The 122,474-nt window shown below is 37.6% G+C and overlaps 4 protein-coding genes across 9 annotated transcripts; 3 read left to right on the top strand and 1 right to left on the bottom strand.

The window, feature by feature from the left end:
* Positions 1-8,482: 8,482 nt before the first annotated feature.
* LOC119790207 (endonuclease V-like) lies at positions 8,483-27,337 on the bottom strand (the record flags this gene model as incomplete). The annotated part of the gene is made up of 7 exons (XM_038295647.1): positions 27,180-27,337; positions 26,815-26,986; positions 21,730-21,864; positions 18,011-18,050; positions 16,240-16,352; positions 8,782-8,850; positions 8,483-8,611 (listed from the first exon to the last, which is right to left on the bottom strand). Coding segments are annotated over exons 1-7 (702 nt in total), but the record flags the coding sequence as incomplete, so codon positions are not given.
* A 10,400-nt stretch (positions 27,338-37,737) lies between these two features.
* Positions 37,738-66,648, top strand: si:dkey-237i9.1 (SEC14-like protein 1). 2 transcript variants are annotated; one of them, XM_038295650.1, is made up of 17 exons: positions 37,738-38,072; positions 40,623-40,712; positions 55,403-55,552; positions 55,665-55,796; positions 57,184-57,312; positions 57,572-57,842; positions 58,159-58,268; positions 58,350-58,539; positions 59,033-59,121; positions 59,295-59,365; positions 59,789-59,960; positions 60,108-60,242; positions 61,068-61,202; positions 61,732-61,983; positions 62,085-62,263; positions 62,995-63,021; positions 64,627-66,648. In XM_038295650.1, exons 2-17 carry the CDS (start codon positions 40,650-40,652, stop codon positions 64,730-64,732), a joined length of 2,211 nt encoding a protein of 736 aa, XP_038151578.1. In that variant the 5' UTR covers positions 37,738-38,072; positions 40,623-40,649; the 3' UTR covers positions 64,733-66,648. The 2 variants fall into 2 exon arrangements, with proteins under 2 accessions (XP_038151578.1, XP_038151579.1); XM_038295651.1 differs by lacking the exon at positions 62,995-63,021.
* Positions 66,649-80,309: 13,661 nt separating this feature from the next.
* rasal3 (RAS protein activator like 3) lies at positions 80,310-103,035 on the top strand. Of its 3 annotated transcripts, none has more exons than XM_038295632.1 (20): positions 80,310-81,280; positions 86,862-86,998; positions 87,774-87,852; positions 88,961-89,028; positions 89,129-89,205; positions 91,214-91,334; positions 91,427-91,525; positions 91,600-92,274; positions 92,375-92,519; positions 93,742-93,886; positions 93,970-94,206; positions 94,293-94,494; positions 94,608-94,699; positions 96,061-96,168; positions 98,799-98,876; positions 99,214-99,331; positions 99,460-99,570; positions 99,664-99,854; positions 99,984-100,068; positions 102,473-103,035. In XM_038295632.1, the coding sequence occupies exons 1-20, from the start codon at positions 80,659-80,661 to the stop codon at positions 102,578-102,580; spliced, it is 3,498 nt and encodes a 1,165-aa protein (XP_038151560.1). In that variant the 5' UTR covers positions 80,310-80,658; the 3' UTR covers positions 102,581-103,035. The 3 variants fall into 3 exon arrangements, with proteins under 3 accessions (XP_038151560.1, XP_038151561.1, XP_038151562.1); XM_038295633.1 differs by having other exon boundaries at positions 80,311-81,280; positions 98,802-98,876; XM_038295634.1 differs by lacking the exons at positions 80,310-81,280; positions 86,862-86,998; positions 87,774-87,852 and adding an exon at positions 88,037-88,324 and having other exon boundaries at positions 98,802-98,876.
* Positions 103,036-106,449: 3,414 nt separating this feature from the next.
* Positions 106,450-116,556, top strand: LOC119790210 (E3 ubiquitin/ISG15 ligase TRIM25-like). 3 transcript variants are annotated; one of them, XM_038295652.1, is made up of 11 exons: positions 106,450-106,582; positions 106,843-107,456; positions 111,786-111,881; positions 111,978-112,211; positions 113,672-113,840; positions 113,935-113,961; positions 114,115-114,177; positions 114,280-114,354; positions 115,288-115,413; positions 115,610-115,681; positions 115,764-116,556. In XM_038295652.1, the coding sequence occupies exons 2-11, from the start codon at positions 106,854-106,856 to the stop codon at positions 116,291-116,293; spliced, it is 1,995 nt and encodes a 664-aa protein (XP_038151580.1). In that variant the 5' UTR covers positions 106,450-106,582; positions 106,843-106,853; the 3' UTR covers positions 116,294-116,556. The 3 variants fall into 3 exon arrangements, with proteins under 3 accessions (XP_038151580.1, XP_038151582.1, XP_038151581.1); XM_038295653.1 differs by having other exon boundaries at positions 106,463-106,582; positions 106,846-107,456; XM_038295654.1 differs by lacking the exon at positions 113,935-113,961.
* Positions 116,557-122,474: the final 5,918 nt, after the last annotated feature.

The following is a 122,474-nucleotide window of genomic DNA, read 5'->3' as shown; positions in this document are numbered from 1 at the left end:
TTTGTTTTATGTGACTAGGGGTCTTAATATAATGTCTATCAAGTTTCTAGAAAAATTTCTAAAGAAATTTTGAAGTGGGCCCACCTACTGCCCAGAAACATGTCAGGCATGTTATGAATTAGCAGCAAACAGAAAAGCTTAATTCCTGTCCAGAAAAAGAGCAAAATAAAGCCATGGTTCACAGCATAGGCTGAACAATATAAAATTAGCTGAATCAGAAAAGAAATTACAAAGAAAAAATTGAATCTTATCTGGTTGAAGAAAATATGAGTAGCTCAAGGATGTGAAGTAAAATGTTGAGGAAGATGGTATTGAATAAGTATCAACATTTTGAAATTGTGGAAATGTCAAGACTTGGCACAACAATTTGAAATTATTTAAAATGTGTTGGTTGATCAGCATAAAGAAAACAGTGTCATCCTTAGAGGATTGAAAATATACAAACCTATGTGCAAGACTGACCATGAGAAGCAGAGGAAGGACAGAGAGAGAAGCTTATAGAAAGAGAGTTAATACCACTTAAGGAGCTGAATTTATAAAAAAAAACTAACCTGCATGTTACGAGCCGCTGCAGTGATGAAAGCACCGTTGGCAGGCTTAGGCTGCATGTTATGAGGTTAGCAGATGCTGTATCTCAGTGTAAATCTTAGAACCTGGTTAAGAAATATGCTCTGAGGTCTGTGGTCAACAGGCCTTGGTAGTGTAATTTGAAGAAATTGGTTGAATTTGGGTCATAGCTACAAGCCACACGGCACAATGAATGAGTGTGTGTAAGGAAGAGGCTTTTATTTTGTAGAGTCCCTTTAGTCTTATTTTGAAAGTCTATCATGGATGTGTGTCAAGGGAAGGGTCATGCCCAGCAGTTATATAGAATCCATTTCTAAATATGAAATCACTGGTTTTCCATGTCATTGGGTGAATAGATGCTGTATTAGAGTGTAAATGGGAGACTTTTATTGTGAACTTCACTCCGGGGTATGTTTTGAAAAGGTCCCTAGAGTCTAATAGAAACAAACTGGTAGAGTTTGGGTCATAATGCTGATCCATTTGCATCAATTAATACGCGTGTATAATATAGAGGCTTTTATTTTGTAGGGTCACTGGAGTCTTATTTTGAAAGTCTAGCAGTAGTGTGTTGAGAAAAGGGTCAGACCCAGCAGTGATACTTGATGACTTTCCAATCATTAAATCATTCTTTCCCCTGTTATTAGGGCAGTAGATGAAGTGGCAATGGGAGGCTTTTATTTTGAAATTTGCTGTGGGGTGTGTTTTGAAAAACCCCTAGAGTCTCATTTAAAAAAAAGTGGTTGAGTTTGGGTCATAATGTTGAGCCATATGCTGGGAAAAAAATATGAGTTTAATGTAGGGGCTTTTATTTTGAAGGGTCCCCGGAGTCTTATTTTGAAAGTCTATCAGGGTTGCGTGTGAAGGGAAGGGTCATGGCCAGTAGTCATATTGTATCCACTTCCTAATGTTAAATCAGTGTTGTCTCCCTCCATTAGATGAAAATGTGCTGTTTAAAGTGGTGGAGGTAAAATCTCTTTGAAGCACGGTTACCTTGACAACGTTAACGAGCCTGTCAGTGACAGAGAGAAACGCGCATCACTTTCGTTCCTTTCCTCTCAGGCTTTTTTGAATGGGATTATCAGCTCCGAACAAACGAGTGCTGAAGACAAACCGTAAATGGTATCTAAAAAATTCTTTCAGTCTAAGCGACAGCTATCCTTTGTCTCTGATTTGGGTAACTTTGTTAGCAATGTTAGAGCTTCATTAAGAAATGTGCACTCAGGTGTGATGTCAACACACCTTGGTAGTGTAATTTGAAGAAATTGGTTGTGTTTGGGTTATACCTATGACCCATATGGCACAAAGAAAAAGTGTGCATATAAAAGTCTTTTATTTTGTAGAGTCCATGTAGTCTTATTTTGGAAGTCTACCATGGATGTGTGTCAAGGGAAGGGTCATGCCCAGGAGTGATATAGAATGAAATCACTAGTTTACCATGGTATTGGGTGAATATATAGTGCATTAGAGTGTAAATGGGAGACTTTTATTGTGAAATTCGCTCCGGGGTATGTTTTGAAAAGGTCCTTAGAGTCGAATAGAAACAAGCTGGTGGACTTTGGGTCATAATGTTGAGTCATTTGCATCAATTAATACACAAGTATAATATAGAGGCTTTTATTTTGTAGGGTCCCCAGAGTCTTATTTTGAAAGTCTGGCAGGGTTGTGTGTTGAGGAAAGGGTCACACCAAGCAGTGATACTTGATGAATTTCCAATTGTAAATCGCTCTTTTTACCTGTATTAGGTCAATATATGAAGTGGCACTGGGAGGCTTTTATTTTGAAATTTGCCATTGGGTGCATTATGAAAAGCCCCCTAGAGTCTATTTTTTATAAGTGGTTGAGTTTGGGTCATAATGTTGAGCCACATATTGCAAAAAATATATGAGTATAATGAAGAGGCTTTTATTTTGTAGGGTCCCCGGAGTCTTATTTTGAAAGTCTATCATGGTTGCGTGTGAAGGGAAGGGTCATGGCCAGTAGTCATATTGTATCCATTTCCAAATGTTAAATCAGTGTTGTCTCCCTCCATTAGAAAAAAATGTGCTGTTTAAAGTGGCAGAGGTAAAATCCCTTTGAAGCTCGGTTACCTTGACAACGCTTAACGAGCCTGTCAGTGAAAGAGAGAAACGTGCTTCATTTTCGTTCCTTTCCTCTCAGGCTTTTTTGAATGGGAATTTCAGCTCCGAACAAACGAGTGCTGAAGACAAACCGTAAATGGTATCTAAAAGATTCTTTCAGTCTAAGTGACAGCTATCATTTGTCTCCGATTGGGGTAACTTTCATGGCTGTAGCTCATTCACAGCCTTAATGGGAAGGAGAAATATCAAGGTTTGTAAATCCTGCTGGTCTCATTAAATAACATGCAGCTCAATGGTAGAGCAGAACTCTCAAAAGCAAAACTTTCCCTGCGAACAAACGAGCGGTGAGCCAAAACTGTAAAAGGTGTTCAAAAAATTCTTTCACCGTGGACATCAGCCATCCTTCAGCTTCGACTGTGCCAACTTTCATTTTTCTACTAAAAACTGTTTGGCCACGGTGACGATGTAAAAATTAGCAATTTATGAGTATGAGGATTTTTCGCAGAATCAACGTTTTCCTATGCCCGAACAAGTCAGCTAAACAGCTAAACCATAAATGATATTGAAGAAATTCCTTCAATGTGAGTGCTAGAAGGGTCTGAAGATTTTATATACCAAGTTTCATGTTTGTACATCAAACAGTTTAGAAATGGGAGCGATACGAAAATATGTATCGTTTTGGATTTTGTCTTTGATTTTTGGAAAGTCTCTCATTGGATTTCTATTGAGGAAGTGTGGACTTCTTCGTGGTCTGGGCCAAACTGTCGGAAAACCGTAAATGCCACACAAATGAGGGTTACATTTCCTGAATCCTGACAAAAATCCCTACGTTTTGATGTATAATTTATTTCAATTGAGTGAAAAATGAGGGAGTGAGAAGAATTTGTTCGGAAAAACCAGAACAACTCAAAAGCTAGAGCACGCACTCTAGCAGTTGAAGAATTCCGTTCATAGACTTCCATTATAAATCTGAAAATCTTAAAATTTTCTTTTAAAGTTTGAAGCTTCACTGAAGCACATCAGTAATAGCAGAAAGATACGGAAACAATTTAAAAGTTGAATGGTGTTTCTAGCTGAAAGTATGCTGAAGTAGTTAAAGATCGAAGATGAAGAAGTTTTAGCTGAATTTTGCTGAAATCTAAGAATTCTACATGCATTTTAATGCGACAAAAAAAAAGCAGAAAAAGCTGAATATCGTGAAAACTACAAAAAATATCTTTACCAAAAGACATAGCACAATTCTCCTGAACAAGCTGAACGTTTTGATACCAAAATTGTTGAAATCGGTTGAAAACTGCGGGACTAGTTAGAGTCAGAAAAATTTTAAGTGAACAACAATAAGTGGGAATGCATAAGCATTCCCACTTGATAAAGAATAAAGAGAAACAGGATCTCAATAGTGTGAATGCCTACAGCATTCACACAATAATAAAGAGAAACAGAAAAACAATAAGTGGGAATGCATAAGCATTGATAAACCTTGATAAACCTGACTCAGTGTGAAGAAGTATGCACTTTTAAGTGAATAGGAGGTTGTGGCACCATAGCAGAGACAGATCCCAAAAAAAAAAAATGGTTAAGGAGAACTGTCGGCCCATTGTTTGTAAAATTGCTTTAATTCTGAGGGTTTTTCCAACTAGAGCTCCCGGATTGTCAGTCACGTTTTAGCATCTCAATTAGATTTAACTCCAGACTTTAACCAGGTCACTTTAAGGCCTTTTTTAAACTTTTTTGTTAGCCCATTTAGAGGTGGATTTACTAGGATGCTTCATATCCTTGTTCTGCAGCATGACTCAAGCAGTCTCAAGTCTTTTTCTGTAATAGGTTCATTAGAAGTTATTCACAACAACCTCTGATGGAACACACTCTTTTTTTTTTTTTTGTTGAAAAGGAGATACGTTATTGCTGCTAGAGGCTCAATCTGCAGTGATAAAGAGTAAGCAAGACCGAGTCCCACTTTAGCATTAGGAGCTTTTTTTAAAAGCTTAAAAAGTGGCAACAGACCATAAACCCCCAGTTTAAGACATTAGATGCCCTTTATGAAGCCATTTTTTAATGTTTAGCCTGGCGAGCCTACAGGGAAAAACTTTCAACAAACTAGTTCTTAAGTTACAATCCAGTTTACAACAATTTTTCTATTTTTCTTTTTTTCTTTTGGTCTTAAGTTCCACTCTGCTACCAATAAGGATCCAACAGCAGCTAAATATTTTATCCCAAGCTTCAGATGAATGAATTGATGCGATCAGATTATTTATTCCTCCCTCATTTATCTCATAGAAGAAATACTCCCTTACATGACTGTTGATAGTTAGATTTTACGCCCAGCTCAATTCTAAAAAATCTAGATAACCCACCGGATTGTAAAGGGATTATGCAGCTATGTGGATAAATATATCTGTTTCGCACAAACACATGTTTTTTTCAATAAAAAACACCCACAAACACATTGATTACCTTTTACTTCTGTGAGGCCTGTAGTAAATCTGCCACTATAAGGTTATCTATAGTAACAACACACCGGGCTTGACGTCAGCTTGGCTAATTACATTAACAAATCACCCTGTAAGTGAGCCATGCTTCATATGAAGGCAAATAACATCGCCTATTGATGCTGAGATGATGCCGGGCTCCGGGGAGCTCTGCGACACAAACTCACAGGGATGAGATTCATCACTGTAGATGTGACATGTGAGCTTCCCCTGTCTGCCCTCTACTTGTTACTCTCTACTGCCGTGATGATTGCAGAGGACCGGCCGAGGCAGATGTCTGCTTGTCTTTAACGTCCCTCACATGTACGAGTGTGAGGCTCCGAGGCAGTGTGAGAATTTAATGGGGTGGGGGGGGAGCACAGCTGAGACAGGGTGTGAATTGGCTCTACGAGCGTGTGAGTGTTTTTAGTGGTTCCTCTATAAGATTCTGCTGCAGTGAATTCACACATCAACCTTCACTGCAGACTCAAACCATGATGTCATCTTTTCCTTTCAACTTTTTGAATCCCTCAAGCTGCTGAGGGGTCGGCTTTATCTCGTTCTGGGGTGAAAGGAGTTTATTAGACAGAGGAAAGATTGTTTTTTTTCTTACTTTGCTCTTCCTTTACAATCATTCAGAGAGCAAAATAGCTTTAATTCAAAGAAGAAACATCACCTCCCTACAGCCTTGAAAATATATGAATCAATTATCAAAAATAAAAGTGCAGAATTCGTAATTTACAATAAAATACAATAAAGTCAAGCTTGAGTAATTGAATAAAGATAATCAATTGGGCTTTCTAAATGAAATTTATCATGTTATTTCTTCTCACAGCCATAAAATAGGCATAAAATAAACATCAGCAGTAAAGCAGACAGTGCTGATTGTTTAAGTAAATAAGGTTACAGTAAGCGTTTTATAACATAACTCTAAAATACAGGTTTGACAAAAAGTCGAAGTGGGAAAATACTATGATCACCTTACATTTGAATATCAGGAGTGTTCAAAGAACAGAGATTAGAACATCTTTGAAAAAATTTGTTTACAGCTGGTAAAATACATTTATAAGGTTTTTTTCATCATAGTTGATGAATGAACAGTTGTTTTATGAAAGGCACTTTTAAAACAAATAGAGATAATTTAGTGGAGGAACAAAGGGCTCTCCAGGCATTTGGATGAGAATTAAATGATGCAAAGTTTATGCTCTGGATGCAAAAGTCCCCAGATTGTAGCCCAATAAACAACGGGAAAATAAATGCTTCAGCTCATCCAAGAGAAGCTTTCAAACCGCCACGGATATCTGAAAATGACTAAAGAAAATCATTTTGCTTTACCAACCTTTCAGGTAGAAATATTTATCACCAGCAAAAGCCCTTTATTTCGCTTATATGTCTCTTCAATAGCAGCTAAAGCAGGATCTGCACCTGCTTTAGTGACTTAATGTGCTCCTGATCTATAACCTGCTGTGCATAACCTTGTGATGAACCACAACACGATATCTGATGGCAAAAAGACATATAAAAGTAAGCAGCACCACAAAGGGGTAGCTCTCTATCTGCCCTTTTTGTTTTGTCTTCCTCACGTCTTTGATTATTTATTTTTTTTACGAAGGTATTGTGACTTGGAAAATGTTGAGGAAAAGAAATGTTACTAAAACGCCAACGAATTCCGCACTTATCTGAGCTGGATATGTTCTGTTTACATCAGTTAAAACAGAAGCATAAGAGGCAGAAAAAAGTGTGTTTCAAAGAGAAACCCAGCTAGACATGGAAAAACTGAAATAACCGGTTGGATGGAGTAAGGTGAACATGCCCCTGACGCTCACCGTCCACACATTGGATGAAATAAACACTAATATTCTAGAGAGGGGGTGGGGGTATTACTGCAGCTCCCCTTGAAATAAAACTATCAGCCTGATAGAGAGATGTGCTGTATGTTTATTTAAGTTCATGTTCCTATCCAAGAACAGCAGAAGCATAGCGCAGCCTAGTGGCTGCAAGACAAAAAAACCCCGGGTGTTTTTTCTCACTACAAACAAACATAAGCATCCAAGCTGCCACGAGTTTGATTTTAGTTCACTCTAAATTTCTTGTTGACATTTGTGGATGTTCAGGTCTGGAAAAACACTTCAAAACTGATGGCAGTGATACATACTGCTAAAGACCCAGCTGCTAGTTTTATAACACATAGATTAATGTGTCTGATATTATTTTTAACTACAGACAGAATAGAATAGAATAGAATAGAATAGAATAGAATAGAATAGAATAGAATCCTTTAGTGGCCCAGAGAGTGGACACTCAGGTAAAAAATAAAATAAACACAACGAAAGAAAAACAAACTGTACATCTAAAGCAAATCCCTGAACATTTACTAAAAATAGTACATTCAGATGTCAAGGGATCACTGTTGTTATTCGAGACGGTTCATCTTTTGTGTTTGATAAAAGCTTTTATGAAGATTGAAATAATAACCACAGCTTCTTCTTTCCTTTATTTATTATTATGAGACGACACAAAAACGTACCAATTTGTATGATATAACCAAACCAAATTAGGACCAAACAAGCTAACAGGTTTGCTGTAAAATAAAGGATATATATGACAAAGCACCTCATGTCCACAGATGGGTAAGGTAAAGTATATATGATGCTAGGGGCCTTTTTTTAATCAAAGACAAGACCATGAACTACAGTACATGGATACTAATGGGGTGGTCAATATAAATGATATTTTAGATATATAGATGACTGCCTGCTTTTGATACACTCAGTACAAATCAAAATATGTTTAACTAATTTTCATAAAAAATGCCACAGCAAAAACTGCAAAAATTCTAATACTTAGCTCCCCCCTTATGTTTAAACACACAAGACATGACCAGTAGTATATGAGCTCTTAAGTGGAAAAGCCAAATGTGAAAATATTAACCTGAGGTCCTATTCAACAATACAATACATATAATTGAGAAGTTCATGTATTTCAGTAGGTGTCTGTTCAGGGATAATATGTGGTAATCTATCAGCCTTGGAGCCAGAATCATTCTCAGTATCCCAATACACTTTTTCATGTAAAATGGGATCGTACTGCCTTCAAATGTTAGTACAGTCTGTATATTTGTGACGGGGTGTAAAAAGATCCACATGGTACCACTGATGTTTTCCATACACAATCCCTTCTCTTCCACAAGCCTCCCAGGCCCTGTTAGTGAAAAGCTCTGCACAGCGTGATGCTCACACCGCCTCCCTTCACAGCAGTACGCCGTTACACAAGAAATGAGCAAGACTTTTCCCTCCGAAGCAGCTGACAGCAAGGTGTTGTTTCACTGACCTGACGAACTCTAACAGAGAGTGTTAGGGTGCATGTTACCTGTCTGATAGGCTCAGGTACTCGGTAGCGGCAGCAGGAGTGTGTGAGGCGGACAGCTGTTTCCAGGCTGATCTTGTGACCCACAGAGACGTAAACCGGTTTGGAGCTCTTATCGTAGCCTCGCAGAGCCTCAAAATGAAGACAAATATCTCCTGTAACTTGCAACTGTTATCATTCTTAAAGCAATCTGACTTTAGTCCAGCTGGCTATGCTTTGAAATAAGGCCGCAACAAAGCACTGCTGTGCTTGAAAGCTTCTATATTATTTTCTTTCTCTATTTGTTTTGTCCTCTGACGTACCTTTCCGAGTACTTTGCCGGAGGCAACGGTGAGGGGAAAACTGTCTCCTCCTTTTTGCAGAGCAGCAATCTGTGGAGGCAGAGACACAGAAATCAAAGTCAAAAGACGTGTGCAACATGACACAACAAATAGCAGCGGAAGGAAGATAACCGTTAAATCGGAAAGAATGAGGAATGACACTCTCTCACTTTTTTTTCTGGAATCAAGTGACCTGACTTTGAGGTTTAGCTGCAACCAGGCTTCAACATCTGATAACAGAAAAACTCAGAGTTTGTCCTGCTTGGTAAACTATGACCCAAAACTGTTTTACAAGGAATGAAAGGGGGAAAAAAGTGTTTCTTTTTTTTATTAAAATTAAATATCTGGAAGAGGTCACTAGTTTTTTTTAATTCACTTGCCTTAAATCCTATTTTATCATTTATTTTATCATTATTTATTTTTAAAAAAGAACTACATATAGTTGTTTCTAAAAGTTGCCGAATTAGTAAACATTGTGTACATTATCAACATTAGGGAAGAGGAAGACCAAGGCAACAGACAGATCAGAGAAAAAGTTGTGCAGAAATTTAAAGCAGGGACATGTGATAAAAACAGTATATACTTTCTTTTTATTTGTTTATTTTGTTGTCCTTTTATTTATTATTCTGCATCAATTTGTGTTGTGATAAATAAATTCCAATGAAATACACTAATGTTCGTAGTTGTAAGGTGACTAAATGTGAAAAGGATCGTGAATATAATTGCCAGGTTGTACTGAAAAAAAAAATTTATGAATGGGAAATGTTGCTTTGCATTGCAAAAAACTGTCTTAAAACAATCTAAAAATGTCTATTTAATGCAGATTTGTTTATGCACCGAAAAGAGAAAGCTCATTTAAAGCAAGCAAGTAACAAATCATTTTTATTTATTTTTCTTAACATTCAGGATAGTCCCATTCTATCTTATAATATGACTCCTTAATATAACTACTAGAAATCTAAATTTCCAGGTGGTAGACAGTATTGACTGAGGTCCAATGCATCACCAGTATCAGCTAAACCAAACTCCAGCTGACTCTATTCATCCTTGTTTTCTTTTTGCGTTTTGTCCACAACATTTAAACCAGTTTTATTGATATAGTACATTAAAATCTTATCTAATTTAATTTTAAAGCTTTTGCAGATTTTTATCTGAGAAAGGTCCTAAAGCCATAATATAAACTTGCATTACTAAATGGGGTATTGATCAACTTTGTGGAACAATCTAACAATTTATTTGTCTCAACAAATAAAATCACATAGAGAAAATAAAATATTTTTTGGTATTGATTCAGATAAATTAATAGCAGGTATCACCCTTGATAGAAATTTTGCATTGCAAATATCGAAGTTAAAAAGTTTCCTTTGTAAATTAAGCCAATAAATAATGTGCTTCCTGCTTTAAGCTACATTTTTAAACCTGCAAAAAAAAAGTCATTCGGGGGCAAAATCTATGTAATTTACTTATCTTTATTATATGTGACTGAAATGAGCATCTTCTATTTTCCTATATCCTGTATTAAAGAAATAATTTGGATATTTCGCTTTTTCATTAAAAGGAGAAAAAAAGAAAACTCGAACACAAATAGGACTTAAATACGACCTCTGCTCGGGCTAAAGTTTTGCTCTAACAGTCAAAGAGATGGTGCAAAGTCAGCCGTAGCGATGCGGGCTGCTGTTGACAGGTGCACTGTGTGTTTATGGGCCAGAGCGATGAAGGGAGTTTAGCCTCCATGATGGATGGACTGTCTGCTCCACTATGACTGATTACAGCAAGCAGCCAGCAGAAGGAGGCAGGAGGGCTGTCCAATCCAACCTGGGATGGGTCCAACAGTGTGTGAGATAGATGACTGCCTGCTTTCTATGAGTGTGGAACAGGACAAATGCCAGAGGAGAACAGAAGTCAGAAAGGCGGAGCAGGTCATAACGCACCAGCTGAAGTTACAGCTAGGCTATTAATAATGGCAAAGATGACTAATTCAAATAGAAATAGAAACCATCTAAAACATACAGTGTCCTACTGATGTGTTAATTCAGTGTCTGACCTCAAGCACTCCAGCAGATTTAAAAATCTATTAAAGTCTTAACTACAGTGGCTACAGAAAGTATTCACACCCCTTTCAATTTTTCACTCTTTGTTTCATTGCAGCCATTTGCTAAAATAAATAAAGTTCATTTTATTTCTCAATAATTCAGCATTCATTTTACATTCATTTTTGTGACAGAAAAAATACAAGAAGGCGGAAATGTTTGCAAATTATTTACAAAAAAAACTTTTTTTGATTTTAGCTCAAGGAAGCAATGAAACAAAGTGAAAAAATGAAAGGGGTCTGAATAATTTCCGTACCCACTGTAAATCAGAGTTCAGCTGTGTTAATTGTAACAAACTCATCAAAACTTACAATTAATTCCTTTTAAACTGTCTTTTGTAGTGTTAGTGTTGCTTACATTAATATTGCACTGGTTCAATTTTCAAAATATATTCTGCAGCTGCTACAGACAAAAAAAAGGCTTCCAAAAGTGATTAAGCTCTCAGAAAAGGTCATGGTCAGCAGAGTTGGGAGCACATCAAACAAGTAAGCAGTCAGATTATGTAAGCTAAGCCCAGACTGTAAACAAGGAGTTTTAAAGCTTTTCTTCAGAGGCAACAAAATGTGGTTTCATGTAAGGATTTTTTATTAATCAAGGAAAAGGTGGTTTAATACAGGTGCCAAATAAACTGTTAGGTCTTGAATTTAAAAAATCGTAATTGCAATACCATCACTAACACCTGTAGAATTTGTTAAACAGAACCTAACTGACAAAATGAAGCAGCCTAAAAGATCTAAAAAAAGTAAAACATGACGCCAACAAAGATATTCAAGAAAAGATGAGGAACAACTCAGCTGACATCTATCTGTCAGGAAAGAATATGCACAAATGGGTAAATAATAGGAATAACCTGCCCGACCAAAAGTCCTCAAAGAACACAGAGACTTTATCCAGGAGGGCAAATAGAAACTGAAGCAGATGGAGCAAATATGGTGCACTTTCTGACCAAAAACAACATAAAGGCCCTGGACAGTTAGCCAAACACATCTGGATGATCCCAAAGTTTTTGGGAAAATAATATTCTTTAACTTGATTTTGACTCAGTCCTGCTATAGTTTAACTCCAACTCATTTTACAGCCTGAGATGTGCCCCTACTTCGTTTTACTGAACTATTTCTCTCTATTGGGACGTTATCTGACCCTTAAATCTTACTGTGCAGCATAGATTTATGCATCCGTATTTATCCAGTGGAGATCCCATAATTCCTCATTTAGTTTTTAAATGGCTTATTTTCCTCAATCTAGAAGGGACCCTTTTAAAGCTACAGTGTGTAATAATTACAGGGATATAAAGTCAGAAATTGAATATATTATACATAACTATGTTATTTATCATCACCTATGAGCTCAGCCTTTTAACCATAATATTTGCGTTGCCTTAGAATTCGTTATTTATAATTACATAGGAGCGGGTCTCGCAGCCATGGAGGCTGACATCTTTGCGCTACGGCAAGCGCAGAAGCAACAAACTAGCGATTGCGAGATCGCCCATTACGCTCGAAAGTAACTACGGCAAGTTGAGAGAGATTAACTGAGACGGTACTGAACAGTAGATGGCAGTATTATGCCTGAGAAGCGTTTAGTCTGCCTGAAACCAAAGAAGAAGAAGAAGCAGGTATACTGCGCTTCAGTAACAAGAAAGGTGAACAAGGCGGCAGGCGTGAGTGACTTTGCAAACTGTTTGGCCAAACATCAGACGAATGGAGGATCATGCCTACTCTGTATCACATCGAAAAGCGGCGGACACCGAACCCCCGTCATCTAAGAAGCGGAAACACGACGAGAATAAACGCAAGCGTGACAAGAAACGGCAAAAAACACGGATCAACATTGGCACGGCATTTACACGATGGAAGTCACTGATGGAGGAAAAAGGTTTTCAAAGTAACGCTCAAGTTGCCAGTTTTCTGTTGGACAGGTAAGGCCACAGCTTCATAAAATTACCACAGCTGATAGTGGCGTGTGTGAATGTGAGAGAGACAGATATATGAAGCTGCATATTAGCGAGCTACGGATACATACCTCGGTTACTTCTCTCTGGCTCCTTTGAAGATCTTCAAGCCTTTCCTCCTCTGCTCTAGTCAACCCCCGCTGGCACCTCTCCCTCGCCTGGCCCTGGCTGCACGCCCACCCCGCCCTCTCTGCCCTCTTCCTCTCCCTCGCCTTGTAACCCCCGTGCCACAAACAAGACTTGGACTCTGTAAACGGGGAATATATACCGGTATTCTTCCAGCGAACACAATCTCGCTGTTAAACTAATGACTACAATTACTTCGTCTGTTTATATCACCATGCAAAGCAGCTCACCAAAACGTCACAACGATGTAGAAAAAAATAACGGGTATATTTATTATTATCAAATCTATACCCTACACAGACTAATGAAATACTATCTGTAAAATTATCTATGTAAACAAACCTCATTACTTGAGAAGGTAGGTGATGCGGACGTCGTGGAAGACATTTTGTCTTGTAACGCTTGCCGTATTGTTGGGGGGGAGAAGCGGTGGGGGGGAGATGTTCATGTTGCTGCAGTCTGCAGTCTGGACTTTAGATGTCGCTGAAAATTACACACTGTAGCTTTAAGGTTTGTATTTCACACATTACTCCACCACAAATTTTCCATAAGCTTCTCAATCGACTCTGGATGTGCCAAAAGACAAATTAGTAAGGCCCTCAGGGAGGAGCAATTAGAAAGAAATGGATGGGGAAGCGAGCTCTAAAATTTCATGCAGAAACTAAATTAAAAGTTAAAAGCTCGAGCCCAAAGATGCAGCATGGATATGGGACTCCAATGCTACTTGATACTGACAGTAAAGGAGAAGGCAGTATTTGGACAGACATATGGAGAGATGTTTGAAACATTATGCTCTGGGGAGACTGTGATCCGTGTAGAAGATGATCAGATTCATCCCGTCAGAGGAGACGAGATGCTATTTCCGATGAGGGAGCCACCAACACTAATTGAGGGAGATAGAGACACTCATTCAGAGGATTCAATTAGAACCCTACAATGCTGCATGAAGGGCTGCATGTTTTAGGCATTAGTGGAGTGTGGGTGGCCCCAAATGGAATCAGCAGTGGCTCATATGGCACTGTTCTACAGGGTACCTTGTAAAGGTATTCAAAGCTATTGAACTTCTTCCCGCTATTGCATGAAACTAACAGAGTCCAAGACTGTTGGGACTAAATCTCATGTCTTTGAAGACCTCAGAGGTTGCTTTAGGGTCATAAATGAACAAATGCCATTGTAAAGACTAGAAAACATAAAGGGAAAGTCAAAGATAAAATCGCGGAGAAGTTTAAATCCAAGTTAAATCTTATTAAACAAGCTATACCAAGTTATCAACTCAAATCATCAGAAAATCATCTGAAAATTGGTACCACTGCTGATGAATAGAGCTTACTTCAAATAAAGGAACTAGATGCCGAACCATTAGTGAAGGCAAATAACACAACCACAGAACTACAAAGTCATAGCCATCCACTTAAACTGACAGACTGGGCAGGAGAAGCATTTAGCGAAGTAACCAGGATGAGGTTAGATAGAGGCTGAAAAGACTGGAAACTTGAGCAGAGGTTCCTCTTCCTGAGATTGACCCCAAACAGTACGAGGTACAGTGGAATAGGTTGGATCAATTCATGTGCTAGAATGGTCTCTAATAATCCTAATCCAACTGAAAATCTGATGAAAAGACTTTTAAATTGAAATTCCTAGATCCTTTCCATCCAATATGACTTATTTTCTGAGGATGGAATGGAAAAGAATCTCATGCTCAAAGCTTAGAAAAGCTTGGAGAGAGACATACACTAATCTAGAAGACTTGAAACTGCAGCAAAGTGGTAACTCAGTTGAGCTAAGGGCAAAATCGTGCCAGAGTTATCAGATTTAGATTTTTAAGAAGAAAATAACTTTAAAAAAAAAAGGAAAACTTAGATGCTTGATTCAGAATTATGCAAAACTATAAGTGCTTATTATGCAGAGTATATCATGTAAAATCACAATAAAATATATTGAGGTTTGAGTTTGGATGGACAAATGGACAGATGGATGGATGGATGGATGGATGGATGGATGGATGGATGAGCGGACGGACGGAAAGACGGATGGATGGATGGATGAGCGGATGGATGGGCGGACGGATGGATGTATTGATGGATGTATATATGGATGGATGGACAGAACAATGGATGGATGGAAGGAGGGGTGGATGGATGGAAAAGAAAAACTACTTATATATATAATGTGCGTGCAAATATATGTAAAGGTGCAGCTGTTGGAAACAACAGAACTGGGTTGTTGTTGCATCTCATGCAATGTGAATGCTGCAGGTAGCTGGAACTGAACTTTAGTTGATTTTTTGAAAGAATCAAAGATGCTAAGGTACAAGTTGACCCTTTTTACAGCTGAGTATTCAGTTGGTAAAAAGAGTTAAACTGAATTATTTGGTACAGATACCTGTTGTGTTAGACTGCAACAGCATGTTTTTTCATCAGGTACATTTTTGACCTTAAACTGCTCTTTTTCTTTTTTGTCTAGGTCACCGAGGCTCCAAAGTGGAACAAAATGAACATTTGCATATTAATCAAATCCAGGATTTGCAGTCACAGCTGCACGCCCAGACCAAAAGGTATTTTTTTCCAGCTTGATTTGTATTCAGAGCATCTCATTAGCATTAGCTGCACAACAAGAGCTTGTCACACTGTCAAAGGGGAACATAAACACAGTCTTCTGACAAACAGAAACATGTGGATGCGGGTCAATACGTAAGCAAAGGAAACACACACAAAGACCAGGTCTGTCCTTTGCATCACACTTCTCTGACGTTTGAAGTGAGCAACAAATGAAAATAAGAAAAAATTTAATTGTTCTTTGAAAACTTTACTTAATAATTAATCAACAGACTTCTGTCAAGGTTGGGGCTCTAATAAATGAGAAGCAAATGAACTCCACTAATAGAAACAAAATATATAAAGCAGCTGGGATTGCTTTACTTTTTGTTATTATGAAAATAGCTGTTTTAAAACAGTATCACCTTAGCCCCAGCCACTTTTATTAGTTATTTATCTGATTTTCTCTCGAGATATTTTTCCTCATTTAAAAACAACATAAAAACCCAGAAAATAGTTTTCAAGCAAACTTTACATTGGTGATTTTTACACAAATTTACTTTGAAGTTCTGAGACTACATTTATTGTTAAAAGACATATGAGCCATAAAAAAAAATAATTAAAAAAATTGCTAAAATTGTAACAAAGATAAAAATACAGTAGTTTGGAGTTTTTTTGTTTTTGTTTATTCTTAATCATTATGATTAATCACTAGATTAATATCAGTTGGTGTCCTCACTTGTGATTGGTGCTGCTGGTCTTTAAACACGCCCTGCACCTGCAGCAGGTTCTTGGCCACGCCCACACAGGGAAGACCAGATAACACGCCCAGATGACACGCCAGGCCGAACTCTGTAACAGATTCAAAACACTGATTCTCTCAAAATAAAGAGTCCTGCTATTTAATCACACAGATAAACATATGTAGAGTTGCTTTTCAAATACCTACTTGATTTTTTAAGTTGCTTGAAAGTTTTAAAAGGGCGAATATAAAATAATAAAAAATTCCTTTAAGCTCTTGATCAGAAAATCTGATCTTAATTTTTTAAATAGCTTTACTGATTTGACCAGTCAATAGAAAATATGGTCATTTTATTTCTAATTTTAATTAACTTAAGATCACAAAGAAATCAAAATCAAAGAGCCTGCTGCATACGATCTAGTGTCGGCTCTGGTTATGTGATTGCTGTGATGAACTCCTCACTGTTGACATTTGTCTAGACAGGGAGACCCTGAATATAAAAACCTAATTAAATAATTTAGTAAAATCATGATCCTTAGAAGGTCATTCAAGAAGAAAGACAGTTTACTGCTTAAATATGGACTCTCTATAATGTTATGTGAAGATAAGTAGGCATCTGTGCGGTATGAATTAAATACTAATACTACAGACTAGACCAGACATAGGGGTGGCCTTGGTCATGCAGCTTTATATCAGACTAAAAGGTTGTAAAACTTAAATCAGTCTGAGCCAATTTATTCAGTGGCTAAAGATGTCCAATATAATAAGTGCAGCAATAATAAGAGTCCCTGCTACAAATATTTACCTGATTTCCAAATAAGACGGAAATTGATCCGACACAAATGTTCAAAGAATAAAGACAATTTTTTTACGTCTCATTTATTTCAAAACATCTGAAGTGGTTGATGAAATGTGAAGGGTGTAAAGAAGTTAAAAACTGGCTAGCGTTGAAGGAATGTGCTAACTGAAATATGACACCAACATCTCTATTTGGCTTATTTGGCAAGATCTCATAGGCTTGAAGATTTTTTTTTCTGGATTGAACAAAGACCAGAACCTTGAACAGCTCAAGGCTGAAGCATAAAGAAACCAGAATTTTTACAATTCACAATCTCACTAAATAATCCAGTTTCCTTTTGTCTCTTCTCCTTCACTCAAAGCCCGAAGGTTTTCTAAAATATTTAAATTTGGGGACTAAGCCGGCTGTGGAGAGACTGAATATTTGCCTGGTGTTTTTGCATTAGAAACAGACACACAACATATCCTTCAGCTGTGCTTAACAATAGATAGTAGATGCATTTTTACATATTCATCCTTGTATCATGTGAGTGTTGCCTAAAACGTCAAACGTAGTCTCGCCTCTCAACACTATAAAAAAAAACAGATATTCACATATATTTGAATACAAAGGCAGAAAAGTATTTTCTAGTCTCGCTCCTAAACAACTGTTACAACTGTTTGGCATTAAAAAAAATATGTAATAAAATTAATCTGGACTCAGTGAAAGCCAAGATGTTTCCTTAAAGAGATTTAAATAAAAATCCTACCAGTTATCTTTATCTTAATCTGATTGATTAATAGCAACATCTGGTTCGCAATGACATAATACGGCTATCACAGCACATGGCGTCAAATCAAAAAGGGCGGATCTTGTGTAAATCTTAATAGAACCCTAAATAAGCAAGTTTTAACAGGAAATGAATAATTTTCAGATTATTAGCAAGACAAAACAATCCACACAAATAACAGTGAAGACGTACTCACACACCTCTGTAATGGAACAGACCATTCCCATCCACAAACACCACCTGTTAACAGGACACAGAACATTTACTGCATGTAATCAGCTTTAATAGAATAATAATAAAGCTACAGCTGAAGAATTAGAAAGCTTCATTCATCACCTTTGGTCCTGAAAGGCAGTTTGAGAATTACTTTAGTTGCTATTCTTTTATTTTTAATATGACTTGAGGTGTTTCCTTTGTGGGGAAGTCTGTGGCCAAAGGTGATTCAGCAGCTATTGTCTTTATGCTGAAAACTTGCAGTGAGGCTGCAGGGACTGTGTCAGTCGAAGTTAAACCTGCATGTGTGAAGCCCTGACTGTTTCTGCACATTTGCGTGCGTGGGGACGGCGAGACAGCGGGGAGGAGGCGAGGGAGGGGGGAGGCGTGTGGGCTGTGACAAACAGAAGTGAGTGGGTGGGGATGACTTAGAGACGACACATGGAGGAACAGTGAGATGGAGAACAGAGGAGAGTTGTCACAGAAGCTCTGGCTGATCTAACGTGTTTGAAGTGAACCAAGCTGAACCTCGGTAATGTGACTCCTAATTAGAGGCTGTGTGAAATGAACTGAAATGGATTTCATTATTGCGAGTAAACCCGACTTGTTGCATCAGATCTAGTAGAGCCAAATTGAAGAACTCACTTTGCGGCTCACTGTTGAATCTGGAATTTAAACTCCTTTGTTTTTTTTATAAAGCCGTGTAAGACTAATAATTCTATAGGTTTTCAACATGTTAAGCTTTGTTTTCAGACTACTTCTGTACTTGTGTTCTGGAGCTACTAGCAGCATTGTGGGAGAAAATATTTAAAGCTCACAGTTTTTCCTGTTGACAAAGACGCTGTGTCTACTTTTACAACAAGGTGTAAAATCTTCTTTCTTGATTGAGCAGATTGCTGTTGCTATCCAGAAACACGCTATATTAACAAAATCAGATTTAATTCTTCTAATCCTTTTGTCATGTGTGAGCTTAGATATTGCTATTGGACGAGACGGCCTGATTTACAGAGTTCACATTAGGGCTGTAGCGATATACTAATGTCACGATCGATGTCTGATATTCAGCTCACGATATGATATATATATCGACACTTACACAAAGATATGATGCAATTCGACATACCGGTAATCCAATTTTTAATTAATTTAAAAATCTAATTTTTATTTAGTCTAATCTTGTCGACTAAAACTCAGACCCATGACTCTGAAGTTTTCGTCAACAAATATCAATATTTAGCCTTTCAGTTTTCATTATCATCATGAAAAAAAGGAGCTTCAACAAATAATTTTTTTACTGTCATCCTTGACGAAAACAACAGTGCTTAGGTCCTACTTTAAATCTACAAAATATATTATTAGAATACTAGGAACTGTTACTTGTGGAATATTATGCTGTTGGATCATTTCACAACTTATCATGCAGGTTCTATGCTATAATGCTCCTACAACAGCGTCCACTGAGCTGCTGATAGTAAGTACAGTCACACATGGCCAAAAGTATTGAGAATGACACAAATATTTTCACATTATCTGCTGCCCTCTGGTTTTCATGTGTATCTGTCAGATGTTGTCATCACATACCGAGACACAATTGCAATCATATTATGAGTAACAAAAAGCTTTTGATGAGTTAATGCAGCAGGTCAATATTTGCAGTGTTGACCCCTCTTCTTCAGGACCTCTGCAATTCTCCCTGGCATGCTCTCAATCAACTTCTGGACCAAATCCTGACTGATAGCAGTCCATTCTTGCACAATCAAAGTTTGCTCTTGGTCAGAGTTCCTAGGTTTCCGTTTGTCCACCCGTCTCTTGATGATTGATCACAAGTTGGGATTAAGATCAGGGGAGTTTCCAGGCCATGGACCCAAAATCCCTGAGCCAGTTAGATATCACCTTTGCTTTATGCCAAGGTGCTACATCATGCTTGAAAAGGCATTGTTCATCACCAAACTGCTCTTGGACGGTTGGGAGAAGTTGCTCTTGGAGGACATTCTGGTACCATTCTTTATTCATGGCTGTGTTTTTAGTTAAGACTGTGAGAGAGCCGACTCCCTTGGCTGAGAAGCAACCCCCTCCATGAATGGTTTCAGGATGCTTTACAGTTGGCATGAGACAAGACTGGTGGTAGCGCTCACCTCGTCTTCTCCGAACAAGCTGTTTTCCAGATGTCCTGAACAATCGGAAAGGGGATTCATCAGAGAAAATGACTTTACCCCTGTCCTCAACAGTCCACTCCCTGCACCTTTTGCAGAATATCAGTCTGTTCCTGAGGTTTTTCCTGGAGAGAAGTGGCTTCTTTGCTGCCCTCCTTGAGACCAGGCCTTGCTCCAAGAGTCTCCGCCTCACAGTGCGTGCAGATGCACTCACACCTGCCTGCTGCCGTTCCTGAGCAACCTCTGCACTGCTGGTAGCCCGATCCCGCAGCTGAAACTCTTAAGAGACGGTCCTGGTGCTTACTGGCCTTTCTTGGGTGCCCTGGAGCCTTTTCGGCAACAATGGAACCTCTCTCCTTGAAGTTCTTGATGATGCGATAGATTGTTGACTGAGGTGCAATCTTTCTAGCTGCGCTTCTCTTTCCTGTTAGGCCATTTTTTGTGCAGTGCAATGATGACTGCACGTGTTTCTTTAGAAATAACAATGGTTCACAGAAGAGAAACAATGGTGCCAAGCACCAGCCTCTTTTTAAAGTGTCCATTGGTGTCATTCCTACTTAATCATGACAGGTTGATCTCTAGCCCTGTCCTCATCACCACCCACACCTGTGTTAATGGAGCAATCACTGAAACGATATTAGCAGGTCCTTTTAAGGCAGGGCTGCAATGACGTTGTGTGTGTGTTTTGGGAGATAAAGTTCATTTTCTAGGCAAATATTGACTTTGCAATTAATTGCTGTTACGCTGATCACTCTTTATAATATTCTGGAGTATATGCAAATTGCCGTTAGAAAAACTGAAGTAAATATTAACATTTGAATCATTCTCAAAACTTTTGGCCATGACTGTAATTCTTTCACAAATGTTAAAAAGGCGGTCTGCATGCCTAAAGTCACTTGGAAATCGGCGTAATAAAAAAAAAAACATGTTGTCTATTGTTCAAATAGGTGAACCTGTTTTTTTTATTTTCCATAGTTAGGTTGCACAGTCTTAGCCTGAGCTGACATCTTTAGTTACTAACATGCAGCTGAAATCTGGCTCCTTGATTAAAAACATCAGAAAGTTCCTGCTCACATCAATCAACTATATACAGCAATATTAAAAGTTGTTTGTTCTTTTCCCTCTGCATTAAAAATGAATCCCAAAAATCTAGAAAATTTTGTATGAAGGAACACACGGACTTCTGCACTATACCTAAATATTTTTAAACAAGCTTATCTTTGCAATCTGGGCTATTTGTTCCCTTGGCCACCCCTACCTCTGCTCAACATAAATGATTGTCTCAAACACATTAGGAAGGCATAAGATTGAAATAATCAACTGCTTCCAAGGCACACCTGCAATGCAAATGCAATGCTGCCATCAAAGCAAAAACCCTTAAAAACAATGTTAAGTAATTGCTTATGTATTACATACCAGTTTGAATTTTTTCACTGAGAATCTAAATTGTAGAGCATAAAGAAAAGCCAGCGAATGAGAAACTCTGTCCAATGTTTTAACTGTTGCAGTAACTGTGGGTTGAGGGGTCTATGTGTGTATCTCTGAACAGAGACCTGAGGCATTAGTGTAGGCTGAGTGGTCTTCAATCGCTGCAGCGCCTCCAGGAGGAAAGGAGTTTCCCTAAAGGCCAGGAAACCGGAAACATAGGGGGCTGTCAGGGTCACCATTTGACTGTCCTCGTACAAAACCTTAAAGGAAGGAGGAGAAAGCAGTCAGTTCACAGCACTGGGATTAGACACAGTGAGCCCTTCTAGTTTTATTCACCTGTACTATTTAGGTTAGATTAATTTTTAATCAAGCATCTAAACACCAAAGCTGTGCAAAATGAAACAAACCATTAAGAACAATTGTCGTTTAGGATATACTTCATAAATCATATAATTTAGTTAATTGGTTTCCGTTTCTACTCATAAAAACTATGTAGATGTTTAGATAAAAGAACCTGCTCTCATTTTTTTCAACTATTATGCTTTAAAATTATCCAACAACTCATGTATGCAATAGAAAACAACCACTATGAGGATTACTAGTCTATCATCAAACCATCTTGCTTTCTAAAGCTAATGGAAAAGAAAGATTAATTAAAGCATCCAATAACAAGTGAACATCTCCTAATCTTTTCAATGACGCGGTTGTACAGTTATGTAAAATATGACTATTCACATATTTCAAGGCTGCCAACCTCTATCACCACTTTGTTGGCTTTATATTTCTTCCAGCATTTATAAAACGGCACAGAGATTTTTTCTTATTTAGCAAAAGATTCAAATCTGACTTAAGCAGTGAGCTGCCTTTCAAAAAATAGATAACTTCTGTAACTTTAACAGTTTTCTAATTATTTTCTTTTCACGTAAAATCAGACACCAGACAAAGATGAGAACAGTTATAATACATAGGTTACAGGAAACAAGATTTTTTTTATGACACCATCTAAAGCCTCTTCTTGTACTAAAATGGTCAGTGGGCACATCAAACAGACTCAGATGTTATTTTGTCCCTTGTCTAAGAGGTCATTCTTCATAAAAGCAGAAAACACATTGTCATCTGCCAATGGGCAATCTCTTCCTCCTTGGGAGAGTTTTAAATCCGACGCTGTAAGAGGTTTTTATATTGTCTGCTAAAATGAAATACATTTCATTTTAGGTGTCGCCAGAGGTAACATAATCCTGACAGATACGTTTCCAGTACCTTGAAAAAGTATTCACATCCCATGAACATTTCTATGTTTTCCCATGCATTTCATCATAAAAAAAGAGATTCAAACTGTGCCTATTTTATTTGATGTGTCTAAATAGAGTACAATCTCAGAGTAAAGTTCAATCCATCCTCAATGATTAGAGCAGCACCGCTTCATCAGTCAAGCTAAACTGACTGGGAAGGAAAGGACACCAGTAATCCAGTAATCGAAGGAGGGGGCGAGCTGCAGAGATCAACAGCACAAAAGAAGAATGTGTCAAAAGGGCAACTACTAGCTGTGCGCTTTCAGATCTGACCTTTAGAGAAGAGAGCTAGAATACTGTTTTCAGTTGGTCGCAAGTTTTGCAGTGGACAAAACAAAATGTAGAAGAAGGTGATCTGGTCAGAAGAGACCATAAACAAACTTTTTTACCTACATGGAAAACATTCAGGAGAAAAAAAAAATACAGACTAATACAGTATTTACTCATTGAAACATGGTGGTGGCAGTATTATGCTGTGAGAATGCTTTTGTTCAGGAGGGAGGCTTAGAATATTGAATGTTTTTGTGTGGAATATGTATAGCATGGGCTGAATTTACTGTTAATGGAGAAAATAAAGTGTGGTATAGTCCCATTACCCAGAATGCAACTGTTTTTGAATTAAAGAGAGCTTCTAGCTTGAGCTAATTATTAATTCTTGTCCCTGGTAAGGCTTTTAGTTAATCAAAACTAAGATTATTAAACAATTGACTAATACAACTATGATGACATCACAGAAGTTTCTGTGCACATATTCTCCATCTCTGTAAAATAAAGTCATTCCTCTGACCCTAAACAACATTTCTATATATTTGTAATCCATTAAAGATTTCTCTAGACACCTCTGGGTTATTATTTATTTATTTTTTGTTATACAGAAACCTTTTAGACGATCAACTAACCCTTTTCATTTGATCTTCAAATAATATTACTTTATAGAATAAAAGATAGAAATGATACAATAAACTTCTAAAACTTTTGAAACATCTGCTGTACGAACTGGCCTTCTGATCTGAAATAAACAGTCAACATCCTGAATTACAGAATAGAAATAATGTCGATAGATTAGAATAATCCAACCAAGCAAAAGATGACCAATTTTGGGTCACTCTACTGTGTGTTTACACTGCAAAAATGATCTAAAAATTAGTAAATATTTCTTAAAATAAGTGTTTTTACACTTGAATTTGTATTTTTACCCTTAAAATAAAATAATTATATAATATGCACTTCAAATGAGACTGCAGTTGTTTTTGTTTTTTTATTTTTAAATGATAATAGTCTTATTCCTTTGGCAAACTGTCTCACTTATCTACTCAATCCAAGAAAAATGCAAGTATTGTAAGAAAAAATGTCTTACTTAGATTATAATTTTTTGCAGGGTAAAACAGGTATTTGCTGCACTATAAAAGGGTCATAAGTTAAATAAAAAAAAAATTGAGAACAAGATTAAAGGTTTGTCCCTCAGCACTATTTTCTATTATTTTCAGCAGCAGCATTAGAGCAGCTTCCTGGGATCCTGCAGTTAATTAGCAGTGTTCAGGGGATCAGGGCCTGGCATTTCTCTGGAGCACAGGCTGCCACAGCTCTTTGGTCACTCCAGCAATACTTTACTGTTGTGTCTAAACTCTTTTCATTAAGGCAAACTCCAGATGCAGATGGGTTTTTAAAAAGCTGGGGATTTTGCACAGAAGCAGGGGAACTGGGTCTCAACACGTGAACGGTTTCCTGACAAATCCACCAGTAAGTCTGTCTTTAAAACAGGTAACTCCATTGAACTAAAACCTTTGCCTTAACACAGCAGCACTGCTTTCATTCAGTTCAAACTGTACAATAAAGTGTTGTTATTTTATTCTCAAGCGACAACCATTTAAGAGTCTTTAAGTCTTGGTGAAAAGTCATGTAGGAGAAAGCAGAGAGCATACCATAATTTCAAAGTGACATTAGTTTCTTTTAAAATTAAGGAAATGTAAATAACCTTTTAAGGGTACATTTTTGTACCCCTGCATTTAAACCATCCCTCTGAAAGCAGTGTGCTGTTATACTAAGTAGCACTTGAAGAGCATTCTGGGTTTAAAGATCCTTCTCAGGGGGATGTGTCTGGATTTTAATCAGCCGTTTTGCAGCTTTTCCAGAAGGCACATAATCTGCTCTCTTAATATTACTCCCACAAAGGTTTACCAGTCCAACTGTAAACTGTTAGGAACACGAAATGGGTGCACCGTCCGCATGTGCAGTAAACAGCAGCGCTGCAGAAAGTAGCATAATGTTCGGTATTTTAGATATAAAAATATGAGGTTCTGATGAACAATGTAATATTATCTTTAAAAAGTTCATGTGGTATGTGAATATATACTAAATGTGTCTAATTGGCCTGAGAGACAAATTTAAGACAAAGCAAACTTTTATAAACTTGATCTTTAATATTAATAGCACATATTCTGACGTCAGGTATTATGAGCACTCGAGTTAAGGGGGGATGAGGGGGGATGGCACCCCCCTTCTTAAAAAAAAAATCTTAAATATCATCCCCCTTCGTAAATGACCATCCCCCCATACCATTTTATTACTGAAAGTGTCAAATTTCTACTATATATCAACAGTAATGGCAATAATACTGCCCTCCAAATATTTAGCTGGCTGTGGGCGTACAAGTAGCCTATGCATCCATCCATCTTCTGACACATTTAATCCCAAGCAGGGTCGCAAGGGGTGCTGGTGCCTATCTCCAGCTGTCTACGGGCGAGAGGCAGGGTACACCCTGGACAGGACGCCAGTCCATCGCAGGGCAACAGCCTGAGCCTGAGCAAAACGAATAAAATAAAAAAAGTGGCCTACCATAACTATGAAGCTGTACCCAGTGGGAAATGTGTCACCTGGTCAAGGTCAATGATGATGCTTCCAAAAAACAAAACAAAAACAAAAAAAACGCAATCCCTTTTTTTTTTTTTTACAACAAGACTACTGGGTATTAATTAAAAAAAATCTGACTCATGTCTGTTAAGTTTAGAAGCAGAAAGCATATTTCTCTGGTGGGTGGAGGAGGTTAGACCAGACAGGGTGGTGATTTGCACAGATTCTAAAGCTGCAATAGAAAGCATTCATTCAGGAGGAAATAATAGGAAAGATTCTGTATTAGAATTTCATCAGTTTGTTTAGGTTATTTAGGTATGGAATAGATGTTCAGTTCTATTGGGTTCCAGCAAACGACGGGGTGAGAGGAAATGAAATAGCAGACAAGATGGCTAAAAAGGCTTTAGGAAAGCAGAATATAGATCAGATTCCATTTGGGAAAGTGAAAAGTAAATCAATAATTAAAAAGAAAGAAACAGAATTATGGCAAAAAATATGGGATGAAGATGAGAAAGGAAGAAGATTATATAGGGTTCAAAAATCTGTAATTGTTAAAAAATATATATGGAGAAAGAAGCAGAATCTATGATAGATTAAGAACTGGACATACCTACTTGAATGAGTTTTTGTTTGTACTATGGAAGAGAAATAATGATATATGTGAGGGTTGTGAAAGAAAAGAAAATGTGGATCATGTTTTGATGGATTGCATTAAATATGCAACTGAAAGAGAGAGGATGAGGAAAGTAATTAGAATAAAAGGAGAGAAAGGAGTATTAAAGGAATTTTAGGGACAGATGGAGATAGGGAGGAAAATGTGGTTATCAATACAGCATTGTTTTTATTTTAACATAACACAAAAACAAAAAAATAGAATATAGAAGGCGGAACTATAGCGCTACACACTCATGTACAGTAGGTGGCGGTATGCAGCTAAAAGCTGTTTGCAATCCGCCAATCTAACAAAGAAGAAAAAGAACTTTCCTCTGCTGCTGTTCTATCATATCACCACTAGAGGGAGCTCGGTTCTGTTTACTTCTGTCTGAGGTGCTGTGGGGTTCGGCTTACCTTCAAGTCGGGGTAACTGAGCACCACCAGCTGGGCGCAGGCGTTGACTTCATCCCCTTTAATGAAGGAGAGGTCTGCGCCACCAACCCGCTTCAGGCCGGAGAAGCCTGGACTCTTCTGCCAGTCCTCGGTGTCCTCCTCCACCACCTGCTGCCTCAGCTGCTCCTGCTCGCTGCATCAGAGCCACAACACACATACATGACTGACTACTATCTCACCACTGCTATTAGTTCAAACTCAGGGTTTAAAATGTTTTATTAATCCAGAATGCAGTTCATATTAAAACACAAAGTACGCTGCCAGGTAGAAAGAGTAAAAACATCCAGTCAATATTAAAACTGGCGGTGCAGAGAGATCACTCTAACCTTTCCCACTGTTTGATCAACTCTTCTGTTGGAGGACTAGACATCTGGGTTATCCTTTGCGGCAGTTTTTAAAATGTATTTTCATTGAAAAAGAGCTAACCAACACAAGATAGGAGGTTTATTTCCGCAAACACTCAGGGCGGAGTCTTTGTACGGGCATAGACTGCCCCCTAGTGGAGATGGTCATTTCTTCACGTTGCACATCTCAATGCAGAATAAAGTCCTTTCTTTTTTATTTATTTATTATTATTTAACCTTTATTTAACTAGGAGAAAAAAATCAATTGAGAACAAAAACCTCTTTTTCAAGGGAGTCCTGGCCAAGAGGCAGCAAAGTTGCATAAGAAACAGAGATACATTAAAATAAATGACAGGTACGTTAAAAAAAAAACATATCAAGTAAAACAATTACAAATCATTGAGGCTGCTACAAATTCTTTCTCTTTCAACTTAAAAGCATTGGTAATTATTAAAATGGCTGATTTTTTTTTTTAGCATTGAGACATGGGGAGTTGGTTCTCAGTTTCTGTCAGACGGGTTGGTGCATGGAACAAAATGGCAAGTCAGGTAGATGAGGATGAGGAAGGCTGGAACAGTTTCCACTGGGAAAGAGAGAGGAGATAGGGGAGCAGTGTGGGGGTTAAAGGTCTTTGCTCAGGGACCCAGAGTGGCAGTCCATGGGAGTGGGGCTTGAACTCAGAACCTCTGGATTCCAAGCTCTATGCCCTAACCACTAGGTCACCACTCCCCAAAGTGGAGAGAATTAAAGAAATAAACGGGAATCGGGAAATAAAGCTTTTTTAAGTTTTAAACTGTTTTAAGTTTGAAATTTAACAACTTAATTTAATATTACCTGTCTAAGAACATTTCTTATTATTACATTACATTATTATTAAGGTCTGTAAACTAAATGACAAAACCCTTTGATATGTAAAATACCAGAATATAAAATACCATACTTTTAAACCCAGACAGCTGTGCTTGAAAGTTTACATATCGTCCCATTAAAGGAAATGATAAATTCATACTAGTAATTAAAGTAAGACTAAACTAAAAAAGTAATAATAAAAATATTAAATTATAATTTAGTAAAATAAAATATCAATTTAAAGTACCTAGGTTATGAACAGTGAACCAACATACTGGTTAACAGGTGCAGAAATCTGACTGAACATTCATTTCCTGAAAGCTACAGAAAACACTTGATTTCAGTGACTGCCTCAAAATGTCGCTCAACAAAATAAGTTTACATAAGGAGCTCTACCAGACCCAAAAAAAAAAAGAGATAAATACATCTAAATTCTCCTTATTTTAGTCAAGATAATGTAAAAATTTACTAGCTTGAACAAATTTTCCTCACTTAGTGGCACTAGAAATAAAAGCTTATATAGATAAATATTATATACCGGTAAGCTTCTTTTTTTAATTCATTTTCATTCATTTTCAGTAAAACCTTGCTAATCGACTGACTTGGGGGACGCTAGCTCTTCATAGGAGACATCCTACATGATTCAGACAGGCTGTCTGTGAGCTAGAGACTCAAGGAAAGGTTAAAGATGTCTATAAAACAAGTGTTTCTTATATAAACAAAACTCTGAAATTCATTATTCATACAAAAACAAACAAACCTTAGTTTTTGTAACTAATCTGACATATAAATTCTATTATCATGTAACATGACCTTTACAAGGAAAATGTTCAACTGCATCACATCTTATACAACTAAAGTTTAGGGGGACACAAAAAAGCATTCCAAACAAAACTATTCTTTCATTTTCTTTTTTTTTTTTTTTTTTTTTCTTTTTTTTTGGCATGAGCATTTATTTACAACTCATACAGACATTTATTTAGAGACATCACACTACTAGCTTTTTGTGATGTTTGAGGGATTTTTTTACAACACAACAAGGTCTTGATTCTGTCTAAGCTGCATGTGTCCAGGAAAAGACCAGAGAGATTGTTACAGATTCCACCCACCGCTCTACTTTCCCCACTTCCATCAGGAAAACGATTCAGGAACGTTCAATCCCTAACAAACAGACTCAACCAGGAATTGTTTCATCCTCAAGGCTGCTTAGACAATCATCTCCTTTTAATCAGAGCCTTACAACCCATTTCACTCTCACACAGACAGATACAACCCCTCCGAGACAGGCCCAACAATTCCTGGACATGTGCTTTATTCAAATGACATTTCATGCTTTTATAAGTGTTTAAAAGCGTTTAGTTTTTTCCACAGAGACTGTGTGTTGCGAGTGGGGGCATTAGGGTGGGAAGGCGTGATTGAGACGGTGTATTTTTGTTTTTTTGACTTGTCAGGTTTGTTTCTGAACTGCTCACTAAGTGCGGAGCCCATTCCCCCTGTCCTGCCCGCCTCTGCTGGCTGGTGCTTTGGCTCACCAGTGCACTGGTGGTGCTCAGTGTTTGGGGGTGGATGCCTGGGCGGGTACTGGTTTATTCCTGGTGAATGCTTCACGGGGCCCCACCCCCTGGGGCCTGGTCAGGGCTCTCGCTGGCGGGCGGGGAGCCCCTGGGGCCTCGGCTCCCCGGTGCCCATGGCCGGTTCCACTTTGGGTCGGTTGGCTACTGCCGGGGCCCACGGACTCATCCCTGCGGCTCCTGGGGGCTTTGGCATTGCGGTGGCTTGGGGATTTACTCAGGGCCGTCTCTCCTCCTCTCTTGGGGGGGGATCAGATTTCCTGGGTTGGCCCCTCCTGGGCGCCTTTGCTCTTGGGATCCCTTTGGATGTCTGGGGCTTTGAGGCCCCGATCCTCACCTCGGTGCTCCGTAGGGGCGTGTCTTTGGCTCCTCACAACCACTATTAAGCATTTGGATAAACTTTACATGCACAAGTGCACTCTCACAAACAACTAGTTTCTTGGCTCCAGGTACTTAGAGATATACAGAAAGCCCATATTCTTATCTTCAGCTACCACAGTATACATGTCAGATTAAATAATACTACTTATACTCCAGTGATAGTATGAAGGTGTTACTTTATTTTATCTCTTATATCCGTATAGGTTGTGTTGTTCTTTTTACATCTCTTTGCAGGCGATGAAGCAGACTGAAGATTTTTTAATAGTTATCTCCCTTTTATCTCCTCTTTCTGTGATCTTTTCTCCTTTTTCCTGTTTTTTCTTTCCTGTTCTACTTACATTGCAGTGTCCATATAATCTGTAAAACTCCCTGCATGAATGATAATAAAGCTATTTATATGCATAAATCAAGCGGAACACTACGGCGATAGCTGTACTGCTCCACTTGTGAAAGTAAAATCTTTTGGGCCATTTTTTTTTGTATCAAGACAATTATTCTTATTGCCACATCGCCAGACAGGACACTGTTAAAAAAAATAAACATAAAAACAAATAAGCGTTTAAAGAAACTTTCATTGTTAAAACGTGATATTTGATATCTAATGCTTTGCTTTTTTTCTTGAGGAGGAACAATGCTTATTTTAAATCATTGTTCTGCTGCTGAACCCCGGTTTGTGTCTGCTTGAGGTCAAGAGCAGATGGCCGGTCATTCTCCCTCAGAATCTTTTCATAGACAGCAAAATTCTTCGTTTCAACTTTTATACCTAGTTTTCCAGGTCCTGAAGCATTGAAGAAGAAAAACAACCAATCCTTAGGTCTTCAGTTGGGTTCCTGTTATGTGTTGTGTTCTTGCTTTCCCCTTTATTCTCCCTTATTTCTTCTTTAAATTTTGCAAAACCAAGTTCTTCTTATTAGTAAATGTCAGAACTTTCCAGTTTGCTTAGTTCTTCCTGCTTATTAAGTTGCAATATTGCTTCCTTGTTTTCTCCCTCTCCCTCAGTCCATTATGTTTATCCTTCTTAGCTGTGCCTACTTCTCTCATATTTTCTTCCTTCTCTCTGTATTTCCTTGTACTGAGTAGTTGGTATTTCATGAATCTTCTCTGAAATCTTCAGGGGGGGCTTTTTGCACCCTGTCTCCTATGCTTGGGTTTCTCTTTCTTTCATCTGAGTCATTCTAAGTTATTTTGAGTGTTTCTTTAAGGTCCTTTTATTTGCATGCACTCTGCTCTTCATTGGGTCCTCCTTCAACCTCACCATGACAGAAGATTCCAGTCAACAGGAGGCAGTAGTGCTTATACTGAGGCTTATACTAAACTTAAAGAGACAGGTAGGATTTATGTGCCACTGTGGCTTAGCCCTCCCTCCCATGGGAGAGTTTCAAAGCAGCTGCCTAGACGTTGCAGGAGTTGCAACATCTTCCCCCTTTTTAGGCCGTGTGAAGTCATTGAAGAAGGCAGAATGGGGTCTCATGGCAGATATCTACCACCTCTGCCTAGGCCACAGCTGATTTTTTTAATATATATTCTCCCAACAATCATGCTTCTTCATCTTTTGCCTCTATAGTTCAATCCCTCCGCCTGTTGCTGCTTCATTCTCATCCCACCAGCATCACAAAGCAGCAGCAGAGCTTTTTCTCAGCTGTTTAATTCACCACCTCCATAGAATCTAAATCCGTTCCACAACAGTAAGGCTCTTTCAACCCACCATCCTTGTAATTTGTCCATAGCTTCTCTTAATGAATAAAACCTCTCCTCCTGACTCCTTCTCTGAACCTTGAAGAAAGGTCCATTATTTAATTCCACTCAAATTCTTGCTCCTGGGTCTTAAATGCAGACATAAAAGTCTTATATCAGACATTCATAAAATGAGCAGGACACAACACAGCTGACACAGTCCTGTCATTAGGATGAAAGCTGAGAGATTATTTTCATGCCCAGCTGGAATTAGAGACATTTCTATGGACATGAGAGGGAAGCTTCGGCAGTAAAAGCAGCGGTAGAGTTGTTTCCTGCAGATTAACTCTGGGAAACTCCATTGATCCTCCCTGACTTAAGGCACACCCTATTCTGTGTGTTTACACTCTGACAGCCTGGTCACTGGACCTGTAAGACGTCCACCATTCTCAGCACATTGTTGGAGGCTAGTCTTTTCTACACCAAAAACAAACAAACAAGCAAAACTGTATACAATAGGATAAAATACAGCTGATAAATATGATGCATTGGGAACAATTTAAGGAAATCATCAAATTGTGTTTATTCTGTTATAGTAAAACATATTTTGTAGCACTTTAAATGTTAACCAGCCTTATTTTGCTAATAGAACCTTGTTCATCCTTTCCAATTTTCCATTGGTCAATAGGTAACAGCAATGTGGCATGAAAGATCAACAAAATGAAATCCTTAAAATATTGCAAACTCTATGTTTAGAGCCCCTATAAGTCAGGTCAGAGTGATATTTGTTAAAGCTGCATTGCTAAAAATATATCTTAAGCCTGTTTATCAAACTGCCATAAATATTTATACAAACAAGCAAAACATGAGGGGGATACAAATAAAGCATACTGTCTTGCTGTTAACAGAAGCATGTGTGTTAAATGCAGACATCTGGCCATTTCCTACAGTGTATGAGATCAGCACCCATTTGGTAAAACTCTTTATGTGTTCATGTACTCGGAAACTTACAGGCTGCATCACCATCATTTGACCTAAAGGGGCCAACAGCGTTTACATTAAAATGTTTGGTATTTTGCACAGGTAGGATTGAAACATACCAAATGGCTTATAGATTAACACAGAAATGTAAGTGCAAGTATCTTTTGTCTGGGGTCTTCAAGTTTCAATAATATGAGATTCAGACCCTTTTTTAAGTACGTGATGCGTTTTAATCCTTTTAAACAGATTTTTTTCATTAATTAAAATTTTTTGCAGCTTATAAATAGCCTATTTTTTACTGGGTGCTTTAAACAAACCTCAACAGGTAGCCTGCAGTAGCAGTGATATACCAGGAAAGGTCACTGAGTTTGTGGGAACTGGACTTACACAAATAACAACATAGGCACCCCTATGTTGGACAAATGCCACACATGCTTTTGCATCATGAGCTGATGCTCTTATGGCCATTTTTACCAACTTAAAGAAGGGCAACCTGTACATGATCACAACACCTCTTACTAGGAGGTTCTTTTCTTTTCTTCTCAATTATTATACCTACGGTACATTATACCCCTGCCAATTAAATTACAAATAAAGTTAAATTCAGTTTTTTTTCCTATAGCACCAATTCACAACACATGTCATGTCAAATTCCCTTTACAGAGACAATTCAACCAGATCATATAATCAGATTATTTCACATTTTTCTATCTAAGGAAAACCAGCTGATTTTATCGACTCATCGACTCGACAATAATCCCTCACACCAAGCATGCATGTAGTGACAGTGGAGAGAAAAACTGCCTTTTAACAGGCAGAAACCTCCAGCAGAACCAGTGTGAGCGGCCATCTGCCAAGGCCGACTGGGGATCAAGGAGACAGAAGCAGACATACAGAAAGAAGCAGATATACTAAAGGTAACTGTCAACTAGCTCTACATGCAGTGCCATCCAGGAAAGACAGCCAGGCAGACAAGCTCCGAGTCAGCTCCCATGTCAGGGGATGAAAGAGAGCACATATAGTCAGTCACAGTCAGAGAAACAGGACTAAACTTAAACCTCCAACAGCTATAAACAATGGTGTACATTGCAGCAGCACAGCTCAAATTTGTCTCCAGCCAAAAAGGCTTTGAAGCTGGTAGTTAGTACCACAGGTGAGGAGCCTGATAACTAAAAGATCTGTTAAGACCAGATACTTGACCAGATGCATATAAACATTTGTGTATTTTTTCAATCAGCAGTCAAAATGAAATTAGACAAAACTTTTTATTTTTTTATTTTAGATCAGTCAGGATCACTAAAATTCTTATGTAGTATCTGTTTGTTAAAGCTACAGTGTGTAATTTTCAGCGACATCTAACGTCCAGACTGCAGACCGCAGCAACATGAACATCTCCCCCCCATCGCGTCTCCCCCCCCAACAGTACGGCGAGCGTTACGGGACAAAATGTCTTCCACGACGTCCGCATCACCAACCTTCTCAAGTGATGAGGTTTGTTTACATAGATAATTTTACAGATAGTATTTCATTAGTCTGTGTAGGGTATAGATTTCAGTTCATCTCTCTCAGCTTGTCGTAGTTACTTTCGAGCTTAATGGGCGATCTCGCAATCGCTAGTTTGTTGGCTCTGCGCTGCCGTAGCGCAAAGATGTCTGCCTCCATGGCTGCGAGACCCGCTCCTATGTAATTATAAATAACGAATTCTAAGACAATGCAAATATTAAGGTTAAGAGGCTGAGCTCGTAGATGATGATAAATAACATAGTAATGTATAATATATTACATTTCTGACTGTATAGCCCTGTAATTATTACACACTGTAGCTTTAAATGTCAAAAATATTAAGATATGTTGTTTCTTAAAGTTTTTATTTATTTATAACAGCATTTTATAGCACTTTACAATGCTGTCAATATTTGGTGAAAGTCAAGGTCAAATATATAGAGATGATGCTTTACAACCAGGCATCAAGTTAATTATCAGAATATCATATTACAAAATAAAAAAAATCCATTATAAGCACACAATTAAAGAATATTTAGGGCTATAACTAAAAGTGATTGTAAGAATTATTCTAATTTAATTGGTACTTTCAGACAAAGACTAAAACGTGAGGCTATAATTCTCTTTTAAATATCTACACAAAAGGAATGCTGCATATTTGTAGAGGTAAGTAGTTTGAGTTGGTTAGCAAATTAAATGCATGGTTGGCATTGTTTTTTTTTTTTTTTTTTTTGTGCTTACATTCAGTAGAGGCTGCCAAATGTAGTTTTTGGCCATTAGAAGACCTATGACAGAGCTTTGAACAACAACGGATGCTCCTGTCTCTACATACAACTGAAGCCAACTCAAAGCTAATCCCATCATACCAACTACCTGTATTCATCAACACAACAGGATATAATGACCTACCCCATCAAAAACTGCCAACAACATAGAAGCATTAAAATGTCAGAGCTGCCAGAGTCCACCTTTCAAGGAATGATGAAAAAAATTTGAGGAGAGTTGTTTAAATGCCTTTGTGGTATTTAAAATAATCAGGTCACAAATATCATTGGAATACAAAAAGATTTGAAGTTGATTATAAATTACTTTAAAACAACAACAAAAAATAAATTCACATATCATACATGCACAAAAGTTGAATGTTAATGTTTCCAAAATAATCAAGACAGACAGCCAGGAAACAGAAACAGGGAAATGACAGAATAATCAGATCAGTATTAAACAATAGAATAGTGCAATCCTACTCCTTGATTATTATTATTTCCTCTCTCTAAACCTTTTCTTTTCTAAATTGTGTTTGGAAATATGGTCTCAAACACTGCATTCTGGTTTCAATGAGATTCTTTTTCTTCTCTTGAATGAGCAGCTTTCCTGCCCCCCCTCCCATCTCTGAATAATGTGATCTCTGCTGCATTAACTCATGCTCAAGGCAGACAGCTGCTTAGGACATTTAGTTGCGGGTGTTCCATTACTCTATGCTAATGCACCAGAAGCACAGCTGAGACTTTTGCTCCATCAGAGACACAGTTAAATAGAATATCATTAAAAGGGTATGCTATTAATGTAAATCAATTTAATGTCATATTTAACCTACAGGATGTTTTAAACAATTTAAACACACAATCTACATGTTTTGGCAACCATGGTAATGACTGCTGATTGATAGTTGTCCAACTGACAGTCATGAAAATTCTCCACGAGGAGGTTAAGCCCGAAAAGTTCATCGCTGAATAATTTGGTGTTTAAAAAAGTGCTTTGTTCTAGCCAGAAAGTTATGTAGAAGAAAAAGTGTGATAGAAAAGAGGGCAGAGTTACCAGAAATAAGATCTGCCTTCAAGAGATTGCTGATGTTGCTCTGATGTGTTTGATCAAATCAAGTCTATGCAGCCATCTACAAATTTCAATGACATACTGATTAGATTTTTCAACTTTACTATTTATAGCATTTTATGTTTTATTAGTTTTATTAAAAATAGAGTAACTCTACAATAAATTGTATTATTATTATTATTTAAATATGATAAATAATATTTTCTTTATACCAGGGGTGTCACTCTCCGAGGGCGGCACTGCGTTGGAAGGAGGTGAGGCAAGGCAACAAGACTTGGTGGAATATGTTTTATTGGTGCTGCAGTTCACCAATACACCGACACCCCTTTTCTTTCACTGCCAAGCACAGCAGCTTGCTTTAACTTTTGGCCACTCCCACTCCACACCAGGTGAAGGGGTGACAAAACAACCATAAATTATTTACAAACCCAACACAAAATAAAGAGTACAAATAAATATTTACATGCATGCAACTTAGAAACAACTAATCCTAAAGTCAATCAAGAAAATAAATCAAACTTAATATAACTTAACTATAGAGTATTATCCTTCTTAGCTCACATGGTATGCTCCACCCTTCTAAGGAGACACACCAGGAAGGTAAACCCCAATTAACACAACACAAACTGAAATAAAGAAATTAAACAAAAACTATCTGTTCTATAAATAAACCCCAATTAACACAACACAAACTGAAATAAAGAAATTAAACAAACTATCTGTTCTATAAATAAATCCCAATTAATAAGGATGGAGCCTCTGCTCTCCATCACAAGGGGTCTTCAACGTTTCCCAGGCTATGGACGCCCAAACTGATGGCGAAATGGAGCCGGGACCCGCTAGTTATATATATTGTATGAAATTGTGTTATATCAAACTCGTCCTATAGTCACTCTATTACAGATGGAATAATGTAACAAAAGTAATTTCATCCTGGGACTATTAAAGTATTTCTGATTCCTAGTTGATGGGACAGGTGTTGTGAATGAAACGGTGCCCAACTTGAAAGAGCTCCTGTGTGTCGCTGAATGTGTGAATTGAGGATGTTTGAGAACTACAGAGAGGATGTGGAGCAGCTGGTGGACTGGTGCAAAGATAACAGCCTAATCCTGATCATCTTGAACTTAAAGAAGAACCGGCCTAACCACGCTCCACTGGTCATCAAAAGTTCAACTATAGAGGTGGTCAACAGCACCAAATTCCTGGGGGTGCACATCACAGTAACCTTTACCTGTAACCACCTCACTGATCAAACGGGCACAGAAGCGCATGTACTTCTTGCATAGGATGAGGAGAGCCCACTTGCAGGGAGGAATATATAAAAAAAAGTCTTATCAACCAAAAATTTCACGACCCCCATGCAGTACCTCCACGGACCCCCTAGAGGTCGCGTACCCCCTGTTAAAGACCTCCGCTTTAGTTTTTATTTATTTATTTTTTTTATGTATTTTAAACAATTACAAAAGTGGAAATGTTTACAAAAAAAAGACCTCTTTATACTGAACATGGATCATATTATATAAATCTGGATCAAGGCCGTTTGCATAAAAAATCCGTAAATTAATAAATAAACGTATTCGTATTATAATCTGATCATTTAACCAGCTATAATATTCCCCTAATGATCTTAATCTTTTAGAGTTTTACACTTTATTTGATTTTTGGTGCTGGATTTGTTCTCTGCTGCCTGTCCTTCGCAGGAGAAGTGGGAGGTGGAAAAACACCGAGAAAAGGGGCGGGGCTTTCGGAGGAGAAATACCGCTGCTGTCCTCCTGCGTCCATACTTCTCCATCTGTTAGGACTCCACTATACTGGAAGTGGATTCTGCAAAAGCGATTATTTCCTTTAACTGTCAGCTTCTGTGGCTGTTACCTGTTGAAGTAACTTAAATTACATTTAACCTTTTTTGGACAATTCTGTTCCATGTCTAGCTAGCACTGCGAAGCTAACCGTTGTTAGCAGAGAAACCGGGTCAAGTGAAGAACCGAGGAGGAGCGGAATGGAAGGAATTCACTCTGGTTCCCCTTCCAGGAGAAACCACGACTGAAAAAAGGAAACATTTAATCGTCTCCTCTAATATCCGGTAAGTACCTGCTATAAAAGCTGTGCGAACCGAATATCGGTTTGTGAACTTCTTGTTAGCTTTCGGCTTCTGTTATTATGTTAGCTTATACCAGCTGTTCGTTTCCAATTACTGTCATAATTATTGCTATAACGTCATATACTGAAGGTTTCTCGGGTTGTTTCCCATTTTAAATGTTTATTAAATCGCATTTTTAATCTAGATCACATCAGCGTTATTTTACATAAGTGTTGGGCTACATTTTGTTAAAAAGTACAAGATACAGGGGAAAAATTAGTGCTGTACTCTCTTTTAATTTCAATATTTACCTGTAGCCCTCTTAAAATGTATTGGACTGATGTCATCTCCAGGTCGGGTTAAACCTGTTTTAAACAAAACTAGTTCAAACGGATAAAAACTTGTTCCTAAACAGTATGAGGATATAGTGAGGTTATCACGCGTTTCCCTTTGGAGATTGATCTGTACTTAAAAAAAAAAAGGTACCATCTTTGGGTCTTATAGAAAAAAAAAGGGGAAAGTTATCAATATTTTTAGATAAGCTTTTTTGAAACTTCCAAAACAACACAAGTAGGCTATTTGATAATTTTCACAATGTGATTATTTGAATTTGTGATATTGCCTTTTTTATGATTAAGTTTTTCCCATTTGGCTGTAGGTTATTTCTAAAATTATTCAATAGTCACTCTGACATTTTGCCCCTTTCAGGTTCTGTGTTACAGATGTAAACAAGCATATTGTTCCCACACAAAACGTTGCCAGATGTCATTTTAAATGCACAAATTTCCTTTATCTCTGTTTATTTGTATATTGCAACTTTTTTTTAATCACCGATTTCTACATATGACTGATCTATTGGCCAGTTTAAACAAAAAAAGATTTTGTTTCCTGATCAAACCCAAATCGCTCTGTCTGCCTCTGCATATTAAACATTTCAGTTGCAGAACTAGATGTTTTTTTTCTTTTTTTAATAAATTAATCCTGATCTATGAACATACATTTGAATTTTGGTTGTTGAAACTTGTTAAACATACGCCTGAGGTATAGATGGTACTGAATATCCTAGATGAAAAGTCTGATAAAAGAGACTAAAGGCAGAAAAGTAAATAGAGAAGAGGTGAAATGACCTAAGACAGCTAATATTTTTTTATAGTAGTGCTCCTTTTTGTCTTAACGGAAAGTTATTCTGCTCCATCACTCATTCTATTCTCCAACTTGTCCTACTTCTCCAATCAATCTTTGCAGCAGCTATATCCTGTTCTGACAAACCAGTTTTTGTCAGCAACTAACTTGGCAAATAAGTTCTCCCAAGAGTGTTTACACTGTCACTTTCCTGTTATTCTCTGCTGTTTCTAATGTTTACCCTTTGATTAAACCTTGCACTATGTTGTGGCAAGAGTATAGCTACAGCTGATGTAGATGGCCGGTGAACCTATTGGAAGTAGAAGACGTCACCTTTCAGGTTTATAAAAAAATAGCATTGGAACTTGAACCGTAAAAATGAAATGTAAGCAGACAAATTAAAATGTGCTTACTGAGGCATTCAGATGGTTAACTCGTACTGAGATCCTGTTTTGGTGTGTTTTCAAAGTTGCTGACTGTTCCTGAATAATGACGGTAATTATAAGGGGCTGTAGTAATAAGCTGTGTAAAATAACCTGTTAGTGTTTAGTCTGACCTCATTTTGTTTTTGTAGTCTGCTGTCCTCATACATGCTGGCCCAGAGGAGCAAAGCATAAAGCATTGATATTAAAAACCAGAGTCAAATTTACCAAAGTGAGAATTGACACCAATTAAAAAATAGAAAATGGGGAAGAAAAAAACCTAAGAAGGTATTGTTGTGTTTTGCACCTCAGAGCAGCTTTGCCATAACCCCCCTTCTTGCAGAAAGCCCTTATACTTCCAGTTTCAACATGTCCTGGCCCGTTGAGCAAAACTCCCTGCAAGTTTAAGCTTCAGGCACACACGGTGCCGGTATAAATACAAAAATAAATTAAATCCTTTGTCATCGCAAGGTCTGTGCTTCATTAAAGAAAAATAAATATAAAAAAAAACCACTGGCCATTAAGCTCTTTATCCTCCAGCATCTAGAACATTCTGTTACAGACATTCCCACTGGCCTGTTTGAACGGAGGCCAGCTGCAGTGTGCGGTATGTGAGCGGCACCTGCTTTTTAATATTTCAATGAAATCAAGGCCTACTTTGCCGAGAAAGGAGGTTTGGCACAGAGTGCAGCTGAGTGTAGCCTAGTTTTATCCCCACTAGCTTGTGGTGACACAGTTCTCTAATGAATGAGAAGGATGTGCTGCATCCATTGATCGAAGGGATCCCTTTGACAGCTCATCACTACACTCACTATTTGCTGCCAAGATTGCTAAACATCACACTCAAAAACCATTCCCCTATTTAGCTATGTCTGTAGTTCTCCTTTATTCTACTGCTTTGTGTAGATTTATTTGATCTGTTTTGACTGTCAGAAATAAACCAGCTCATTTATATACATGTAGTTTTTTTAAATGTTTGTCTATATGATGTGTTCTGCTTTCTGTCCAGGTTGTTGGTGTTACTGTAATTCCCATCATGGTGCAGAAGTATCAGTCACCTGTGCGGGTGTATAAACATCCCTTTGAGCTGGTGATGGCGGTAAGTCCTTTTACCTGTGGGGGCTAGCAATTTTCCTCTCTGCGTGACTTCTGAATGCATTATGTCGACTGTTATATAACACTGATCAGTGGGTGCTTCACATGTGCAGTGAAAGTGCTGATGACATTCAGTTCACATATTGAATTGAAATTACATTCTCAAATAATTTTCAAACATAAAGGTGAGGCATGCTGTTTGCCTGCTTAGGTTTGGAATTCGTGTCGCACATTTGAGTGCTGATAGTTGGAGTGTGTAACTAGATTGTGGTTTTATGTGAAACAGAAAGCCTGCCACAGATTCAGTGGTTGTAGGGCCTTTCGAGGCATTAGAAATTCAGTTGCTAGCGTAGATTTTTACAGCTGACTGACTAGATGGATGAATCTGGTGAAGCTCAATCAGAAATTCTTCTTTCAAACGTGCATATTTGCGCACGTTGCAACTGAGTGTAAGGTGCTCTGGAGATGATGATAAAATAAATTAATATGCACTGTTTGTATTCTATTTGATTTAAAACTAGCATCGCTTTCAGAGGGCCTGCAACACAAAGATCAGAATCTAGCAATAGAAACTTTGTCAGTGTATCTCTGGAAATTAAAAAAGAAATGAAATGTATTCACAAATTGTTATCAAATCAGAAAATTTAAGTTAATGTAAAGTATACTCATCTAATTACTACTTACATAGTATTTCTTCATTTCTCTATAAAATGAAAATTTGCAGATTCATTATCTGATTTATGTAACCAACCAAATACCTTCAAAATGGCTAATAAGCAGTGGCGGCTGGTGGAATTTTCTTCAGTGGGGGCTATGAATTCAAAATAGACGTATACCAAAAAAACAATCAACCGTATATTAAATTATCACACTGGTATATTTATATGAATGCCAAAAACAAAAAAACATTATAAAAACAAAATGTAATATCTTGAACAGGTTTACTTTTTGTAAATAGATCTTGGCCTTCTGAGGTTTTGTGGAGAAAAATCTGTATTTTACATGCTCTAGTATTGTGTTACAAACCTTAAAAAATAATGTACCAGTTTGATAATGGAGGAACTACTAGTCAGCTTTATATATTTTTTTAATATATGAAAACTATTCATTTTCTGACAATATGTTTATTCATGAGCAACTATGCAAATTAACAAACATTTAGAAAAAGTACACTATATTCTATTATTTTCCATGTCATTGTCCAGATTGTTTATTCTTCTTTGCCTTTTCTACAAAGTTCTTAAAATCAGTTCTACCTGTCTTTATCCATGCTGGGTCAGATCCTGACTTTCGAAAAAGGAGGCAGGGAAAGCAGAATAAAGCTACATGCTGCTAGCCAAACCGTTCCGAGCTCGCCTATACCTTCGTATTTCAGAGGAGCTACTGCGCATGTACAACTTATAATGAGTCAGTGGGCAAAGATTTTTTCACCCTAGGGCCGAAATACGTCACAAATCTGACGAAAAATTGAATTATGCCTTACTAGTCATTAAAGATTATATATATATATATATATATATATATATATATATATATATATATATATATATATATATATTTTTTTTTTTTTTTTTTTTTTTTTTAAACATGTTTTTATGTCTTGATCAGGGTCATTTAGTGTGGGGTGGCAGCCTAGCGCCCTCTATTGGCCAGCCGCTACTGCTAATAAGGCGGCTGAGACATAGTTGAACTCTGAGATTGGTGGTAAATGTTTTAAAATTGTTGCAAAAATTGTATGACTTAGTTTACTGCAGTAATTTGTTATTTTCCACACATGGTTTCAATGCAGCTGTTTTCTTTAAATAGAGAACCGATTTGATGCCTGCTAGAGGGAGAACTCATGGAGACTAAATCTCCTTAGCTCACGTGGGACTGAGCAGCAGGCAGACAGATGGCTAAAAATAAAACGCAGGTAAAGGGCCATGTGTGCTTCCAAAGAGGAGTGCGCTGTGGTGATAGAGGCAGGGTTGAGTTTTTTTTTTTCCTAAAAGAGTTTTAAAAATGGGTCACATCTGGAGACGTATACATGTTTTTTAAACCAGGCCAGGAACACATAAAGTGGGTTCTATTTAGGTTTTCTCAGACATAATGGAAAGATATCACTGACATTATATGTAGCTAATTTTAGTGTAAGTAACAGACAAATGTTTGGTTTAAAGCTTCAGTTGAGAGTTTTGGTTCTTTTGCTTTTCTTATGACTTTTCTCTGCAGTGGCCGTTTTTGCAGATGCTGCAGAGCAGACTCTTTGGTGCGTTACCGTTTTCTTCCACCCCTCACTGTACAGCCAGTGAAAGCACTGGCGTTTTACTTGCTGTGTAGCTGCTTTGTCACTATTAGTAACACAAAAACATCCTGTCTTGTAGGAAAATCATCACATGATGCTGTGATGCAGCAAGACACAGTTTCTTGGTATCAACACAGCCTTTCATTTTCTCGTAATGTCCTAAGAGAGCTGCTCATTATGCTGTCTAGTTCCAAATCAGACTAGTGCTGCAATGGCTTTGTTCAGATTACTTACTTTTTATCTTGTTGAATTGGGTTTTACTAATTTTTTTGTGGAGCTTGATTACACAATGTTTAGGATATCTTGAATATCTGTTATTTTTGGGCTTTACGTATTTACATCAGACTGTTGAATGAACTGCAGTAGTCTGTCACTTTAACTTGAGGAGGCACTTTGCTCACTGACAGCTGCAATTAAAGTTTTTAAACCTCTGGCTAACACAGCCGAGGCTCATTTGCGTAAGTGTGACTTGAATCCCACATTCCCTCCCCTCTTGGATCTCTGCGTTCTTGGTACACTCATTGCTTACAGCATTCTTGAGAAGAGAATGCCAGTTAAGATGGATTTTATGAGCTTCATTTCTTTGTTGGAACAAGTGAGACATACCAGCGCAAGAAAAAAAAAACTAAGACAGGAACATTTGAAGAGAATGTTCTTCTTTGTTTTGAGTATCCTGAAATTCGAAATGTATTTTGTGGCCAGGAAAAGCCTCATCAGTGCAGCTCTGTAGAACTACAACGTCTGATGCACAAACTAGTTTTAAGCAGTTTAGTTTTAATTCAAGACTGTTTTGCAATGTCACTTTAGGTTTTACAGTAGTGATGCATTGGAAGTAGGAAAAGAAAAGTGATACCTGCTACTCAAAATGAGCTTTAAAATTTAACCAATTTAAAATGTTTCTTGTTTCATAAGAAGCGAGTTTTTACAAATGGAAAGGTACAGCAACATTTTAGTTGACAGTTAAATCAAACAAAAGACTGCAACTTAAAAATCTATTTGAGCTAAATGCTTGTCTTTGAGATGAAGATGTAAAATACAAGAACAGTCGGTGCTGTTGTCAAGATGATCATCTCAAAGTTTGAAGTTTGTTTTTTGGGGTTGGAGCCAGATGAATATAGTTGACAGTATCAGCAGCTTCTTTCGTAACCTCAGCTAGGGCAGACCCTCTTTCTCATTGCTGCATCTCAATAACAGGAAATGTAGTCAATGCTGTTGCAGCGATTAGCGCTGCAGCCCAGTGTCAGAGCCTCCAGGCAGTCCTTGGGGAGTCTCAGTGGAATGTCAAAAGCTCAACACAACACCCCTGTTGTTGTCCCATTTCTCTTCATTGAATCCATAAGGGACACAGTATTCTTGTCCTACTTTCTATCTGCACAGTTCTGGCTGGATTTAAGGAAACAGGATGTGTAATGTTGGCGTACTGTCTACTGGGCTTTTATGCACAATAAGCAAGAGAAAACATTTCCTTCCTGCTGACTAAACTGTCCCAATATGTTGGAGGAACCACAACAGATTCAGCGAGATATTTAAAGGATTGTTATTGATTATTTAAGCCATGATATCTGAGGACGGGGTAATTTTTTTACATTTTTTTTTATAACAAATAGCATTTCAGAACACATTTTGAAAATCTCATCAAATCTAACAAATGTTTAATATTGATAATGTGTCTGGAGGAGAGACTTCAACCTTTTATAAGAATTACTGTTATCAAAGGTGTTAGTTGGGTACATTTAGTCCTTTTCCTTCTTAACCCAGATGTGGATGAACAGTGCAACATCATAACTGGACGTTATAAAGTACATGTTATATCCCTTAGCCTCCTTCGTGCAAGGAATGAAAATAAAATTATTTCAATAAGGCAATCCACAGGTGCTGTAGATGAATATCAGTGTCTGCTTTGCTTAGTTAAATTATTAAACTAAAACTGATCTTTCTGATAAGAGTCATCATTCTGATCCTCTGTAGAGAGGATCAGAATGATGACTTTCATCAAAACTATAGTCAAAAACTATTTCTTCTCTTTCTTTTGTACAATGCCTTTATTTATATTTTTTATGCTGGGCTCATCCCAATGCCCTCCTTTTTTTTTTTTTTTTTTTTTTGTCTGGTCTAATTCTTCCCGAACCGGTCTTTCCAGGGTCAGCATCTTGTCCCACCGTGTCGTGACCCACATATGGCCAGGTTTTGTTAAAGCTTTACAGCTCAATTCTCTGCTGCAATGACATCCCGGCTTTATTTCATAGTTTTAATCCTCGTCTGAGCTTGTTGGCTCTCAATGCTTAATGGTCTCGTGTCCTAAAATTTCTACTTATACAAGCAAATGCTCTACTTCATATTTGACTATTTTGAATGGAAAAGTTGTTATTTTTTTAATGTCATTGTAGCACGTTTCAGTTCAAAAGAGAGCATGTTCTAATGGAGTGAAACTTGCTCTATAAAGGGCCTCTAATGAGAGATGGAATGTCACGAAGAAAATTATCCAAAGTTGCTTTTAGCAAATTGTCCTTATTGGACTTTTCTTTTTAATGCCTGGCTTTCCCATCATTTCACATGCTGTTTTATTTCAGATAATTCCTCCACTTTACTGAATTACTCTGCCAGAGCCTTTTTATGCAGTGTCTAATTCACTTACCTTGCCAGATTATGTTTGCCAAGAACAGTCAGGAGCAATAGGCTGTTGATAGGAGGAGGGGGGTGCGCTTTACCATACAGCAAGCTCCTTCAATGACCATGTGACTGCAGGAGCCAATGGGAAATTTCAGCTGATTTCATTCACTGATCACCAAGGCACTCATTCAACCTCTTTTACTGATGCAAGGTCGAGATGCTGCCTCAGTGGGCCCCCCCCAACCCCGGTCTGCTTCTCTGCTCGATGCATATAAATGTGTGCATACGTATTCTTACACAACCAGCCCTTTACTATGGTTTTACACTGCAGTCCCTCTACGCTGTGTCAGTGAATGGTCTGCAGGGGCTAGATGGCACTGAGAGAAAATGTTAATGTAGTCTCTTTTTTTGTATTTTAGTTTTTTTTGTTTTGTCTTGATTTGTTTTTCTCCCTGTGAGGACTGTTTAAGGCTATTTATGGTATGAAACAAGCGACATAGGTTTAAATTTAATTTAAAGATGAATAAAAACAGATGATTAGATTTTTTTTTTCCAGCAATATTTTCTATGTTTACTTTGAGAAAGAATGAGCTTTCATTCATTTTGGCCTTTTCACACATTACCTGAAATGTGCAGTTGGTTAATACTTTTACATTCCTATACTTTAATGCTTTACTTGAAGTTGCAAATAAGTGGAAAATCAGATGAGAGATATGATTAATAATTTATTTTATAGCATCGCATGAATGAATAGTAACATGGGCAAAAATGAGTGCATTTGGCTCTTAGTTTTGATCATGGCTCCAAGTAGAGAACATCAAGTATAACACCAAATGTCTGATTGTTTTGTTAACATTACTAAGGACTCTCTTGAGTTAAGTAGAGATCTAGTTATCCAGGTCATGGTAATAAAGGGTACTTTTTTTTATCCCTAATACTAACCAACCATTTGCCAAACACTTTTCTTACTGGATCAAAACTGAAAAATACCGTAAAACCACCAAAATGAGTTTTCTGAAGTAGTTCGTAGTCTGTTTTAGTTCTTCTCAATAAACTCACTGGTTTTAGTGTTTACATGTTTGTATAAGTGCTGCAGGGAGAGAAACACTACGACTGGATAGTTTATGTTCCTTGTTTAACTTTTGGTTTTCTTACGGTGTGTTCATACCAAACGCATTCTGGTTGTTGAAACAAATGATCTACATGCAAAATCTATGAGGCACGGCGTCGAGCAGCTTCAGCATGTCCTAGCATCCGGAGGGTCATGGCATTACAGCATCAGAGAGTACGAGTGTTCGCTGGAGCTCAGAAATTGAAAAATTTGCAGCTTGATTTTTGAGAGTCAACCAATTAGAAATCCAGGAGTTTTTTATGGGAGACAGACTCTACAAGCAAGTTGTGATTGGTTCTGCAGAGCTGTCTGCATATGAAAATGAACAGAAACCAGTTGGAAAAAATAAAGTCAGGAGTTGGATTATGTACAAGTATTAGAGGGTGATGTCTGATCATTATTTTAAACATTTTCTTGCTGAACAGTTTATAAATACCTACATTTACTAAAAATATTAAAACCTGCTGGCAAAAAATATTCAACTGTATCTGTTTTTTTTTTTGTGGTTTTTACCACAAACCTTAAAAACACTTCACTGCATGCAGCTATTAACGCTGTCCCTTGTTGGTATGCAGGGGATCTGCCGCTCCAAACAAGTGCTAAATATTTTAACAGGCTCATAATCCTGATGAACTGACTGCACAAATGAAGTTTTAAGGTGGAATTTGTCACTTAAAAATGTGTGCAAACATTTTTTTCCAACTCATCAAAGCAAATAAAGCCAAGCTATTCTCTACATTGCAACAACAGAACAGAGCTGTTATGATCATGCCTTTACATCCAATATCTGGGCTGGTATTTGAAATCCCTTTGTTCACAAGATGTTGAAAACCATGGGTTAATGTAACTGCGTACTTTGCAAATTGCCCCTGCCTTTATCCAAGTGGGTGGTTCTTGCCAGTGGTACCAATACAGTAGAGCAGTGGGTGGTATGGCATGTAGGGACCCAAAGGCTCTTTTGTTTGATTTCTTAGGTGGGGAGATTGTTCTCTCCTACTTCTGATCAACTGTACACACTGACTGAGAGGGGTTTTCTTTTAATTCTCCTTTTTCCCTATTGCTATAAATTGCCTTGCTAATCTTGGATTAAATGTGTACAACACTTAAAAAAGTTGGATATATAAACAAATAATCCTATAAACATGGTGTTAGCTTTTTGTCAACAAACTTTAGACAGAACCTTTCAGTCATGTTGGTCTAAAGCTGTTTAACAGGTTGGTAGAGGACTGAGACGTAAGACATGAGAGCTTTTTCTTTTGTTCCTCTGTAAGGATTTTTTTTATTTACTTTGTATCACATTACAGGCTTGGTATACCTTTGCTTTGTCTGTTTATTTTAATGCAAATGGTAACATGAAACTAGTGAAACTGGCTTTGTTGAAAGCTGAATTCATCAGACTTCTTGGGCTTTTTACATGTAAAGAATTTTATAAACAATGGGTATCTTGGTAACAGATTTTGTTTTTGTTGTTTTATATTGCTATTCTTTGTCTGTTATTAATACCTAATTCCCCGGCTGGTGACAGGAATGAGCCATCATATACAGTTTAACGTTCAAGGCTAATTTTGTTAGACTGTTAGTCCTATATATACTTTACTGTAGGACAGGTTGATAGTTAAACCTTCGCATAAGGTTCAACATGAATAAAGCTTTAATACAAGTAATGGAATATTAAGAATTTTTGGTCTAATATCGGAGCCGCCAACGAAGGGGTATTCCTCTTGTAATAATAAACCAGTAAAGTTCTTCCTGCTAATTAAAAGAGGGAAGGCTCCTTTCAAGTAAACAATTTTAACTTCTCTCTATTCTTAGCATCTTTTTATTGCATGCACAGATGTTTCCCCTTTTTCTGCTCTGCTATAACACATCTATTCTCTCTCCAGTGAGATTAAGAGATTATTCTTTTGCATTTTTTTTATCCAATCAAGCTGAAATTATGTTTAAACATCAACTGCGTTTAATGAACCAGGGTAAAGTTAGCAGAACCGACATGTTTTATCAGCAAACATTGCGTACCAACATTAGAAACGATGCCTAGATGTTGATCTATTCATACCAAACACACTACATCCAGACAAATCAATCTGTTCCGTTTCATATACGAGATTATTCCAAAGCAAAGTTAGACGTATGACCCGTCTGATGTGCAAACTCAACCTGCATAATGACGGCTCTGATAGATGGAGGCCCGGAGCTGCCTGAGGTGCTGGTCAAGAGCTCGTAATGATTTTCTCACCAAAAACAGACTAATTGACGTCACCCTCCTGTCAACGGCCCTCAGTAAAATAGACTTTTTATTTGGATCTTACATCAATGATGGTGGTGTTTGTTATATAATATCTATTGAGCCTTTTTAAAGTGTAAATATCAATGAGAAGCATCACTGTAGCCAAAAATTTGACTTTGAGTTTTTTTTTTTTTTTTTTTTTTCCTCAGGGTTCCTTTAAAGGGATTTCATTTCACCAATTTAAAAATTTAATATAAAATAATATAAAAATGTGTGTGTGAAAAGAGGCATTTTTATAATGTTTTCATTAATGAATGAGCTTTATAACTGGTTTGTCTGATCCAACCTTGATTGTCAGTATGATTGTTTGGTTTCATTGTCATTTATTATCCCAGGATTATTGTAAAATGATCCATCTGTAATCAGTCCTAACTCTAAACCTTGAATATGATATGACATTTTGTGAAATGCTCAAAAACCGATTCGAAGGAGTCATTTTATAAATCAAACCCAAATCTGATTTTTCTGAGAATAACAGAAGTTAGCTGCGCTTAATTTTCCCTGATATAAGCAACTACAAAACCTCAAAATGGATCTTATACAATACTTGGCCTCATTTTTACCTATTTTAAGGCCATTCCATCAAAGTTGGATCTGTTGGTGGTTTTTGCATGGTTTTGTTGTCAGCACATTTAACTAAGAGCAGAGTTTTCAATGAGATTATTTCATTCATTCAGATCTAGGATTTGTTATTTGATTGTTCCCTTTGTTTTTTTTAGTAGTATATTTTTATTTAAAGCTATTTCAGTCAGCATTTCAAGTATTTAACAATAATTGAATGAAAGAACAGCGGCCACTTAAAGAACATTTGGTGCCAGATGCCTGTATTTTTCTCTCTACAACACACTCAATAACCCATTTGTTTGTTACAGAAGGAGAAGTCACCATTTCCTCTTCTTGTGAATTTCTCTAAGGAAACCCAGCATCAGCTTTACCACGGCCCTTTTAGTGTTTATGAACTGCTCTGCTGTTTTTTCTTTTCACGTAATCTCCGAGCTGTTCTCTTCTTGTGTTTTCATCATAAAAGTGCCCCCAACCTAAAAGTTCCTTTTTTCCCCGCTAGTCGAGCCGACTTAAAAATAGCGTAAACCGACCTCTATGTGGCAGCTGTTTCTGTTATACAACGATTTTGTAAGCCTGCAAGATATGGCTGTTATTCTTAGTAAAGCTGGAAGGGTGAGGCCTGTTGGGAAAGAGGTTTGTCATGCTCTTTGTTTGGCTATGTCTTTTTACGGATTATATAGTAGTTATTGGCTGGAAGAAAAAAAAATGTCTGCATCAGAAAATGGTCCAGGAAATGACTACTGGTATATTTTTTTGTGTGATTACTGTGTATCTTCTTCTGAACAATGTGCTATATGGGAAACATTTGATGAAAATTAAGACTACATCTGCTCTTTTGGAATCAAGAAATTTGGTTGCATGAAATTAGTTCCTTAATTCCTCTTTAAAGTTCCACTCAACAAAAAAGTACCTATGTATAACACAAAACCATGGCACTTAAATCCCAACTGGTATTCTCCTGTCCAAGCAGCTCTTTGCAGTAGTGATGTGGCATCGGCTGTCTAAAATACATTGTGCCCTCTTTCTTATAAAACTCAGTGATGCACCTCTAAATTGAGGCGTATCTCAAGGCATTTGGGTTTTTTAAGGAGGCTCTTTTGCTGAATACTTTTCTCATTGTTTTCATTACTTTGCTGGTTCTGTTTCATCACAAAATGAGGAATTTGGCTCCCTATATCATGCATAAGACAAGTTCTAGCAACAAGTGTTGTGTATATTCAATTATAAGAAAATGTTGATAAATCTATACCCAGTAAAAAAAAAAAAATCTTAAGTCGTGGCTGTAGGACTATGGATGTATCATTAGTTGATAGTCCTCACTGCTTTAGAAGGCTGGGGAGCTCTGCATCTTGTTTGTTTTCCTTGCGCTGCAAAGCAGGAATCCATGTGCCGTCTCGGTGAAGTCGTTTCCCTGGAACATTAAAAATGTGCTCGTTAAAGGCATGCTGCAGCTTGAACTGTGGTATGTGTTTGCAGAGGTGTTGAATGAGGAAAAACAAGGCATCCCAGCTGTTGGATTTGCTTTGCCTGTGGGCGAAGGCGTTTTTGATTTATATTGCAGTATACCCATTTCATAAGTTTTGTTTTTTTTGTATGGTGGTTAATGCTATAAATATTTCAACATGTAAACTCAACCATCTCGATATCCCAAGTCTTTCTCACAGAGAAAAAAAAATTTTTTTAAACACCAAAGCATGTTTTTATATGTGAGAAGTGTGTTTTCATCCACAGTGAACCTATTTTTTTCCCCCTCCGCCATAGTTTGAAGAGGAATGCTTTCCTGTGTTGCTGCTTGGTAGCCTTTGTGTTTCTTTGCCAGGTAGAACACTACCTACATTTGCATGCGCCTTGCAGGACTGTCTGGCCTTGATTTGCATTGTCTCTTTGTTTTTGAAACCCTTCAATTTCCCGAATCTCCCTTCCTGAAAAAACACAAATCCTATTTTCCACACTCATGGCCTTACTAAATTACTCTTTGTCCAAAGGGAAAGCATTGTTTGGTGTATGCAGGAAGAAATCAAGAAACAAAGCATTGTTTTTGGATTTTCTTCTCCCCTTCTCCACCAGTGGAAAGCATACAAGACCTCCAACCAAATTCCAAAGGAGGTTACTCATAGCTTGGCCAACAGATCCAATCACTGTGGAGACTGGAGTGCCGTGTTCTCACACTCAGCTATCCTCGTTTAGCTTTTACAAAAATAAGTTGGCCTGCTAGAGTTTTCCTTCATGCTAAGGCAATCCAAGAGTTATTAATTCACATTCTCCAAAACCATCATTTATGAGTGTGTTTCACTCCTCTGCGTTATTCCTCTTAAAATTAAGGGTTAATATGAAATGCATTCATTTCCACACTGTTTCCTACTTTTTTTTAATGAATAGATTTAAGAAATACTGTTGGTCATTTGAGTCAAAAACAGTTGATTTAAATGGATGATTTGGGTCTGGTTAACTTTTTTATTTTTTAGCCGTTTATTTCAAGTTTCAAATTCTCTTCAAAACAAGAAGTGTAAAATACATCACTTTGACTTTATGCGAGTCCCTGGTTGTTGTTTTTTTACTTTAAATAATTTCTTTAGAAAAATGGAAGGAAAAGAGAAAAAGCTCTTTTTGTGTGAGCTTTTCAGAGGTGATTCACATCTCTCTAATATAGGGTTGTTTATTTTTTTCATTATTTTAGATTTTTCTTTCTCTTTTGTCTCCAAGGAAAGAGAGAAATTCACTGGAGAAAAGAAATGCTCCTTTGATGTATCTATTTTTATTCAGACTTTATAAATGAGACCTACAGCAGGGCAGAAAGCAGCAGAAAAAAGGGAGCTTAATAGAGGAACCACGTTAATCCTTTATTGAAATATGATAAATACATTTTCCAGGAACGCCTCATACAAACTTAGTTTACATTTTACCTAATAAACTCCAATTTCCCAGAAATAAAAATGGCAATTTTTTTTATGTAGGGTTGGCCTTTTGATCTTTTTTGTATATCCTTTTACAAAAATAGCAGGATTGACAGAACTCTGATCTTAAAGCTGAAGTCTGTAAGCCGCGCAGATGCTGTGAGAGGGGTGGAGCTTGGAGGTGGGGCATGAGTGAAGCAGAGAGGGTGGGGAAGTGGCGTGAAACCTGTTTTTCTTCAAATTTTCAGTCGAAGTCTGCTCTCTTCTCAATGTTACAGACTGCAGCTTTAATGGCTCTGGCTACAAAAATACTGATAACTTCTTTGGCAACAATAATATAGATTTCATAGAGCAGAGAGCTTCAATAGTGGAAGGGAAGTTAGCCGTTGACACAATTATGATGGTAATAAATTCTATTTAGGTTGCTCTACATGTCTTTGATCATGTCAATAAAACATCTATGAATGTTTCAGATGAGTCAACTGAATATGACTGAAACGAGTTTGAGATAGAAAAAAAAACAAATATTTCACATGGCCAACAATATAACTATAATATGGAGTAAAGCTTCTCAATCAGTAAACTCCCTCACCAAGAAAGCCCAGCAAAGGATGTACTTCCTGCAGCAGCTGAAGAAATTCAACCTGCCCAGGACAATGATGGTGCAGTTCTACTCCTCCATCATTGAGTCCATCCTCACTTCCTCCATCACCATCTGGTACGCTGGTGCCACCGCTAAGGAAAAGAGCAGACTGCAGCGTGTCATCCGGTCTGCAGAGAAGGTGATAGGCTGCAACTTCCCATCTCTCCAGGAGCTGCACGCCTCCAGGACTCTGAGGCGTGCAGGGAAGATTGTGGCTGATCCCTCGCACCCCAGTCACAAACTATTTCAGTCACTACCCTCTGGCAGGAGGCTGCGGTCCATCAGGACCAGAACCTCCCGTCACAAAAACAGTTTTTTCCCATCTGCTATTGGCCTTATTAACAAGGCCAAGACCCGCCCGTGACACTGGACAATGTTTCTCTCCCCCATTCAGGATTTCTGCGTTACATTAACGCACAGTCTACTGTTTGTATATAGCTTCTGTGTATATATATATATGTATACATATATATACATATATATACATATATATATATACATATATATACATATATATACATACATATATATACATATATATACACATATATACACATATATATATATATATATATATATATATATATATATATATATATATATATATATATATATATATATACATATACATACATATATATACACATATATATATATATATATATATATATATATATATATATATATATATATATATATATACATATATATACATACATACATATACATACATATATACATATACATACATATACATACATATATATACATATATATACATATACATATACATACATATACATGTATTCTATCTTATTTTGTTATTTTGTTTTGTTTTTGTTTTTTTTTGTCTGCACCAACAACACCAAGTCAAATTCCTTGTAAGTGCAAACCTACTTGGCAATAAACTTGATTCTGATTCTGATTTTGTAGTGTTTGTGTATTTTGTGAAATGATCAAAATGATCGGTCTGTCACAGATCTGCCTGTATTTCGTTCATTCACCTGTTTGGGTCGATGAAGTTGAAAATTAGATTTTGCTCTAGCTCATTTCGTCTAGTGCATTGCTTTTGTTTTTCCTTGAACTATTTTAGTTAAAAAGCTGAGCAGAGCACTTTTAGTTACAGAGTGAAATAGCCGTTATAATTTATTGTTTTGCAAACGCATGCCATTTACTGTGAATTTGTTTTTGCTGCAGGGTTGTTTATAATGGATGGAACAGATGTTTATGCTTCAGGCTGTTGTGCTGATGGCAGAACAAAGCTGAACACCCCAGTGTTTGAGAGCATCAGCTGAAAAACAGCTCAGCATTCATTTATTCAAAAGACAGTGGGCAGCAGAGTGGCCTGGTAGCAGCATGAAACAAAACCCCCCAAAATATGCAGCCCTCTGCTGCTCACCCCTTTCAGCCTACATAAAAACAGAAGTCATATTTTGGTTGGCTCAGTCTTTGAGGAGCCTTTTCCTTTGTTTGGCTTGATTAAAGACATAACATTGTCAACATAAGCCTTTTATTTTTAAGATCTCTCACGTGCTGCTCAGGTTGTCTTAGGCAAAAATCTCTCAAGTGTTTTCAGACATTCTGTACATTTCCACTCTGAACCAGGAAACACAGCCTCTCTCCCCCCTTTTATTTAACTCTTACATTTCCTCTTTGATTTTTACAGCACTGCACATATTTCCAAAATGTCTACATGAAATGTTACAGTTATATCCTTAGATAAAAACTGTAACTAGATCAGGGTCGTAATCAATTCTGGAAATTCCCACCAAAACATATGAGCTAGAGGGGATATATTCCACACGCCCTGCTGTCAAGACATGCCTGCTATGAAACAATACCAGTCAGATTCCTGGATGTTTTGTACAGACCATCACATTTTGGATGAAACTATTGGTGCTGCATTGTGCACTAGACCTTAGTTTGCCTGTGGTTGCATGTTTAATATTATATTCCTTTTCTCTGCCCTTACATTCCTATATTTGTGTCGCTGCTATTAATGAGTTAAACATTTGTTTTTGATTAGGGAAGAAATTTAGAGATTAAGTATTTATTTTCCTCTGGTTAAATAAATAATTAAATGCTTTCTTACCCATTTAACTAGCTTCAACAATAGATGAGCGTTTCCTATAACTTTTTTTAAGGAAATCCTTATGTAATCTGAAAATGAATGAACTTGCTGGAACTATTTGATTTCCTTCTGCTCTGATTACTGGAAGGAAACCTGAAACCGTGAATTATCTCTATAGTTTATGTCCTGCTTCACACTATTGTTCCTCTTTTTTGCCCTTTCTTTTCCAGGCATACGAACGCCGCTTCCCCACCTGTCACCTCATCCCCATGTTCGTGAATAGTGACGTGGTGAACGAGGAGACGAGCGAAGACGGCTCCATCCACAGGATCGAGCGGCGTTGCGCTTTGGATGTTGATGCTCCACGTCTACTTAAAAGGGTCAATAATACCTGAACTCTTTAGCCCTTAGTTTAACTTTTATAGATGCCTTTTACTAATTTCATGCTATTCCTTTGTAAGTAACTGAATTTTTTTTTTCTGTGGTTCACAGATTGCTGGTGTAGACTATGTGTACTTCACCCAGAAAAACACGCTGAACAAAAAGGAGAGAACTCTGCACATTGAATCTCACAATGAGACGTTTTCCAACAGGGTCGTCGTCCACGAGACCTGCTGCTATTCAGTCAGTATTCAATTCAATTCAGTTTATTTATATAGTGCAAGTTCACAACACACGTCATCTCAAATCATTTTACAATTCAACCAGATCATACAGTCAGATTGGTTTAAAGTTTTCTTTTTAAGTAAAATCAGCTGATTGTATCGACTCATTGACTCGACCACAATCCTTCAGTATCATATAACTATGCTGCCATACAGAGCCACTTATAGGGCATTTAGGAAAGGCAATAATACAATTTTATCTTTAGAGGCACAGGAAAGTACAGATAATTTGTAATTGCAGTTTTGTGGCTCAGAACAACACAAGCCAGAGTCAAAATCTTTAAGTTAATGTCAATTTTCTCTTAAGGATTCTCTGTTATAAAAAAATAACTCAAATACTGATTTACAACTAGCATCGCTTCCCAGTTCCCCCTCCTTCACCAGCAGTGTATCTGACTCCAGATCTGTCTGTTCATGTGTGGAAGTGTTATGAGCTAATGAGGCCAAGCTTATCGTATTAGCTTCCAACCGACTAGAATGCTAATTTTAGGTCCAAAGCCACACAGAGGTTCTTTGCAGGGTGCTGTGTCACTCTGTGGTAACGGTAACCAGGATGGACAGTGCAGTTAGGCAGCTAATGGACCTGATATGTTTTAGTACTCAAGGGCGATGAAGCTGCCACCACTTTGCCACCAGGATCAGGGATCTTTTGCAGTCTGGAAAAGTAGGAGATTTGATTTTGATTTCCAGTGGTGGTGTTCATTATTTCTTTCTTTCCTACTTTTTTCCCCCCCGTTTTTCCTTTTTCGTTTTTGCTCATTTCCTGCGTTCCTGCTTGCTTCCTTTGTGTGGTTTCTCCTGGATTTAGAATATGTATATTTTATCATGAACACAGTGGGTATACGTCTGTGGATAAAACTGTTCCAAAATGGACCAAGAACTTATCTATATCTTTATGTTATCTTTAGTCTTAAAAAGTGATTGAACCCTGAATTAATTATAACACATTTGATATTAAGATAAAGAAGTTGTTCAAAATATACATTTAATATGCGTGCCAGGCTCATAATAATGGATTGTTGAACATAAAATAGAAAAATGGGTATTTTCTCACACTGATTCATAGTTTCTAACCCTTGACTGGTAGAGCCTTTACATCATTCCCTATAAACATACAGTTTTATGTTTTATGTGTATTTTGTCCACGTTGAATCCAAACAGCTCATGTGTAAAGCTTTGGCTAAATTTACCCAAACAGACTGACACAAATACTCCCACTCTGTGTGAGAAATGCTGTATTTGTGCGTCATCGTCTTGTGTGGTCGCTATGGTAACAGTTGCCCTCTTCAGTGTGTGGGTACACACAGTTTAGGTTACAGCAGTGTTTTGCTGTGTGTCGTTTGCAGGTCCACCCAGAGAATGAGGAATGGACATGTTTCGAACAAACGGCCAGTTTGGACATAAAGTCCTTCTTCGGCTTTGAGAGCACCGTAGAAAAGATCGCCATGAAGCAGTACGCCAGCAGTATCAACAAGGTGTGTGTCTATGGGATTCAACCTCCTATTATGGGAGAGATTTAGGTGTTTTCTTTGCTGATCTGCAAGTGTATAAGTATTCAAATTATAGCTCTTAATTAGTTTACACGTTACAATGATTAATCTCCACAGAGTTTGATGGAGTTGTTGTATTTTAGGCTGCAAATATTCAGTTTTTATACATTTCAATTAGAGGAAATCCCATATAAACATGTTGTCAGTGATGTAATATATAAATCCACATTTCTTTACTTTTCAGGGAAAAGAAATCATTGAGTTCTACCTAAAGGAGCTTGAGAATGAGGGCGTCACCCATGTACCCCGCTGGTCGTGTTCCACCATTAGTCCTGCTCTCCCTGAACCAAACAGTCTCTCCACCAGCCCGCCAGAAATACAACACGCCATCACGCCTACCGTTTCTGCCTCACAGGCCGCTGAAACCAAAGATTGCGCCGCACAAGATGCAAAGCAGGATAATGGTGCCCCTCAGGCGGACAGCCTAGCAGAGATCCTGGCTGGTACACCTGAAGGTCTGTTTCCTCAGATAAATGAAAGCTGGATGTTGTTCCTCACTGCCTGCTTTATCTTGGGAGAGAATAGGGACACTTGCTTTATAAGTGCTTTACATGAAAAAAAAAAAGTTCAGATGAAAATTGTTTGCTGGTAGCGGCATGAATGAATTAAAAACATACATTTTCTGAAGATTTACACTAACAAACACATGCATGGATCTGTGTCTGCAAAAAAAAGTTAGATTAACTAGATTTGTTTTGAGTGTAAAATTCATTTGGGATTAAATTGCTGCTGTAATTGATAAACTTGTTTGTTTGGAACATTTTGCTGCAGACAAACTGGATGCAGACTACATCAAACGTTACCTTGGTGACCTGACGCCTCTACAGGAGAGCTGTCTCATCAGACTTCGCAAATGGCTTCAAGAGACACACAAGGGAAAGGTATTTGCAGTAATTAAGTGGAACAGTTTTCTTGTTGCTTTTAGCAACTTGTCAAAGACGTATCTGTTTTGCTCCTTTTAGATTCCCAAAGATGAACACATCCTGCGCTTTCTGCGAGCCAGAGACTTTAACATGGATAAAGCACGGGAGATACTGTGCCAGTCGCTAACATGGAGGAAACAGCACCAGGTGGACTACCTGCTGGAGACTTGGAACCCTCCACAGGTTCTTCAGGATTACTACACCGGCGGCTGGCACCATCATGACAGAGGTACACCGCAGCGCAGAGCCACACCCAAAGTCAGCTGCTGAAATCTCACATGCAAAAAATCCACGTGCAGCAGGCCTCCTTTACAGCTCGCTGCACGTTTAGACAAACAACCCATCCTTACAACAACTTTTAATCATTTGGCAGCACATTAGCTGTTCAGTCACCCTCAATATCCTGCTGCACTGACGCCAACATTAAGAGGAAAAATCAGCCCATTATGTTTACTTGAATAGTTTTTCCTTACGCACACGGATGTATGCTGCATTCTGGACTGTGTTTTGGGTTACTTGGTAGAAAACAATGACGTAAACTTCAATGGAACTATGCTTTAGTTCAAAGCAAGATAGCGTTTAATGGGAACAGAATAATAAACCATTTCCCAGAGCGTACGTTCACTTATTGTTCCACACAAAGCAGACCTTTCCACTTAACCTCTTTGTGTTGAATGTAAACATTGTGATTGATCGTGTCAATATTTGTTCTACTATATTAGACGGTCGTCCTCTGTACATCCTGAGGCTGGGTCACATGGACACCAAAGGTCTGGTGCGCGCCCTTGGAGAGGAGTCTCTTCTCCGACACGTACGTAGCCAAACCTGCAGTTCTGGTTCTGTTCCTTACAGAAGGTCGTTAGTTTATAGGTCAATGTTTAGCTCACAGGTTAAGGAGCTAATGACCTAATGAGGATGTTTGCCGCAGATGACCCACATTTATATCCTGTTGATGGTAAAGTTGGTTTTAATGTGACATTGCAGGTGCTGTCCATCAATGAGGAGGGGCTGAGGCGCTGTGAGGAGAACACTAAGGTGTTTGGTCGACCTATCAGGTAAAAAAATGCTTTTTGTTTTGTTTTTTTACCTCTGGATGTAGGAGATACAACTGCCATTTCTAATAGATGTGCTGTAAGTGGCTGTGGCACTTATACAGATTAGCACCACGCTATATTCTCCATAGTTGGAAATGGCATTCATGACTCATATCTGGGTGCAGAGCATCACCGATCTCAGATGGGTAGATGGAGGCGCTCCACCAGGAGGTGGGCTGTGAGATAAGGGCTCGACAGACGGGCATCTCAACTAGGTGTCTCCGACAAGTTGCTGCAATCAGTGTTCACAATTACCCAGCATTACTTTCATCACTTACACCAGCCTTCAGGGTGTTAGGGGAGGAAAGGAGAGTGCAGGATACTTCTAAGTGTATTGTGTGCTGGAAATTATCCCCACTAATCCTCTTGCACCCTTCTCCGTAGCTGTTGGACTTGCCTGGTCGATCTAGAGGGGTTGAACATGCGTCACTTGTGGCGACCCGGGGTCAAGGCACTGCTGAGGATCATCGAAGTTGTGGAAGCAAACTATCCAGAGACTCTGGGACGGCTGCTTATCTTAAGAGCGCCAAGAGTTTTCCCTGTCCTCTGGACCCTGGTGAGAACTGATGGGGGGGACACCAAACAGCCTCTGCAGTTAGATTAAAAACCAATGTCTCATTTGAACCAAACACAACCAAACACCTGCTACCCTGGTGAATTATTTTATTTTATTTTTTTAAATACTTTTTAACTCTGATTGCAGGTGAGCCCGTTCATTGATGAAAACACCCGAAAGAAGTTCTTGATCTATGCAGGCAATGACTACCAGGGTCCTGGAGGGCTTGTTGATTACATAGACAAGGAGATCATTCCGGACTTTTTAGGAGGAGAGTGTATGGTAAGTGTGGAGTTTTGCTGATATTTTCAGACTTAAATCCTTTTTAATTTTGAACAACCATAAACATAAATTCATTATCTTGGGACAGACCTTAAAAGAGTGTAGGGTTGTCACCATACTAAAATTTTAAGCTCAATATTGACATCCAGGAAAATATTTCATATTGGATTCCAATTTTGATACCACTGAGATAAAGAGAATATATTATTATTATTATTATTACTATTATTATTATATATTATTATTTTATATTATTATTAAATAAAGGCATAAAAAACACTTTTTTTTTATAGGGAAAGGCTGACCTTTTTCAATCTCACCATGAAACATGCTTTCTCAACAGAATGGCACATATACTTAAATAAATGGCCAAGAAATCTAAGATGAACAATGGCCAAAATGCAAAAAACACTTATCTTTAGTATTGATACAATACCAAATTAGTATTGTAACCAAATGCAGCATTTGAGCATTGATAATTTTCATAGTATCAAAAGTTCTGACAACCCCAATGGAGTGAAAGCTAAAAGACTCATGGTCATTACTTCTTATTCTTTAACAGAGAAAACTGAAATGTCTTTATTGAAAAAGACCCATTTTTCCATCCATGTCAAGTTATGCACCATTTCTTGTAGGTGTATCACATAAAAACCCAATGTTATCAGTTAGAATTTGAGATTGACAAGACAAAGTCTTAGTAATATTTAAGAGGTAGGGAACACTTTCCAAAGCTCTTAATATTTGAACGTGATTCTTGTAGCTCACAATCTAGCTGGAGAACTCTCTTCAGTGACTCTGTTATTTGCTTTGCGTGCTTTTCTTCAGTGTGAGGTACCAGAGGGCGGCCTGGTTCCTAAGTCCATGTACCGCACAGCAGAGGAGCTTGAGAACGAGGATGTCCGTCTCTGGACTGAGACCATCTATCAGAGTGCCAGCATCTTTAAGGGCGCGCCACATGAGGTGAGACTCAACACCCACTGGAGTAAGAAATATATACAGAGGAGCTTTAAGGGTTTGGTAAATCTGCTGCCATCTAGTGGCAATGGGTTTTAAATTATTCCCTGTGACAAATAAGCACCCATTATAATCAATAGGGGCATTTCCACTGGCTCCGCAGGGCTGCGTTGTCTGGATGGCAGGACAGTTTGACCCCATTCTATTTTTGCCAGAGCCAGGCTGGTGTTTATCTACTCCGATCTGAACTGAATGTATTTGAAAACCAATCTGTCTGCTGTGACATACTGTTCCTATCATGTTGCATAATTTAAACCGGTGGGACAGATGTCACCTATAATTATCCCTCTAAGCGGATCTCACTCTGCTCTCCCTGAAGATATATAAATACATTTAAAGTCAACTTTAGATGTGATGATGTACATTTAGCTTTGTCTTTCTTAGATCTCAGTTTGTCTCTTTTTATAAATGCAAAATGTGTTTTACCTAGTTGCTGTGTGTACTTGAACCTTGCTCATTCGCTTCCTCCGAGCAGCTTGTGATCGAGATCATCGATGCTGCCTCAGTCATCACCTGGGACTTCGATGTGTGCAAAGGTGACATCGTTTTTAACATCTACCACTCCAAGCGGGCCCCCCAGGCCCCACGCAAAGACCCCCTGGGCACCCATGGAATCACCTCCCCAGGAGTCAACAACGTCCAGCTTATCGACAAGTCCTGGACTCTTGGGCAGGATTACAGCATGGTGGCATCACCTTTGACCTGCAAGGAGGGTGAGAGTGTGCAGGTGAGGGTCTATCATCATCAGGAAGATCTTATTTATTTTTAAACAAAAATACACTTTTTTGATGCTTTTGTCTCTAATAATGAGTTTAATTTCTTGCTCAGGGCTCCCATATAACCCGTTGGCCAGGTTTCTACATCCTCCAGTGGAAGTTTCATAACATGCCAGCCTGCTCAGCCACCAATTTACCCCGAGTGGACGATGTCCTGGCCACCTTGCAGGTGTCCTCACATAAGTGTAAAGTCATGTACTACACTGAAGTGTTGGGCTCTGAGGACTTCAGGTTGGTAACTGAGCTATTGTTGTTTTTTTATTTTCTCCACACGGTAAATCTGGTTATAGTATCGTAGTGCCTTACAACAGCACCCAAAACTTAGACTTTTTCACTTTGAATCAATCTACAGCCACAAATGTCAGCGTGTTTAAAAATGACTTAATGTACGGAAAAAGCATAGGATAGTAAAAGCAGATTATTTTGATGTCACAAAGATGTCAACATATAGCAAAAGACTTGGAAAAAACTATGCTTCTTGAAATGATTAACTGGGAACCATATTTCTGAGTTTTCCTCTTAGAAATAATGGAAGCCATCTGTCCTTTTCCTTCCACTTCATAATAAATCACTGCTGTCGGCCTGTTGCATAAAATCCCCCAAATTTTTCCTGCAAAGCGTCAAAATCTGAAAGTGTGAAAGGCACTATATGTGGAAAAGCTTAAACTCTGCAGTCCTTGTCCCTCCCTCTTAAGAAATACTTCTGTCCTCTAAATCTATAGATCCTTTTTTGTGAATCTTTTGTGGCTTATGGTTAAAGTTTCCTGTTCTATATCACAGACTTTTACTTGTTGGAAAAAACGTGACAATTTAAAAAATATTTTGTTTCTCTTTTTTATTTTTTTTTATTTTTTTTATTATCCTTTTAAATTATCTTTTTCTGTCCAATCCACTCCTGTTCTATTGCTCACAACCCCTTCCTCCTCCTCCTCCTCCTCCTGCTGTGTCTTCCTCCTATGAAGAACGGCTTGCTGTGATGTGCAGAGTTTGTAAGTGGCTCAGTGTTTGCCCTTTTTTTTTCTTTAGCTTAGCTCATAATTTTTTGCTGCTTTTGGCTGCTAAACAGAGTGCCCGCCCCCCCTCCTCTGAAGTCACGCTTCTAACACTGCGCAAAAAAAAAAAAACAAAAAAAAAAAAAAAACAAAAAAAAAAAAACTTCTTGTCTTGCTTCTTGTTAGCAATGCTAACCAAGCATTGAGTAACAGGACTTGTTTTTCTCACGCTGAAGAAATCTTTGCACCACAGTTTGGGGTCTAATCCAGTCTTTACTTATTGTGCTTGCATGATTAACTTCCTGTAAACACTTTCCCAGGTGGGCAACGTAAACACACTCATCAGAATTTGCTGGCTTTCAAATTTGCCTAATTTTTAGTCACTTGTAGAATCTTGTTTTGACGTCATTTTGTATCTCATTCTTTTCTTTATTTCATAAGAAAGAACTACAATCCTAACAGTCCAACTCATTTTAATTCTACCTAAAAATAAGACACTTTGCTGATATTAACCTAACTGATGAAGACATTAATATAAAACCAATCATTGCTTTCTTTATCTGCAAACATTTGAACTGGATTCAGTTTATAAGTATCTGCGCTAGATCCAGGGATGTGTGTTTAAGACTGCTTGGTCTGTGGGGGCCTGTAGTCTGAGCCATATGTAGGAAAGTTTAATGTTGGTTACCTGAGAACTGCTTGGCTTCTTTAGCAGCAGTCTTATGTTTGTCCAATTCAAAGTCAAATGAACAAATCCTACATCATGAATGTCCATTATCATCTCAGCCACCTTTCTTCTTCTTAGGAATTACCGTTATCCAGTGGATGATACGGCTCAGAGACTGTAGCTACAGATAATTTTTAAGCACATCTAAAATAAATGAATCAAATTGCACCTTTTTAATCTTCCTTAGCAAATGTAGATTAAAGGCTCCTAATGGGGAAATAAGGAGAGCAGATTAGTTCAGCCTTCCTGTTAACAGCTAAATGTCTTTCTCTCTCTTGCAGTCTGAATGAACCACAGTGCTACCTCAGCAGTGTAGCTTTGTTTCCTTGGTCATTTGTTACCACATGCTATTGACAGGGAAATTATTTGTTATCACCACCTGGACAAGAGCAGGATCTTAAGTCCCCCAAGGCTGGATCCTGTATGAATCTTCAATCTTAAGCCATTTTGATTTTAGCAGCATCTGTATCCAGTTTGAGTTATTCCCTGGAAATATATTATCTGTTTTACATACATGTAGGGTGATTAAAACGTTTTGAAGCTGCTGTGGTTTCTCACGGTTTTCATCGTCTGCTCAGACTTTAAACCTAAATGGAACCAAACAAGCATGCCTTATTTAAGGTTATTTAAGCCTCCCTATGATACTGACTTTGATGGTTTGAGTAAAAAGCTTTAGTAGGTGATGGTGTGCTGGTTTTGGTGCTGGAGCGTGTGGTGTAGCTGGAGCTTTAGACTGGGCTTCCTTCTGCAAGGTTGATCACAGTGCATGGTTCTGCATGAGTCATGCACACGTTTCAGACGGTTCTTAGCAGGATGCAGTTCAGCTCAGGTCAGTTTCCTATATTCATCCCGACCGTTTTGTTTTTCTCTCCTAGGGGTTCGATGACCAGTTTGGAATCAAGCCACAGTGGTTTCTCTCAGCTCAGCGCTGCTACCACATCCTCTAACCACTCCCAGTCCAGCTCCATGATCTCCAGGTAGAAACTGGCAGCAGCGGACTTCACACCCTGAACCCCTTCGATCCACAGCCTTTATTATCATCATCGTGGAAACCTTCTCCTTCCCCTACGATCCCTCTCGTCTTTGGACTCAAGTGCACAAATAAAAGATGAAGAGTTCTGAAACTGAGGCAAAAAAACCTGAACATTTTAGAGGGCTGAAATTTGCACAAAGGATAGATTTTGCTGGAGGTTCCCTTGCAAGGGTGGACATATAAGGTCAAAGGTGGAAGAGGAGAGAAGCAATATTTTCCTCCCATGGTTCCGGGGAGAGACACTGGAGGAAGCTGTTACATTTATGTTCACTTTATCTGCTACTCACAGCACTGAGACGACTTATACCTCACTCATGCTGTTACATTAAAAACGCACCCAAGTTTATGACATGCACAAGTTAATCTCTCCACACCGTTACTGAAAAAAGGATTTGTGTTACTAGTTAGTAGTTTATAGGTCAAATGTGGGTGGGTTAACGTCCTAACAGACCTGGCTCCGACATAAACTGCTAATAATTGAAGCTCACTGCATCATAGCTGTGCTTTTGACCAACAAACTTCCACACTTTGAGGAGCAGTGGAGTAATATACCCAGGTCTGTGATGTTGGGGAGTTAATCTGCTTGCTGCAGTAACGCAGGTTGGACTTATTACTGTGTGAAACCTTTATTTATTATTTAGATGCATGTAGAGTAGCACACAAGAAGACATAAAAAAAAAAAAAACTCCAACTAACATCCCTGCAGCATTTATGTCAGAGAAGGAAAGCGACCAGATTCCTGGCTGTGCTTGGTTTCCTTTCTATCTACAAAAACGGGGAATTTGGATCAAGGAGCGATGCCTCGTCTGATTGGTGAATGTGCTGCTTCTGCTAAGCCAATAATATGCCTGAGTTGAAGTAGTGGTGAAGTTGCTAGTGGGTGCTGAGGTTAGTTCTCCACGTCAATGTTGTGGATTTCAGATCGCAGGTATGGGTTGATGACATTAATCGTGTATTGTATGTGTGCTGGTTTGTGAAAGTTGTGGAAGCAAGAACGTGTGTGTGTGTGGGGGGGGGGGGGGGGGGGGGTCGTTGCGTTTCTGCACACACACAGGTTTACTGATTTATTATTTAAGAACTAAGAGAGCCATTTTTTAAGAGCCATGTGTCAATAAATGCCATTTTAGCCTTTGTAAGCATCACTTAGAAATGTTTCTGCTATTTTCAAGGTGACCACTGTAACATTTCAAAATGCAACACTTCCATGCAGCAGTTTGTAATAGTTTACTTCATATGTTTAACAAAAAACAGCAATTTTGTGGCAATAAGCCTCCTGTGGGGGGAAAGCTGATTTCAATATCCAGGACTGCTTGTTTATAACTATTAAAGGTCAGCAGTTGTTTGAGGGTCATTCATTGCAATAAAATGTGGAAAAAGGACCTTTTCAATGCAGAGTGGAAATGCGTGAGTGTGTAAAATAATGAATGTTTGCCATACAGTGGAAATGTATCTAATAGAAAGTCTTTAACGTTTTCTCACCCTGTAAGCAGATGTTTCCTAATTCCTTCCTTATTGTCGGGCGCACTTTGAGAGCTGCATTTATTTCAGCTACTGTTTGTTTTTCTGTGTTTTTTTTTTTTTCTTTCAGCTTTGGACTTCTGTTTTAGTCAAAATCAACACCAGTTTGTTGAGTAGCCGGCAGATTATCTCAATGCTTTTCATTTACATCACATTCATAAAATGAGGGCTATATGACCGTTTGTCTGGATTATTCAGCAGGATTTCTGTCTCCCTACTTTCCTTGCATATCGTGTCTGCATCTTCATGTGAGAAACTAGAAATACAAAAATACATTTTTGGACGAACAAGGAAATGTCGCCTTTATGTTTTGAAGTCAATAAACTTGAATTATGATGGAAACACCCAGGGAACTTCTGTTTATTTTCTCTATTTATCTTACCCATTGTTTAAGCTATACTTTGTTGCACAGGGATATGCACTAAGTAAAGAATTGGAGTAATATTACACCTCTACTCATTCAGATTTTTCTTTATTCCACATGCAGCACAATCCTGCATCGATTGTTTTACCTCCTACGCCACTAGAGGGCGTTTCTGTATTATTCACACTGATCTCTATTTGTCATCATAGACTCCACCCGGAAGTCTCCACAGTGTTTGTGGAATTCATGGTTTCATCAAACCTCTATTCACTGTTACAAACACAAATCAATAATTGCTCTGTGAAGGTACTGATAGGATCAGGTGGTGACCTGTCAGACAGCGGCTCGGGGTTCCTTTGTAGTACTAAATGCGATGAAAAAGAACCAAGTAGGCCTACTGGAGAAATGTTTGAGTACCAACATTTTTTTTTCCTTTATTTTCCAAAAAATACAGTCCAGTTTCTAACAATCACTGTTTTCTTTTTAGTTTTTATTTACATTAATTGATGTCCTAAATGTTATACTATCTGCTCAACTCTGCTGGCCAAATTTTACATCAGTTTAACTTTTTTTTTTTTTTTTTTAGTTTCCAAGTTAAAACTCTTGTCTAAGGAAGTTAAGGAATATTTAAGAAAATTATTTTTGCAATAAGTTCTCTGGACTGTCTTAGATCCAGATTTTGTACTGGATCTGTTGCTCTTAATCTGACCCTGATTTAGATCACAAAGCATTGAAATTAAAAGTTAGATTTATTTTAAATTAACCCACTTCTTGTTTCCTGGTTTGTTAACCACGCTGATGCTTAACCTGGATGCTGTTTTAAATGTGAATGTTTTATACTATGAGGTGCCCCCAGGGACATAAATCAGAATTAACTTGCATATACACATATTAAATTACACTCTTCCATATAATATACTGAAAACCTCACACAAACACTAGTAAAAAGCTCTCACATAAGCTAGTGAAAACATTTACCTCTTATATAATCTACTCAAAAGCTCTCATACAAAGTAGTGAGAACTGTTCATATAAACTGGTGAAAAGCTTTACCTTTCATACACACTACTAGAAAGCTTTCATATACACTATTAAAAAGCTCTCATATACACTACTAGAACACTCTCATATACACTATTAGAAAGCTCTCATATACACTACTAGAAAGCTCTCATACACTACTAGAACGCTCTCATATACACTATTAGAACGCTCTCATATACACTATTAGAACGCTCTCATATACACTATTAGAAAGCTCTCATATACACTATTAGAACGCTCTCATATACACTACTAGAACGCTCTCATACACACTATTAGAAAGCTAAAATATATGGTCCCCCTCCTTTAATTTAGGCAAACATTGCTCAAATATCACCGAATCCAGATGGTTTGTTGTTGATGAAGAGAGGAATAAACACAGCTTAAGATTTGCAGCTAAATTAATTTGTTTCCATATTATGGAACTGCTATCAGGCACTTCCTATCATCTTATATCAGTAATAAAAAATTATAAATACAAATTTGGTATTTGGTGACTTGACTTTTATTTCTGTCAGGCTGAAGTGAAAAAACTTGGAAAGAGACTGATTCTCTTGGCGTTTAAAATAACAACACAAAACAGCATAAGAAAACCGCATTTATTTTTTTTATTTTACAATTTTGTAAACAACAGCGGCTGATTAAACTATATGTCTCAACCTTGTATAATTTTACGACTTTTTATTTAACCAAGAAATGATCCGAAAGGCCTGGGAAATGATCAGATCCGCTTATGTGGCTGCAATGCGCGGCGCGCTCCCGACACAGGTGGAACAGATTTTAACATGGGAACAGAATTTAGCACAACACCAGAAAAGGATCTCTGTTGAAGCAAAAACATAAAAAATAAAGTCGAGTAATGCCCATGCTTCTGTGAGTTGTTTAGCGGATAGCTGAGCATGAATCAATAATTTTATTTGATACAATTTCGGCCGGAGATAGCACAAAATGTACGGAGCTAGCCAGAATGACGAAGGTACTTTTTATCAGTTTGATTAAACGGTATAATTCAACATGGAAAAAACAGAAAAACGTCCGTTTTCTCCTTTTTCTCCTCAGAAAACGAATCGTTTCCCGTTTTGTGGTTTCTGCACATAAAACCAAAATCCATTAAACGGCTTGATTTTGGTTTTTTCGTTTTCGCCCCCAAAACGAAAACAGCAGTCAATTTTCGGTTTCAGAAGTGGGCGTGGCTTTCAAGCCCGCCGGTCCGGTGCCCTTCAAAATAAAGGCCTGGCATGGAGAAACTTTCGTTGTATTTCCTGCCCTCATCGTAGCTTTTGCTTGTGTTCGAAATTAAAGCAGGTCTTATACATATATAAATATATACATATATTTAGATGTAATATATATTTATATTTTTTATAGCTACAGGGTTTACTCGGAATAAAGTCATCAGAGAGATTTAACTGCGACAGAAAAGACATGGGAAATTTGACACTCACGACAGGTATTTTAAATGACCAGCAGATGTCGCTGTGCATCAATGGGACAATTAATCGCAATATCAAGCGTATTTTACCACCTAATAGTCAATAAATGGAACATTTATGAAACGGAGTGCTGTGTGAGGAACTTCATTTTTGTGGCGGTAAAAAATCTGGAATTTATTTAGAGATATATCTGGGAAAACAGCCAATAAAAACAGGAGTGAGGTGAAAAAATTATAGATCTCTCTCTCTATCTCTCTCTCTCTCTCTCTCTCTCTCTCTCTCTCTCTCTCTCTCTCTCTATAAATATATATATTTATATATATATATATATATATATATATATATATATATATATATATATATATATATATATATTCACTTCGAATGTTGAATCACTGTGCTTTAACACATGTGGAATTATATAATTATCAAAAAAGTGTGAAACTGCAAATATATCTTAAATTCTAGGTTCTTCAAAGTAGCCACCTTTTGCTCTGATTACTGCTTTGCACACACTCTGCATTCTCTTGATGAGCTTCAAGATGTACTAGTTTGCCCTTTTGCTTTCACTCTGCGGTCCAGCTCACCCCAAACCATCCTGATTGGGTTCAGTTCCGGTGATTGTGGAGGCCAGATCATCTGGTGCAGCCCCCTATCACTCTCCTTCTTGGTCAAATAGCCCTTACACAGCCTAGAGGTGTGTTTGGGGTCATTGTCCTGTTGAAAAATAAAGGATGGTCCAACTAAACCAAACCGGATTGAATAGCATGTAGCTGCAAGATGCTGTGGTAGCCATGCTGGTTCAGTATGCCTTTAAGTTTGAATAAATCCCCTAACTCAGCAAAGCACCCCCACACCTCCTCCTCCTTGCTTCACGGTGGGAACCAGGCATGTAGATTCCATCCGTTCACCTTTTCTCCGTCATAAAAAGACACGATGGTTGGAACCAAAGATTTCAAATTTGGACTCATCGGACCAAAGCACAGATTTCCTCTGGTTTAATGTCCATTCATTGTGTTCTTTAGCCTAATCAAGTCTCTTTCGCTTGTTGGCTGTCCTTAGCAGTGGTTTCCTAGCAGCTATTTTACCATGAAGGCCTGATTCACACAGTCTCCTCTTAACAGTTATTCTAGAGATGTGTGTGCTGCTAGAACTCTGTGTGGCGTTGACCTGCTCTCTAATCTGAGCTGCTGTTAACCTGTGATTTCTGAAGCTGGTGACTCTGATGAACTTATCCTCCGCAGCAGAGGTGACTCTAGGTCTTCCTTTCCTGGGGCGGTCCTCATGTCAGCCAGTTTCTTTGTAGTGCTTCATGGTTTTTGCCACTGTACTTGTGGACACTTTCAAAGTTTTCCCAATTTTTCAGACTGACTGGCCTTAATTTCTTAAAGTAATGATGGCCAATTTTTTTTCTTTACTTAGAATTTGTATTATGGCAAGAAAAAAAGCAGCTAACAGTCTATTCAGTAGAACTATCAGCTGTGTATCCACCTGACTTCTGCACAACACAACTGAGGGTCCCAACCCATTTATAAGGCAAGAAATCCACTGTGTTTCATAAGTTCGGCCCATTCACCACACTGGGGCACTCAAGGTGCTTTCTGTTGTACATTTATGATAGTGGAATATAGTTTTTGTTTTTTTGTTAAGATGCATAGCCTGGAAGAACTGCATCCTATGCAGAATGTATTAAACTGATCTGTCCTTTTTCAGCTGTTAAGACTCGCCCCATGTTTACTTCCTGCTGTCGGAGCCTGGTGGGATGTGCGGAGTATGTTCAGGAGTGGAGGAACAACTCTGATCAGTGCCTCAAGTGTAGAGATGACCTGCCAAGCTACACAGAAGTAGCAGGACTCGCAGAAGCACTTAACTGCCTGAAGTTAATTGAGTAAATACTTAAAATTTCATGTTAATGTATTATGTTTTTTATTATTTGATTGGTTCATGTTCAATATGTTAAAAGTTTTTGGCCAACTACTTGTTTTTGTTTTTTTGTTGGATCAGTACAGCTATTAAATTGGTTTATATTTCTTCTTGTATTTTTGTCTGAATTGTGCTTCCTGTTTTGTTTTGAAGTCATTCAAACATAACTCTAGTGTTTATCCCTTTTAAAGAAAACAGAACACAATGCAAAAAAGGATGAGCAATGCCTTGTAGAACTATTTACGTAGAAAAATGTTTGACAGTTCTGCTGGTGCAGCAGAAACATAGACTTGAAGAAACTGGCTCTGTGCTGTGAATAGCTCTGGATGTTAGAGCCGAGTCTAGATAGGATGTTGCACAAGCTGCTGTAAGTGAAGAACTATTCACACCCTCTCTACACCACTGAAGAGACAATTAAGTGTTCACCACCAGTGTGTTGTAACATTAGAATAGCTCATGATCAAACAGTCGTTGAGATGGTGCACTAACAATTACCAAATTTAATGGCAAAAATGTTTTTATTATTTTACTAAATGACAGTATAGTTCACTCTCCAGACAGTTGCAGAGAAGTCATATTATTTCTGGAGTTCAAAGACCTCCCATACAGGTAAAAAAATGCCCAGGTTAAAATTATTTAGAAAGGCAAAAAAATTTTTTAAATATCTCAACCTTATTCAAGCTGAACCATAGGCTGACATTTCAATAACTTCACAGCATTATTTAAGACAAAGTTTTATTAAAGTGGAATGAAATGTAAAAACTAGTTACATAAGGCAATAGCTTAAAGTTTACAATAGAACATAACATATTTCCATTTTTTGTACATAATTAAGTAATGTGCCATTAAGGTTTAAAGGCAATTCATGTAATTATGACATGAAATTAAAGTAAACATTTTTGACTTTTTGCATTATGTTAAACTATGCACTAAAACAATATATTTGATGCCAGTTGTCTCTGGATAAACGTTTACAAATAAAATGAAGCAATACTCTATGCATTAAAGAAACTGCTTCACAAATAAGTAACTCCACTAGTAGTGTGAATTCAATTTCTAAATTTCTTTAGGGGGCAGTGATAAATTTTACATTCAAACTGGAACAGTGTTTTTTAAATATGTAGTGAAAAGTTTACAACACTGTCAGAGTTAAAACATTCATTACAGAAATATTTTCCTCCTCTAGGAAGACAGAATCATGACAGTAACTTTCACTTCAGGGTGTTTTCTTTTGTGTAGAGTTTAAATTGATCCATCTCCAGCTAGAGTTCTTAGAGGACTTTAAAAGTGTAGCACAAAATAGGAGGGTATGCACAGTTCAGGGCATAAATCAGTCCCATAAGCAGTGGACAAGCTTTCGCTGTACTCTTGCATCCTGGGACAATCTCATAGCTCTCAGATTTTGAAAACAGAGTTACTGACATCACTGTGCTGTCCTCACCCTGAGTTTTCCCAACTTTTCAGCCGGCTAGACAGCCAGACAACAACACTCCAATAACCAAACTTCTTTCTCTTATCAGTTGTTTATTGAAGAGTGGCCTCTGACCACTGCCATCGCTTTAGCCATCGTAAACTGTAACATACAAACATTACAAATCAATCACTCTTGTAGCAAGCCAATAACTTCAGCATACAATTATTTACACCACAGTTACATAAGGCAAAATGACTTATACTAGATATTGTTACAGATTAACGCTTCAGAAACATCAAATCAAAAAATAATAAACTCAGAAACAGCTTCTTCCCCTGTGCTGTGAGGGTATCCCATCTGATGTGAGACAGCGGTAACACAGATGGTTTCCATGCATTTCTTTCTTTCTATACAATATTTGAATTTAAAATATTAAAAACTATATAAAATAAAGCAGGAAACCTAAACCTAGCCGGAGTGTCTGAAAGAAATTTCACAATGGTAACATGCTGCGATAATTACCCATTTATGAATCACTTTCAAACACTATGTCCCTTTAAATGAACCCCTTGTTCAAAATTATTTTTAAATGTTTGAAAACATGACCAAGCAGTCCTAAAAAAGTCATATTCCTTCTTCCCATGGTACAGTATAAGGCTGGAGATAATGGCTTCTCTTCTCACATCAATGCTCTGTTTCTGTGAACAGATTAAGAACATAAACATTATACACAGAAAGACACAGAAAGTCGGTCCTATTGTAGCCATAGTGCGCATGCGTTGTGCGTACGTCTCAAAACCCTGCATTTTCATAGTAAAGTTTGTTTAGAATGTAAGTGTATGTACATACAATAATTCATATTTAATGGTATAAGGAAACCTAAATACATCTCACTCGAACTATATAATTCACGTATTACTTCACGTATCACGTATAAAAACTCTATATCTTACTGAATCTTAAAATATAAATTAGAATGACAGTTATTCTAATATAATTTACTGCAACAAAAAGTATTTTTTTTTCAACTCCAATCACTTCTAACCTCTTAACGTTTATAATAATTTTCATCCCCTTTCACAGCGACAGGTTTGTCACCTCAATCGCTGCTTTGATCAGACAAATCTCTATTGCGCAGGGTGCTCTGCGTAATTACGCATGCCAAAGACTCAGTTTCACGTTCTCAGATTTTGTTGGAGCGGACGGAATTAATTCGTAAAGACTGTAAAGGGACAAGGACAAATGACGGGTCTGAGCCAAAGCCCCTGATGTTACATGTCCCCTCATATGCGACTAAAAAGTGCGAATCAACATGTACCTTTATGCACATCTGAATTCAAGCGCAGGACGATGTCCCAGCGCAGAATCAAATCACCCAGCCCCGGCAAGACTGTTAAAATTGAGTTTGCATAGTATCCTATCAGTATGTATTTACATAAGAATATTATCTTGCCGTAGAGGTACAAACATCTCAGGCATGGAAATGCAGGGATAATTTTTTTCACCTCACTCCTGTTTTTATTGGCTGTTTTCCCAGATATATCTCTAAAAAAATTCCAGATTTTTTACCGCCACAAAAATGAAGTTCCTCACACAGCACTCCGTTTCATAAATGTTCCATTTATTGACTATGAGGTGGTAAAATACGCTTGATATTGCGATTAATTGTCCCATTGATGCACAGCGACATCTGCTGGTCATTTAAAATACCTGTCGTGAGTGTCAAATTTACCATGTCTGTTCTGTCGCAGTTAAATCTCTCTGATGACTTTATTCCGAGTAATATATATTACGTCTAAATATATGTATATATTTATATATGTATAAGACCTGCTTTAATTTCGAACACAAGCAAAAGCTACGATGAGGGCAGGAAATACAACGAAAGTTTCTCCATGCCAGGCCTTTATTTTGAAGGGCACCGGACCGGCGGGCTTGAAAGCCACGCTCACTTCTGAAACCGAAAAGTGACTGCTGTTTTCGTTTTGGGGGCGAAAACGAAAAAACCAAAATCAAGCCGTTTAATGGATTTTGGTTTTATGTGCAGAAACCACAAAACGGGAAAACGAATCGTTTTCTGAGGAGAAAAAGGATAAAACGGCCGTTTTTCTGTTTTTTCCATGTTGAATTATACCGTTTAATCAAACTGATAAAAAGTACCTTCGTCCAGAATGACCTCCCTTTAAAACAACTTCCGGTGTAATGACGGTCCTTCCTGTTTCACTGAAACACCTTCCGTTTCAACTGAAATCCGCTAATAGATTTTCAGTAGTGTGTATGAGAGCTTTCTAGTAGTGTATATGAGAGCGTTCTAATAGTGTATATGAGAGCGTTCTAATAGTGTATATGAGAGCGTTCTAATAGTGTATATGAGAGCGTTCTAATAGTGTATATGAGAGCTTTCTAATAGTGTATATGAGAGCGTTCTAATAGCGTATATGAGAGCTTTCTAATAGTGTATATGAGAGCGTTCTAATAGTGTATATGAGAGCTTTCTAGTAGTGTATATGAGAGCATTCTAGTAGTGTATATGAGAGCTTTCTAATAGTGTATATGAGAGCGTTCTAATAGTGTATATGAGAGCTTTCTAATAGTGTATATGAGAGCGTTCTAATAGTGTATATGAGAGCTTTCTAGTAGTGTATATGAGAGCGTTCTAATAGTGTATATGAGAGCTTTCTAGTAGTGTATATGAGAGCATTCTAGTAGCGTATATGAGAGCTTTCTAATAGTGTATATGAGAGCGTTCTAATAGTGTATATGAGAGCTTTCTGATAGTGTATATGAGAGCGTTCTAGTAGTGTATATGAGAGCTTTCTAATAGTGTATATGAGAGCGTTCTAATAGTGTATATGAGAGCTTTCTGATAGTGTATAGGAGAGTGTTCTAGTAGTGTATATGAGAGCTTTTTAATAGTGTATATGAAAGCTTTCTAGTAGTGTGTATGAAAGGTAAAGCTTTTCACCAGTTTATATGAACAGTTCTCACTACTTTGTATGAGAGCTTTTGAGTAGATTATATAAGAGGTAAATGTTTTCACTAGTTTATGTGAGAGCTTTTTACTAGTGTTTGTGTGAGGTTTTCAGTATATTATATGGAAGAGTGTAATTTAATATGTGTATATGCAAGTTAATTCTGATTTATGTCCCTGGGGGCACCTCATATTATACACTCACCGGCCACTTTATTAGGTACACCTGTCCAACTGCTCGTTAACACTTAATTTCTAAGCAGCCAATCACATGGCGGCAACTCAGTGCATTTAGGCATGTAGACATGGTCAAGACAATCTCCTGCAGTTCAAACCGAGCATCAGTATGCGGAAGAAAGGTGATTTGAGTGACTTTGAACGTGGAATGATTGTTGGTGCCAGAAGGGCTGGTCTGAGTATTTCAGAAACTGCTGATCTACTGGGATTTTCACGCACAACCATCTCTAGGGTTTACAGAGAATGGTCCGAAAAAGAAAAAACATCCAGTGAGCGGCAGTTCTGTGGGTGGAAATGCCTTGTTGATGCCAGAGGTCAGAGGAGAATGGCCAGACTGGTTCGAGCTGATAGAAGGGCAACAGTGACTCAAATAACCACCTGTTACAACCGAGGTGAGCAGAAGAGCATCTCTGAACGCACAGTACGTGGAACTTTGAGGCAGATGGGCTACAGCAGCAGAAGACCACACCGGGTGCCACTCCTTTCAGCTAAGAACAGGAAACTGAGGCTACAATTTGCACAAGCTCATCGAAATTGGACAATAGAAGATTGGAAAAACGTTGCCTGGTCTGATGAGTCTCGATTTCTGCTGCGACATTCGGATGGAAGGGTCAGAATTTGGCATCTACAACATGAAAGCATGGATCCATCCTGCCTTGTATCAACGGTTCAGGCTGGTGGTGGTGGTGTCATTGTGTGGGGAATATTTTCTTGGCACTCTTTGGGCCCCTTGGTACCAATTGAGCATCGTTGCAACGCCACAGCCTACCTGAGTATTGTTGCTGACCCTGTCCATCCCTTTATGACCACAATGTACCCAACTTCTGATGGCTACTTTCAGCAGGATAATGCGCCATGTCATAAAGCTGGAATCATCTCAGACTGGTTTCTTGAACATGACAATGAGTTCACTGTACTCAAATGGCCTCCACAGTCACCAGATCTCAATCCAATAGACCATCTTTGGGATGAGGTGGAACGGGAGATTCGCATCATGGATGTGCAGCCAACAAATCTGCGGCAACTGTGTGATGCCATCAAGTCAATATGGACCAAACTCCCTGAGGAATGCTTCCAGCACCTTGTTGAATCTATGCCATGAAGAATTGAGGCACTTCTGAAGGCAAAAGGGGGTCCAGCCCGTTACTAGCATGGGGTACCTAATAAAGTGGCCGGCGAGTGTATATTCCTGTCCAGGGTTAACCCAACATCTCAGCCATGATCCTGATGGACAAGTGGTAGAAGATGAATGGATGTATTATACGTCATCACCCAGAATGTTATTAAACTGACTAAAAATATTTAGGAATTTTGACAATTCACTTTTAAATGAATTTTGCAAATAAAGGTGCAAGTTTGAAATTGAAAGTAAGCAGAAACGCTGGCTTCTGATTTTTTTAATTTCCCCATTCAGCGGGGGGGAGAACCCACTGAAAAGATCATTATAGTGGTTGGTTTTAACATCCATGCTGACATTGAAGGTGAAAGCTTAAGTGCAGCCTTTAATGCTATCTTATTTGCTTTATTCAAAATGAGAATAGTCCCACACATTCTAATCTTCATACTTTGAACCTTGTGCTGATATATGGCATTGGATGTGAATTAATAACAGTATTTCCTCAAAACCCTGTCCTCTTTGACTACTTTTCAATAACCTTCAGGGTTACTTTAAAAGATGATGCAGTTATACATTTTAAAGAATCTGTTCTAATTTATGTCCTCTGTATCACTGAACAATACTGCTGAGGACAACCAGTTAATCTATCCCTCTTTACAAATTGGTGATTTTGTTGATGTGGTTATTAGTTCCCTGCTTACTACCTTAGACAGTGCAGCCACTTTGAAAAAGAAAAACTTTAAAAATAGAAAGCTGGCTCCCTGGTTTAATGCAAAGCTGCGCACTCTGTAGCAAAATGCTAAGAAATTGGGGAGAAAATCACACTCTACATGCCTACAGGAATCCTACCTAATCTGGAAAAACAGTTACTGCTGTATGAGATGACCCATCATAAAGCAAGAGCAGTTTTTTTCATTAATAGAGGAGAATAGGACTAATCCTAAATATCTTTTTAATACGGTTCCCAAATTCACCCAGAGCCATAGCTCTGTTGAACCGTCCATCCCAGCTGCACTTTGCAGTAATGATTTTATGGGATATTTTTTTAAATAAGATTGAATCTATTAAAATAAAATCATTAGCACCCCTCTAACTATGGTTGGTTTATCTCTGGAAGATGAGGCAGCGTCTGAGGCAACAATAGAATCTGAACCGGGTTTAGACTGCTTTGATCCAGTTGAACTTTCAGAGTTAGAAAAACTACTGTCTTCATCTAAGCCTTCAACTTGTATGTTAGATGCAGTTCCAACCAGGTTATGAAGGAAGTATTCTTTTGATCTCTTTTTCCATTTTTTAGGTGATTAACCTATACGTGTTACAGGGATATGTACCTCAGGCTTTTAAGGTAGCTGTAGATAAACCTTTACTTAAGACATTGTCTCTTGACCCAGATGACTTGGTCAATTATAGACCTAATCTTCCTTTCTTTTCTAACGATATTGAGAAAATTGCTTGTGATGACTTACACGATAATGAACTTTTTGAAGAGTTTCAATTTGGTTGTAAGGCTCATCATAGCACTGAAACAGCTCTGGTGAAAATCACTCCAGGGGTTTCCTGTGGAGTACCACAGGGATAAGTGCTAGGACCAATTCTCTTTATTATATATATATATGCTCCCAAATGGTAGAATTATTAGACAGCATGGGATTAATTTCCACTGTTATGCTGATGATACTCATCTATATCTGTCTATAAATCCAGATGAAGCTAACCCATTACATAGACTACAGGCATGCTTTGAAGACATAAAAAAATATATGACTCTTAACTTTCAGCTCCTGAATGCAGACAAAACAGAAGCTATAGTCTTTGGACCAGAGTCTTTGAAAAAGAAGCTGATTAGATTTTTTTTTTTTTTATCATTATTATTTTTTTTTTATTTGTATATTTTTAAAGTAAATAATTAAAAAAAGGACTTTGAAATTACTTTAAAAGTTTAAATATGTATTGTGTGCCATTTTTGGCATTATTTCATATGTGATTTGATTTACAGTAATTATAAAATAATTCTATTTCTGTCTCAGTAGTTATTTTCTCTTTCTCAACTTTGATATAAACTGAAAATATTGTGTGCTGTGAAAAAGCATGTGGTGCAACTATGCATCATAAATAAATGTCCACATTTGTGCCTTCCTATTCAGCTGAGGATTTCTATGAATTATTGTTACTTTAATTTGACCCTATTTAAATTTGTCTTTTCTTCATGGCGAAATTTGTATTTTTCCCCAACTTTTTTAATAGACAAGGTTTTGCCTAATTTCTACACGATACAAGAAAAAACATATAAATAAAACTCATTTAAGGCCTATAATTTAACTATTTGATTATAAGTAATTGTACATTTATTATTTTTTACAGACTCATAGCCTTGCATCTACTTCACTAGATGTCGCTGGTGAATTCACAATTAATTCCCTGCATTTTTCAAGATATTGGGTGAATTGATTACAACAGTTCATAGATTGCACTGTACTCTACACGTGTTTTTACATGTTTTAACCAAACAGCAGAAAACAACACATTAATAATCCACCTTAGTGTTGGACTTTTGCAAATTTAAAAGTAGTTAGCACACCTCTGTTCTTGTTTTTACCTGTGTGCAATAAAAATGTAGGAACAAAAGGTGCTTCACAGCACCACCAGCTCAATGCTTAGCTTCCCTTTAACACATGTAGAGAAAAATCTCTGGAGCTGCCACTGTCCACCAATATTAAATATTTAAACTGTGATTTACACAGACTGCTGAAACCTATTTTATATTGTGAATAATGAGAGCATAAACTCAGTATCTTGTATTTATTCTGATACTTGGGTCAGTCTTGTTGTGTATGTTGGAATTTAAAGAAATTTAAAATGTAGTTGCAATTCAGCAGCGCTGTAACTCAAGTGTCTCAACAACTTTAGAAAATCTTGGAAGTAAGACATTGTCCAGACTCTTGTTCTATCTGCAGATAGAGTGGACCTCGGATAGGACGTAGAAATACCCTGCAGGTGTGAACATACCGAGAGAAGATTGAGAGCAGGAAGTGGTTTTCTGACTTTGACAGACTGATAGGGCAGGAAGTGCAGGCTTGCTCTCACAGGAAATTGATTTTAACAGTCAACAGTCAGCAATACACCCACAAGTAGCCTGGGACAACTGCAAATGCGTGGATACAGGGTTTTGTTCTTACAGATACTGTCAGGCTCAGTCAGAAGGATTAAATGCATTTTCTTAAGATTTCTTAAAACAGAAGTTGTAATCCTTGGCTGTGCACACACTGTCACATTTTTCAAGCAGGTTATTTAATGTGTGAGATACCATTTTAGAAATTCCCTTAAGCTCATGAACCTGTTAGATAAATATATATATATATATGTTAACTATCTCTTATTGTCCAATAGTGAAAACCAGTTTTGATATAGCGCAAACTGTTTAATTTGTTCTTTAAGATTGTTTAGGTTTTCTTTTAAATATAAAATTAAAGCAAAAAAAGGGAGAGAGGATTGGTAATTAAAATATAAAGTCTACAAAACAGAAGGATTATTTGCAAAAAGGTGAAGTTCTCAGTGGCACTTAATGAGGAAGCAAACAGTGTATGCAGCAGAGAAGTTTGAGTCCTGCAGCAGAGCAACCGCAGGCACAGCAGCTACTTGCCTGTTGTTGTTGCCGGATAACGTTTTTTACGAGACAGGAAACGAGACAAGAACAGAGACTGAACCAGAGAAGACTACTTTGTCTATGTTAGCAGAAAAAAAGCCCTTCAAGATAGCAGAAAGTCAATAAGGACGCCGGATAACCTCTTATGAAGGTAGTTAATGCAGATTTGAATTGGAGAGAAATTCAGCAGCAGGTAAGTTAAAGTCTGAAATGGGAACAGAAGAGAAAGAATCAGAAACTGCAACGCAGCCTCCATCAAAGCAGCAGGGATCACCAGAGAAGGACTCTCCTGTTGAGCATCCTCAAACATCTGAGAGCACCGACCCTCTCAACACATACAAGTGGCACACTGGCTCCAAGGGAACGCTCAACGAGCAAAGAGAAGAAGGAGATGGAGCTGTAGCTCCCTCCACCTCCACTATCGACAAGATTCAGAAGGCCTCCAGCAACAAATGGAGCAAGATGCAAAACTGGCGCAAAGCCCTGAGTGAGGATCCTGGAGACAAAAATTCAACGGCTGGGAAAAGTGGAGAGGGAAGTAAGGCTGAGAAAGGTGCAGGGGGAACCAGAAAGAACCCATTCAGAAGAGCCCTGTCGGAGCCTCCTGGATCTCTGTTTGCAGCTCTGTCACCATCCTCCAGCTCTACCAGCTCAGCCCAAGCAGCTTCAGCCTCTTCATCAGCCGCCCCAGAGGCCTCAGCGAGCTCCTCTAATGACACCTCGCAGAAAGGAGGTGGAGGTGCAATCTTTAAAAAATACCTGTGGAATGTGACCCAGAAGCTCAAGAGGCCAAAGCTGCAGAGCCGCCACAGCACAAGTAATCTACTACCAGGTAACCAATATTATCTGAATCTAAATGCATTCAAGTGGGCAGAACGTTGTCGATCATTTACATGTTTATGATCATTAAAAAAAATTATTAGACTGCATGATTTCAGCTCAAAAAACATGCATGCTCCTACTCCTATGAGCATCTGGCTCCCATGTAGCAAGGTGTTCACCACATGTGGCCAAACTGTGATTTCCTGTTGCATTTCAAATGTTCTGGTGGCACAAAGGTGTGGTATGTGAGACCAGTTCTTTTCATTTTACTGAAGCATGTTATATTTACATGTAACCTCTGAGCTGACATGCTGAGAAGCGACAAGGAAGTTAAACATTAATGAAAAACAATTGTTACTACTGTACCTGAAAATCAGCTGACATTAAAAGTGGAAGTCATTAATTCAAAAATGAAACAAGCTGTATGCTGGCAGCTCACATGGAAATGAGTGACCTTAAGGTCAGAAAATTGAGATAAAGTTGATATCTAATCTATTAATGCTTATCACATTTTTTTGAATATATAAAATGAGAGAAAGATTGAAAATATTCTGGAAATGATTGGAGTGGACCAGTGATTTGTTAAAAGAAAGAAAGGTAGAGATATGTACAAAGAAGCTTCTATTTCTGGTGAAAGTAATTGAGAAATATGAAGCAAAATGGTAGGACACCATGAATGATCCGCTCATTCTACCAACCCCTAAACCACAATGACCCCACCTCCCAGGCCACGCCCTCAATCTCTATCTTGTCCAGCATAAACATGATATATAACCTGCTCACCTTGGCTGTGCACATATTAATGCATTAACTGGTAAGTTATCAAACACCGCCTAAATAAAACCTGGAAGGTCTATTTCTGACCTGGACATTGCACATCCTGGACCAGTGGATATTTAAAAACCTAAATAATAAAAGAGCATGTATCTGTAGGGAATTACTTATTGGAAAACTTTATTAAAAAGAATATTAAATTGATGAAATTAATAAAAGTAAAAATAAAAATTTAAACAAAATAAGAAGATTGGAATTAAGATGAAGAGGAAAAGAATTAAATGTTTAAAGATGAAAAATAAAAAAATTGTAAGAATAAAAAATAATAATACACAAACATTATAGATGTAAAACACTATAATAACAGCAAAAAATATTTTGAAAAAAAGAAAAAGCTTTTATTTTTACTATGAGTGGGATTTCTGTGTGGATAGCTACTTTAGTCTATAAAAGCTTTTGGTTGATGATTGAAAGAGAAAGATCAGCTTAGAGCTCTTGACACAATGACTTCTAAGCAACAGCTGAACAACATATAATCAATACAATAATAATTTTCTTACCAGTTTAACAAATACCGGTTTAAAAGTATCATATACTGCTTAAAATCTAATTATTGTGAATTCAAACAAACATATTCTGCCTGTAGAACAGAATTCCCACATCTGATAGAAATGATGCCTTGGATGCTGAGGAAGGACAGCACAGGGAGCAATAATGCCACAGTCACTTTCCTAACTTCATGTAGTTATACTACTTACTGAATCCAAAGATAAAGTGATATTTTTGGCTAGGAAAAAAAATGCATTTCTAAGAATTACACCTTTAATGAAGAAGGGAAATAGAAGAACTTGCACATTTATCTGTTTTCTACTTTAGAGCAACATAATGTTAAAATTAAATGTATGTAGTATGTCACGTTGCTTTTTAATTTTTATTTGAAATGACTCTTGGTAGTAGCTTATAAAAAATATATTTGTGTTTTATCATTTAAGATATTTTTGGTAATACTGGTTTCAGCCAATGACCTGGCCCATGAGGCCCTTTGGCAAATTAACTGTACATCTGAGAATCTATATAGTACATGAACTAATTAACATTTCTGTGATTGAAGGAATGGCTATATATACAGTAAATTGAGCTTTTCTCTTAAACTTCCTGTGGGAGGAGGGGGGTGGATTGATGGAGTTTGTTAGACTCAAAATGCAAATAAGAAAAATACAACCTGTAAATCAAATGCCTATGCCACCCTGAACTGGAAACAACCCTCAGTGGTTAGCCACAGAGGCCGTCCATATCACAAAACAATGGTTCATCATTCTCAGGTAGTGTTTTTAATAGTACTGTTAGTTTATCATATGCAGAAACTTTTGACTAAGGGGATGACCTTGTAAAAATGCAAATAACATGATAAAAAACACTCATAACTTGGCTACCTTATATTGGCTCAACTACCATCACATTTTGAACATGCATCCTAGTAAATGATTTTAAGTTTGTTCGATCCACTTGGAATCGAGCTACATCTAGATTTACAAAACATAAATTTTAAGGACTGAACTATTGGCGTTCTAAAAACTAAATTGATTAAATGTTTCAATCAGTCTGAAAAGACAAATTAAAAGGCAGACTTGTGTAATAAAGAGTTGTGTATAATTGCATGAACCTGTAGTGAAGGCATTGTCTAAGAAACCAATCTCTGTCCAGCTCCTTCTTCTAATGGAAGATGGCTTTAAGCTTTGAGGTTATTCTTTTCATTTTTATTGATATTGTTAGAAAACCTCAGATAACTCATGACCAAAACAGAACTTTGAAGTTTTTTGCCAGTGCCTAACTCATCACCTTAATTACAAATGTCCAAAAGTAATTCAAAAATAAAAGAGCACAGGTTTGCTGTCTAGATAAAATAAAATGAAAATTATCTTTTTTTTATGCACATTAAGACAAATGTTAACTTTGTATACAGGTGGTTAACATTAGGCGGACCTACCCTGCCAACATGAAACAATTGTTTTAAGGTAACTAAATATGATTAAGTAAATGCCAAAAATGGTTGCATTATTTTTTTTTTGGTGTGGATATACTGTCCTAAAACGTCTATTCTACAATCGTTGTGGTTAGAAATAAGCTTTTGTAGCAGCAGCGGTGGGCATCATCAGAAAACTTAAAGGAGAACTAAGATTCAGGGGGGGTGGGGGGTGGAAGCACCATGCTGAAGCATTTGGACGTAGACATTAGTGAGTAGGCTAATGTGCTCTCCTTGAAAAGCAATGCTGGCTTTGAAGGGATGCACACAACTCCAAATTGCACAACTGGTTGATAGGAGACATAAATGAGTTGATTTTAATTAATTAAAGGGCAAGTCAAGCTGATATCTGGAAGTAATTTTATTTTGTAAATTGATGAAAGGGGAGGAGCAGGTAAAAATGATAAACAACATCCTAAATATTCAGAGTGCTGCACCTGATTTAAGTTATTACAAGGATGGGCTTTATAGAGGGTTGCATTTATACTGTAGGTCACTTTAACTTAATGTTATGATGATGAAAAATAATATATTGTCCAAGCAATTATAAAACGTTGCGGATTTACCCCAAATTCAGGAAAAACAAGGAAAAATATCTGATCAAGATCCACCAGATGCTTAATTAATACACCCTTCATTCCAAAAAATTTTTTTTTTTAAACCAAACCACACGATGTTTTGCTTCCCGTCCAGAAAGATTTCTCAATTAAAAATGTCTAGAGTAGCGCTGAGTTCCAGGCTTTATAAAGTAGCCAACACAAAAACATTGTTATAACTTAGAAAACAAGCAAATTGAACCAAAAACAGGTCCACCCCATAGTAAAGGGGAGTCTTCACAGCTGTTAGAATCCAGATGATCCGATAAATTGATCTTCCATAAAATTCAATTCAGATTATTAATATAGCACCAATATTGGAAGAATCTTGGAAACTCAATGCCTTGAAAAATGCCTGCCTTTAGTTATATTATCTATTATTAAGTTTGCTAAGATAAACTTTTTAAATGTAATGATGACTTTTTGTATGAAATTAATTTCATGAAGTTAGTTTATCTTATTTTGGTGAAGTTATTACAACTACAAAATAAAAAGATTAAAAAAAATAAATAAAGTAAACTATCAATTTTCAATGAACTCTTCAGATGTATCTATAATATTACTTCTATAATTAGGTATTTTTATACAACATAAATTATTGAAAATGTCATAGTTTAAAAATTAATTCAGGTGAAATAATAGTGCTGTTTGGTAAATCAAAAAGCAATCAATGTGAAATAGTGTTGAATGCATCCTATTCTTTTTAACAGCCACCTCACTCATGGTGATGATGGCATCATACATTGCCACAAAATCAGCCAATAAGATCTGCATCATGCTACTTTAATCTTTAAATACTTACCTTTTATGCGTGGACTCAACTGAAATATTTCAATTGTGCATTTTTTTTATTCAACAGTTCACAATACTTATTAATGATGACTATAAACAAGTTATCTACTGACTGAAAACAATCTGTACTGGGTAGAATTTTGGATAAAGTATTAATGGTATGTAGCAGATAAGACCCTTTAAACCTACAGTGAAATTCAATTCAGTTTATTTATATAGCGCCAATTAACAACACATGTCATCGCAAGGCACTTTACAGTTCACCAGATCATACAGTCAAATGGATTCATAGTTTTCTATCGAAGGAAAACCACTTGATTGCATCGACTCATTGACTCAAATACAATCCCTCACACTAGGCATGCTTGTAGCGACAGTGGACAGGAAAAACTCCCTTTTAACAGGAAGAAACCTCCAGCAGAACCAGGCTCAGTGTGAGCGGCCATCTGCTGAGGCCGACTGGGGTTCAAGGAGACAGAAGCAGAGATAGAAAAAGCAGCAGTAAAAGGCGGCCCCGTACTGTAAACACACAGCCAGGAAGACGAGCTCCGAGCCAACTCCCATGCCAGAGGACGAAGAGAGAACATCCAGACAGTCATAGTCAGAGAAACAGGACTACACTGAAAAACAGGCTGATCTCCAACATCTATAAACAAGGGTATTGATATCAGCAGCACAGCTGATATTTTTCTCCAGGATGGTGTCACAGCCAAACAGGAACAATGGAAGAATAGAGATAGAATGTATCAAAATGATGAAATAGGGGTCCCTATGTCCTCCATCAGTCTAAGTCTATAGCAGCATAATGATAGATAGCTCAGAATAACCTGTGCCACTCTAATTATAAGCTTTATCAAAAAGGAAAGCCTACCCTTAAAATTAGACAGGGTGTCTGCCTCACGGACTAAAACTGAAATCTCACAGATGGCACAGAGGAAGCTGCACCATCAAGCAGCTTATTCTGAACATCCTTTTATAAGGTAGTTTAAGTGAAGTTATGTTGTTGGGCCTGAATATTATGTTAACATCACTTTATTTATCTCTGTACAAGTGACTTTTTACCATCATTTCATTCATTGGGTAGCTCTTGTTCTACTTTTTTTCTTTTAAAGTCTGCAGAATTTTTTTTTTTTAGCAAACATACACTCTGTGCAAATTAAGGAAGTAGTGTGTGAACATTGAGCTACTTAGAAACAACAGGATATGCACAACTCTTGGCATGTCATGAAGAAACAGATAATATCAGTAAATGGGTGTGGCAAAACACTGAGGGAGATAAGTGTCGTCATGTCAGGCTGTAATTACCATAACTGAAAAATAAACAAGGGTTAAAATTAACCCAAAATCATGGTTCGTCTCTGTATTTCTATCTTCTGTGTGTTTGTGAAATTATTGTCTTTTTGCAGGTGTGGAGGAGGTTGAAATAGCACATGCCTGTGAACCTCCAAAACAACAATGGGCTCCACTTCAGGAGCTCCCCTTATGGGACATCACCAACTGTGTCCTGGAAGATGGACAAATCCTAATTTCTCAAGAGGAAGAGGTACCAGATCTCAAGCAATGTATCTAAAAAAAATGACAAATGTAAAAAAAATAGGCAACTTATATTTTATGTAGGTTATGTGAAAAGGCTCATGATGCAGAGTGGTGTATTTCAAGGTCTCATTTTCAGTCGTTTTGATGATCACAGCTTACAGCTAATGAAAAACACTTATCTAATATATTTTTCTCTGAAAAATATATTAGATCAGTAAAAATAGATGCTTACTGAAGAAACCTTCTTCTATGGTTATGTCATAGTCTATAAGGGGAAGACTTCTACATTGACTGTAATGCAGCAGACAGTCACCCTCCACACGGAAACTAAACTCCAGCAGTCACTGCAAAAAAAGCCAGACTAGTTGTACGCACATAGATCAATGGAAAGTTGAGTGGAAGGAAGACATGTAGAAGAAGATGCATAATGATGCATACCACCCAGGTGAAAAGGCATAGTGCCTTGTAGAACTGTATGGGGAAATTCTGACATTTGTTAGTCATCTTATTGATCTTATTAAATATTCTATATTTCCAATAAACTACATGTTGGCCTTTTGTTTGCTATAGTCTACTGTCAGTGAAATCAAGATAAATAAATCACTCTGTGTGGGATAAGTATTTACATTTTCTAGTATCACTTTTTTCATTGAAGTACTGCAATAAATTAAGTTTTTCACTCATAACTCATTGCACATCTATTCTAAAAGACGGTTGAGGAAAAAGAAAAAAGCCTTATAATGGAGAGTTTCAAAACGTGTGTGTGTGTGTGTCTTTCTCAGCCCGCGACGTGGATCCGAAACCGTGTCAGCAGCTGCTTGTCCAACCTCAGCATGCAGAACATTGCTGACATCGATGCAGGTCAATACACACTAATGTGAAGTAAAGTGAGACAAAAATGTACCAGTGCTGGAAAAGCATCTGTTTCTGACATCAGGCAAGTGATTCTGCACACAGTCACAGCGGAAATAGCTGAATGTTTGATTGTGAGGTTGACTGTCAAATTGCTTCCTCCATGCGTTTTTGAGGAAGATAGCATCGGGGCTTGTTGCTTTAGTAGTCAGATGAAAAGACGCAGAGAAACAGAAGCAAAGGGAGGAGTGAAAAAGCATCTTGTTTGCATTCAGCTTTAATTTTAAGAGAACATCAGAACCTGCAGCTTCAAGGTGCTAATCCTGCATTGGTTTAGTTGGTGAGCTCTTTCTGGAGAGGCATATCTTATTGCACAGAGGAAGGAAATGTTAAAGACAGCTTCTTGAGTAACAAGACCGTTAAACGCCTTCGTACTAAATGATGGGATTTAGACGCTGGATTGTTTGCGGCGGGTCTTTAGGTAAGCAAATGCTCGAATCTCTCTAAATCATCCAGATCTTTTCCCCAAATTCCTTGTTGATAGAATGGATTAAGAGAAGACTCTAGACTTAAAAAGAAGAGGAAAAGATGTTTTGAACATTTTTAAGAAATACATTTGCTTAAAAAACGAATCTCTGTATGTTAGACAGATTTCTGTAGCTACCATCCTCCAGCGACAAACCACATCCTCTCTGGCTCACTTTTAGTTTATCACCTATTATTGCTGCTTTTGGTAAATGCTTTCTCCAGTAAACAAATATACACTTTCGGCATGGGAACCGTGATGCTGAATTTTACTTAGGAAATATGTCACAGACCTTCTTTTAAATTAGGAAATGCACATTTTAGTGACAGTTGCTGTTAAAAAGAGTTGGTAATAAGAGTCTACTGTAGGTCTACCAAGCAAAATACACAAAATCATAAAGCTACGTAATATGATAGTATCAGGTAATCTTTCAAACATTAGCTTTTTTTCTTCACTAGCTGAAAATGTCCTCAGTGAAATGTGTTAGATTTGTCCAACTCAAACAAAATGTTTTTTTCAAAAAGCTAATGTTTTCCAAAATTTTGCCATTCCTGTCTTTCTCATGTTAACACTTTTCATGTCAATCTTCAGAATGCAGTCCAGACCAGGTGGGCGTTCCAGATGGTCCTCTGCCAAAACGCCAGGAAGGTGGCGTACGGGTGAGTGAACATCACATAATCTGTGGGCCAAGAATGCATTTCTTCCATGGTAAAATACATAATCACCCCTAATTATTCTACGTAACATCTTCCACCTCAGGGAATGATCAAACGCCGCCTGAACAAGGACAAAAGGAACAGTGCCACCCAACTGAACCCAGGGCTAAACAAACTCAGGTAGAACACAATTTATTTTGACAGGGTCAAATATTTTGAACTCCCTTGGGTTTGCATCCATAAAAATAAATAAATCTACTCTCTTTAATTTTCTTACCACTATCCTAAATTGATTTCATTGTGCTGATTTCACAACATTAAACAAACGACCCATGATAAAAGTGGACACAGAAAATTACATAGACTAGACTTGTGTCAATTAGCATCATATGTAAGTGCACGAGAGAGTTTTGTTTTTTAAGGGGTGATGTCTTGTGATTTTAAGGAGAAATGTGGCCTTTAATAAGATTTAACTGCTGATAAAAAATAACATTTTAAGCCCTATGATGACCTACTAACCAGTCCTGGGTTTTTGTGCGTTGTGTCACTATGAGCATTGGATATAGGCCCAAGCCTCAATACAACTTTGCAACAATGAGTGTTTACAGATAATTGAAGGACATGTATTTGTTCTTTTCTTTTTAACACTTAGTAATTTGCGCTCGCAAACTGGAATTTTGCGCGAGGGGCTGAACCATGGTTTGCGGGTGATTTAACAAGAGTGATTGCGTAACTGGTGGCAGGTGCAAAACTGTTGGAGACACCCTCTTTAAATGATGGTTTTGCACGTTTTGTGGTTTGCAGCAAAGTAGTATGTAGTTTATACAAACTAGTGCATTAAGAAATTTTAATCTTACAGTGACACCCCCACCCCCTCCAAAACAAAAAAATATATACCTATATATATATATAAACTTTGGCAACATTTATTCCCTAAGGTGGTATGTGGCTGAATTTCTACTTCACTGCAGTAAAAACAAAACAAAAAAACAGGTGTTTTGTATTGGCCTGTAGAAAAATGCACAAACCAAATGGCTCACAAGAAGTGACTGTGGAGGAGATTACTGCGCGTACGCATCCCCGCAGCATTGGCATGTTGCTCCACAGGCGCAGGGGGGAGGTCGGGGTTCTCCTGTAGGGCGTCAGGGCGACATGGCATTTAGAACGTCGGACAGCACTTCTGAAAAACGAGATTGGGAGATCCCAGCTCTCGCTGCAACTGTACACTGGAATGACCCAGATGCAAAAAAGTGCAATGCTCCAAGGAGTTTTGTGATATCTGGTATTGCGTGGGACCTCCTTGTGGCTGGCTCCAAATCCATTCGGAGTTACCCCAACAGCTCCAAAATGGCAATTTTGGATAAACGATATGTTTTGATGATCGTTTCCTCGTTCATTCCAAAAATATTCACACGGAGTGAAAAAATGCGTTCTCTGCGTCTCCTTGCTTCATTTCCATGTCTCCTTCTTGCGACAATAACCGCTGCCATGTGTGCGCAATTACGCATACAGACCATTTGCACCTTCTTTTGAAACGTGTCAAATATAGAGTCAGATACCGTTAGCAAAATTGCTTTCAGGTTTGATAAATCACTTTGCGAGTGCTAAATTAATATATTTACATGTTCTCCTCCCACAAGACGCACTTTTGCGTGTAAACGCCCCATATTGCATATTCATTGCAGAAAAAGTACTAAATGGATATGAGGCGCTATTTAGCACGTTTTAAAGACCAAATCCTTTTAGCACGTTGTTGATAGATCAATTTGTAAATTTTTTAGCGTGCGCAGTGAAATAGCTCACGTTTTTATACATGCAAACATTTGATAGATCCGGCCTTTAGACTTTAGCAAAACAAAAACAAAAAAAAAAAACAAAAAAAAAATTGCCTAATCTAAATTCACTAACCATTGTATATTTGCCATAAAAAGCTGATATTAGCTGATTGATAGGCGCCTAGCCTGCAGTCCAACATTTTAACTGTGATCCTTATCAACTGTAGCTTTTAACTTACAATCTGATTGTGTAGCACTTGGACCATTGAAAGTTGTTTTCTTTTAATGCTTTCAAACTGTAACCTTAACAATGCTGTAATAGAGTAAAACATCCTTTGTATTGTTTGATTGCAAAGGCTGTACCTTGTTTTCTTTTGGTTCACTTTTTTCCCCGTGTTGCTTTTAACCCAAAGGCACTACGGTTCCCGTGAGTCTGTATCAGTTCCAGTGGGGAGTCTGGATCTGAGCGCTGACACCAACACTGTCATCCGACCCGTCCACAGTTCAATTTTAGGGGAGAAGTACTGCTTCGAGGTAAACTTTGACTTTGGTTTTACAAGTTAGGTATGCTCGCTGGTCTTTTTTTTAAACTCTGACACAGGCCTGATGGATTTCGTGTTTTATAGGTGATCAATTCTGAAAACACCCACTGCTTTGGCTGCTCGTCAGCTGCTGAACGAGACCGCTGGATTGAAGACCTCAGACGTGCTGCTCAGCCCAATAAGGTGAGGTATTCTACATATGAAAAAAAAGTCACAACATTTTGATACAATGTAAAACATTCACCTAATCTTGGCAGGATAACATCGAGCGTACTGAGAACTCCTTGAGTCTGTGGGTTAATGAAGCAAAGGATCTTCCACCCAAACGGCGTTACTACTGTGAAGTTCACCTCGATGGAACCTTGTTTGCCCGAACAAGCAGCCGAGCTGTTGGCAAGCCAACTAATCGCACCAACACGGCTGGGGACAATGTCTCAGGGTCTTCGGGAGGCCAGGGGACGAGCGGGGGCACGGCTGGTGGGTGTCAGCTATTCTGGGGGGAATTCTTCGAGCTCGACAACCTTCCCTCTGTCTCCCAAATAAGCCTCCACCTCTTCCGGGAGGAAGACTCCAAGAAGAAGCGCCATTCCAGAGATGACTCCAGCCTGCATCCCCTGGGCAGCGTGACCATACCTTTGGGAGATATCAGAGGGAGAACCTTTCAAGAGAAATGGTATCCCATTACACCTTTCAAAGCTTCGGCCACAGCTGGGAACAAGGAGGTGTTAAGTCCACAGGCTTCTCTCCGCATCAAGGCCCGTTTCCAGAACCTGAAAGTGCTGCCGATGGAGAAGTACAAAGAGTTTGCAGAGTATGTGACAGTGAGATACGTAGAAATGTGTGGGAACCTGGAGCCTCTTCTTAACGTGAAGGAGAAAGAGGAGCTAGCAGGAGCTCTTGTCCACGTACTCCAGAGTATTGGGAAAGCTAAGGTGGAGATAATATATGCACACATGATCACAACCTCAGCAAAATGTTCTTTTAAAAATGTATAATAATTCCCATGGGGGGGTTTACTTCTAATTCTCAAAGGAATTCCTCATTGATTTGGGCGCAGCAGAAGTGGACCGACTTGGAGAGAAGGAAGCATTGATCTTCAGAGAAAACACACTGGCTACGAAAGCAATAGATGAATACATGAAGCTGGTTGGCCAGAAGTACCTCATTGACACACTTGGTAGGTGATATAGGTGACAGACGTTTCTTGTAGAGATGATCCTGATCATTGCAGATTCATGAAGCTCTACTGAAACATCTATTCTTGTTTATAACCTAATAGTGTATAGGAACAAAAAGAAAAAAACATGCTGAAAATACACTGCTGCAATTCTTGCATCAAGGTTACCTCCATTTTTATCAGTATTAAAGGGATATTGTGTCATCTAGCATTGAAATGGTGGTATTTCACTCAAATGAACACTTAATCTTTGCATGTCATTGCCTCAAACACGTATTGCGCCAATGGCAGCCACCTTGTAAAAAAAATAAAGACTTTACAACCCAGATGGAAGCATGTCATCTGAAGTGAAGTGAAGGCTTTAAAAGCTGGCATTTACTGTGACAAAAATCAAGCTTTAACTGCATCTTTGAAAAATACTAAACCCATCTAAACCTACAATTCTATACCAATAAGATTGCTATATGCTATAAGTATCTACTGTTATGTTTTGCATGGTAACAAGCAACACTGTCTAATTAAAGCAGGTGGATAAAGTTAGCTTTACACTAATTTATACAGTAATGTTCACTTTTCAAGAAGAAACACGGCATCCTCAGAGTCCCTTTCAAAATATTTCTCCCTCATTAGCTCCTTCCACCTGGAGAAGGCTTGCCTGATGTTAATCCTTGTTTTTAAATGTTTCCGCTTTTTGTTTTCCTGTAAGTTTTCTTGTTTGCTTTGTTTGGGATGGTGAAACCGTTTCTTGTGCTGCTGCTGCATATACATCCTGCACTGGGCTGCAGTAGTGCAGACTTTCAGTTGTTGGGTTAGTGTCTCCAAATGATCTGCACCACTGCTTCTCAATCACACTGAACTCCCAGCAAGGGGAAATGCATTGTTATTCATTATGCATTGGTACTATTTTATCCCCTGCTGGCTTCTGCTCTTTCAAGATGGCAGACTGTCATGGCGCTTTGCAAAAAACTGGCCTTGTGTATAAATTAACTCAAAATTCCTCATTCATGAAAGTAATAGGACATATGTATCTGTAGTCATTGATTTCAGTCAGTAAAAAAGAGAAATTGTTTAACAATGTCTCTTTAAAGGTTAACGGTGTATAATTATATAATAAGGCTAACAACTGATCTTCTTAACATCTGTTTCAACATTGACAGCTACTATAACTGTGGCAGTAGTGGTCGGTATATGTTGCTAAAATTGATTTTGTTTCTCCATGAAGGGGACTTTATCAACAGACTTTATGCCTCAGTTGAGAACTGTGAAGTGGACCCACTCAAATGTCCCGCCGCTGAGCTGTCGAGCAACCAGCAGCATTTGAGGGAAACGTGTGAAGATGTGGTGCAGAAGATCATTGAGCTGCATGGGTGAGATAGAAATAGCATATTAAAGAAGAAGAAAAGCGAATATTGCTTCAAGGAGATTATTATAATGTCTTTTCCTTTTGCAGTCCATTTCCTGAAGAATTAAATAAGATTTTCTCCAACTGGACGGAGCTGTGTGAAGACATGGGGAAAGCAGAGATTGGACAGCGTTTAATCTCAGCCTCACTCTTCCTTCGCTTTTTATGTCCTGCTATTCTGAGTCCTTCTCTTTTCGGCCTGACACAGCCGTACCCAGAGCCGAACACCCTGCGGACCCTCACCCTAACTGCCAAAGTCATTCAGAACTTGGCCAACTTCACCCTGTGAGCAGCACTAATACATATATCACACTGACAACCAGTTAGAGTTGAAATGATAAAGGAAGTGAATTATTTTTTTGTGTATTTAGGTTTGGAGAGAAGGAGGAGTACATGCTGTTCATGAATGAATTCCTGCAGCAGCACTGGGATGGAATGAGGTGTTTCCTGCAAACGGTTTCCAATCAAGACACTGAAATCTCAATGACATCCTTTGATGGTTATGTAGATTTGCCCCTACGTCTGGCTGTGCTGCATGGCCTCCTGGTGGATATTATCTACAAGAAGGAGCAGGTGGGACAGAAAATTATTCCAGTTTATTTTCCATTGTAAACTATATGCAAATCAGAGTCCAATATGCATTAGATGTTTTTATACGAGGCTAACTTCCAGAATTTCCCTCTCAGGACACAATTACCAAGCTGCATCCTCTGCCTTCCATTCTGAACCAGATAAGTGAATCACTGGGTCCTGAATCATCCCGGATCATTGTCAACAGGTAAGTTAGAGCTCTTAAAATAGTGCTGTGCCATGAACTTTAAGCTGCTTAAAAAAACATTAAAAAAAAGAAGTAAAGAAAAAAGCATATCTGGATCTTCAAGAATCCCAATACAGCTATGTTTCTAGTATATGAGTAAATTATATGTTCATGTTTTCCATACATGTTTTGTATACATCTTTTTAACAATGTCCATATAAAAGACTTTATGTTTTACATATATGAGCAACTGCCATTATATGTAGGTTGTAAATATAAAAAAAAAAAAATAAAGTTGTCTTTCTATGTTTTATATACTTATTTTTAAATGGCATCTGGTAATACAGTATATATGTGGCATTACAAACAATAACATATAGGTTTTTAGTATAAAAATATTAAATGGCAGCCTATGAAATTTGCAGGGAGTTTAAAAAAATATATATTTTTATTATGTCATGCATTTGCCTTTAAGTTACTGTCCTGAGAAACACATTTCTACCACCATAGACTACAAACAGTCCATGGATAAAGTATTAAATACCGGTCATAGGAAAAAAATGCTGTTGAAGAGAGGATGCTGGAAGAGAGGAATTATTACTATAAACACAAAGTTCCCATCCTAGCATTGATTGTGCTTCAAATTCTCCAACAACAACTGAATGTATAGTCTTTCATAAAACATTTTAAAAGCTGCTAACATGTTTGGTAAAATTACTGAAGTTGGCAATAATTTAACAGACATCTGTTGCCTGCCTTTTTTTAACTTAAGAATTTCGTTTTTGTGAACAAATTTAGTTACACTCATGACAGATCAGTCTTATAAATTTGATTTTACAATTTTCTACCAAAGATATTGGGAAATTACTGTTAGACTGCAAACATTTCAATCTAAATAAGTCATTTTTTCTTTATATAAGAGCACTGAAGTACTTTTCCAATGGAACAACACGATTTATGTTTAAAATAAGGAAAAAATAATTGCATTGCCTTATCTAAAGTACATATTATCTAATTATCTTATCTTAAGCGTAAAAAATTCTCATTCCAATGGAAAATCACCACATTTACCTACTCAAATTAAGGGTATATGCACTTAATTTAAGAAATTTGTACTTACTCTTAGATAGTTTTTGCAGTGTACATGTATTGTATATAAGCACGAGAATTAATATAGGTTTCATTTTGTACGAATGAACTTGAAATCTTAGACCAAGACTTAGATTGAGCTTTATTTATCTTGGGATTACTCCTTCAGGGAAATTTTGGATCTGTACCTAATATCTGGTCTCACTGTGTGATTCGTTACCGACAAGGTTGTACAACATAGGATGCAAACGTTAATCGTTTATATTCTTTTTTCTATGTGGGCTACTTTGCAGCTATACAGAACAATCAAAGCCGGTGTATGTTCCTCCTAGAGACTTGAGAAAGTACAGTCCTCTTCAGTCATCTCTCCAGAGGCTGGACTCCAAAGCCCTACGAGACAGGTACCGTACAGCATATACATAATAGTTCAATTAAAGAGTGATTAATTAGTTGACAACGGATAAAACACTGGCGCAAGTCACTGCCGCTGCTCATCTTTGCGTTTTACCTGCATTTTGGATTACTTCCACAATCTGCTGGCACTATCATCTGCCTCCTCGTCCACAATGTGGGCCGGTGGGACACACTGCTGGTTCATATGTGCCTGGCTCTTTGTACTGCCTGTTCACCTGCAAGTTTGCTCCACTATTCGGCCAGTGACCTGTTCTGGTTACGCTATAATTTGCCTGGGCCTGTGCCAGAGGCACTTCACATTCATCCCGTCCACCATTCCACCACAAGAGCTCAACAGCAATAAAGTCCATATGGTCCAGTGCTCGATGCCCAACTGCTCCACCAGGTGGAAATCGACCACAGCGTGTTAGTCTGCCTAGCTTGGTCGGCTAGCACCACCAAGAGCTCTGACAACACTTCTTTCTACTTCTGCTCAAAATCCACTCTCTGACAACAAGGGATATCTCATCCAGGACCTCATCACCGACCAAAAGCTAGACTCTCTATCTCATACCGAGACATGTCAACAGCCCAAAGACTTTTCCTATTGAAACCAATCCACTCCCAGTGGGTTTATTTACATCTGTCAACCCCGTGGCTCCAGTCAGGGAGGAGGTTTCGCTATAATTCATCAAGCGAAGTAGAAAGTCTTGCCGATGTCTGTGCCTGTCTCTAACTCATTTGAATCCACTGTCTGTGAGTTGTCTTGTCCCGCTCCAACTGTCATTGCTACTGTCTAACACACCCCTAAACTAAATAGTGACTTCAAAATGACTTTGCTGCTTCCCTTACCCATCTATCCCCTCTCTCACAATACATTATACTGCTGGGTGATTTCAATATCCACTATCAGTCTTCCTCTCACCTAAGTCTTCACAGCCTGTATAGAGAGTTTTGGATGTCAATGACATAACACTATTCCTACACACTCCAAAGAGCTTATCCTGGACCTAATCCCCTCTTGACATTGAAGCTGATGTATTCCGCATAACTGATCACTTTCTCCTCTCATTTACAGTGAAACTTAATCTCTTCACTTCTAAAACACCACGCCTCATTTCAATCCGGGATTTAAAGAATTTTAACCCTGTCACTCTTGCTTTATGTATTGATTCCTTCTGTACCGGCTCCCGAGGGGGAATGCCTATTAAACGCGTGCGAGAGCCCCCTGAGGCGTGCAGGGAAAATTGCGGCTGATCCGTCGCACACCAGCCACAAACTATTTCAGACACTTCCCGCTTGCAAGAGGCTGCAGTCTATCAGGACCAAAACCTAACACCACAAGCACAGTTTCTTCCCATCCACTACCAGCCTTATCAACAAGGCCCAAAGACCCCATGACACTGACACTGCCTCTCTCCCTCCCTCCATTATGGACCTAGAAGCTACACCAACGTGACTGCCTGCGTTACATTAACACACAGTCTACTGTATATAACTATATATTATATATGGTATATTGTATGTTTTATATTGTATATAGCTATAGATTCTGTATTCTGTATATATATATATATATATATATATATATATATATATATATATATATATATATATATATATATATATATATATATATATAATTTGTCTGCACCCTAGACACCAAGTCAAATTCCTTGTAAGTGCAAAACTACTTGGCAATAAACTTGACTCTGATTCTGATTTCTACTTGTGCACGCTATGTTTAAAAGTTGCTGTTTGCATCGTTCATAAAAGCTTACTTTACAAAAGAAGATTTGCAATTTTTCCACTCTGTCAGACTCACCACCAGTAAGTGAAAATGGGGACGAGCACATAGGACGGCCTTACGTAAACATATCACCAGAAGCACTTACAATTAGGAGGACCACTTATTTAGATGATCCACCTGGAAAAAGAATATCCACAACTATACCTGCAAAGGATTTCTTGATTCTACAGATGTGGTGTTATCAGAAATGTCTGCTCCACTGCAAAAAATGTAAATCTACATAAGTCATTTTTTCTTGAAATAAGTGAATTTTTTCTTGAATTGAAGAGGAAAGTGAGACATTTTGCAAATGAAACGAGACAACTTACATTTAAAATGAGAAAAAATGATTGCACTGTCTTGCATATTATCTTATTATCTTATTCTAATAGTGAAAATACTCATCCCATTGGCAAACTATCTTATTGACCTACTCAAATTAAGGGTAAATATACTTAATTTAAGACCTTTTTACTTATTTCTAGATCGTTTTTCCATTGTGCTGGTAAATTTGAAATGAAACATATGGTTAATCCCAGTTTTATTTTCACATGGAGTGAGGTTAGTTGGTTATCTTTTCCCCTGTAAAATGTAATTATCATTTAAAATGGCCTTTAGTATTTACCACAACAATACATTTGTTTGATGTAAAGAATTACGGTGTAAAAGTAAAATAGCATCAGAAATCTGCTTCACTTCACTGTATTGTTTTCTCCACTTTATCATGCAATGCTTTAAGTCTGTGTTGTATTATAACACCAGACTCTTTTAAAGACCTTTGTCAGCTAAGTAGAAAGTAAAAAGGCTCACTAATAGATTACCAATAATAAAGCATGTCTTTGTTTTTTGCAGTGAAAACAGACCTACCAGGACCATGAGGGAGAAAAAAAAGCAATTGTCCAGAACTCAGAGTGCTCCTCACTCCAGGTGGGTGGTAACAGGTTACATTTCCCTCAGCTATATTCTTTTTATTATTTATTTTTATTACTTTTCAGGAGTATTAATAAATAGTTAAAGGAGAATATCCTTGTTTTGTTTTTTTCTTCTGCCTGAATATTTTGATAATTTTTTTTTAATGCAGTAATTTTCACACAACTTTAAATTTCTTTATCTTTATATTATTCTTTAATACCACATCAGATGTCTCAGATACGTTGTTAAGTAGCTTTTGTTCTGAGTGCTTTTTCAATTGATTTGAGTAATTTCTTGAAATGCTATTTTTTACTTTTACTCGAATAAATTATTTTGGCTACTCTCCCCACAGACCTCCTGGTCACAAAAGACAAGTCCTTAAGAGGCAGATAAGTTCTGAAGCTCTGCCAACGTCTGACAATGAACAAGAGGCGGATGCCAACCAGCCAGTTATAACGCCTCCAGATAATGTGAGTACAAACAGGCCGCCATATCAAATAGATATAACTAAATCTATATATTTCTTTATTTTTTACTGATAATATTAATTTTTTGTTGTGTGAAATAAATCCATCTGCCTCCTCTCTTCCTTGTTTAGATTGCAAGCGGCAAACGTCCACCTGCTCCAGTTCCTTGGGTCATTGATAACCACAACAGGGAGTCAGGGGAGATGAAAACTGAGAGCGAGCAGTTCAGTTTACTGGACAGGGTATGGTCAAATCAGCCAGTAAAAAAAACAACCAAATACTTCACACTGGGCTTTAATTTCATGCATTGACATGAGGGTGTAATCTCTATCCAGCACGCCCAGGAGCTGTCTGAGCTCCGTCTGGGGATAGAGCAGGTGACAGAGCGGGAGCTGGACATGGCCAAGCGCCTGGAGGACTTCATTATCCAAAGCCAGGACCAGAATGCAATACTGCAAGCTGAGGTGGAGGAGCTCAGGAACCAGCTGGCTGTGCGAGAGGAGCAGCTCGCCAGCGCCACCTTCAGGTGAGACTGCATAGAATTATTTTTCCTGGTTGCAGGCCTGTCTGGTAAAGCTGTTTATAACAATCTTATGTTATGAATTAATCATACAGTATGTTCTCTTTGAGTTATCTTCTTTATGTTTATTCCCAGGCTGGGAGTGATTGAAGAAGAAAGGGAAGAAGATGTGCGGAACCTGAGTATTGCACTTGGAGCAGCCGAGAGAATGAATGTGCTGGTAAGGAAAACAATAATCTCAAATTAAATATACAGAATACTACAACTTTCTAAAAAAATAAGAATATATATGATTTACATATCGGCTACTTATTTTCTTTAAAATAATCTCATTTTATTTTTACTTTCACATGATATATACTACAAAATAAAATGCAACACAACTTAATAATGCCATATAATGAAAAATTATTATATTATAAGTGTAAAGAGACACTGCCAATACAGCAATCAAACAATTTTTTTAACTATTAACATTTTTACTAAAAGAAATATGAATTTTAAATATGATGAATAAAGCAATAAATTATACCCTTTATTCATAACCTAATAAAACCCATTACTTGAAAATGACTCGTAGATACAGTATGTTTTAAAATTGAGACATTTGATGGGGAGTGTATAAAATAGAAATTATTCCATTGTATGAACTTATGGTATTCATAATTTCTACCTTTGCACTTTATTTTGTTTAATGTATTTCAATTGGGTGTTAAAATATATTAAAAATGGAAATATATTAAAATGAGATTAAATAAAATGTATTAGGTTTCCAATCATCACATTTAAATGCAGCTTTAATCATTCAGTTTTATTTCTGAACATTAAACACTTCTTTAGGGATTAATGTAACAGCCAGTGTTCCCAAACATGCCTTAAACACTTTCATTTTTTTCATGATAAAAGAGTTAATATAAAAGCCTGGAATTAGACAAAAACATTTAAGCAAAGAAGAAAATCACAACAGTAACTGATCAGTCCTTGGAAGCTTTACTGAGAGAGCAGCTATTCCTTTTCTTTATCAATTAATTCTTCATACAGAAATTATCTGTAGGATTTTTCTTATTTGGAAAACTATAAATAGCTTGGTTGATAAAAAACTACTTAAAAAAAACTATTAAGAAGATTTTGAAAAGGACTAGGTATTTGCTGGGTTCAGGCACCCAGATGCCATGAAGAAAAGACTATAGCAGTAATTGCACAGACATAAGGTATGCTCCCAATACAAATTATAAGAGTTGTGAGGCCTTTTTATATATAAAAAAAAATAAATCAAAGTTAAGTCAGCTATTGTAGAGAGTAATATTTTCTTATTAGCTGTATTTTCAAGTTGAAAATGCTTAAGATAGTTTCTATTGTTCTAAGTAGTGGTAAAGGTGCTGGTTGGTGTGTTCACGTTTAGGTACAATTAGTTAAAGCCTGAACACGTTTTACCTGTTTTAAAGGGCTGCAGTGGATTAACCACTTCTTTCTTACTAGCTCTAACTTATTTGCACTTACATCCTGAGAAGGTTACAGGTTCCCTGGTTCCATCCCACAGATTATTATTCCATCAACCAGATATTCAGCCCCGTACAGGCATTAAACAAAGGGGATGGGTTAGGCTATCATCGCAGCCTCACTCCCTGTACAGGAGAACGGAGGACCTCGCCTATTCAGCCAGGCCAACAGTTCCCTTTAACAAGCCCACTTTCAGATGCTTAGATGGGTATGGGGCATTTCAGGCCAGCGAAAGAAGCCAAATGACCCCCATTCCAAAGGGGTGGACCCTTTCGCACAAGGCTTTGTTGGCCTACTGTATAATTCCTTGAACTCAACATGATTCCTGACATTTTGAATTGAAAAATCTTATTGGGTGGGAAGCGAAACGTCTTCAAAGTTGGAAACAAAGTCCAGTGGATTATTTTTTATTTTCTTTTTTCAGAATGACTATGACCTGGATGACCGAGAATCTTCAACAACACATTAGGCAGAGGACACATTTAACTGTGATATAAAAAGTTGCAATGAGAAATAGATATTATTTTGATTACAAGGAAAATGACAGTACCACTTAAGTTTGCTAAGCTAGATCTAAACAAATAAGAAAACCTTTAAAAATGTATCCTTATCTGTTATTTAAGGAGTACATATGTCTAAGTCATTAAAAAGAGGAAAGGACAGGCCATCTAAAAACCTTACACAATGCAATGAGCTATATATATGTAGGATATATTCCAAAAAAGTAAAAGAAAATTAATAAAAAAAACCCACTGGACTTTGTTTCCCAAGATTGAAGACGTTTCACATCCCATCCTTGAAGTGTTTTTTTAATTCAAAATGTCTGGATTAGTACTGCTTTACAGGCTTTATAGAGTAGCGCAAAAAAGCCTTGTTTTGGCTTTAACATGCAAACTGAACTGAAAAAACAGGTCCACTCCTTAGTAATGGGAAATCGTTGAGGTTGTTGTTGGCCTGCAATTCCCAATACTGGCCTTTGCCTCTGAAAAGGGAGTTGTTAGGGTCATTGTTTTTTAACATTTTCTGGAACGACTATGTACTGGATGACTGAGAATCTTTACCAGTATATGTAGAATATATATGTTTAAAACACAATAATCACTGCTTTCATTTTTCCTTCTCAGGAGGAACAGTTTATAGGCATGATGACGGACCTGCAAAAGCTTAAGGACGCCTACAGCACGCAGAATAAGATCCAGCACCCTGAAAAGCCCCACATCAACAGCAACTGAGGCCAAACAAAAACTAATCTTTTTTTTAATCATTATTCAAATTTCTGCATTTCAAGAATACCATACAGACATTCTGGGTGCATACATGTGCAAGGACATGTGAGATATCCTGTCTGCGTGATTTTCTTTATTAAATTCAATCCAATTCAGCATCAAAATAGACAGGCAGCATAAAATTGATACTAACGTGTGTTTGTATGACATTAGACTGTTTAGATTATCTGTGTGTGGTACTATAGGTTAAAAAGTGTGTGTACAAATAAGTGTGTATTGTCGAGTGGGTTAACGTTAGTGAGTTTGTCACCTGGAGGTTCACACTTGTAGGAGAGCATAAAATGCAAAACCCCCACCCCACCCCCCCGATCCTATTTTTCCCCATTCATGCCCTAACACACCCAGCCCACCAGACCCTATCTCACCAATGGACCAGGGACTCTGGGGCGGCGCACCAGAACCTCCAACTCCACCAAACCAACTAGGAGCGATAGTAGGTCGGACGAGAAGGGACACTTTTGTTCTTGTACAGATGTCTATGCTAAGCTCAATAAAAATAAACGTCTGTTTTTGTTTTGCATTTTCACTTCTGTTATATCCAAATATCAAATGTGTTTGACTTGCAAGCTATTTTGATCATGAAAAAAAAATCTTCAGAGTCTAATTTGTCAAGTTAAAATCCAATTCTTCAGATCCAATAAATGCAAATTAAGCATTTAATTTTGATTGTTAATATGCAAAAACGTGAAATGTTTTTTACAGACCAGATGTTAAAGAGAACAAAGGAAAAAAAAAATCCCCAAATATTTCGATTCAAATAAAACAATAAAGGCTATACCAAGCATTTGTCCAGATAGTGTTTACTTTGTCATTATTGAGCACAATCAGCAAACATAAGACTTATATTGGCAGATTGGCAACTTCAACAGTGGCAAATATTGTATCCATTAAATATTGATTAAACTTTTCCATCACTATAACTAAGATCCTAAGAATAGCTTTACTCTCACTAGAATTTGTACTGATAGTTCATTGATCTCTATAAATAAATAGAGATCATTGAGAGAGTTCCCATCCTGTGCACCAAACACAACAGCAACAATGATCCGGAAGCAGCTTTTCACTAAAATTCTTTAGTGTAAAATAACCACAATGGCTGTTTATTGTTGGACACAAGGAAGTACAAACATCAGCGACAAAGAGTTTCCAATAAATACCCAAAATTAAAAGAGCTGAATGCAAGCAAACTTTTAAACTAATCATCGATGAGGGTTGCTGGCTAATATCCAGAAAAAAAAAACCCAAGCCATCTGATTCAGTAAGCGCATTTTCAAATGTTTTAAAAGAGTGGATGTACTCTGTACACCTCTGATTTCTGGTACAAGACAGTCCCGTCATCTACAGAGAGACTCTGATGACTCTGCAGTCACTGGTGATGGTTAATTGAAATGCAGCTAATGATCTCTAGGGACAGGTGTTCCTTTTATGAAAAATAAATAAAATAATATATTTTTCAAAAATAGTCTATATTTCAATTAAACAAGGATTTTTTTAATGCCAGTTGTCAAAGCTACAGTTGAAACAAATTTAACTTTAGAAGTGATTCCCAATCAGGGGTATGCATACCCCTAGTGGTCCGCGAGGGCATTGCAAGGGGTAAATGAAAATATTTTATTTCCTAGGGAATAAAATATAACCTGGCAGTCGGAACTGGGTTGAGTTCTATGTTATCAATCTGGGATTGCTGCCGTTCAGTTTGTCCGTGAAAAGGAGGGACATTTAGTACAATACTTTGAGGCTGTCGTCATTCCTTCATATCCCGCCCCAGAAAACACTGCTGGCATGTCATTGGTCCCACCCTCAAGAGTCTTTCAAGATGGATTTGTTGTGAGAATGAAAACTCAGATCTAGCGACAATCCAGATTGCAGCACAAGGTTAAATAAAATAGGTCTGAAGTCTGTTTTTCTTTGTGAGGACCCACTTTAAAAATAAAGCAAGCATTTATCAACCAAAAAGTAAGTTCTCCTTAAATGTTTGAGTTCACCTTTAGCCTTGACACACATCCAAACCAACCGTAACACAAACACGATGTAGAGAACAGCCTGGGATCAGCTGTTTTTCTCACTGAGCTATCAGAGCTCATCAAAGCAGCTCAGGTGTCTTTTTGGAAAATAAACTAAAACTAATTAAGTCAGTCTGAATATGATTTTTTGTTCTGTATTGTATTCCAAATTCATCAAATTGAAATGTGATTATAAGGGAGTTACTCGGAGGAGCTCAGGTTTTACAAATACAGGTTTATAATAGGATTTTGTTATGTATTTATTTCAATCCTTATTATCTTTAAAGAAACATTTTTATGTTTTCTTATTTGAGATGGAACGCATAAAATGATACGAATTAAATACTGTACTTAAGCTAAAAGATTAAGTAAATTTGTTTTTACTTTATGATAAGTTATTGTACATTTCACTTTGGGACAGTCAAAAACTATTTGATATAACATAAATATTAATATATCTATCATAAATATTTGTAAAATTCTGTTAAAGGCACCGTAGGAGATCTTTTCTGACACATTTTTTACCATGTGGCTTAAAGATCTCCCCACAGCTGCTTAGCAAGCAGTGAAATAGAAGGTCTTTAAGTGAAACTCAAATAAATGTTCCCCACTGCAGTGAGAAATCAATGAATAACCTAAACCAATCACAAAAGACGGTCCGTTGTACATGACTGGTTCCAACACATGGCGGTGCGCTGTCACTAGGAATCCCATTGAACAGCAGCCTCAGGCCCGGTCGTGTCCACGCGGTTTGCCATGGCGGCAGGAAGGCGTTTTTTATGTACGTAATGCAAACTGCAGGCACCAGGATAATAAAAGTGAACATGTTTTGCTGGCAGATTATGGCATTTTAAGTTAATATAGGCGTTAATAAACTGTTTCAGAGGAGTGATCATACGGGTCTTCATCATCAGTGCTGCCCGTCTCCCTGCCAGCTCCCAGATCAGCGACGCGCTTCTTTAGCTGCTCAGATGGGCTGTTTTGTAGGCATGGTTTTGAGGGGTTCAAAGGGAGAGGCATGGTTGTGTATGTTCAAAAATATAGCTTGCTGGAACCATTTTTCCGAGATCTCCTACTGCACCTTTAAGTAAGTACAGCATAATGAAATACAAGCATGGTTTTGTTTTTTTCTTATTTCTGCCTGGAACTCAATTCTTTTGGAAAAACACCCTTTTATTTGAATTTTCAGTAGTTCATTTATATATATATATATATAAATATATATATATATATATATATATATATATATATATATATATATATATATATATATATATATATATATATATATATATATATATATATATATATATATATATATATATTTTTTTTTTTTTTTTTTTTTTTTTTTAGAATGCCAGGTCTAATTTCCAATGTCAGTGCACTCTGACACTGATTAGCTCTATAGATATGAAGGCTGTTTTGATTCTTTATCATTCAATCAAAAAAAAAGTTGCTTAAATCAAAAAATATATTTTCAATAAAAAAACCTTCATTTCAATGAACAAAAAACTTTTCAATCAAAGAAAAAAGTATTTGAATGCAAAAATATATTTGAGAAAAAATACATTTGAACAAATCTTTTCTTTGATTGAGAAGATTTTTTTTATTGAAAATACATTTTTTTTATTGAAACCACCTTTTTTTTTTGTTTGAATTATAAAGAAACAAATCTACCTTCATATATACACCCCTCCCATGAAAACTGTAGCTCCGTCACTGATTTGTTTTCATTTGACGTAGCTGACCTCTATGGCAGGCCGTTTTGCATTTGAAACATCTAGAATATATTATCCTGTCAAGCTAATAAATGTCAAAACTGCCTGCCATAGCCTCATCTAAGGCAGGAACTTGAGTGTGAACAGGTTTCTTCAGGTTAAAGTCCTCCTGCTGTAGCCGATTCCTGAAAGACCCGCTTTCGGTCACGTCCGAGGAAAACTTGAAGGTATGGTTAGAGAAATAAAATAAAAATTATTTAAAGCGGAAGCTTCCTAATAGCGACGCTGCTCGTTCACGTCACTGTTGACATAAATGTCTTTCTTTCAAAATATGTTCTTGTTTAAAAAAGAAAGTCGAATAATACTAACTTGTCGGTTTGTAGGTTTTTGGTTACCCTCGTTCTTTAATTTTCATCGTAAATAAATAATAAGTCTTACTTTCGTTTTATTCCTGCCGCCGCGCCTTAAGTTTCGTTTGTTCTCTCAGCAGAAGGTTTCATGATGGCCGAAGGAGAGGATTCTGGGTTTTCTCTCATGAGCCTGGAGGATGAGCTGACCTGCAGTATCTGCCTGAGCACCTTTGACTGTCCGGTCACCATACCCTGCGGACACAACTTCTGCCAGGGCTGCCTGCTCGCCACCTGGAGAGACTCGTACAGCTGCCCGCAGTGTCGGACCCTGTTCGCCACCAAGCCGGAGTTGAAGAAGAACACGGTCCTCAGCACCGTGGTGGAGACCTTCAGGGTCAGGGCCGTTAAAGGAGAAGGTGCTGCTGCTGCTGCTGCTGCTAAACCGGAGAAGAAGAAGAATGTAATCCGCTGTGACACCTGCATGGAGGCAGAGGCGGCTCAGACCTGTCTCACCTGCATGGCCTCCTTCTGTGAGGAGCACCTGCGGCCCCACAGAGAAAACCCCATTTTCCGCCTCCACCAGCTGTCTCTCCCTATAGGGGATCTGATGGAGCGAATCTGCTCTGACCACCACAAGCTGATGGAGCTCTTCTGCACCCAACACCAGCGTCCCATCTGCAGCCTGTGCCTGCAGCAGGTCCACAGAGGCTGCCCCTTTACCACTCCAGAGGAGCAAAGGAGCCTGAAAGAGGTTTGCTCATTCTCATCATCAGTGGTGTCAAAGTACATACATCTGTTACTTAAGTAGAAGTATAGATACTGCAGTTTAAAAACACTTTAGTAAAAGTTGTAAGCATCAACTTGACCTTTTTACTCAAGTAAAAGTGAAAAAGTATGTGTCCAAAATCTACTTAAAGTATAAAGTAACCTTTAAAAAAAACTGTCATATGCCACTATATGAATTGAAAGCTCAATTTTACGACTATTTTGAAAACTTCTTTGAGATGGGGCCAAGGATGAGGGAGGTCTTGTTGGTCTCCATCTCCCGATATGCTCTCGCCTGTGTCCGACCTTTCAGCCATTTCAACATCCATCCATTGTCTAACACGCTTATCCCAAGTGGGGTTGCGAGGGGTGCTAGTGCCTATCTCCAGCAGTCATTGGGCGAGAGGCGGGATACACCCTGGATAGGTTGCCAGTCCATCTCAGGGCAACACAGAGACAAACAGGACAAACAACCATTCACACACACATACTCACACCTAAGGGGACTGTAGAGAACCCGACATTTCAACATCTTTTTCTAAATCCTACGTTGTAGCATGGCCTAGACAATTTACGTTTGCAGGAAAACACCTGCTTGCTTCTGATTATTTCCTTTGGCGGCAGCACAAATTTGACGAATAGCTAACCAATGAGTGTTTGCGTTATATGACTCATTAACTACACTAGTTTTCATTGGATGTGGATAACATTGTCACTACCCGATCCGTCCCGGAAGCATGATCTGATTCTGTGCATGCGCGAACAGATATACATCTGGGTGTCCATATATACTGTAATTATGGTACTAAAACCACTTATTCCTATCCTTAATTCACTAAAGAATGTTAATGCAAATCTTTAAAAAAATGTTTTATGACTTTAGTGAGACAATGTTTATGCTTTTTACATTTTCTTCGTTAAACTGCTTCTCTGCAGTCATCATCAGAGATGCTCAGAGCAGTCCGGCAAAATATGATTAAACCATGTTTATCTGCATTTTAGTTGTTTCTTTCTTTAGATTACACACTATATGCCATAATGTTAACATGAGAGGAAAACATAAAACTCAAAAAGACTAGATTTATGTTTAAATCCAAAGTTGAAAAAGTTAGCCACGGGAATTTGCGTATGATCCCATTTCCGGTGCAGGTCGGGCAGAGACGAGTGATAAAGCAGAAAGGTGTTTAAGGCATTTATTTTCTCAGGAAATACATTATTAACCTTTAACACATTATATTTTAGTATGTTTACTATTTTTGGGGAGGGAAAAGGTCATTTAGGTATTTTTAACGAAAGAAAATCGAGGACGAAACGGATGTATATCTGGAGGTGCATGCACAAATGAGCTGAGGGCGCATGCGCAGAACGGATCGTGCTTCCGGGACGGATCGGGTAGAGACAGGCACCAATGATCTGCATTGGATGGCGCACATGACGTGAAATAAATATTTATAAACATTAAACCATAGCCAAGAGTAACGAGTAACGTTTGTTTTAAAAATGTAAGTAATACAAATTACAGATACTTGTGTGAAAATGTAATGGGTAGAAGTCAGAAGTAGGAAGAAACTAAGTAATGGAGTAAAGTATAGATACCTAAAAAGTGTACTTAAGTACAGTAACGAAGTATATGTACGTGATACCTCTGCTCATCATACAGACAAATGGATAAGGGAAATTACAGTTTTTAGGAGAGAAAAGGAGAGACATGCGGGAAAAGACCACAGGCTGGATTCAAACCCTGGTCGCCCAAGTTGAGGACTAAGGCCTCCGTACATTGGTCATGCGCGCTAACCACTGTGCCACCTGCACACCCAAACTGGCTGTAATTTCTAAACTATAACCAACCTAAATTGTAAAGATGAAAAATCTAATTGTTCCAAGGGATGAATCGGTTACAGGCTCTTATTATTATAAGAAATTGAGGAAGTATCACTTTGCAAAAACTATTCCTAATAAGTAACTCGTCTTATTCCATCGGCAATTTGTTTAAATAACCTTCTGAAATCAAGGAGTCAGAGGATGACGAGAGCACATACAGTTATTCATAGTCAGAGAAACAGGACTAAACTGAAAAACAGGCCAAGCTCCAACATCTAAAAAAAAAAAAAAATGGTGTTGATGGCAGCAGCATATTTCTCTCCATGATGGTGTACAGGAACAGGACCAGATGAAACTACCATGGTGAGAAAAAAACAGGAGCATAACATTAGAGATTGAACTAACACATTCTGTAGAATGTCCTATGTCCTATGTCCTCCAGCAGTCTAAGCCTATAGCAGCATAACTATAGAGATAGCTTTGGATAACTTGAGCCACTCTAACTATAAGTTTTATCAAAACGGAAAGTTTTAGACCTACTCTTAAAAGTAGACACAGTGACTGCCTCAGGGACTAAAACTCACAGTTGGTTTCACAGGAGAGGAGCCTGATAAATAGAAGATCTTTCCTACTTCCAATCCAAACTTAAATCCAATCTAAATCAAGTGATTGACTAATCAGCTTCTTTTTTCAGATACTCTGGTTCAAAGACAAAAACTTCTGTTTTGTCAGAAAGTTAAGAGTCATCCAGGTTCTATGTCTTCAGACATGCCTGTAATCTATGTAATGGGTTAGTTTCATCAGGATTTATAGACCGATAGATATCCACAGTTTACCTGCGTCAACACACAATTAAATGAATCAACAGGTGTCAGTGAGTGCATTCCCTTTTAAAGTCAGCCGGTGAGTCACGGGGTTGGAAGTAGCTAAAAAGTTTGGGAGTAGTTCTTGAGAAACGGAGAGTAAAGCAAAATCAAAGATGGCATCAGAGCCATTTGAATTTCTTGCATTAACAATTTACAATGATTATCTGGAGTAACAGATTATGGACAACTGAAGCTCCCCTGATGGTTAATGCCTGGAAATGATCAGATGTTGTTGAGTCACTGACTTTATTGACTCTTAAAGACATTTGATTTTATATTGCAAGCAACTCTGTTAATTGTATTTATTAATAGTCTCAAAGGGCGTCGGCTGTAACACCAGTTTCTAAGCAGGGAATGTGGGATATACCTGTGGCTGACACACAGTTTGAAATTATTTATAGACCATATCATACGGTGGGCGGCCAGCAACCTAAATCTCCTTAGTGGCTAAAAAAATGCCCACATATCATATATGCAGACGTTTTCTGTATAATGTGCATGCTACAGGGTGTAGATGATCAAATTTGGTGTCCTGAGATAGCACCAGAAATGTTAATTCAGCTGCATCACTAAATTCTAGATTATTTCTTTTTTTTAAATCTTAGTGTCCAGAAGATACAATTACAAAGCCCTGTGCAGAGTTTGACTTTCCTCCATAGTTCAAATAATGTGTAGCTGCAATTGGCAACAGAAGGCCTCAGTTCAAACCAGTCTGGGCACTGGGCATGTCCTATTGATTGACCCTTTTCTAAAGCAGACAGGGAGTCTGTGTGTAACCTTAGTTGTTTCTCCAGCATTTGGGAAGTAGTGTGTAATACACATGGTGTCTCAGAGTGCTGGAATCTTTTAGAAATGACTGGACCTTTGTTTTCTTTGCATCTTCATTGTTAAGCTTGTCACTGTTTTGTTACAGATTGGTTGCATCTTGTAGTTTACTCTGTCAGTCTATTATATATAACATGCATTTAAAGTGGCGGTTTCTATTGCAGCATGTTGTCAGCTAGCGTCACAACAACTCTTAGTCCACTATTTTAATGCTTTCAAGTAACAATAACCTGTTCCTTTCTTTCTTCAGTCACGGACACAATAGAGTGTAAAGCTGAAAGCGTTCTTCTTCATATCCACTGTTCATTAAGGCAGCTTAAACTACATTAGCAATATAGTGCTATTTAAGGAAAGGGAGATCTGATTACACCCTAACTACAATGGTACAAAGTACATCTATTCAGTTATACTCCTTACTGAATAGATATAGCCTTTATTTATATTTGATGGAACCAACAATCCAAACCATACCAGTGATAACAATAAACCCTTTGAATTTATCTAACTGCTATAACAATAATAATTGAACTTTATTGATCTCACATTGGAGAAAATTACCTCTGCAATTATCCCATCCCCTTGGGGAGCAGTGGGCTGCCATCGTGCGGCGCCTGTGGAGCAGTCTGGGGTTAAGGGTTTTGCTCAGAGACCCAGAGTTGCAGTCTGTGGGAGTGGGGCTCGAACTCAGAACCTCAGGATTCCAATCTCTATGCCCGAACCACGAGGCCGCCATCCCCCCCATTAATATGATCCCAGAATCCCAAGTGAATGCATCATGTTTTTGTTTTTGTTTCTTTTTACAGTCTGACCTGAGAGAGAAGTTGGGTTTTCTGGATGGAAAGCTTTCAAAGAATGAGACAGTTATTTCTCAAATGAGGGCTATGCAGAACAAGTTAAAGGTTTGTTTCATTTAAATGATTGAAATATTTGAATAAAGGTCTTTAAGCCAGCTGTTTTTATTTGGGTTTTACATGTGCTGATCTCGTCCTCTTTAGGAGTCAGCCGTCCACAGGAAAAGTTCCCTAGCAGCCGGGTATCAGCAGATGCGGGACATGCTGGCCAGAGAGGAGGGTGAAGCCCTGAAGGCGATAGACAAAGAGGTGGAGAGTGGTGAAGTGAAAATCAAAGGCCTTATCACAAAGTTGAGTGATAATGTCAACAACATCAGCAAAGCTAAAGAGGAAATCCACATTCTGCTGGGTCAGTCCCAAACCCTGGCCTTCTTACAGGTGGGATAACGTCTATACATCTTTTAAATTACTATTATGTTACTATGCATTAAACTTCTTTTCACATTTTTGTCAGGCTGTATCCACAAACTTCAATGAATTCAACCAACTCAATACTCCGTTTAGAATATCGGCTTGGTGAATTCAACATTTTTAATTCTACAGTGTCAGATGAGCCTTAGAAAATATATTTGTATTTTATTTTTATAAACACATTTGAATTGGTTTCATTGTCATTACCTGTTCATGCATCTGTGATATCTGGTTATAGTTTATTACTTAAAATAAAAAAAGTCAACTATGTTGTATACAGGCGACTTTTTGAAGTTCTGGAACATTTAGGTCTAGAGCCCAGGTGGGGAAATCTATTGACAAGAAAACTATTAGTGTTGAACTAAACCAATCTGGTCTGGTGAAACAAAAGGTCAACTATGAAAGCACCTTAAACTGATTGAAACATGGCGGTTGCTATGGCATTGTGTTTGTGTATTTATTTAATTCATGATAAAAAGATCTGAAAGGGGAAAATAATTTAGAAAGTATAATAAATATTTTGGAGAGAACAGATTTTAACAATGATAGCAAAACTGATGTTTTTTGAGATGAAATAAAAAGTTTTGAGAAAAAAAATACTTTGTCATACAATAAATAAAACATTATTGAAAATTGGAAAAAGCTCCCCTTAAAAAATATATTTTTGGTCTCAGATACAGTTTTTTTGCAATCAGAGTGAAAACATTTTCTCTCAAATGTAGATTTCTCTCTGACAACCTTTTTTTTCCAGCTCTTAAAAGCTAAGTCTCTGCTGTGTGTGAGTATTGTGTTCCTATTGGCCAGTCTCAACAGAATTCCTATAGCATCAACAATCACTCCCTTAACATAACAGCAAATAGAGATATGAAAAAAATAAAATAAAATCTCACTTTCATATGCTGTCAATTTTAGCACATGGTAACTGAAAACATTACACATTATGCTTTAGTGCACAAAGTGCTTTAATGATGGCTTAAAAAAAGAGCTGGAGCCAAAGGAGTGTGGCCTAAAGTCCAGACCTAAACTCCGCTGAATATCTCTGGCACGACTCGAGTATTGAGCCTTTTAAATCTGACTCAAATGTGCTGTTTGGCAAAGAACAATGGGCGAAAAACTTTTAGTCTTCAACTGTGCAATACTTATTGAAAAACTGGTTCTTACTTTAATAACAACTAAAGTCTTCTTGACTTATATCTTATTACTTTAAGAAGGAATCAACATTATGCTAGTTTAATAAATAAAATGAAAATAAAACACCTTGGTATGTAGTTTTTATGCAAACTTCTGTTTTATACTTAGAATTGAAAAGAAATACACTTAAAATGCAAAATATTTACTGTAAGCATTATCTTGGTTATTAGCATTTTTAAATGCACTAAATGCAAACCTTCAGAAATGGAATATTGATATTGTTTCTGTCCCAACAGAGTTCATTCAACCTTCCCCAAGCTGTAAGCTTTGATCCCTACACCCCTCGAATCACTCTGGACTCCAAGAAGGTCGTACAGTCCGAGGCCTTTGCTATGACACTGAAGAACTATCTGATTGAGCTTTTGAAACACCCTGTGGAGGCCAGAATCCCAAAACTCATAGCAGGTGACCATGCTAACACATTTATACCAGGAGTTTTTTTACCCTGAGCTGATGTTTTATAAAAGTGCAGTGAAGTAAATATACAATCTTATTGCAGACATTAATACTGGCGCATATGCAGTAGGTGAGTGGTTTCATTGGTAGAGTGGGGAAAAACAGGATCCAATCAAAGAAAATACTCTAAGTCATGCAATGATTTATCTGAGGGGTGTCCCATTGGATATTAATTTCATGAATTAGTTAAAAAGATGAATAAATACCCAAACTTATTTTTCAGGTGAAAAAGCAGCTTATGAATCAGGGCTTGGGCCTTCCAGTCCTGGAACTAATGTGGAACCCGGTGTGTCTATCTCTCTGACCCTTGGTTTGATTTATTTTGTATTAAATATCGTACTTTTAGAGTAACATTTCTTAAATTACATTCTTTTTGTTATTTTTGTAGTGCTAAAGTTTCCTCAGTTTAGGCTCCAGGGTCCAGGTCCTCAGGCCAAACCCGCTCAAAAGAAGAAACCTCAAAGTAAGAAATGTTTTTTTTCTCCCATTTATTGAACCCATACATCTAATTAATTGAATCATTTAAGGCAAAAATCTGCAACGTTGTTTTCAAATTTTATTGTCAAGCCAAAACAGGATGTCCTTATGAAGATGTCACTCCCAAGCTGAGAGATAAATGGGTTGCAAAATGACATCAGGCTGCAAATCTCTTTTTGATTTTTGCTGTTGAAACATGTTGTCCAAACATAGCTAGCCTTAAAACTGATATAGATGACTACTTCTCAAACACTACGGAGAGATACATAACGATACTTCATCTCCCGAGGAGCTTTTTGACCACCTCTTGACTTGGACCAGGTTTAGGACCGAATCGAGACTCTGAGTCCCCAGTGTCTGCTTCAACCTGGGAGGGTATGATGAGATCATGCCCTCCATGAGATCCTCAAAGTATTCCCTCCACCATCTCATTTGAGGCCAGCAACACCCACCGTAAACAGTGTTAACGCAGCTATTCTTTCCTCTTTGGAGGCGCTAGATGGTTTTTCCATAGTTGGGAGTTTAATGTGCCTCTTATGATATGGCCTGTTGAGTTTGTTCTATGGAGGACTGGGAGAGTCACTAAAATATCAAATTTAACATTTAGATCCTACAGAAATATTGTTTAAAAAGTATTTTCTAATTGTTAAATTGAAATTATTATACAGGAATTGTAAATTATAGTAATTTATTAATTATATTGTGCCAGTTGCCCCAGTAAATACTTTTATTCTTGAAAATGTTTTTAGTATGAATGATCCATGACTTGCATTGTAGTTAGTTAATGGAAACTCCACTCTGGTTCAGATGCAGGGACCCATTCAATCAGTGCCTCCATATTTGTAGTATTAATTTGATTTTGAGTAATGTTTTCCTAATGTATTGTTATTGTTGGATAAATAAATGTATTCCTCTCTAGAAACCAAAACTGAGAACACTCTAGGAAATAAAAAACTGGGAAAATCTATGGAAAACCTGCTGGAGTTTGGTGTGAAAGAAAACCAGAAGGGCCGTGCTGCTGCTGCTGAAAGCAAAGAAAAAACTGGTAGGTACCAGATTTAAATGAGCATAAAGCTGATTGAGAATTATCAGCAATTTAAAAAAAGAAGTCAGTGTTTCACATTAATGCTTAAAACTTACATATCAACAAATGAAAATATTGTTAAGTTAGAAGTCAAATCACTGATGCAGTTCAAAACAAACAAAATACAAAATAAAAAAACTAAAATATTTCTACCTAGCTCTTGTTACAGAGACTTCAGAAATTCCCACAGAGATAAGTTCTGCTGAAAAAAGAAGTGACCTTCTCAAATGTAAGGAAAACAAATGTTTTTGCCTCCTTTTTTATTAGCAGGTGTTTGTCATTAAAATTGTCTCCTGTTCTGTTTCTACTAGACGGCACTGTGCTCACCTTTGATCCAAGAACAGCCCATAAACGCATCGAACTTAGTGAGAATTTAACCAAAGCCTCAGTGTCTGATGACCACACGAAGTACCCCGACTGCCCCGAGCGCTTTGCCGTCTGCTCCCAGGTCCTCACCTCCAAGGGTTTCTCTGCAGGCCGTCATTACTGGGAGGTGCGGCTTAGCTGCAACAACTTCATCGGCATCGGCCTGGCGTACAGCAGCATCGACCGAAAGGGTCCCACCAGCCGGCTCGGACGCAATGACAAGTCCTGGTGCGTGGAGTGGTTCAACGTGAAGCTGTCTGCCTGGCATAACAGCAGGGAGACTGTGCTGGTCAATCCTAGCCCAAAGCGCATAGGGGTGCTGTTGGATTGTGAGGAGGGAAAGGCTACGTTCTATAATGTAGCAGACAGGGCTTATCCCTTCCACTCCTTTGCTTTTCCGTTCGCTGAGGCCGTCTACCCAGCCTTCTGGATTTTCTCCAGTGGCTCTTACATTACTCTGTGCAAGCTTCAGTAAACTACAGCATACAGTTAAATATGTGAACTGTATGTATTATTGAAGCAGGAGAAAAACGGCAGATTAATTGGTTTCATTTACTACCAGTTAGTGTGAAGTTTTGGAAATGGAAATTAATCTTAAAGGATCATTGCTAATGCTCCTTTCGGCTTTAAAAACCAAATACTATCAGTATATTTGTTGTTAAAGCATACAAAGGTTGCCCCAGCCTTGTTCCTTTTAACATTCTTTTGGTTTAAAGGTATACTATGCAGTCTGAATTTCAAAATTGCATTGTATGGAGGACCAACTCTGCCATATATAAAAATAAAGACAGAAATAAATAAATGCTCAATAAATAAAGAAGCATACAATTAATTGCCACCAAAAATACAATAAACAAATAAATGTAAGTAGAAATTAAATTATACAATGAGACATAAATGTATATAACTTTTAATTAACTTCTTTATTTGCTTTTGTAATATTTACCTTATTTATTTTTTGTCCTTTATAATCTTCAACTTTATTTTTGATTACTTATATTTTTAAGTATTTATTTATGTGCATGTTATGATATTTTTGTCTGTTTTATTCTTCCTTTGTCCTTCCTTTTTTTACCCTAGTTATTTCTTCGCCGCCATTTATGATGCGGTAAAATGCTAACCAACCAATGTGCGGAAGGTGACCCCCTAGGACACACCCCTCCTCATTTGCATAATGAGGCAGAAATGCAGACAGAAATGTAAAAAGGGCAGGCAGAAATAAATAGCGGCGAAGAAATAACTAGGGTAAAAAAATACAAAGGAAGAATAAAACAGACAAAATATTATAACATGCACATAAATAAATACTTAAAAATATAAGTAATTAAAAAATAAAGTTGAAGATTATAAAGGACAAAAAATAAATAAGGTAAATATTACAAAAGCAAATAAATAAAGAAGCTAATTAAAAGAGTTATATACATTTATGTCTCACTGTATAATTTAATTTCTACTTACATTTATTTGTTTATTGTATTTTTGGTGGCAATTAATTGATTGCTTATTTATTTATTGAGCATTTATTTCTGTATTTATTTTTATATATGGCAGAGTCAGTCCTCCATAGAATTGGTGATGGGTTGGTTTTAAAGGCTGCAACATGAAACAAGAAGTAATACTTCATCACACCATGTGGTTATGTCTTACTGTGCTCTGCTTGGTATACCTTTAAATACTTCTTTCTTCAATGTTTGTATGTCAGTCATGGTGTTCTCCTCCATATGTTGGTATTTCTGGGGTTCTGGTTTGACCGTTCATAAGGTGGTCTTAATGGCAGGAGAAAGAAATTAATGATTCTGTCCAGTCAGATTCTGGGCAGACAGATGAAAGCTTTACTACACAAGATGGTGGTAAGAGCTGATGGCAGATCATGACAAAAGAAATAACTCTTGCACGATTTTGCAGGAGCTTATTTTGTGGTCATATGACGACAAAATAAACTGCTGCTGGTTTTGGGTAAATACTGACTAAGCATTTACCTTGAGTTATACTCGGTGATCGGGAATCACTTGCTTGGCTTATTCCAGTTATGGGATGTATTTAATGATAACATTTGTTAAAACATCCAATGTAATCTAGGAATAAGACTGGGATTATCTTCCAATCAGTGGGGATTGGAGATTGTCACAGATTTGCTTTGTTTTCTTTTCTTATACTATTCCTACACAGAGGGATGCAGTAGAGAGTTGCATCGGTGGAACTACTAGATCAGATTATTGTTGAGATATCAAAATTATAATCTGTTCAGTTTTGGATTTTCAGATCTGTCAAACCGTTGCACAATATCAGGGGATGGTTTATTGTAATGTTATTAATTATTGCAATGACTATCAGTTCTGATAAATCCACAGTGATGTTGATCACAATTCAGGGAACCTCAATTAAGGGGTCTACTGGTGGGTTTAGAAACTGTCCGACTCTTTAGCTGGTGTTGCTCTGTCCTACCAAGGAGCAACCTTTTTTTGGACAAACACCTGTAAGGTCTTTACTTTGACGGCTGGGTGTTTGTTCCACACAGAAGTATCAGGTACTTTCAGCCTCCACATCGTGCTGCGAGAAGCTTAATATTTCTGCTCGAGTCAGACTAAGGCTTTGGTTCTTGCAAAATGGAGGCTGGTTTCTAGAAGGGCATCAAAAATATTAGTGAATAATAGCTTTGATTGGATTTAACCCCCATCTTATCCCAAAAAAAAAAGAAAAACATACTTCACGTATTGTCAACAATCATTATTATGTTAAAGAGGGACTAATTTAGTATAAAACTGGATAGACTCTTTAGTCACAGTAAAAAAAATGTCAAAGCCTATTTCTGATAAGATGAAAATACCAGACTGGCCCTTTAAAAATGTCCTTTTCATAACCAGAGTTATGAGAGGGAGTGAGTATATTGAATTTGTTGGGAATGCAAAGCCTTAAGAGTCGACTTTCTCATTTCTTTGACTGACTAAAACAGACATCATAGAGTCTGTTTTAGTAAAGAAATGAAACAACAGTCTCCCTGATCACCTGGTAGGCTTTTTGCCTTCTCTGGTAGAGTTTGGATGATGAGACAATTTGGAGAGAGGAGATATTCCACCCAGGTCCAGATCTGAACCTGAGTCTGTTGAGCTCTCAACGCCCCATAGAGATTAAATACTATAATTGCTCTATGGTAGGCGGGTGAACTCACTGAGATGCTCCTCTGGCTTATTCAGCCATAACTGGAGGGTGTGGATGTTTTCCAGATTAAATCAAGCTTGAATGTCAGCTGTGTTTAACCCGACAGGTAGTTTCTGTGTAGCCTTTAAAAAAGTCGTTATGGTTCTGTCTATTTAGTTCCCTTGTCCGTTCTGAAAGTAAATATTCTGCTGTTATCTTTGTTCAGACATTATTTTTAACAACTAATGTTTAAATTGCAAAGTTCTATGAATTGTCTAATTTTCTGCTTGAAAACTGCTTTTATTTTTAATCACAGCTTCATGTACTGTGTTGTGTAGCTAGATGTGTAGATGTAAACGAATCAAGCAACCATTTCTCCTCTTGGGTTCTAATGCACTGCTCTAGATAAAACCTTATCTTACTTTAAGATAATATGACAATAATCAGTTGTAAAGTTTTATTTTTCTATTTCATGAGTGACTGCATGGGTTCATGTTTTTCTTCTTGTGTCTAGCAAAAGCTTGTTGTCAGAACTTAGTCTTGATGTTAATTTGCAGATAAAAATTACATTTGAAAGTAAAAATATCACAAAGTATGCAATATGAAGCAGAATGACATTCTCCACAGTGATGTTATAGGAAGCTTGATGGCGTGTTTAAAGCAGCCATGAAGTGCTGATTAACATGGTGTCACATGTATTTTATGATGAGCCCCTCCTTTGATTTATGATTCAGACAATGAACTTGCATATTCATCTGTACAGAAATCATCAGGCAACAAACATTCAGGCTTCTTTTGTGCATGTGCTTCTGTTCCAAAATCCTGTGTTGCAATCCTTTGTACATCTGAAACTCAATAAATGACATTGAATTACATGGAAAAGTCGCTTTATTTTAGGAGTTGAAATCAGAGTGAAACTTGAAGTACTTTATGAACATTAAACAAATGGCGTAAATATTAAATATTCATGTGCTCAATACATGTCTATGCACGCATATGAGTGTATGGGAAGTAAGTGTGCATATATTGACGTCTTTATTTTTATGTCTACCAAGATTTTAAATGTTTCAACGCAGAAACGATTTTATTAAAGAAATTAAAGTAGAGGTGCTGAATTTTATATCATTGAATCTTGATCCCGAAAACTTTGATTTTCCAGATTTTATTGCTACTAACTTGATCAAAACAGCACTAGCTCTACTCTGAGCTTTTTGCTGTTAATAAAGCATATTTTATCAACAACTCTGTTGGATTAAAAGGCAAAAATATTCTGCTGTCATGTTCGCAAATGCAGCAATCGTATCAGAAGTGTGTTTCTCATTTAGATAAAACCAAAAAATGGAAATCTAGATAAGTTATTTTTTTCTTGAATTGAGCTAAAAGAGACATTTTGCCAATGGAACGAGACAATTTACATTTAAAATAAGAAAACACAATTGCATTGTCTTATTTCAAGTGCATATTATCTAATTATCTTAAAGAGTAAAAATCGTCATTCCATTTGCAGATAATCTTATTTACCTATTCAAAACAAGAGTAAATACACTTAATTTAAGAAGTTTACTTATTTCTAGATCAAAATCAATTGCCGTTATGCATTGCTCCTTTATATAAGTAAATCCCATTTTCTGTTACAATGGTTTTCATTTTTCCAGATAAAATCAGAGTTCAATTTGTTTATTTCTTGTATAAATATAGAAGAAAGAGCTAAGGATTTTGCAGGATAAACAAACCTGGATAACGATTCCATTTTAATCAGTGAGGTCCTTCCAAAAATAGTCATATCCCTTTGTAACCATTATTTAATATAGTTTTGTTTTTCCCCCACAATATTTTGAAAGTTTTTATTCTTAGAAGGGTGTGAGCTGGGGATATAGAAACCTAATTATTGAACTTCTGTGCTGACAGGAATATTAAATAACACTGTTTCTGGATTTAGACTTAGAAAGACTTTATTGTCATTTTGTACATTGTGTATACAGAAAGAAATTTCTTTCAGTACAGCTCTCAAGATATCTCCATTTTTAAAGCGCAGCAGTGATAAAATGTAAACATAATGGACCACCATGAATTATCAATATTAGGATTAAGACCTAAATAATTTCATCACATTCAAAGCAATTTGAATTTGGTCCTCGCTTTTTAGAAATAATGCTGTTTAAACTGCTAACTGACTGATTAAAATAGATTTTTCATTGATATGCAGACCTTGGACCTCTGAAGATTTTAGATGAATAGAGAGTAATTCAGTGTCTGTGATAAACATAAGAGGGGGAGAGACTACAGCCTTGTCTGATACCACGATTAATATGAAATCTAGCGCAAGTTCCTCATGAGAGGGAGACAGTGATATTAATATCTTTATACAACATCCTGATTATTTAAAAAAAATGTTTTCAACAAAGCCAAGAAGTTTTAAAGTTTCAAATTTAAATAAATGCTCGACGGAATCAAAGGCTATGTTAGAAATTAGAAATAAAGGAATGTTGATAATCTGTCTTTTAATCTCAGTGCTAAGATTGGATGCCAAGTTGTTAAAATGTATTTGGAAAAGTGATTGGTCTAAATTATTTAGTATACGTTTGTCTTTACCAGGCTTAGGAATTCATTTAATCATACCCTGTTTCATGGCTGTCATGAGTTCGTTTGAAGCTATTCATTCGTTTATTACTTCAAACTTTGGTCATTTTAGATCCTCCCAAAACTTTTTATAAAAGTTGGAGGTTAATCCATCAGGGCCCAAGGAACGGTCAGAGGGAATTTATTTACCGTAATTGCAGCATCAAATTCTGCTATATAATTATCATATAATCTTATAAAATTATCCTCACACAAATCTTGTGGCGAGTGGTTAGGGCATAGAGCTTGGAATCCTGAGGTTCTGAGTTCGAGCCCCACTCCCACAGATTGTCACTCGGGGTCCCTGAGCAAGACCTTTAACCCCACACTGCTCCCTGTTAGCCCCATGATGGCAGCCCACTGCTCTCCAAGGGGATGGGTTACATGCAGAGGTAAATCTCTCCAATGTGAGATTTATCAAGTTAAATTATTATTTGAAGGAATCATCTATCTTTGAGATCAGATGATGGGTTTATTAAAAAAATATCTTGTGCAACTCTGCTCATTTTGAGAGGAGAAATTGGAGACTTCGTTTGATATGTGAACAGGAATATTACACTCTACCATTTCCTAATAAAGACAGTGAATTTGTTTTTTGTTGTCTTTGTTTTTCTGATCTACAAAAATAGTCTTCAATCAATTTGGCTAAATCTATGTACCGGTATGCATTATGTGCCTATTTAAGAAAGATCTCATCCAAATCAGACTGATTTTTTAGGATATTCAAAACACATGTCATCTCAAGGCACTTTACGGCTCACTAGATCATACAGTCAAATTGATTCAAAGTTTTCTATCTAAGGAAAACCAGTTGATTGCATCGACTCATTGACTGGAAGGCAATCCCTCACACTAAGCATGCTTGTAGCGACAGTAGAGAGGAAAAACTCCCTTTTAAC

This window comes from Cyprinodon tularosa, unplaced genomic scaffold (genome assembly GCF_016077235.1).
Source record: "Cyprinodon tularosa strain WSP-4 unplaced genomic scaffold, ASM1607723v1 ctg358, whole genome shotgun sequence".
Lineage (NCBI taxonomy): Eukaryota > Metazoa > Chordata > Actinopteri > Cyprinodontiformes > Cyprinodontidae > Cyprinodon > Cyprinodon tularosa.
This window is presented reverse-complemented; position numbering and strand designations above follow the sequence as displayed.

Bases quoted from the DNA above. Each gene is read 5' to 3' on its own strand.
- rasal3 (XM_038295632.1), top strand. From the start codon at position 80,659: ATGGGAACAGAAGAGAAAGAATCAGAAACTGCAACGCAGCCTCCATCA. The intron at 89,029-89,128 runs GTGAGTGAACAT...CTTCCACCTCAG, and splicing joins GCCAGGAAGGTGGCGTACGG to GGAATGATCAAACGCCGCCT. The intron at 94,495-94,607 runs GTGGGACAGAAA...TTTCCCTCTCAG, and splicing joins TTATCTACAAGAAGGAGCAG to GACACAATTACCAAGCTGCA.
- si:dkey-237i9.1 (XM_038295650.1), top strand. From the start codon at position 40,650: ATGGTGCAGAAGTATCAGTCACCTGTGCGGGTGTATAAACATCCCTTT. The intron at 57,313-57,571 runs GTGTGTGTCTAT...TTTACTTTTCAG, and splicing joins ACGCCAGCAGTATCAACAAG to GGAAAAGAAATCATTGAGTT. The intron at 59,366-59,788 runs GTAAAAAAATGC...CCTTCTCCGTAG, and splicing joins GTGTTTGGTCGACCTATCAG to CTGTTGGACTTGCCTGGTCG.
- LOC119790210 (XM_038295652.1), top strand. From the start codon at position 106,854: ATGATGGCCGAAGGAGAGGATTCTGGGTTTTCTCTCATGAGCCTGGAG. The intron at 114,178-114,279 runs GTGTGTCTATCT...TTATTTTTGTAG, and splicing joins TGGAACTAATGTGGAACCCG to TGCTAAAGTTTCCTCAGTTT. The intron at 114,355-115,287 runs GTAAGAAATGTT...ATTCCTCTCTAG, and splicing joins TCAAAAGAAGAAACCTCAAA to AAACCAAAACTGAGAACACT.